The sequence below is a fragment of the Triticum aestivum genome, chromosome 3A (assembly GCF_018294505.1).
Source record: "Triticum aestivum cultivar Chinese Spring chromosome 3A, IWGSC CS RefSeq v2.1, whole genome shotgun sequence".
Classification (NCBI taxonomy): domain Eukaryota; kingdom Viridiplantae; phylum Streptophyta; class Magnoliopsida; order Poales; family Poaceae; genus Triticum; species Triticum aestivum.
Genome location: NC_057800.1, coordinates 107,123,623 through 107,267,801, shown reverse-complemented (window position 1 = coordinate 107,267,801; position 144,179 = coordinate 107,123,623). Strand labels below are relative to the sequence as shown.

At 46.0% G+C, this 144,179-nt stretch overlaps 1 protein-coding gene across 1 annotated transcript; it reads left to right on the top strand.

The window, feature by feature from the left end:
* Positions 1-66,560: 66,560 nt before the first annotated feature.
* LOC123058062 (embryo-specific protein ATS3A) lies at positions 66,561-67,455 on the top strand. The gene has a single exon (XM_044480893.1). It carries the CDS (start codon positions 66,695-66,697, stop codon positions 67,277-67,279), a length of 585 nt encoding a protein of 194 aa, XP_044336828.1. The 5' UTR covers positions 66,561-66,694; the 3' UTR covers positions 67,280-67,455.
* Positions 67,456-144,179: the final 76,724 nt, after the last annotated feature.

Below are 144,179 nucleotides of genomic sequence, written 5' to 3'. Positions count from 1 at the left end.
GAAAAAGCTTGGCAAGGCGGTTTAAAACCAACTGGGCTTAAACACCTCAAAAAACAGAGACAAATATAAATAAAGGATAAGGTTTAATACCAACTCTGAAGTTAACACAGCTAATAAGCACGTGTAAGTAAAAACCATACCTTGTCCTTGGTGATCCTTAGATCGCCGTTTTAAATAACCCGGGTGATGAATTTGAGAATTTCAATATAAAAGTTAAGACTTCTTGAACAGTCAATAATTATCATATCTCAGTAGCTCGTACCTTCGGATCCTTAGACCACCGACCTGGATAACCCGGGCGGCTGTGTTGTCCAATAATTGAGCCGGCGAAGAGAAACAGGCCATCTCATTTGTAATATTGAAACAACAAAAATTCAAAGGCAAGCAACAGATAACAAACATAATTTTAACTTTGTATTTAAAAGATTGGGGGTTTCTGATTCGAATACGATCAGTAAACCGGACCAAAGGGGTTAAGCTATGGTTCGAATACGACCATATAGCCCCCAGTGGCTTTGGCGTTGCGTCGATCAAGAGGGTACCGACAGCTATGTTCTCTTTGGTTCGAATACGACCTATGTTTGAACAGGAAGCCCCCAAATGACCTTGAGATGTTTTTAACGACCCTGATTCGTATACGATCCAAGTCGGCTCAAAAGGGGTTAAGCTATGATTCGAATACGATCAAGAAACCCCCAAGTGAGTTTGGCCTTGAGCTGATCAAAAGGGTTACGACAGCTATGTTCTCTTTGGTTCGAATACGACCTATGTTTGAATAGGAAGCCCCCAAGTGACCTTGATATTTACAGCTAGATTCGAATACGATCATAAGCCGGACTAGAAAAGGTTAAACTTGATTCAAATGTGATCAGCTCCTTAATAGTCATTTATGAAAAAGTAATAAAGATGCATAATCTTTGAAAAGAAAAGAGACCGATGGTATTACTTTATTGCTTATCATCGTATATACAGGATGAACATATGTACAGGATGAGAGCCGATGGCTCAGGTATAGTATAGTCGAAGTTGAGCAATGTTCCATGGCCGGCGGGTCTCCTCTTCCGACTTACGTGAGTCTGCATGCTCTCGAACATCAATGAGGTAGTAAGACCCGTTGTTTAAATTTTTACTGACCACAAAGGGTCCTTCCCAAGGTGGGGATAACTTGTGTGCATCTGAAAGATCTTGGATGAGCTGGAGCACCAATTCACCTTCTTGAAAAGTCCTGGACTTAACCCGGCGGCTGTGATAATGACGCAGGTCCTGTTGATAGATTGCTGACCGTGATGCTGCTAAGTCTCTTTCTTCATCCAATAAGTCAAGCGCATCCTGTCTGGCTTTTTCATTGTTAGCTTCAACATAAGCCGCCGCGCGGGGCGAGTCATGACGGATGTCACTGGGCAATACTGCTTCTGCTCCATAAACCATGAAGAAGGGTGTGTAACCTGTAGACCTGTTGGGTGTAGTAGTGATGCTCGATAACACTGAAGGCAACTCCTCTACCCAACAACCCGGCGTTCGCCATAAAGGAACCATAAGCCGAGGTTTGAGCCCTTTCAGAATTTCCTGATTGGCTCTCTCATCTTGACCATTGGATTGAGGATGAGCTACAGAAGAAACATCAAGTCGGATGTGCTCTCGCTGACAAAACTCTTCCATAGCCCCTTGGGATAGATTGGTGCCATTGTCTGTGATAATACTGTTTGGAAAACCGAAACAGAAGATTATTTTCTTCATGAACTAAACCGCCGTGGCTGCATCACACTTACTCACAGGCTCTGCCTCAACCCATTTAGTGAACTTATCAACAGCCACCAGGAGATGTGTCTTCTTGTCCTTAGACCTTTTGAAAGGTCCCACCATGTCAAGCCCCCAGACTGCAAATGGCCAAGTGATTGGAATCATCCGGAGCTCTTGAGCCGGTACATGCGCTCGCCATGCAAATTTCTGACATCCATCACATCTACTGACCAGATCTTCTGCATCAGCGTGAGCCGTCAACCAGTAAAACCCGTGACAAAACGCCTTGGCCACTAAAGATTTTGACCCGGCGGGATGACCACAATCGCCTTCATGGATCTCACAAAGGATTTCTTGACCTTCTTCGGGAGAAACACACCGTTGAAACGCTCCTGAAACACTGCGATGAAATAACTCTCCATCCGAAATCATCATGGACTTAGACCGCCGGGTTATCTGTCGAGCCAGAGTCTCATCTGCTGGCAATTCTCCCCGGGTCATGTAAGCCAAGAACGGCACCATCCAATCTGGGATGACATGAAGAGCCGCCACCAAATGCGCCTCCGGGTCAGGAACAGCTAAATCTTCTTCTGTGGGCAACTTGACAGAGGGGTTATGCAAAACATCTAAAAAGGTGTTGGGTGGTACTGGCTTACGTTGAGACCCCAGCCGGCTCAAAGCATCAGCTGCTTCGTTCTTTCGACGGTCAATGTGTTCCACCTGATATCCTTTAAAATACCCTGCAACAGCATCGATCTCTCGGTGATAAGCCGCCATGAGAGGGTCTTTGGAATCCCACTTGCCAGACACCTGCTGAGCCACTAAATCTGAATCACCAAGACATCTGACCCGGCTCAAGCTCATCTCCTTTGCCACTCGAAGACCATGGAGAAATGCTTCATACTTTGTTGCGTTGTTAGTGCACGGAAACATCAATCGTAACACATAACAAAATTTATCACCTCGTGGGGAAGTTAAAACAACTCCAGCCCCCAAGCCCTCCAATTTCCTGGACCCATGAAAATGAATAGTCCAATACGTGTTCTCCGGCTTTTCTTCTGGCATCTGCATCTCTGCCAGTCATTGATGAAGTCAACCAGGGCTTGAGACTTAATCGCAGTGCATGGAACATACTTCAACCCATGAGACCCAAGCTCAATTGCCCACTTGGCAACTCGCCCTGTAGCTTCTCTGTTTTGAATAATGTCTCCCAAAGGAGCAGAGCTAACCACAGTGATTGGATGTCCCTGAAAGTAATGCTTAAGCTTCCGGCTTGCCATGAACACCCCATAAACAAGCTTCTGCCAATGTGGATGTCGTTCCTTAGACTCAATTAGCACTTCACTGACATAATAAATCGGCCGCTGAACTAGATGCTCCTTGCCAACCTCCTTGCGCTCTACCACAATAGCCACACTAACGGCCCGTGAGTTGGCAGCTATGTATAACAATAGCGGCTCTTTCTCAATTGGAGCAGCTAGGACCAGCGACTCAGCCAATTGCGCCTTCAGATCCTTAAAAGCGGCGTTCGCAGCATCGCTCCAAACAAACACATATGTTTTCTTCATCAACTGATACAGAGGCATAGCCTTTTCCCCTAACCGGCTTATGAACCGGCTCAAAGAAGCCATAGGACCCGCCAGTCGTTGAACATCATTGATGCAGGCTGGTTTAGCCAGGGATGTAATCGCCTTGATCTTCTCCGGGTTAGCTTCAATACCTCGGTTGGACACCAGAAAACCCAAAAGTTTGCCGGCTGGCACTCCAAAAACACACTTGTCCGGGTTAAGCATCATCTTGTAAACCCGAAGATTATCATCCACATAGGCATGAACATTGCGCCCAATTTGATCATGAAGACAATTCTGCACACACCATTGGTAAGTCGCCTGAGCACTCTTGAGCCCAAAAGGCATAGACACATAGCAGAAAGCCCCAAAAGGAGTTATAAATGCCGTCTTCTCTTGATCCTTGACTGCCATCTTAATCTGATGATACCCGGAGTAAGCATCTAAGAAACTCAACCGTGCGCAACCTGCCATAGCATCAATGATCTGATCAATACGGGGAAGAGCAAAAGGATCAGCCGGACAGGCCTTGTTTAAATCTGTGTAATCCACACACATATGCCAGGTGTCATTCTTTTTGAGCACGAGCACCGGGTTAGCTAACCATTCTGGGTGAAAGACCTCCACAAGGAACCCGGCCGCCAAGAGCCAGGCCACCTCTTCTCCAATGGCCTTGTGCCTTTCTTCATTGAACCGCCGAAGAAACTGTCTGACAGGTTTGAACTTTGGATCAATATTAAGAGTGTGCTCAGCGAGTTCCCTCGGGACACCTGGCATGTCTGAAGGTTTCCATGCAAAGATGTCCCGGTTCTCACGGATGAACTCGATGAGCGCGCTTTCCTATTTCGGATCCAAGTTTGCGCTGATGATGAACTATTTGGATGAATCGCCATGCACAAAGTCAACCATCTTAGTGTCATCGGCTGATGTGAACTTCAACTCTGGCTCGTGCTCTGTGGTTGGTTTCTTTAATGACGTCATGTCCACCGGGTCAACATGATCTTTATAGAATTTCAACTCCTCTGTAGCACAAACAGATTCAGCATACGCAGCATCCCCTTCTTCACATTCCAAGGCTATCTTCCGGCTCCCATGGACTGTAATGGTGCCCCTGTGACCCGGCATCTTGAGCTGCAAATATACGTAACACGGCCGAGCCATGAACTTGGCATAAGCCAGCCGCCCAAACAGAGCATGATATGGGATCTTAATTTTAACCACCTCAAAGGTTAATTTTTCTGCTCTGGAGTCATACTCATCTCCAAAAGCTACTTCCAGCTCGATCTTACCAACTGGATATGCCGACTTACCAGGCACCACACCATGAAAAACAGTGTTGGATTGTTTAAGATTTTTATCCGTCAATCCCATCCGGCGAAACGTCTCATAGTAAAGGATGTTGATGTTGCTGCCTCCATCCATGAGTACCTTTGTAAATTTGTATCCACCAACCTGAGGTGCCACTACTAACGCCAAGTGACCCGGATTATCAACCCGGGGCGGGTGATCCTCTCTACTCCATACAATGGGCTGCTCTGACCAACGTAAGTAACATGGAATTGCCGGCTCAACAGCATTAACGACCCTCTTGTGGAGCTTCTGGTCTCTTTTACATAAACTGGTAGTAAAGACATGATACTGTCTGCTACTCAACTGCTTCGGGTTGCTCTGATAGCCGTATTGCGGCTACTGTTGATTCCCTTAGCCGTGTTGCTGATTATATCCCCCCTGGTGACCAGGATGACCATGAAAACCTCCTCTGCTTGAACTGGCGCCCGGGCCCTGAAAGCTGCCTGAGCCGCCACCCGGACCGTGACCCCCATCAAACGTGTTTGAATTTTTAAATGCCTTCACGATTGTACAATCCTTCCACAAGTGGGTAGCTGGCTTCTCCCTGGTGCCGTGTCTGGGACAAGGTTCATTCAACAGCTGCTCAAGGGTGGGGCCTGACCCGCCCGATCAAGGGGGATGTCTGCCCTTGCACCGCTGATTACCACCATGTGCATTAGTATTAGCAACAAACTCATCAGCCTTACGCTTATTACCTCCTTGATTTGCCGGGTTATGCTGGTGACCCTTGCCATTGCCGTTCTTCTTTCCCTTTGTTGCCTTTTCTTCATCAGACGCCGGGTCTTTAGTGGTATCAGAATCAGCATACTTGACAAGAGCCACCATCAACGTTCCCATGTCATTACAGTCTTGTTTAAGCCACCCCAACTTTTGTTTCAGAGGCTCAAAATGGCAATTCTTCTCCAACATCAAAACTGCTGAGCTGGCGTCCATTTTGTCAGACGAATGTATTATCTCCTTGACCCGGCGCACCCAATGAGTTGTAGATTCTCCATCCTCTTTCTTGCAATTGGTCAGGTCCACAATTGACATTGGCTGTTTACACGTGTCCTTAAAGTTCTGGATGAACTGTGCCTTTAACTCTGCCCATGAGCCGATGGAATTGGGTGGCAATCCTTTCAGCCAGGTCCGAGCCGTTCCATCCAACATCATGGTAAAGTACTTGGCCATTGCAGCATCACTAACTTCCAACAGCTCCATAGCCATCTCATAACTCTCAATCCAAGCCCCTGGCTATAAGTCAGCTGTGTAGTTAGGTACCTTACGAGGTCCCTTGAAATCCTTGGGCAACCATTCGTTGTGTATGGCTGGGACCAGGCAAGGTACACCTCCGGTTCTTGTAACCACTCCTGCCTCAACCGAGGTTGCTAGATAAGCCGGAAAGGTTTGGTGAGCTGTCTGCTCTGCTGCTATCTGAGCCGCCCGCTCCGCCTCTTGACGAATCCTCTCCTGATCCGCCAAGTTAAAGGCTCCAGCTCGCACTGGCTCATGCCTATATGGCCGGTTGTGGCGTTGAGCATTACTCGACATCTCTGCAGACTCCATATGCCTACTGTAACTCGGGCTCTGGCTTGGGCGAGGAGTTGAATGAATCATGTCTCGACTATAGGAGTATGCGTCCTGCTGGGCCAAAGCTGTCTGAAGCAGTTCTCTTACCCTCCGGGTCTCAATTGCTGCTGGCGAGTCGCCTTCCATTGGGAGAGCCACCAAACAAGCCGATGCTGCAATGAGGTTCTCCATGGGGTTGGAGAAGTGACCCAGGGGTGTTGATATATAACGAGGAGCTGTATTCATGCGCGGTGGCTCCATGGTGCGTGACTGAACTGGTGCTCCGGGCGTCTCGACCCGGTTTACCTCCGGCGGGTTGCTCCCTCCAGCTCCGGGTGTATGGAACAGATTCCTCGGATCCAGTGTTAGAGGCATACGCGACTGAGTTTTCTGACGCCTCCTCCTCATGACTTCGTTTGACGCATTAAGACCCACGGAGAGCCGGAAGGTTTCTGCTTGAAGCTGCTGAGCACGAGCATCCAAAGCTGCTCGTTCTGCTGCCATCCGGGTTTCCTCCGCAGCCAAATTTTCCTTAGCCTGCACCATCTCCTCCCACACACGTGCCACTTCCGCGTCATGCTGGGCTTTATCCGCCGGCTCTACCACAGCGGTTAACAGAGTCGTCAGTTTATCCATGAGGTCCATGAGAACCTGAGCCGGGGGGCGCGCGGCGTCTCTTGACCCGGCAGCTGCCGACCCGGTGGCGGCCGCTGTCGCTGCAGTGGAGTTCTGTCTGGGCTGCGTCCCTGCCATGAAGACTTCGGCCCAATTTGGCGACTCAAGGGGGTCCGGAATACTGCTGCCATCGGAACAGCCCCCGAGCATGCCGTCTTGCAGTTGGTACAATGAGTCCGTCTCAGCCGTTGAAGATGCAGTATCAGAGCAGATGGTCGTCTCCCCACCTTCCATCAATCCTTCAGAGTATTCACCGCCATGGATGCAGCCTACGAAGGCATGCTTCACGACAGATTGAACACGGGCGAACCCGGCACGCTGAGCCGTTTCGATGAGGTTGGTGTAGACATCCGGCTCAGGGCCTGACTCGCCGATCCGGCCGATGAAGACGTGGATTCCGCCGAAGGGGACCCGGTACCCATACTCGATTGAGCCGGCCTCGGGGCCCCAGCCTTCGTCGTCGATGTAGATCTTGCCGCGACGACTCTTGGTCATCCGGCCCACAGTGTATCCCTTGAGCCCTTCGAAGTTGCCCTTCAAGAACTCAAATCCACCATGCGCTGGCCCCATGGTGGGCGCCAACTTTCATGGAATTGTCATGGCAGATGTCCTAGAGTAAGGACTTAGTCGTAGGGTCATCGCACTGGGAAGCTTAAAGGGGTTAATCGGGACAAAGGACATGATAGAGTTTTATACTAGTTCGACCCCTCACGATGAAGGTAAAAGCCTATGTCTAGTTGGGTTTGGTATTGCTGGGGTTTTGATCACCAAGAGGCTTAACTCGCCGGCTTGTTATCGACTTGTTGTTTCTTGCCCTAAACCGCCACCGGGTCGTCCCCTTATATACACGGGTTGATGTCTGGTGGCTTATAGAGTCCCGGCCGGCTCATAATCGTTTCTGGCTCGGTGACTTCCTCTACATGCCTTTCTTTACAAGTCTTTCTGTTCCTATAGCGGTTTACAATAACGGGCTTTTAAGCCAGCCCGAGGCCTTTGGGATTTCTACATATACTAATAAACTATCATCTTGACTGTATATTGGGCTTCTTATGTAACCCGCCATTAAGGCTGACCCGGCCCCTCCTGGGCGGGTCTCAGCTGATAATAATATCCCCAACAGAACTCCTTATGTATATCTGGCAGTGTTAACACTGGGGCTGTAGTCAAATGTTTCTTCAACTCCTGGAAACCTGCCTTGCAATCTTCTGTCCATTTAAACTTAGTGCCCTTCTTCAATAGTTCAGTCATTGGCTTCGCAATCTTGGAAAAGTCCTCAATGAATCTCTGGTAGTATCCTGCGACTCCAAGGAAACTGCGGATCTCACAAACTGAAGTGGGTGCCAACCATTCAGTGGCTGACTGAATCTTGCTGGGGTCTACTACTATTCCTTCCCCTGATACAACATGTCCAAGGAATCCTACTTCCTTCAACAAAAATTCGCATTTGCTAAACTTAGCATACAACTGGTGTTCCCTGAGTTTCTCGAGAACTAATCGCAAATGCTCCTTGTGCTCCTTTTCATTCTTCGAGTATACCATAATATCATCAATGAACACCATGACAAACTTGTCCAAATATTCCATGAACACCTTGTTCATCATGCTCATAAATAGGCAGGGGCGTTAGTCAGTCTAAACGACATGACCGTATATTTGTATAATCCATACCGCGTGGTGAACGCTGTCTTTGGTATATCCTTCTCTCAAATCTTCAACTGATGGTATCCCGCTCGCAAATCGATCTTCGAAAACACTTTGGCTCCTTGCAACTGATCAAACACATCATTGATCATCGGCAGTGGGTACTTGTTCTTAATTGTCACCTCATTCAAGGCTCGATAATCAACAACCATCCTTAGGGATTTATCCTTCTTCTCAACCAAAAGCACTGGGGCTCCCCAAGGTGATGCACTTCTTCGAATGTAACGTTTCTCCAATAACTCCTTGATCTGTTTCTTAATTTCCTCCAGATCATTTGCGGGCATCCGATAGGGTCTCTTGGATATTGGCCCTGTACCTGGCAATAGCTCTATAAAAAAACTCAATGTCTCTATCCGGTGGCATGCCTGGTAACTCCTCTGGAAAAACATCCGAGTAATCCTGCACTACAGGCACTTCCTCCTGAACAACTCCCGTGAGGGCGTTCACTTGGTTCCTCCTAGGCACATGCCTAGTTACATACTTAATCCTTTTCCCTCCGGGGTGGTGAGATAGATCGACTTACTAGCACAGTCAATACTTCCTCCATACTTTGACATTCAGTCCATACCTAATATCACATCCAATCCTTGTGACTCCAAGATAATTAGTTCGGACGGAAAAACATGTGTGCCAATGGTTAGGAGTATCTGGTCGCACCATCGGCTAGCCATGTACTCTGCTCCGGGTGAACTCACTAGGAGAGGGGTCCTAAGGTTTTGGGTTGGTAGTTTAAACTTATCCACGAATCCCCTTGATATGTATGAATGTGATGCACCAGTATCCGAAAGAACAAGAGCGGTAAAGGACTTAACCAAAAACTTACCTATTACCGCGTCCGACTGCTCTTCAACCTCCTCCACGTTAACGTGGTTAACTTGTCCTTTGTTGAATGGATTAGGCTTGTTCCCAGAGCTCCCATTTCCGTTTCCATTTCTTCCTTCAGGGTAATCATTGGCATAGTGCCCTGTCTTCCCGCACTTAAAGCAAGTAACTTGACTTAGGTCTCTTTTGGCGGGTGTGGCTGGGTTGGAGCGGTTCTGATTGTTGTTAGCTCCGTTCCCATTTCCATTCTTAGCACCATTGTGATTATGCGATCCTCCTTCAGTGTGGTTGTGACCTCCATGGTTATGAACAAGTCCTCCCAAGTTCGGGCTTAGGCGAGGCTTCTGCTGAGCTCCCGAGTTATACTTCCCTTGTCCGTACTTCCTCTTATGGCTCTCAATCTGCTGCTGCTTCCCTTCAATCATAAGAGACTTATCTACCAACTAGTGGTAGTTGTTGAAGGTTGCTACCATTAACTGCATGCTCATCTCATCATTTAACACTTCCATAAACTTCTCCTGCTTCGTGGCATCTGTGGCCGCATCATCAGGGGCATAGAGAGATAACTTGCTAAACTCATCCATGTACTGAGCCACAGTATGGTTCCCCTGGCGTAAGTTGCGGAACTCCCGCTTCTTCATCTGCATGGCTCCAGTTGAGACATGGGCTGTGCGGAAAGCTTGCTGAAACTGGTCCCAAGTGACATTGGCTACAGGAAAAGTAGACGTGTAATTCTCCCACCATGAGGCTGCTGGTCCATCCAACTAATGTGCGGCAAAATGCACCTTCTCAGCATCTGTGCAACCTGCGGTGGTCAACTCCCTTCCAATACGGCGTAGCCAATCATCAGCAACTATAGGCTCGGTGCTACTGGAAAAGACCGGCGACTGTAACCTTAGAAAACGGGCTAGGTTGTCCACTGGCGGTGGGTTGTTGTTGTTGCCCTAGTTCTGAACTAGCAATTGCATCAATGTATTCTGTTGCTGGATCAACTGAGTGAGCTCCGGTGGGAAAGCAAATCCGGGGTCACGTCTCAGAGGCATTTGATGGGTTTAGATGGAAGATATTAGAATAGAATGAGGTCTAAGGAGAAAGCACTACCCATATGCACATGAGACAAACACAATCATTTCACTCAATCAATCAAGCAAGGGCATACAAGCGGTCTAAAACTATCGCAAAAGTGCTCTACTACTAATTACATGGGGGGTATACTAATGATATATGGTGGTCATCTAGAAATTTTGATCGGTGGAAGACTCCATGATGTCTGCTCCAGCTTCGTCTTCAAAGTCATCACCACTAGGATCAGAATCGGTGTCGTCGATGATGATGTAGTTGTCCGGGCAAGTGGAATCGTCGTCTTCTTCTACTGGTGTGGGGTCTCCCATGAATACTCCGATCTTCTTAACTAGGTCGTCATTCTTCTCCAGTAGTGTCTTGATTTCCTCCTCATATCCATCGCGTTTAAACTTGAGTTCTTCCTCCAGCTCGATGATCCTAGTCTTTGCCTTCTTCAAGTCCATCATGTTCGCGCACATCAGGTTCTCATGACGTCGAATGTGCTGGTTTAACTCATGGATGAAAGCTGCAATGGATCTATCCTTCCTGGTGCTGATTACTTCCCATTGCTCGTCTCGGTGCCCACATATTTGGTAGATAGTGTCCTTGAGTTCCCTGTTGCAGACTTCTCCAATGCGTCCCATGGTAATGTGGGCTGCCATGCTCTTTCCAAAACTCCAGGTTGGTGCGTCGAAGGAAAATTTTATGGGTTTGGAAGTTGGCGAGAACGTCCTTCCTGGAACTTGTACTTGAATCATCCAACGCTCCTCTTCTGGTAGGGTGGCGTTGTACGTCCCGGTGAAGCTTGGTATTCCAATGTTCAAGTACCTAATGACTTCCTTCAAGTGACATCCAAAAGGTGTGTCTTCATCCGGTTGTGCAAACTTGTTCTTCATCTTCGTCATCCTAAAGAGTAGAAAATGGAGAAGAGTCAGAAATGAGTAGAGAAGAGTGACCTATGGTTTATCTTAGTGGTTGTGTCCTACACTCAACGTGTGCTCTGATACCATCTTGTAGCGACCCGACCTCAGATGGTCAAGTCTCTGTGCTTTAGTGTCATCCCTGGACCGGTAATGCTGACACACATAGTACTCGAGGATTTATAGCAGAGTAGCAATCACACACTTATTACATCGAATGTCTCCAAAGAGAACTTATTACAATAATATGGCTTAAGGCCATTTAATGTGATAACAGCGGAAGGCTTGGAAGATAAAGTGAGTCCATCAACTCCAACGGCACAGCTGAGCTACACACAGAAGTTTCTAGCATGAATCATCTCAGTTCCCTTTGAGCCTGGGTGGCGGTCCATAGGAAGATCACACGGGTACCCCGGGGTTTCCAAAAAAAACCCCAGACAACACTGGGTTCCCCAGGTGCCTCAATCCACCCAGATGTTTATTTAAGTTGCCACCTTAAGTTGAACCATTAATTAACAATCTCTCATCTGTCATGGATTTCACTCAAACCCAAACCATGTCTACGAGCATAGCATAGCATAGCATAGTAATATAAGCAACGCGTAGAAGTAACTCCCAAGGGTTTGACAGTAACAGGGCAATAGGTTCTACCTCAATAACTACTTCCCAACCCACAAGTTGATGACATCCTAATCATGCAATGTTTGAGGATTGGAACTAATGCATAAAAACTGGGTATGAAAAGAGTATGATCAATGTGTTACTTGCCTTGCAGATGATCCGCAAATCTTAGAGACTCGTAGTAACACGCTTTGCACTCCGGGTGTTCTATCGCAAACAAACAATAACATACATAAGCAACAAGCAAAGATGCACAAGCAAAACTCAAATAAAAGAGGTTGACCAGAAAGTTCAACTTAAGAACTCCGGTTAGCAAAAATAATCAAATCAAACGGAGCAACGAAACTCAAACAGCGAAAGAAACAAGATCCATTTACTAATCTGGACCTAGGTCAAATTTTACAATAGCAAAAACTTGTGCAAGTTGGTTAAACAGAAAGAGGGTCTCGAGACGAAGATCTAGGCGCTTGAATCGCCTGATTCCGACTAACGAGCGAAAAGATAAACATAAACTAAGATCGGATCAGAAATCGCGATCGAAAATAATCACGGATTAATTCGATATAAAGAAACTGACGAATAGACTAATGAACGAGCGTTCATTAACTGTAACTAACGGGCGAAAACCGTTCGTTAAAACGAACGTACGGACGAATGTCTGCTAAATAGAAGAACTGAGAAAAACTGGCGAACCGATCTAAAAAAATGAACTAGAGTTTCTAAAAAAACCGAACGGTTTTTTTAAAAAAATGGCGGCTCGTGATCCGGCACAGTACCTCCGGCGAGGGGCTGTGGCGACGGTGGTGGTGTGGTGGTGGGGGGCCGGGGTGGCGCGTATATAAAGGAGGGGGTGCGACTTGGGGGAGGGGGCAAGGCGCGGCGGAGGAGTCCGACTCGGACTCTTGTCCGAGTCGGCGACGGCGACTTGGGCCGGCGGCCCGGCTGGGTTCGGCCCAGTCGGTGCGGGGATTTTTTTTAAACAATTTCGCCGACAGAAATAAAATCCTAGAAAATAAAATAAAAATCTAAAAATGCCAAAATGAATTTTCACCGTCTAAATAAAATATTTAGAATGAGATGAACATTTTCCTGGCCCTAAAATGCAATTTTGAAAATGTGCAATTTTTTCTAATGCAATAAAATCCAAATAAACTCAAATAAAATCAAATAAATGATTCTAATATTTTTTCCTCCAATATTTCAATTATTTTGGAGAAGTCATATTATCTCCTCTCTTATATTTTAATGCGAAATATTTTTCGGAGAGAAAAATAATTAAAATCAAAATCCTCGTTTCATTATTTGATAAAAATCAAATATGAAAACCGGGAAATCCCCAACTCTCTCCGAGGGTCCGTGACTTGCTTAGGATTTCAAGGATTGCGGAACGGAAATGCAATAAAATATGATATGCATGGATGACCTATGTATAACATTCCAAATTGAAAATTTGAGATGTTACAAATATGTCTTGTAGATCAAATGGCCCATGCTAATGTTGCCCTCAATGTTGGGGAACGTAGTAATTTCAAAAAAATTCCTACGCACACGCAAGATCATGGTGATGCATAGCAACGAGAGGGGAGAGTGTTGTCTACGTACCCTCATAGACCATAAGCGGAAACGTTATGAGAACACGGTTGATGTAGTTGTACGTCTTCACGATCCGACTGATCCAAGTACTGAACGTATGGCACCTCCGAGTTCAGCACACGTTCAGCTCGGTGATGTCCCACGAACTCCGATCCAGCAGAGCTTCGATGGAGAGTTCCGTCAGCACGACAGCGTGATGACGGTGATGATGATGCTACCGACACAGGGCTTCGCCTAAGCACCGCTACGATATGACCGAGGTGGATTATGGTGGAGGGGGGCACGGCACACGGCTAAAAGATCAACTGACCAACTTGTGTGTCTATGGGGTGCCCCTGGCCACGTATATAAAGGAGGGAGGAGGAGGAGGCCGGCCCTAGAGGGGGTGCGCCAAGTGTGGGGAGTCCTACTAGGACTCCCAAGTCCTAGTAGGATTCCCCTTTTCCTTTCCGAAGTAGGAGAGAAGAAAGAAGGAAAGAGAGAGGGAGTAGGAAAGGGCAAGGGGGGCGCCGCCCCCTTTCCCCTAGTCCAATTCGGACCCATGGGGGGCGCGCACCTCCTTCCTTTTGGCCTGCCTCCTCTATTCCCGTATGACCCAATAAGGCCCAATACTTCTCCTGCCGAATTCCCGTAACTCTCCGGTACTCCGAAAAATACCCGAATCACTCGGAACCTTTCCGATCTTCGAATATAGCCTTCCAATATATCGATGTTTACGTCTCGACCATTTCGAGACTCCTCGTCATGTCCCCGATCTCATCCGGGACTCCGAACAAACTTCAGCCATCAAATCACATAACTCATAATACAAATCGTCACAGAACGTTAGCGTGCGGACCCTATGGGTTCGAGAACTATGTAGACATGACCGAGACTCATCTCCGGTCAATAACCAATAGCGGAACTTGGATGCTCATATTGGTTCCTACATGTTCTATGAAGATCTTTATCGGTCAAACCACATAACAACATACGTTGTTCCCTTTGTCATGGTATGTTACTTGCCTGAGATTCGATCATTGGTATATCAATACCTAGTTCAATCTCGTTACCGGCAAGTCTCTTTACTTGTTCCATAATACATCATCCCACAACTAACTAATTAGTTGCATTGCTTGCAAGGCTTATAGTGATGTGCATTACCGAGAGGGCCCAAAGATACCTCTCCGACAATCGGAGTGACAAATCCTAATCTTGATCTATGCCAACTCAACAAGTACCATTGGAGACACCTGTAGAGCACCTTTAAAATCACCCAGTTACATTGTGACGTTTGGCGGCACACAAAGTGTTCCTCTGGTACTCGGGAGTTGCATAATCTCATAGTAATAGGAACATGTATAAGTCATGAAGAAAGCAATAGCAACAAACTAAACGATTATCATGCTAAGCTAACAGATGGGTCAACTCAATCACATCATTCTCTAATGATGCGATCCCGCTTATCAGATGGCAACTCTTTATCCATGGCTAGGAAACTTAACCATCTTTGATTAACGAGCTAGTCAAGTAGAGGCATACTAGTGACACTCTGTTTGTCTATGTATTCACACATGTACTAAGTCTCCGATTAATACAATTATAGCATGAATAATAAACATTTATCATGATATAAGGAAATATGAATAACCACTTTATTATTGCCTCTAGGGCATATTTTCTTCAGTCTCCCACTTGCACTAGAGTCAATAATCAAGTTCACATCGTCATGTGATTTAACACCAATAGTTCACATCTTTATGTGATTAGTTCACATCTCCATGTGACTAACACCCAAAGGGTTTACTAGATTCAATAATCTAGTTCACATCGCTATGTGATTAACACCCAAAGAGTGGTCATGTTTTGCTTGTGAGAGAAATTTAGTCAACGGGTCTGCCACATTCAGAGCCATATGTATTTTGCAAATTTTCTATGTCTACAATGCTTTGCATGGAGCTACTCCAGCTAATTGCTCCCAATTTCAATATGTATCTAGATCGAGACTTAGAGTCATCCAGATCGGTGTCAAAGCTTGCATCGGCATAACTCTTTATGATGAACTCTTTGTCATTTCCATAACCGAGAAACATTTCCTTATTCCGCTATGGATATTTTTGACCGCTGTCCAGTGATCCACTCCTAGATCACTATTGTACCCTCTTGCCAAACTTATGGCAAGGTACACAATAGGTCTAGTACACAGCATAGCATACTTTATAGAACCTATGACTGAGGCATAGGGAATGACTTTTCATTCTCTTTCTATTTTCTGCTGTGGTCGGGCTTTGAGTCTTTACTCAACTTCACACCTTGCAACACAGGCAAGAACTCCTTCTTTGACTGTTCCATTTTCAACTACTTTAAAATCTTATCAAGGTATGTACTCATTGAAAATATATCAAGCGTCTTGATCTATCTCTATAGATCTTGATGCTCAATATGTAAGTAGCTTCATCGAGGTCTTTCTTTGAAAAACTATTTTCAGACACTCCTTTATGCTTTTTCAGAAAATTCTACATTATTTTTTATCAACAATATGTCATTCACATATACTTATTAGAAATGTTGTAGTGCTCCCACTCACTTTCTTGTAAATACAGGCTTCACCGCAAGTCTGTATAAAACCATATGCTTTGATCACTTTATCAAAGCATATATTCCAACTCCAAGATGCTTGCACGAGTCCATATATGGGTCGCTGGAGCTTGCTCACTTTGTTAGCACCTTTAGGATCGACAAAACCTTCTGGTTGCATCATATACAACTCTTCTTTAAGAAATCCATTAAGGAATGCAGTTTTGACATCCATTAGCCAGATTTCATAAAATGCAGAAACTGCTAACATGATTCGGACAGACTTTTAAGCATCGATACAAGTGAGAAAATCTCATCGTAATAAACACCTTGAACTTGTTGAAAACCTTTTGCGACAATTCGAGCTTTGTAGATAGTAACACTACTATCATCGTTCGTCTTCCTCTTGAAGATCCATTTATTCTCAATGACTCACCGATCATTGGGCAAGTCAACCAAAGTCCATACTTTGTTCTCCTACATGGATCCCATCTCAGATTTCATGGCCTCAAGCCATTTCACGGAATCTGGGCTCATCATCGCTTCCTCATAGTTCGTAGGTTTGTCATGGTCTAGTAACATGACTTCCAGAAAGGATTACCGTACCACTCTGGTGTGGACCATACTCTGGTTGACCTACGAGGTTCGGTAGTAACTTGATCTGAAGTTTCATGATCATCATCATTAGCTTCCTCACTAATTGGCGTAGGAATCACTAGAATTGATTTCTGTGATGAAATACTTTCCCATAAGGGAGGAGGTACAGTTACCTCATCAAGTTCCACTTTCCTCCCACTCACTTCTTTCGAGAGAAACTCCTTCTCTAGAAAGGATCCATTCTTAGCAATGAATGTCTTGCCTTCAGATCTGTGATAGAAGGTGTACCCAACTATCTCCTTTGGGTATCCTATGAAGATACATTTCTCCGATTTGGGTTTGAGCTTATCAGGATGAAACTTTTTCACATAAGCATCGCAACCCCAAACTTTAAGAAATGACAACTTTGGTTTCTTGCCAAACCACAGTTCATATGGTGTCGTCTCAACGGATTTAGATGGTGCCCTATTTAACGTGAAGGCATCTGTCTCTAATGCATAACCCCAAAACAATAGTGGTAAATCGGTAAGAGACATCATAGATTGCACCATATCTAATAAAGTACGGTTATGATGTTCGGACACACCATTACGCTGTGGTGTTCTAGGTGGCGTGAGTTGTGGAACTATTCCGCATTGTTTCAAATGAAGATAAAACTCGTAACTCAAATATTCTCCTCTACGATCAGATTGTAGAAACTTTATTTTCTTGCTACATGATTTTCCACTTCACTCTGAAATTATTTGAACTTTTCAAATGTTTCAGATTTATGTTTCATCAAGAAGATATACCCATATCTTACTCAAATCATCTATGAAGGTCAGAAAATAACGATACCTGTCGCGAGCCTCAACAATCATTGGACTGCATACATCAGTATGTAGTATTTCCAACAAGTCTGTTGCTTGCTCCATTGTTCCAGAGAATGGAGTCTTAGTAATCTTGCCCATGAGGCATGGTTTTCAAGCATCAACTGATTCATAATCAAGTGATTCCAAAAGCCCATCATCATGGATTTTCTTCATGCGCTTTACACAAATATGACCTAAACGGCAGTACGACAAATAAGTTGCACTATCATTATTAACTTTGCATCTTTTGGCTTCAATATTATGAATATGTGTATCACTACGATTGAGATTCAATAAACCATTCACCTTGGGTGTATGACCATTGAAGGTTTTATTCATGTAAACAGAACAACAATTATTCTCTGACTTTAAATGAATAACCATATTGCAATAAACATGATCAAATCATATTCATGCTTAACGCAAACACCAAATAACATTTATTTAGGTTCAACACTAATCCCGAAAGTATATGGAGTGTGCGATGATGATCATATCAATCTTGGAACCACTTCCAACACACATCGTCACTTCACCCTTAACTAGTCTATGTTCATTCTGCAACTCTCGTTTCGAGTTATTAATCTTAGCAACTGAACTAGTATCAAATACTGAGGGGTTGCTATAAAAACTAGTAAAGTACACATCAATAACATGTATATCAAATATACCTTTGTTCGCTTTGCCATCCTTCTTATCCGCCAAATACTTGGGGTAGTTCTGCTTCCAGTGACCAGTCCCTTTGCAGTAGAAGCACTTAGTCTCAAGCTTAGGTCTAGACTTGGGCTTCTTCACTTGAGTAGCAACTTGCTTGCTGTTCTTCTTGAAGTTCCCCTTCTTCCCTTTGCCCTTTTCTTGAAACTAGTGGTCTTGTCAACCATCAACACTTGATGCTTTTCTTGTTTTCTACCTTCGTCGATTTCAGCATCACGAAGAGCTTGGGAATCGTTTCCGTTATCCCTTGCATATTATAATTCATCACTAAGTTCTAGTAACTTGGTGATAGTGACTAGAGAACTTTGTCAATTACTATCTTATCTGGAAGATTAACTCCCACTTGATTCAAGCAATTTCAGTACCCAGACAATCTGAGCACATGCTCACTGGTTGAGCTATTCTCCTCCGTCTTTATAGGCGAAGTACGGTCAGAGGTCTCCTACCTCTCGACACGGGCATGAGTATGAAATACCAATTTCAACTCTTAGAACATCTTATATGCTCCGTGACATTTCAAAACATTTTTGAAGTCCCGGTTCTAATCCGTAAAGCATGGTGCACTAAACAATCAAGTAGTCATCATACCGAGCTTTGCCAAACGTTCATAACGTCTGCATGTGCTCCTGCAATAGGTCTTTCACCTAGAGGTGCATCAAGGACATAATTCTTCTGTGCAGCAATGAGGATAATCCTCAGATCACGGACCTAGTCCACATCATTGGTACTATCATCTTTCAACATAGATTTTCTCTAGGAACATATCAAAAATAAACGGGGAGCTACATCGCGAGCTATTGATCTACAACATAGTTATGCAAATACTATCAGGACTAAGTTCATGATAAATTAAAGTTCAATTAATCATATTACTTAAGAACTCCCACTTAGATAGACATCCCTCTAGTCATCTAAATGATCACGTGATCCAAATCAACTAAACCATGTCCGATCATCACGTGAGATGGAGTAGTTTCAATGGTGAACACCACTATGTTGATCATATCTCTATCAATGTGTCGTCACATGGTCGTCTCACCAACTATTGCTCTTGCAACTATTGCTATTGCATAGCGATAAAGTAAAGAAATTATTTGGCACCTGCATCTTATTCAATAAAGAGACAACCATAAGGCTTATGCCAGTTGCCGATAATTCAACAAAACATGATCATCACATACAACAACTTATATCTCATCATGTCTTGACCATATCACATCACAACAAGCCCTGCAAAAACAAATTAGACGTCCTCTACTTTGTTGTTGCAAGTTTTACGTGGCTGCTACGGGCTGAGCAAGAACCGTTCTTACCTACGCATCAAAAACCACAATGTGGTATAGTGATTGCTTTTTGATCTTCAGAAAGAACCCTGTTCATTGAATCCGATTCAACTAAAGTTGGAGAAACAGACACCCACTAGCCACCTATGTGCGAAGCATGTCGGTAGAACCAGTCTCGCATAAGCGTACGTGTAATGTCGGCCTGAGCCACTTCATCCAACAATACCGCCGAATCAAGAATCAACTAGTGACGGCAAGCAATATGTATATACCCACGCCCAGAACTCCTTTGTGTTCTACTCGTGCATATAACATCTACGCATAAACCTGGTTCGGATGCCACTGTTCGGGAACGTAGTAATTTCATAAAAAATCCTACGCACACGCAAGATCATGGTGATGCATAGCAACGAGATGGGAGAGTGTTTTCGACGTACCCTCATAGACCAAAAGCGGAAGCTTATGAGAATGCGGTTGATGTAGTCGTATGTCTTCATGATCCAACCGATCCAAGTACCGAACGTACTGCACCTCCGAGTTTAGCACACGTTCAGCTCGGTGACGTCCCATGAACTTCGATCCAGTAGAGCTTTGAGGGAGAGTTCCCTCAGCACAACGACGTGATGACGGTGATGATGATGCTACTGACACAGGGCTTCGCCTAAGCACCGCTACGATATGACCGAGGTGGATTATGGTGGAGGGGGGCATGGCACATGGCTAAAAGATCAACTAATCAACTTGTGTGTCTATGGGGTGCCCCATGGGCACGTATATAAAGGACGGAGGAGGAGGAGGCCGGCCCTAGAGGGGGCGCGCCAAGTATGGGGAGTCCTACTAGGACTCCCAAGTTTTAGTAGGATTCCCCTTTTCCTTTCCGAAGTAGGAGAGAAGAAAGAAGGAAAGAGAGAGGGAGTAGGAAAGGGCAAGGGGGGCGCCGACCCCTTTCCCCTAGTCCAATTCGGAACCATGGGCGGGTGGGGGGGGCTCCTTCCCTTTGGCCCGCCTCCTCTATTCCCATAACTCTCCAGTACACCGAAAAATACCTGAATCACTCGGAACGTTTCCGATGTCCGAATATAGCCTTCCAATATATCGATATTTACATCTCGGCCATTTCGAGACTCCTAGTCATGTCCCAGATCTCATCCGGGACTCCGAACAAACTTCGGTCATCAAATCACATAACTCATAATACAAATCGTCACGGAACGTTAAGCGTGCGGACCGTACGGGTTTGAAAACTATGTAGACATGACCAAGACTCATCTCCGATCAATAACCAATAGCGGAACGTGGATGCTCATATTGGTTCCTACATATTCTATGAAGATCTTTATCGGTCAAACCGCATAACAACATACGTTGTTCCCTTTGTCATCGGTATGTTACTTGCCCGAGATTTGATCATCGGCATCTCAATACCTAGTTCAATCTCGGTATCCTGCAACTAACTCATTAGTTGCATTGCTTGCAAGGCTTATAGTGATGTGTATTACCGAGAGGGCCCAGAGATACCTCTCCGACAATCGGAGTGACTAATCCTAATCTTGATCTATGCCAACTCAACAAGTACCATTGGAGACACCTGTAGAGCACCTTTATAATCACCCAGTTATGTTGTGACGTTTGGTAGCACACAAAGTGTTCCTCCGATACTCGGGAGTTGCATAATCTCATAGTCATAGGAACACGTATAAGTCATGAAGAAAGCAATAGCAACAAACTAAACGATCATTGTTCTAAGATAACGGATGGGTCAAGTCAATCACATCATTCTCTAATGATGTGATCCCACTTATTAAATGACAACTCTTTGTCCATGGCTAGGAAACTTAACCATCTTTGATTAACCAGCTAGTCAAGTAGAGACATACTAGTACACTCTGTTTGTCTATGTATTCACACATGTACTAAGTCTCTGGTTAATACAATTCTAGCATGAATAATAAACATTTATCATGATATAAGGAAATATGAATAACCACTTTATTATTGCCTCTAGGGCATATTTCCTTCACTCAACTTCAACGCATTCCTAGAGAAAACCAAGATGAAAGACGATGGTAGCAACTATATTGACTGGGTCCGTAACTTGAGGATCATCCTCATAGCTGCCAAGAAAGCACATGTCCTTGAAGCACCGCTTGGTGACACACCCATTTTCCCAGCAACTCAAGACATTATGAACGCCTAGCAGTCGCGTAGTGATGATTACTCCTTGGTTCAGTGTGGCATACTTTATAGCTTAGAACTGGGGCTCCAAAAGCGTTTTGAGCAGCACAGAGCATATGAGATGTTCCAAGAGCTGAAAATTGTTTTCCAAGCTCATGCCCGGGTCGAGAGATATGAAGTCTCTGACAAGTTCTATAGTTGTAAGATGGAGGAAAACAGTTCTGTTAGCGAGCATATACTCAAAATGTCTGAGTTGCACAAACACTTGTCTCAGCTGGGAGTTAATCTTCCAGATGACTCGGTCATTGACAGGATCCTCCAGTCGCTTCCACCTAGCTACAAGAGCTTTGTGATGAAATACAATATGCAAGGGATGGGGAAGTCCATTCCTGAGTTATATTCAATGCTGAAATCGGCGGATGTGGAAATCAAAAAGGAACATCAAGTGTTGATGGTGAATAAAACTACTAGTTTCAAAAAGGGCAAGGGTAATAAGAACTTCAAGAAGGACGTCAAGGGGGTTGCCGCGCCCGGTAAATCAGTTGCCGGGAAGAAGCCAAAGAACAGACCCAAGCCCGAGACTCAGTGCTTTTATTGTAAGGGAAATAGTCACTGGAAGCGGAACTGCCCCAAGTACTTAGCGGACAAGAAGGCCGGCAACGCCAAAGGTATATGTGATATACATGTTATTGATGTGTACCTTACCAGCGCTCGTAGTAGCTCCTGGGTATTTGATACCGGTGCGGTTGCTCATATTTGTAACTCAAAATAGGAGCTGCAGAATAAGCAGAGACTAGCAAAGGACGAGGTGACGATGCGCGTCGGGAATGGTTCCAAGGTCGATGTGATCACCGTCGGCACGCTGCCTCTACATCTACCTACGGGATTAGTTTTAAACCTTAATAATTGTTATTTAGTACCAGCTTTGAGCATTAACATTGTATCTTGATCTCATTTAATGCGAGATGGCTACTCATTTAAATCCAAGAATAATGGTTGTTCCATTTATATGAGAGATATGTTTTATGGTCATGCCCCGCTGGTCAATGGTTTATTTTTGTTTAATCTCGAGCGTGATGTTACACATATTCATAGTGTGAATGCCAAAAGATGTAAGGTTGACAATGATAGTCCCACATACTTGTGGCACTACTGCCTTGGTCACATTGGTGTCAAACGCATGAAGAAACTCCATGCAGATGGACTTTTCGAGTCTCTTGATTATGAATCATTTGACACGTGCGAACCATGCCTTATGGTCAAAATGACCAAGACTCTATTCTCCGGAACAATGGAGCGAGCAACCAACTTATTGGAAATCATACACACTGATGTGTGTGGTCCAATGAGCGTTGAGGCTCGCGGTGGCTATCGTTATATTCTCAACCTCACTGATGATTTAAGTAGATATGGGTATGTCTACTTAATGAAACACAAGTCTGAGACCTTTGAAAAGTTCAAGGAATTTCAGAGTGAGGTAAAGAATCAACGTGATAGGAAAATAAAGTTCTTATGATCAAATCATGGAGGAGAATACTTGAGTCACCAGTTTGGCATGCACTTAAGGAAATGTGGAATTGTTTCACAACTCACGCCGCCTGGAACACCTCAGTGAAATGGTGTGTCCGAACATCGTAATCGCACTCTATTGGATATGGTGCGATCTATGATGTCTCTTACCGATCTACCGCTATCATTTTGGGGTTATGCTTTAGAGACTGCCACATTCACTTTAAATAGGGCTCCGTGGAAATCCGTTGAGACGACACCGTCTGAATTATGGTTTGGAAAGAAACCTAAGCTGTCCTTTCTGAAAGTTTGGGGATGCGATGCTTATGTCAAGAAACTTCAACCTGAAAAGCTCAAACCCAAGTCGGAAAAATGCGTCTTCATAGGATACCCTAAGGAAACTATCGGGCATACCTTCTACCTCAGATCCGAAGGCAAGATCTTTGTTGCCAAGAATGGATCCTTTCTAGAGAAAGAGTTTCTCTCGAAGAAGTAAGTAGGAGGAAAGTAGAACTTGATGAGGTACTGCCTCTTGAATCAGAAAGTAGCGCAACTCAGGAAGATGTTTATGTGGTTCCTGCACCGACTAGAGAGGAAGTTAATGATGATGATCATGAAACTTCAGATCAAGTTGCTACTGAACTTTGTAGGTCCACGAGGACACGTTCCGCACTAGAGTGGTACGGCAACCCTGTCCTGGAAATCATGTTGTTAGACAATGGTGAACCTTTGAACTATGAAGAAACGATGGCGGGCCCGGATTCCAACAAATGGCTTGAAGCCATGAAATCTGAGATAGGATCTGTTGGGATATTACTACTAAGTATAAACCGGCCATGAGGGGCTGGGTTATGCCCGCAATGAGTTAGTCATGTTTAAAGCCCATGAAGACAAGAAGTGTGGCGCTTTACGGAGGAGATCTAATATGAAGGCCCAGGGCCCAAAGGCGGATTAGGGCCCGTAGACATAAACCACCATATGATATGTAACTTATGTTGTAAGACAAGGAAAGGTAGAAACCGAGCCTGGCACGTCTATGAGCCGGCCTCGGGATTCTGTAAACCACCGGGCGTCAACAGGTGTATATAAAGGGACGACCCGGCGGTGGTTTAGGGACAACAAACAATAACTCGGGAGCCAGGCAAAGCAGATTTGCTCCCTGGTCATCGAAACCCTAGCAATTCCATCACAACTGGTGTAGGCTCTTACCTTCATCTTAAGGGGCCGAACCAGTATAATTCATTGCGTCCCTTGTTCCGCTTTAACCCCTTTAAGTTAACCCGTCGTGATGGCTCCACAACTAAGTCCTCTCACTAGGACATCTGCCGTGACAAAACCACAATAGTTGGCGCCCACCGTAGGGCTATCGCATGATGGTTTCGAGTTCTTGAAGGGCAGCTTCGAAGGACTCAAGGGATACGCTGTGGGCCGGATGACCAAGAGTCGTCGCGGCAAGCTCTACGTCGACGACGCAGGCTGGGGCCCCGAGGCCGGCTCTATTGAGTACGGGTACCAGGCTCCCTTTGGCGGAATACACGTATTCATTGGCAAGATCGGTGAACCGGGCCCTAAGCCAGACATCTGCACCGACATCGTCGAGATGGCTCAACGTGCAAGACCTGCCCGAGTTCAGCCTGCTGTAAAGCGTGCCTTCATGGGAGTCATCCACGGAGTGGAATCTAAGGATAGATAGGTATCTGGTGGCGAAACCGTCGTTTACTCTGATGACGAGTCTTCAACCAGAGAAACCGAGTCGCTGTATCAGCTGCATGATGTCCAGATTGGTGGCGGTTCCGATGGCGACAGTATTCCGGACCTCTCTGATCCGCCGATCCGAGTCGCGATTTTCATGGCTGGTACACAGTCGATGCAACATTCTTCTACCGCAGCGGCAATGATTTCCGATTTAGTAGTTGCAACACCCGCTAGGGCTGGAGGCCCCGCGCCAGCGCTGGTTCAGGTCTTGTCCGATTTATTCGACACTTTGGCAACATTGCTGGCAACTAAGGTTAATCCGGCAGATCAGGATCGGCATAACGCAGAAATTGAAAGGTGAAGGATCAGATAGCTCAAGCTAAGGTCTAGTAGCAGAGAACACTACGAGGGATGCAGAGCGGGCCGAGTTAGAGGCACAGGCCTATCGACTTATGCTAGATCAGAGTGCATCAAATGATGTCATGAGGAGAAGGTACCGGTCTCACCTGCCCCCGGTTTACGAGGGAAGGAATCTCTTTAACATGCCAGGGGCAGGAACCAGCAACCAACCAGTGGTAAACCAGGTGGAGGCACCTGGAACGGGGGCGCTGGTTCAGCCACGCACGATGGATCCGCCTCATCAGAACAATGTCCTGCCACATCACGTCTCAACACCTCCGGGTCATTACTCTAACCCGTTGGATAACATCGTTGCCGCCGCTTCATGATTGGCAGCTCTTCCGATTGAAGGCGAGTCTCCAATATCAGTTGAAACACGACGGGCTAGAGAGCTCCTTCAGACAGCTTTAACCCAACAGCAGGCTTATTCGCATAGTTGTGAGAGGATTCATTCCACCCCCCGCCCAAGTCGGAGCTACATCAGGCATATTGATGAACTGACCGTACCAAGCAGTGCGTAAAACCATAACCTGCTGCGAGGCCATAACCCGGCGGGCGGCGGCGCTAATGCCCAAGATGTGGCAGATCACGTTAGAGCATGTCGAGTTAGCAGCGCAGTACGCGGCCCGTCAGCTTACTCCGGTTCGTCCAACCACTTCGGTGGAACCAGGTGTGGTTTTTAGTTCTTTGGGGGTGTTGTGTCTCACCTCGGCCTTACGTAACGTGCGACTGCCCAAAGATTTCAAGGGTCCTCGTAAGGTTCCCAATTACACAGCCGATTTACCCCCCGAATCATGGATCGAGAGCTATGAGATGGCGATGGAGATGCTGGACGTGGATGATGCAACATGTGCTAAGTACTTCACCATGAAGCTGGAAGGAACAACTCGTACCTGGCTGAAAAGTTTACAGGCTAACTCCGTTGGGTCATGGGCTGAGTTAAAAAGCCGGTTCATCTAGAATTTCAAAGATACATGCAAGCAGCCCATGTCAATTGTGGACTTAGCCGCCTGTGTTCAAGAGGAAGGGGAGTCTACAACCCATTGGGTGAAGTGGGTATCAGCCATTCTGCATTCGTCAGACCGCATCAATGCTGATATGACAGTCTTAACATTGGAAGGCAATTGCCGGTTTATGTCTTTGAAGTTGAAGTTGGGAAGACTCAAGCGTCACTGCAATGACATGGCAACGCTTATGGCAGCTCTGGTTAAGTATGCCGATTAGGATAGTACCAAGGACCCTGAGTCTGATGATGAAAAACCAGGGAAGGGAAAGAAGAATAGCAATACCAAAGGGCAGCAGCATAACCCGGCGGGTCATGGGAACAACGGTAAACGCAAGGTGGATAACGGTTTGGATTTTGTGGCAAACACCAACACGCAAGATATGGTCAGCGCCGTAAGGGTAAACCGCCACCACGGAGTGGAGGATCAGGTTCCAATCTTAAGCGCCTGTTAAACCAGCCTTGCCCAAAGCACGGGTCGTGATAAAGACCGGCTATGCACCTTTGGAAGGATTGCTTTATTATGTGGGAGTTCAAAAATTTGAATCTTCTTCACTACGACCATGGACCGCCCGGCGGTTCAGGAGGTGGTTCTCATGGGCCGGGTTATGGAGGAGGCAGCTCCGATTTAGGATTTCAAGGCAACCAAACCGGACATGGCAATCAAGGCAGTCAGGGCAACCAGGGCGGCTATAATCATCAGGGGAGTCAGCAGCAGCAACAATCGGGTTATCAGAGTAATCCGAAGCAGTTGAATAGTGGGCAGCACCATGTCTTGACCACTAGTTTGTGTAAGCGCGATCAGAAGCTTCATAAAAGGGCAGTAAACTCCGTTGAACTGGCAGTGCCCCGTTATCTGTGCTGGTCTGAACAACCCATTTTGTGGAGTTGAGAGGATCATCCACCTCGGGTTGATAATCTGGGTCACCTGGCATTAGTGGTGGCACCTCAGGTTGGGAGGTACAAGTTCACCAAGGGAAACCTTCTGATATGCCAGGTGTACTGAGGGAACTCGTTGAGCACACTCTTAATATAGATCCTAAGTTTAAACCGGTCAGGCAGTTTCTTCGCCGCTTCAATGAATAAAGACGCAAGGCTATTGGTGAGGAGGTAGCCCGACTTTTGGCAGTAGGGTTTATTGTGGAGGTCTTTCACCCTGAGTGGCTAGCTAATCCGGTGTTGGTACTTAAGAAGAACGACACTTGGCGTATGTGTGTGGACTACACAGATTTAAACAAGGCCTGTCCAGCTGATCCCTTTGCTCTCCCTCGTATTGATCAAATCATTGATGCTACGGCGGGTTGTGACCATTTGTGTTTTCTGGACGCTTATTCTGGTTATCATCAAATCAAAATGGCAGTTAAGGACAAGGAGAAGACAACTTTTATAACTCCCTTTGGAGCCTTCTGCTATGTATCTATGCCTTTTGGGCTCAAGAGTGCCTAGGCGACTTATCGGCATTGTGTATAGAATTGTCTTCATAATCAGATCGGGCGCAATGTTCATGCTTATGTGGATGATATTGTGGTGAAGTCCAGAAAGGAAGAAACATTGATAGATGACTTGAAGGAGACTTTTGATAACCTCCGGGTTTATAAGATGATGCTTAATCCGGCCAAATGTGTCTTTGGTGTACCAGCAGGCAAGTTCTTGGGTTTTCTAGTGTCTAACAGGGGCATTGAAGCTAATCCGGAGAAGATCAAAGCTATTACTTTGCTAGCCAAGCCAAAGTGTGTCAATGATGTTCAACGATTGGCTGGCCGGATTGCAGCCTTAAGCCATTTTATCAGTCGCCTTGGGGAGAAGGCCATCCCTTTGTATCAGATGCTGAAGAAGACGGATGACTTTGTCTGGAGTGATGCTGCCAATGAAGCCTTTGAGAGTTTAAAGCGGCAGCTAGCTGAGCCGCCTATCCTTGCCGCTCCTGTTGATAAAGAACCCTTGTTGTTATATGTGGTTGCTAATGCCCCGGCTGTTAGTGTGGCTATTGTTGTGGAGCGCAAGGAGGCCGGAAAGGAGTATCCGGTTCAAGGCTGGTTTATTATATCAGTGAGGTGCTTATTGAGTCCAAGCAGAGGTACCCACATTGGCAGAAACTGGTGTATGGAGTTTTCTTGGCAAGCCGGAAGCTCAAGCAGTATTTTCAGGGTCATCCTATCACTGTGGTCAGTTCTGCCCCCTTGGGGGCTATCATCCAAAACAGGGAAGCAACTGGCCGAGTTGCCAAATGGGCCATTGCGCTTGGACCTCACGGGTTAAAATATATGCCTCGCACAACAATCAAGTCCGAAGAACTTGTGGATTTCATCAATGACTGGACAGAGTTGCAGGCACCGGAGGAAAAGCCAGATAACACTTATTGGACTATTCTTTTTGATGGGTCCAGACAATTGGAGGGCTCGAGGGTGGACTCATATTAACTTCCCCATGAGGTGATAAGTTTTGTTATGTTCTCTATTTAATGTTCCCTTGCACTAACAATGCAGCTGAATATGAGGCTTTCCTCCATGGTCTTCGAATGGCTAAAGAAATGAATCTAAGCCGGGTTAAGTGCTTTGATGACTCAGACCTGGTGGCTCAGCAATTGTCTGGTACTTGGGATTCCAAGGACCCACTCATGGCAGCATATCGGCGAGAAGTATATATTGTTGCAGGTCATTTCAAGGGTTATCAAGTCGACCATGTGGACCGGTGAAAGAATGAAGCGGCAGACACTTTAAGCCGTATGGGTTCTCAACGTAAATCGGTTCCACCCAATGTCTTTCTGGATGTTTTGCATAACCCGTCGGTCAAGCTACCTACGGAGGAGGATTTGGCTGTTCCTTGAAGGAAATATGCCCTAGAGGCAATAATAAAGTTATTATTTATTTCCTTATATCATGATAAATGTTTATTATTCATGCTAGAATTGTATTAACCGGAAACATAATACATGTGTGAATACATAGACAAAAACAGAGAGTCACTAGTATGCCTCTACTTGACTAGCTCGTTAATCAAAGATGGTTATGTTTCCTGACCATATACATGAGTTGTCATTTGATTAATTGGGTCACATCATTAGGAGAATGATGTGATTGACTTGACCCATTCCGTTAGCTTAGCACTTGATCGTTTAGTTTGTTGCTATTGCTTTCTTCATAACTTATACATGTTCCTGTGACTATGAGATTATGCAACTCCCGTTTACCGGAGGAACACTTTGTGTGCTACCAAACGTCACAACGTAACTGGGTGATTATAAAGGTGCTCTACAGGTGTCTCCGAAGGTACTTGTTGGGTTGGCATATTTCGAGATTAGGATTTGTCACTCCGATTGTCGGAGAGGTATCTCTAGGCCCTCTCGGTAATGCACATCACTCAAGCCTTGCAAGCATTGCAACTAATAAGTTAGTTGCAGGATGATGTATTACAGAACGAGTAAAGAGACTTACCGGTAACGAGATTGAACTAGGTATTGAGATACGGACGATCAAATCTCGGGCAAGTAACATACCGATGACAAAGGGAACAACGTATGTTGTTATGCGGTCTAACCGATAAAGATCTTCGTAGAATATGTAGGAGCCAATATGAGCATCCAGGTTCCGCTATTGGTTATTGACCAGAGACGTGTCTCGGTCATGTCTACATAGTTCTCGAACCCGTAGGGTCCGCACGCTTAAAGTTCGGTGACGATCGTAATTAGGGTTTTTGTGTTTTGATGTACTGAAGGTTGTTTGGAGTCCCGGATGTGATCACGAACATGACGAGGAGTCTCGAAATAGTTGAGACATAAAGATTGATATATTGGAAGCCTATATTTGGATATCGGAAACGTTCCGGGTGAAATCGGGATTTTACCGGAGTACCGGGGGGTTACCGGAACCCCCCCCCGGGGGTTATTGGGCCTACATGGGCCATAAGGGAGAAGAGGAGGGCCGGCCAGGGCAGGCCGCGCACCCCTCCCCCCTAGTCCTAATAGGACAAGGAAGGGGGGCACCCCCCTTTCCTCTTTCTCCCTTCCTCCTTCCTTTTCCAACAAGGCAAGAGGGGGAGTCCTACTCCCGGTTGGAGTAGGACTCCTCCACGCGCACCCATAGGGCCGGCCGCACCTCCCCCTCTCCCTCCTTTATATACTAAGGCAAGGGGCACCCCATGACACACAAGTTGATCCTCGTGATCGTTCCTTAGCCGTGTGCGGTGCCCCCTTCCACCATATTCCACCTCGGTCATATCATAGCGGTGCTTAGGCGAAGCCCTGCGTCGGTAGAACATCATCACCATCATCACGCCGTCGTGCTGATGAAACTCTCCCTCAATGTTTTGCTGGATCGGAACTCGAGGGACGTCACCGAGTTGAACGTGTGCAGAACTCGGAGGTGCCATACGTTCGGTACTTGGATCGGTCGGACCGGGAAGACGCACGACTACTTCCTCTATGTTGTGTCAACACTTCCATTGCCGGTCTACAAGGGTAAGTAGAAAACACTCTCCCCTCTCGTTGCTATGCATCACCATGATCTTGCGTGTGCGTAGGAATTTTTTTGAAATTACTACGTTCCCCAACAGTGGCATCCGAGCCCAGGTTTTATGCGTTGATGTTGTGCACGAGTAGAACACAAGTGAGTTGTGGGCGATATAAGTCATACTGCTTACCAGCATGTCATACTTTGGTTCGGCGGTATTGTTGGATGAAGCGGCCCGGACCGACATTACGCGTACGCTTACGCGAGACTGGTTGTACCGACGTGCTTTGCACATAGGTGGCTGGCGGGTGTCAGTTTCTCCAACTTTAGTTGAACCAAGTGTGGCTACGCCCGGTCCTTTCGAAGGTTAAAACAACACCAACTTGACAAACTAGTTGTGGTTTTGATGCTTAGGTAAGAACGGTTCTTGCTAAGCCCGTAGCAGCCACGTAAAACTTGCAACAACAAAGTAGAGGACGTCTAACTTGTTTTTGTAGGGCATGTTGTGATGTGATATGGTCAATACATGATGCTAAATTTTATTGTATGAGATGATCATGTTTTGTAACCGAGTTATTGGCAACTGGCAGGAGCCATATGGTTGTCGCTTTATTGTATGCAATGCAATTGCGCTGTAATGCTTTACTTTATCACCAAGCGGTAGCGATAGTCATGGAAGCATAAGATTGGCGAGACGACAACGATGGTACGATGGTGATCATGAAGGTGCTTCGGAGATGGAGATCACAAGCACAATATGATGATGGCCATATCATATCACTTATACTGATTGCATGTGATGTTTATCTTTTATGCATCTTATCTTGCTTTGATTGACGGTAGCATTATAAGATGATCCCCCACTAAATTATCAAAGTATAAGTGTTCTCCCCGAGTATGCACTGTTGCGAAAGTTCTTCGTGCTGAGACACCATGTGATAATCGGGTGTGATAGGCTCTATGTTCAAATACAACAGGTGCAAAACAGTTGCACATGCGGAATACTCAGGTTTAACTTGACGAGCCTAGCATATAACAGATATGTCCTCGGAACACGGAGACCGAAAGGTCGAGTGTGAATCATATAGTAGATATGATCAACATATTGATGTTCACCATCGATACTACTCCATCTCACGTGATGATCGGACATGGTTTAGTTGATTTGGATCACGTGATCACTTAGAGGATTAGAGGGATATCTTTCTAAGTGGGAGTTCTTAAGTAATATGATTAATTGAACTTAAATTTATCATGAACTTAGTACCTAATAGTATCTTGCTTGTCTATGTTTGATTGTAGATAGATGGCTCATGCTGTTGTTCCGTTGAATTTTAATGCGTTCCTTGAGAAAGCAAAGTTGAAAGATGATGGTAGCAATTACACGGACTGGGTCCGTAACTTGAGGATTATCCTCATTGCTGCACAGAAGAATTACGTCATGGAAGCACCGCTAAGTGCCAAGCCTGCTGCAGGAGCGACACTAGATGTTATGAACGTCTGGCAGAGCAAAGCTGATGACTACTCGATAGTTCAGTGTGCCATGCTTTACGGCTTAGAACCGGGTCTTCAACGATGTTTTGAACGTCATGGAGCATATGAGATGTTCCAGGAGTTGAAGTTAATATTTCAAGCAAATGCCCGGATTGAGAGATATGAAGTCTCCAACAAGTTCTATAGCTGCAAGATGGAGGAGAATAGTTCTGTCAGTGAACATATACTCAAAATGTCTGGGTATCATAATCACTTGACTAAACTGGGGGTTAATCTTCCTGTTGATAGTGTCATTGACAGAGTTCTTCAATCACTGTCACCAAGCTACAAAAGTTTCATGATGAACTATAATATGCAAGGGATGAATAAAACTATTCCTGAGCTCTTCGCGATGCTAAAAGCCGCGGAGGTAGAAATCAAGAAGGAGCATCAAGTGTTGATGGTCAATAAGACCACCAGTTTCAAGAAAAAGGGCAAAGGGAAGAAGAAAGGGAACTTCAAGAAGAACATCAAACAAGTTGCTGCTCAGGAGAAGAAACCCAAGTCTGGACCTAAGCATGAGACTGAGTGCTTCTACTACAAGCAGACTGGTCACTGGAAGCGGAACTGCCCCAAGTATTTGGTGGATAAGAAGGATGGCAAAGTGAACAAAGATATATGTGATATACATGTTATTGATGTGTACCTTACTAATGCTCGTAGTAGCACCTGGGTATTTGATACTGGTTCTGTTGCTAACATTTGCAACTCGAAACAGGGGCTACGGATTAAGCGAAGATTGGCTAAGGACGAGGTGACGATGCGCGTGGGAAATGGTTCCAAAGTCGATGTGATCGCGGTCGGCATGCTACCTCTACATCTACCTTCGGGATTAGTATTAGACCTAAATAATTGTTATTTGGTGCCAGCGTTGAGCATGAACATTATATCTGGATCTTGTTTGATGCGAGACGGTTATTCATTTAAATCAGAGAATAATGGTTGTTCTATTTATATGAGTAATATCTTTTATGGTCATGCACCCTTGAAGAGTGGTCTATTTTTGATGAATCTCGATAGTAGTGATACACATATTCATAATGTTGAAATCAAAAGATGCAGAGTTGATAATGATAGTGCAACTTATTTGTGGCACTGCCGTTTAGGTCATATCGGTGTAAAGCGCATGAATAAACTCCATACTGATGGACTTTTGGAACTACTTGATTATGAATCACTTGGTACTTGCGAACCGTGCCTCATGGGTAAGATGACTAAAACGCCGTTCTTCGGTACTATGGAGAGAGCAACGGATTTGTTGGAAATCATACATACAGATGTATGTGGTCCAATGAATGTTGAGGCTCATGGCGGATATCGTTATTTTCTCACCTTCACAGATGATTTAAGCAGATATGGGTATATCTACTTAAAAACATAAGTCTGAAACATTTGAAAAGTTCAAAGAATTTCAGAGTGAAGTTGAAAATCATCGTAACGAGAAAATAAAGTTTCTACGATCTGATCGTGCAGGAGAATATTTGAGTTGCGAGTTTGGTCTACATTTGAAACAATGCGGAATAGTTTCGCAACTCATGCCACCCGGAACACCACAGCGTAATGGTGTGTCCGAACGTCATAATCGTACTTTATTAGATATGGTGCGATCTATGATGTCTCTTACTGATTTACTGTTATCATTTTGGGGTTATGCTTTAGAGACGGCTGCATTCACGTTAAATAGGACACCATCGAAATCCGTTGAGACGATGCCTTATGAACTGTGGTTTGGCAAGAAACCAAAGTTGTCATTTCTGACAGTTTGGGGCTGCGATGCTTATGTGAAAAAGCTTCAACCTCATAAGCTCGAACCCAAATCGGAGAAATGTGTCTTCACAGGATACCCAAAGGAGACTGTTGGGTACACCTTCTATCACAGATCCGAAGGCAAAACTTTTGTTGCTAAATTTGGAGTTTTTCTAGAGAAGGAGTTTCTCTCGAAAGAAGTGAGTGGGAGAAAAGTAGAACTTGATGAGGTAACTGTACCTACTCCCTTATTGGAAAGTAGTACATCACAGAAACCGGTTTCTGTGACACCTACACTAATTAGTGATGAAGCTAATGATAATGATCATGAAACTTCAGATCAAGTTACTACCGAACCTCGTAGATCAACCAGAGTAAGATCCGCACCAGAGTGGTACGGTAATCCTGTTCTGGAATTCATGCTACTAGATCATGATGGACCTACGAACTATGAAGAAGCGATGGTGAGCCCAGATTCCGCAAAATGGCTAGAAGCCATGAAATCTGAGATGGGATCCATGTATGAGAACAAAGTGTGGACTTTGGTTGACATTACCGTTGATCGGCAAGCAATTGAGAATAAATGGATCTTCAAGAAGAAGATTGACGCTGACGGTAATGTTACTGTCTACAAAGCTTGACTTGTTGCAAAAAAAATCGACAAGTTCAAGGGATTGACTACGATGAGACCTTCTCACCCATAGCGATGCTTAAGTCTGTCCGAATCATGTTAGCAATTGCCGCATTTTATGATTATGAAATTTGGCAAATGGATGTCAAAACTGCATTCCTGAATGTATTTATGGAAGAAGAGTTGTATATGATGCAACCAGAAGGTTTTGTCGATCCAAAGGGAGCTAACAAAGTGTGCAAGCTCCAGCGATCCATTTATGGACTGGTGCAAGCCTCTCGGAGTTGGAATAAACGCTTTGATAGTGTGATCAAAGCATTTGATTTTGTACAGACTTTTGGAGAAGCCTGCATTTGCAAGAAAGTGAGTGGGAGCTCTGTAGCATTTCTGATATTATATGTGGATGACATATTATTGATTGGAAATGATATAGAATTTCTGGATAGCATAAAGGGATACTTGAATAAGAGTTTTTCAATGAAAGACCTCGGTGAAGCTGCTTACATATTGGGCATTAAGATCTATAGAGATAGATCAAGACGCTTAATTGGACTTTCACAAAGCACATACCTTGACAAGGTTTTGAAGAAGTTCAAAATGGATCAAGCAAAGAAAGGGTTCTTGCCTATGTTACAAGGTGTGAAGTTGAGTAAGACTCAATGTCCGACCACCGCAGAAGATAGAGAGAAAATGAAAGATGTTCCCTATGCTTCAGCCATAGGCTCTATCATGTATGCAATGCTGTGTACCAGACCTGATGTGTGCCTTGCTATAAGTCTAGCAGGGACGTGCCAAAGTAATCCAGGAGTGGATCACTGGACAGCGGTCAAGAACATCCTGAAATACCTGAAAAGACTAAGGATATGTTTCTCGTATATGGAGGTGACAAAGAGCTCATCATAAATGGTTATGTTGATGCAAGCTTTGACACCGATCCGGACGATTCTAAATAGCAAACCGGATACGTGTTTTTACTGAATGGTGGAGCTGTCAGTTGGCGCAGTTCTAAACAAAGCGTCGTGGCGGGATCTACATGTGAAGCGGAGTACATAGCTACTTCAGAAGCAGCAAATGAAGGAGTCTGGATGAAGTAGTTCATATCCGATCTAGGTGTCATACCTAGTGCATCGGGTCCAATGAAAATCTTTTGTGATAATACTGGTGCAATTGCCTTGGCGAAGGAATCCAGATTTCACAAGAGAACCAAACACATCAAGAGACGCTTCAATTCCATTCGGGATTTAGTCCAAGTGGGAGACATAGAAATTTGCAAGATACATACGGGTCTGAATGTTGCAGACCCGCTGACTAAGCCTCTTCCACGAGCAAAGCATGACCAGCACCAAGGCTCCATGGGTGTTAGAATCATTACTGTGTAATCTAGATTATTGACTCTAGTGCAAGTGGGAGACTGAAGGAAATATGCCCTAGAGGCAATAATAAAGTTATTATTTATTTCCTTATATTATGATAAATGTTTATTATTCATGCTAGAATTGTATTAACCGGAAACATAATACATGTGTGAATACATAGACAAAAACAGAGAGTCACTAGTATGCCTCTACTTAACTAGCTCGTTAATCAAAGATGGTTATGTTTCCTGACCATAGACATGAGTTGTCATTTGATTAACGGGATCACATCATTAGGAGAATGATGTGATTGACTTGACCCATTCTGTTAGCTTAGCACTTGATCGTTTAGTTTGTTGCTATTGCTTTCTTCATAACTTATACATGTTCCTATGACTATGAGATTATGCAACTCCCGTTTATCTGAGGAACACTTTGTGTGCTGCCAAACGTCACAACGTAACTGGGTGATTATAAAGGTGCTCTATAGGTGTCTCCGAAGGTACTTGTTGGGTTGGCGTATTTCGAGATTAGGATTTGTCACTCCGATTGTCAGAGAGGTATCTCTGGGCCCTCTCGATAATGCACATCACTCAAGCCTTGCCAGCATTGCAACTAATAAGTTAGTTGCAGGATGATGTATTATGAAACGAGTAAAGAGGCTTACCGGTAACGAGATTGAACTAGGTATTGAGATACCGACGATCGAATCTCGGGCAAGTAACATACCGATGACAAAGGGAACAATGTATGTTGTTATGCGGTTTGACCGATAAAGATCTTCGTAGAATATGTAGGAGCCAATATGAGCATCCAGGTTCCGCTATTGGTTATTGACCGGAGACGTGTCTCGGTCATGTCTACATAGTTCTCGAACCCGTAGGGTCCGCACGCTTAAAGTTCGGTGACGATCGTAATTAGGGTTTTTGTGTTTTGATGTACCGAAGGTTGTTCAGAGTTCCGGATGTGATCACGGACATGACGAGGAGTCTCGAAATGGTTGAGACATAAAGATTGATATATTGGAAGCCTATATTTGGATATCGGAAACGTTCTGGGTGAAATCGGGATTTTACCGGAGTACCGGGGGGTTACCGGAACCCCCCCGGGGGTTATTGGGCCTACATGGGCCATAAGGGAGAAGAGGAGGGCCGGCCAGGGCAGGCCGCGCGCCCCCTCCCCCTAGTCCGAATAGGACAAGGAAGGGGGCGCGGCGCCCCCCTTTCCTCTTTCTCCCTTCCTCCTTCCTTTTCCAACAAGGCAAGAGGGGGGAGTCCTACTCCCGGTTGGAGTAGGACTCCTCCAGGCGCACCCATAGGGTCGGCCGCACCTCCCCCTCTCCCTCCTTTATATACTGAGGCAAGGGGGCACCCCATGAAACTCAAGTTGATCCTCGTGATCGTTCCTTAGCCGTGTGCGGTGCCCCCTTCCACCATATTCCACCTCAGTCATATCGTAGCGGTGCTTAGGCGAAGCCCTGTTTCGGTAGAACATCATCACCGTCATCACGCCGTCATGCTGACGAAACTCTCCCTCAACGTTTTGCTGGATCGGAACTCGAGGGACGTCACCGAGTTGAACGTGTGCAGAACTCGGAGGTGTCGTACGTTCGGTACTTGGATCGGTCGGACCGGGAAGACGCACGACTACTTCCTCTACGTTGTGTCAACACTTCCATTGCCGGTCTTCAAGGGTACGTAGACAACACTCTCCCCTTTCGTTGCTATGCATCACCATGATCTTGCTTGTGCATAGGATTTTTTTGAAATTACTACGTTCCCCAACATTCCTGACCCGGAGGCTCAGTTAGTGGCAGCTCTTCATGTTATCCCGGATTGGATGGTCTCGTATTTGGCGTATATGAACTTGGGCGGGTTACCGGAGGACGAAGCCTTGGCCAGGCAGATAATCTGGCGATCCAAGTCAATGACCATTATCAATAGGGAGTTGCATCATTGCAGTGTAACAGGGGCGTTTCAGCGTTGTGTGTCTCCCCAAGAAGGCTTTGAGATTTTGCGTGAGATCCACGAAGGAGATTGTGGTCACCACGCCGGTTCAAAATCCTTGGTAGCTAAGGCTTTTCGTCATGGCTTCTATTGGTTGACGACTCATGTTGATGATGAGGATTTGGTAAAGAGGTGTGATGGTTGTCAGAAGTTTGCACGCCGCGCTCATGTTTCGGCTCAAGAATTAAGGATGATTCCAATCACTTGGCCGTTTGCAACTTGGGGGCTAGATATGGTTGGGCCCTTTAAGAGGTCCAAGGACAAGAAGACCCACCTTCTGGTGGTGGTTGATAAGTTCACAAAGTGGGTGGAGGCGGAGCCAGTCAGTAAGTGTGATGCAGCTACGACGGTTCAATTTATCAAAAAGGTGATCTTCCGTTTTGGTTTTCCACACAGCATCATAACGGATAATGGTACTAATCTGTCCAAGGGTGCTATGGAAGAATTTTGTCAACATGAGCACATCCGGCTTGACGTGTCATCAGTAGCTCACCCCCAATCTAATGGTCAAGCAGAGAGAGCCAATCAAGAGATTTTAATAGGCATCAAGCCCCGGCTTATGGTTCCTTTAAAGCGGACGCCGGGTTGTTGGGTGGAGGAGTTACCTTCTGTGTTATGGAGCATCAATACCACACCGAACAGATCTACGGGTTACACACATTTCTTCATGGTCTACGGAGCAGAGGCAGTTCTCCCTAGTGGCATCCGTCATGACTCGCCCCGTGTGGTGGCTTATGTGGAAGCTGATAATGAGAAAGCACGTCAGGATTCACTGGACATGTTAGATGAGGAGCGTGATATTGCAGCGTCTCGTTCGATGATTTACCAGCAAGACCTACGTCATTATCACAGCCGCCGGGTTAAAACCAGAACTTTTCAGGAAGGCGATCTGGTGCTCCGGCTCATCCAAGATCAGACTAATATGCACAAGTTGTTCCCACCTTGGGAAGGAACTTTTGTGGTCAGCAAAAATATGCACAACGGATCATCCTACCTTATCGATGTTCGAGAGCACAAAGACTCACGTAAATCGGAGGAGGAGACCCAACGGCCGTGGAATATAGCTCATCTTCGGCCTTACTATACTTGAGCCACAAGCTCTTCTTATGTACATAGTTATGACAATGTATATATTATGATCAATATAATAAATCGGAGCCTCAGCTAAAGCGGGGTCTCTGTTGTTTTTCTTACATCATGTGTGGTTACATGGGGGCTTCTATTTATAAAGCGGAGCTCTGTCTACCCATTGATCCGGCTTATATAGCCATATATACATATAATCACTTGGGGGCTTGGTCGTATTTGAACCATAGCTACACCTCTTGATCGGCATAAGGCCACCAAGGAAATCACTTGGGGGCTTGGTTGTGTTTGAACCATAGATACACCTCTTGATCGGCTTAAAGCCAAAAGGAAATCACGTGGACGCCAAAGAGAGTGTTGCAAAAGCACAACTCAAACATAGGCACCCACTGAGCACAGCTCAAATGTTGCTTGGGGGCTCCTTGCTTCTCAAAGAACAAAGAGTTTGCACCCTTATCAAGCCAGGCTTGGAAGCCAGGTGTATTCACCTAAAAACCAGGGTTATCCTACCTTTTTAAGTAAGCCACTCCGTCCAGGTAATCCCGATATGACCCGCCAAACATTTGACAAGTCAATCTCATAGAGCCTGAACTTGTCAAAGTTAAAACGACGGTTGGTTAATGTGAGGTCCATCTTAAAAGGCTTTGTAAAATGGTTTAACTCAGTGGCCTGGCAGCCCATGAAAAGCCTCACATGTTCTTCTTATGTTTTGATTTGCCAAGTTCTTTCTCCTTTGATGAGGTTTATAATATCTTATGATAAACCGATGTTTAATAACCCGGCTTGGCTTTCAACTATAAGTTGTCAGTACATGATCAGTTATAATCCGGTGTTGATTAACCCGGTTTGCTTTGACTACAAGTCGCCAGTATGATACAAGAATAGTCCGGTGTTTATTATAACCCGGCATGGTTTTATTGTAAGCTAGCAAAGTAAGGATGGGTTATCCGTATTCAAGATTTGGGTTATCACCCTTCCGACAATATTTTGGTAAGCCAACGATGTCATTCAATATCACAGGTATGATATATTTCATATTTGATTATTATTTATAGCTTGGTTATAAACCTGGGCTATATGTTGGGCATTATGACCCGCCTGGCGATAAACCGCCAGGGCACTTTATACTTGTCATATGCAGAAACAGATTCAACAAAGTTACTAAGGATCATAAGCAGACATAATATAAGTTATGGCAGATTAAAGAGTATCAGGCAAAAGTGAATATGCACGATGGCATAGAGACCAAGTGTTTAAACTAGCCTATTACAAGGTGCTTTAATGCCCAAAAGGATAACTATTTTTTCAAGCAACAGACTGCAGTATGCAGAGGGCTACACCGGCCTCCGGATCATGATTCTTTGGGTTGACTTGATGGTTGCGGATCATCCTGTGCCGGTTCACCCTCCTCCTCTCTACCCAGCAGCTGGAAGTCAATGGTTGTCCAGTCGATTCCAGTTAGGCCCTTGAATACAGCTCCGTCTCTTATAAGGGTGGAGGGGTCAACATTAGGGGCATAAGTATGATTATGGATTAGCGAGATAAGATCTTCCACATCATGAGTTGGAGCGGGATGTCGTGTGTTGTCAGTATCATAAACCGGCTGATAATGAGAAAGATCTGTTTCTTCAGCCAATTTGCTCGCTAGAGGGCGCATTTCCTTGGTCAACCTTCGAAGATCATCATTGTTAAATTTTGAACCGTCTTCCTTCAGGCTCGGATAGCCGCTTCCTATATCTGCTGAGTCAAGATCTGGTATCCAAGCTTTAGCCCGGATTAGCGCAGTCAGAGCACCTGACCTTGCAGCAGATCTTTTTAACTCGACCAACCGGGCAGGTAACATTGACAGCTTCTCAAGTGTTTCCTTGATCAAGGTTGGGGGAGGTTTGTTATGATCAGCAGTGCAAATGGCCCGTTGAGCGCCGGAATATAATTGCTCTATCAGAGTATAGACATCCTTCAGCTTCTTTTTCATATCAGAGCCCGGGTGGGTAATGCGAGATCCTACATCATTGCACATATTGATAAACCGGTAGATTATGGGACAAATACATGTTGAAGCTTACCATAAAGGTACTTACCAAACACATCAGTGGTCATGGCATTGATTTGTTGCTTCAAGCCAGTCAACTCTTCTGTTACCGGTTTAAGAGCTGCTTCAGCATCCTCCGCCCGCTTTAGCAGAGTTGCTTTTTCAGCATCCCATGTCGCCCGCTCGCTCTTGAAGCTTTCCTTCATTTGTTCCATGGCGGTTATAGCGCCAGTCAGCTCCTCTTTATCCTTGGAGGTTTTTGCTTGCTGGGACTTAATATTTTCCTGAAGGTCGACGATTTGAGATTCTTTCTAACTAAGATCAGCCTGCAAGCGACATTTTATAAGTCAGTAGTGCATGTTGGAAGTCCCAAGCACATAACAAGTTATACACTTTGCACTTGGGGGCTAATGCATATGGCTTTTCTCAACTGACATTTTAAGTCCCAAGCACATAACAAGTTATACACTTGGCACTTGGAGGCTAATGTATATTTGCTCAAAATAGAATTATAGTTTTTCTTCATCAACCGGTTTGTAGAGATGGTTATCAAGAATTTTGGAAGCTTCATAACAGGAAGGTACCGATTTATCCTAAAGGTATTAACCGATCCCTGGGAGCTACACAAGCAAATTTGTAGGATTCATACTTTAAAAGTCCCGGTTCATCATAAAATGATAAACCGGCCTTTGGGGGCTAGGCGGGCAAAATTGAAATATTATGAAGTCTCGGTTCATGTTGATATCATAAACCGGCCCTTGGGGGCTGCTGGAGTTGATAGTAGAAATGGAACAAGAGAAACAGTTATGAAGAGTTAAATAGTGTTTACCTCATATCGCTCCTTCATCAGGCCTACTAAACCGGCTTCATAGTCACGGCTAGTATATAGGCGGTTCAAGAAGCCGAATTGAATCTCCTGGGCAGTTAGGTGGGCATAGCTGGATAACTCTGCCTTCCACTTGCCTTTATCCATAGCAGCAAATTCTTCCTTGGCACTATGCTTTGATAAAGCTATAGGATTGCCAGGGGTGGTATGGCCAACACCGGTAATCATGATGTCATCTGTGCTATCTTCAGCTGTCTTGGCGGTTTATCAGCCACTTTCGCTGGGCTCGGTGGTTCAGCAGTCTGGCTCATTGGATCTGTTTCCATCGGTTCAACAAAGGTATCATGGTGTTCTGGTGGTGGATCATCATGTATGTCATCAACGTTCGCCTCAAACAGTTCTGGGTTATCTTCAGCCAGGTTATCATCAACCGGGTTATCATCCACTCGTTTATTTAACTTGGTCTTTTTGCTGGGCCTGGCCTTGGCTCTGAAAGGAAAAGATATAAAAGTTAGTATAACACGCAAGTACAAAGCACCAAAATATTAAGTTCAGAGTGTTTACCCAGGAACAGTCTTAAGAGGAGGGAGCTGTGTGGCTGTTGACTCGCCAGATGATGAATGAGGCGTTCCCTGATAATTTGAATCAGATGGATTAAGAGGTTGTTGAAAATAGCCTGCCTTGGGATAAGAAGTATCAGAAGTATGTGACATCTCAGATTGATGTTTCTGAACCGGAGTGTTTGGTAAACCGGCTGAAGTGACCACTTGGCCGCTGTGCCGGGTTGTGCGGCGAGCTTCACGTTGCTGCTTCTTCAAAAGAAAGTTTTGGTCCAAGTGATCTAGGGGGTGAGAAAATCTTACTTTTTGGCTTGCTTGACGGATTTTCTGTGTTGGCAGAGGATCTGAATGGGAGGAAAGAATAATTACCTCTGCGACATCGGCTTGGCTGCCTTCAGCGTCATCCTAATAATAGTCATTGTCAATGAGGTGTATGAAAAGCGAACCAAGAGAGTCAAGTTCTACCTCTGAGTCCGGATTATCCGGGTCATCATCAACATTCGGTTCAGAGGGTTCAGCGCTTTTCTTCTTAGCAGGTTTTTTAGTAACCTTGGTCTTGGGGCGAGGTGTCTTGGCCGGTTTATCCTGTGGCTTCTTCTTCCAGAACGGATCATCGCCCTGTCAAAAATGGACAAAATTTTGAGAGAATATTTAAAAAGGATCAAGCTAAAACAAAAGGTTATATGATTCTTACAACTGGCGGTTTATTCAAAGTGCAGAAAGGACTTAGCCATGTCTTGCTGCAAACAGCCTCCAGTTCATTCAGTATTTTCTTGACAACCTCATTAACTTCAGCCTCTATTAGCTGAATGTTAATATGGCGTTGCGGATCTTTCAAGTCCCCTGTGTACTCACACATTAAACCAGGGCGCCGACTTAAAGGCAGAATGCTCCAGGATATCGAGCAGCGAACAAAGTCAACTCCTGTTAAACCGTTTGCCATAAAGGCTCTGAGCTTTGAGAGTTATGCTGCATAGTTGGATCGTTCCTTTGTAGTCAGCCTCTAAGGAAATGGATGTGTGTTGCTAAGACGGTGAGGACGATAACCCGGCAGAGGATTCTCATCAGTTGGAGACGTATCTCGGCAATAAAACCAAGTCTGATTCCAATCCTTGGGGTGACTATGAAGTTTGACGTGAGGGAAACTAACATCCTTCCTTTTTTGAATAGCCATTCCGCCAAGTTCAGTATTGGGTCCGTCTGTAAATTCTGTACAACAGTTCAAATAGAAGAAATCCCTAAACAGTTCAACTATGGGCTCTTCTTGAAGATAAGCCTCGCAAAATACTTGGACATTGCAAACATTGGAAACCGAGTTTGATCTGATGTCTTGAGGATGGAGTTGGAAGCTAGCAAGCACATCTCGGAATTTTTTTGATCTGGGAGGGCTAAACCCTCGACCCAGGTGGTCAACGACCACGACTACTTCTCCATCCTTGGGCTCAGGAGGATTTTCCGGACTAGGGGCCCTCCAGTGGATGACGTCTTTCTTTGCTAAAACGCCGGTTGCAACACATCCGGTTAGTTGCTCTTCGTAACCCGGGAAGGGACCCAGTTACAAGCATAAAATTGTTTGGCCATTTCAAATGAAAAGCTGGAAAAAGATCAAATGCCGGTTTAGGGTTTATGACAGACAAGCATAAAACAATGCAAGATCAGAAGGAGAAGACAGAGGCTGATGCAGATTGTTAAACCGGAGCCTCACATTGAAGGGGTTACAAAGATAAACAAATCGGCGGTTTAAGAGGGGACTAATGGTACCTGTCGGATTATCATTTTCTACCTGCCGGATTATTATTTCTAAAAAAGTTAAACCGCTTACATTGGTAAGGAAGGTACAGATCTGAAAATGTCGAAGTAAGGGAAAAACAAGTTTCATAGATCGATATGGTAATTTCAGATCTGCAGCGTATCAGTAAATCAAAGTATATTCAGGCTCAAAATACAGGTGTTTAAATAGTTCGTCAGGTCCAGATGGGTTTTTTCTATACGAGGAAGATGTTCTAAGGATGCAAAAAGGAATTATACCTGTGACTGCGTGAGAAGATGTCAGATCTGAGATCGCCATTTTACGCTACTGAGATGAATAGAGAAGAACACCTTTGAGCTTTGATGAACACCGAAACGCTAATGGCGGATCTAGAGCAAGGAAAAGGGAAACTTACTGTTGCTAACGGAACAGTGAAGGTGCGTCGCGTTTCTCTGGTACGTTCAGGTTGATGCAGCGGTCAGAGATGAGGACGAGGGCGGAGCTTGACGACGACGGCTGCGTGTAAGGGTCATGTCGGCACAAGGAAGAAGAAGCGAGGAGGCATGAGGAAAAAAATGAAAAGGACCCCCCGGTCTTATTTATAAGGTGAAGGGATAAGTGACAGGCGCAAAAATCGAGGAGCCCAAAAGTTGGATATGTGACAAAGCTGTCGCCTCGATTGTCGGAGGCTCATTAATGAAGGTGAGATATATCCAATTTTTAATAACAGGTGATGTCATGGTGGTTTATTACGAACTTGGAAGATGACATCATGGCGGTTTACAAGATTTATGCAAAGGTGCTGAAGGAGGAATTTTCTAAGTGTTGAAGATTGACATGAACATGTTCAAATCAATCTGGGGCCTAATGTTGGGGATATTACTACTAAGTATAAACCAACCATGAGGGGCCTGGTTATGCCCGCAATGAGTTAGTCATGTTTAAAGCCCATGAAGACAAGAAGTATGGCGCTTTACGGAGGAGATATAATATGAAGGCCAGGGCCCAAAGGCGGATTAGGGCCCGTAGACATAAACCGCCATATGATATGTAACTTATGTTGTAAGACAAGGAAAGGTAGAAACTGAGCAGGGCATGTCTATGAGCCGGCCTCGAGATTCTGTAAACCACTGGGCATCAACTTGTGTATATAAAGGGATGACCCGGCGACGGTTTAGGGACAACAAACAATAACTCGAGAGCCAGGCAAAGCGGATTCGCTCCCTGGTCATCAAAACCCTAGCAATTCCATCACAACTGGAGTCGGCTCTTACCTTCATCATAAGGGGCCGAACCAGTATAATTCCTTGCGTCCCTTGTTCCGCTTTAACCCCTTTAAGTTAACCCGTCGCGATGGCTTCACGACTAAGTCCTCTCACTAGGACATCTGCCGTGACAAACCCACGATAGGATCCATGTATGAAAACGAAGTATGGACTTTGATAGACTCGCCCGATGATCGGCAAGCCATAGAAAATAAATGGATCTTTAAGAAAAAGACTGACACGGATGGTAATACCATCTATAAGGCTCGGCTTGTCGCTAAGGGTTATCGACAAGTTCAAGGGGTTGACTATGATTAGACCTTCTCACCCGTAGCGAAGCTGAAGTCCGTCTGAATCATGTTAGCAATTGCCGCATTTTATGATTATGAGATATGGCAAATGGATGTCAAAACGGCATTCCTTAATGGTTTCCTTAAGGAAGAATTGTATATGATGCAGCCGGAAGGTTTTGTCAATCCTAAGAATGCTGACAAGGTATGCAAGCTCCAACGCTGAATCTATGGGCTGGTGCAAGCATCTCGGAGTTGGAACATTCGCTTTGATGAGATGATCAAAGCGTTTGGGTTTACGCAGACTTATGGAGAAGCCTGTGTTTATAAGAAAGTGAGTGGGAGCTCTGTAGCATTTCTCATATTATATGTGGATGACATACTATTGATGGGAAATGATATAGAATTTTTGGAAAGCATAAATGCCTACTTGAATAAGTTTTTTTCAATGAAGGACCATGGAGAAGCTGCATACATATTAGGCATCAAGATCTATAGAGATAGATCGAGAAGCCTCATTGGTCTTTCACAAAGCACATACCTTGACAAGATATTGAAGAATTTCAATATGAATCAGTCCAAGAAGGGGTTCTTGCCTGTATTGCAAGGTGTGAAATTGAGCACGGCTCAATGCCCGACCTCGGCAGAAGATAGAGAAAAGATGAGTGTCATCCCCTATGCCTCAGCCATAGGGTCTATTATGTATGCCATGCTGTGTACCAGACCTGATGTGAACCTTGCCGTAAGTTTGGTAGGGAGGTACCAAATTAATCCCGGCATGGAACACTGGACAACGGTCAAGAATATCCTAAAGTACCTGAAAAGGACTAAGGATATGTTTCTCGTTGGAGGTGACGAAGAGCTCGTCGTAAAGGGTTACGTCGATGCTAGCTTCGACATAGATCTGGATGACTCCAAGTCACAAACCGGATACGTGTACATTTTGAATGGTGGGGCAGTCAGCTGGTGCAGTTGCAAGCAAAGTGTCGTGGCGGGATCTACATGTGAAGCGGAGTACATAGCAGCCTCGGGGGCAGCACATGAAGCAGTCTGGATGAAGGAGTTCATCACCGACCTAGGAGTTATTTCCAACGCGTCGGGCCCGATGACTCTCTTCTGTGACAACACTGGAGCTATTGCCCTTGCCAAGGAGCCCATGTTTCAAAAGAAGACCAGGCATATCAAGCGTCGCTTCAACTCCATTCGTGAATATATTCAGGATGGAGACATAGATATTTGTGAAGTGCATACGGATCTGAACGTCGCAGATCCGTTGACTAAACCTCTTCCGCGAGGAAAACATGATCAACACCAGAACTCTATGGGTGTTCGATTCATCACAATGTAACTAGATTATTGACTCTAGTGCAAGTGGGAGACTATTGGAAATATGCCCTAGAGGCAATAATAAAGTGGTTATTATTATATTTCTGTGTTCATGATAATTGTCTGTTGTTCATGCTATAATTGTATTAACCGGAAACCGTAATACATGTGTGAATACATAGATCATAATATGTCCCTAGTAAGCCTCTAGTTGACTAGCTCGTTGATCAATAGATGGTCATGGTTTCCTGACCATGGACATTGAATGTCATTAATAACGGGATCACATCATTAGGAGAATGATGTGATGGACAAGACCCAATCCTAAGCGTAGCACAAGATCGTGTAGTTCGTTTGCTAAAGCTTTTCTAATGTCAAGCATCATTTTCCTTAGACCATGAGATTGTGCAACTCCCGGATACCGTAGGAATACTTTAGGTGTACCAAATGTCACAACATAACTGGGTGGCTATAAAGGTGCAGTACAGGTATCTCCGAAAGTATCTGTTGGGTTGGCACGAATCGAGACTGGGATTTGTCACTCCGTATGACGGAGAGGTATCTCTGGGCCCACTCAGTAATGCATCATCATAACGAGCTCATTGTGACTAAGGAGTTTGCCACGGTGTCGGTGTCAAAACCGGCGGATCTTGGGTAGGGGGTCCCGAACTGTGCGTTTAAGGCGGATGGTAACAGGAGGCAGGGACACGATGTTTTACCCAGGTTCGGGCCTCTTGATGGAGGTAAAACCCTACTTCCTACTTGATTATTCTTGATAATATGAGTAGTACAAGAGTTGATCTACCACGACATCGGAGAGGCTAAACCCTAAAAGCTAGCCTATGGTATGATTGTCTGTTGTCCTACGGACTAAAACCCTCCGGTTTATATAGACATCGGAGGAGGCTAAGGTTACACAAGGTCAGTTACAAAGGAGGAGATATGCATATCCGTATTGCCTAGCTTGCCTTCCACGCCAAGTAGAGTCCCATCCGGACACGGGACGAAGTCTTCAATCTCGTATCTTCATAGTCCAACAGTCCGGCCAAACGATATAGTTCGGCTGTCCGGAGACCCCCTAATCCAGGACTCCCTCAGTAGCCCCTGAACCAGGCTTCAATGATGATGAGTCTGGCACGCAGTGTTGTCTTCGGCATTGCAAGGCGGGTTCCTCCTCCGAATACACCACAGAAGAGTTTGAATACAAGGATAGTGTCCGACCCTGCAAAATAAGTTCCACATACCACCGCAGAGAGAATAATATTTCCACAAATCTAATCTGCTGACACATTTTGGCAGCATGACATCACGCCATGGCCCAGTAATTATTCGAACCGTTTTTCTTTAACCAGCCCCGCACATAACGCGAGGCGGTTTCTTGACACGTCTTGTCAAAGCAGAGATCGTGTTCCCCTTATTACAGGATTCCCATCAATACGGGCGTGGGTAACCCAACCGCGCCACCAATTACGGCGCTTGGGGGATAAGCGAGTTTTACCCGGCTGGTGGGGGCGCATAGTTTCGTCCGCCCTTATAAAGGGATAATGTTTCACCTTTTTCTACCCACGCCTTCTTCCTCCTTGCTCATCGATTCTCGCGCACTCGAGCTCCAACGCCCAAGTCCACATCCTTCTCCTCAACTCTCTCCAAACATGTCCGGAGCGGGAGGCAAGTGGATGGCCTCCTCCGTCACGGAGGGACACATCAAAAATCTACATGGAGCCGGATACTTAGCCGCGGATATCGCGCACCGGCTGCCAGCCGCGGGGCAGGTCGTCCCTACCCCGAACCTCATGAAAGGGTGGTTTTCCTCCCCCACTTCGTCCGCGGACTGGGGTTTCCCCTCCATCCATTCGTCCACGGCCTTATGTTCTATTATGGGCTGGACTTCCATGATCTGGCCCCGAATTCCATCCTCAACATTTCGGCGTTCATCGTCGTGTGCGAGGCTTTCCTCCGCATCCGGCCCCACTTCGGCCTGTGGCTAAAGACCTTCAATATCAAGCCGAAGGTGGTTGGCGGCCAACAAGTGGAATGCGGCGGAGCCATGGTGGGAAAAATGCCCAACGTTATATGGCTCGAGGGCTCCTTCGTGGAGACCATAAAGGGGTGGCAATCGGGGTGGTTCTAAATAACCGAGCCGCGCGACACCAACTGGGTGGCGGCCCCCGAGTTTCGATCCGGAATCCCCATGCGGCTCACTTCCTGGAAGGAGAAGGGCCTGTCCTGGGGCTCATCGGTGGAGCTGGACGGACTCCAGAAGTGTATCCAGAAGATGATAGGCAAGAAACTCAAGCTTGTCAACATAGTCCAGGTCATGCTCTTCCACCGGATCCTCCCGTGTCAACAACGGGCTTTCAACTTATGGGAGTTCGACCTGGCCCAGCACTAGAATCTACATGAGCTCTTCGACACGACACATAAGGATGTCTGGAGGGTGATGTTCAAGGGTGCCGAGGTCCCTCCTTCTCTTACCGAGGACCACGGGCTAAGCGCGAAGCGCCTTGTGAATTCGATAAGTTCTGTACATCTAGTAGGATATTTATTTCCCATAGCTTAACCATGTGCGGGGTCTGAGCTCCCATGCCTTTGATAGGACTGGGTGGAGACATCGGAGCAGATTAACTGTCTGACCCCTCTGCCCGAAGACCCTGCAGACGCTCTCCTGACGGAGATGTGGACTCCGGGTCCTTATGAGGTGCCGGGTAATACCAAGAAGAAGGCCAAGGGAACCCGAAAGAGTTCTCGGTGCCAGGTAGTATCGGACTCATCGTCCGATAACACCGAGACGCACTCCTCCCATGAAAAAAAGGAGAAGGAAGATGAATATTCTCCCCCTCCAACCGGGGGAGACAAGAAAAGGAAGGCCGCCCCAACCGGGGAGGCTGAAGGGTCCAAGAAGGGAAGGACTCTGCTTCCGGACTGCTCCACCACCGCCGCCGACGGCGAAGATGAGTGGCTGCTCAGGGCCAAGCCCCTGGCGAAGTCGTAAGTATTCAGATACCAGAGTAACTCATAACATACCTTTGTCGCACTGCTTCTCTAATGTCAAATATGATTATGCAGTCCGCCCCAAGCCCGTATCGACATATCATCGTCGGACGGTTCCTTGGACTCGTCGGACATGAATAGTGATACACTTCCAACCGCCTCCTCTCCTTGCCCTACGGACAATGCCAAGGTATTGTCTCAAGGGGCACCGAGCCGGGGGGATACAGTCCTGGAGGCGCCTCAAGGCAACCTTCCGGACTCCAGGAGCAAAGGGAGCAAGGCTCCCGGGGGCTCCAAGTTCGGTCCTCAGCCGAACACCGCGCCGGAACCTCCAGTGGTTCCGGACTCGGGCAGGCGGCCCCCTTCCAAAAGGGGCAAGCCATCCGTGCCAATGACCTCTGTCCATCCAGAGGCACTAGACGACCTGCTGGGAGCGCTTCGCGGCGCTTCCATCGACGAAGAGCACGGCACTATTATGAGTGCAGTGATCAAGAAGGTTCAGTCCGCCAAGAGCGGACTAACTGTAGCTTATGCCAGCCTTCTAACAGGCTTTGAGGTAAGTATTTAAAATATAGGAAAATATTACCGCATAGACAGTAGACCCTGATGCTCTGTCTGGTGTTCACAAAGAAAAGCCGAATAGAGGATCAAATAATATCTGCAGGAGTCTAATATAAGTATGTCTGTATGCGTATGCAGGCTTCACTGCTGACCACTGCCGCACTGACTGCGGAGGTCGCTGCACTGAAGCAGGACCTCGAGCGGTCCGAGAAAGAGCTCGGCCTTGCCAAGAGGCAGCTCGAGGAGAACAAAGGTAAGTAATACCTTGTCTATATAAAAAAGAAAATGTGGTTGCTAAATGACAGGATCATCATGAATGTGCGAGGGGCCACGGCTGAAGTGGCGACCCTGAAGCAAGCGTTGTCCGAGGCCGAAAACAAAGCGGCCGAGGAGCGCACCGAGCGGGAAAAACAAGAGGCACGGGTGGGCGATGTGCAGCAAGGGCTCCAGTCTCTCGTGAAGAGGAAGATAGTTGCGGGTAAGGCATTCAATATGCAAACCAAGCATGTGAAAGTAAATTACTTGTTACTTACCTGGGTCCGGAGCTCTCCAGGAGCATTCGCAGGTGCCCCGCAGCATGTTGGATGCCGTGAAGTATTACCAGGCCGAGGAGCGAAGCTCAACGGAGAAGTTGTTCTGGTCTCAGTATACTGGGACCGAACACCCGATTCCTATGAGCGACCAGCTGAAGCAACTGGTCGAGCTGCACAAGGCGGCCGAACAGGCCATGAAGGGCTTTATAGTACGGATGTGGTATGGCGACTCCCTTCCCAACAGCTACTTTGGCCTGGTGAGGCGGCTTGTGGATGCCTGCCCACGGCTAGAAGTCATCAAGCGGTCCGTCTGTATCGAAGGTGCCCGACGGCCGGCTTTTGCCCGTGCAAAGGTGCACTGGGCCAAGATGGACGCCGAGAAGCTGGTGAAGGAGGGGCCGCCGCAGGGCAAGGAGCATCGCCACCCCGAGAAGTATTATGAGGGTGTCCTGAAGGGTGCCCGTCTTGTGGCGGACGAGTGTGCGAAGGATGTAATTTTTGAATGAACTTGCTCGTGTGATCCTGTATTATGAAAACTTGTTCATGTGCGCTATGCAACGCTTGTTTCAATTTAAAATATTACCTTCTGTGCGGCTGTTTATCAAATCTGAGAGATGGCCAGTTGTCGGCTTTTGCCCCCATGCCACGAGTGTTGGGGTGTTCGGGATAAACCTGAGCACTCTTTTTCCCATTGTTGGGTCCTTCGAGGGAGGTGCTCAGCACAACGAACAAGGCAACCGGACTATAATGCTTTATCACTCTCACTTAGCCATAGAAGTCTACAATTTTAAATTTTGGCGAAGGCCCTAGTATTGGGAAGGCCGAATTCGGGGCGCTATACACGCCTTAAGCCGGACAAAGCCGACTCCTCGCTCTAAGCAGCATAAGTCTTTAGGGACTCGAGACCTCTCGAACAGCGGCCAGCTCTCGACTTATCATGACAGTCAGTTTTAGCTTTCTCTACTGAGGTGCTTAGCCTAGATGAACCGGGGCACAATCGTAATAGTTCTCCCAGTGCTACCTTAGCCGATATAGCGGAACGTAAGGTACCAAAACATGGGAGCCGGGCAAACCCAACTATTGACCCAAGACATGATTCGGAGTTGATGCATATAATGCTATAAGTTCGGGGTGCCGCACTGTCGAAAGTGTTCGGACTTCTCACGCCGTATTATGGGGTATGCTTAAGCCCCTGGCGTATTGGCCGTACCAGAGTGTACGGGTGCTGAATGTCATGAATGAACATATATATATATATATATATATATATATATATATAAAGAAGAATAGAGAATGTGATAATAGTCTAGTGCTATGCATTGTTTATTTAATAAGGTGCGTCGAAGCAGAATGATACAAGTAGTGCGATAAGCAAAAAGTTGGACTATTTGACATGTCCCGTCCAAGGGCAAGCTGAGGAATGGTATTTAAAGCAGGTATTTCACTTGTTTTCAAAAGCCACCTGGGAGTTCCGTGGTGCGACGTAGCTTTCTGCCTCCTTGGTTGTTGCATCGTGTGTCCGGCAATCATACTGCCGGACAGGGTTTCCAGAGATTAAAGTCCTGAAAGAGAGAAAAATAACAAAGCGGGAAGCCCCTAGTGCGGTTGAGCCACGTCTTGGGGCGTGCGGTAGTCATGCCCCCCTCCCCCATGTGTCCATGGTATTTTCAATGCATAATTATGTACGCGTGGCACGGATTTCGTCGTTTGGGTAGGACTGGGGTGGGGGCCGCATTGCTATGCGAGCTCGAAACGTGCCAGGCGGTCTTGTTGCCGATTACTCTGGGCGTGCTTGAAGGTGTCCGGGTCTTTAATCGCCAACTGGTGGATTGCCTTAAGAGGCTGCTTTGCGCTTCTGCTGCGAGGGCCACAGTGTGCTCCTCCGTGCGGAGAGAGCGCTCTGTGTTTCCATTGACTGTGATGACCCCCCGAGGTCCTGGCATCTTGAGCTTGAGGCATGCATAATGCAGTACCGCATTGAATCTCGCAAATGCGGTTCGCCCGAGCAGTGCATGATAGCCACTACGGAACGGGACTATATCAAAGATTAACTCCTCGCTTCGGAAGTTATCCGGGGATCCGAAGACCACTTCAAGTGTGACTGAGCCTGTGCAATGGGCCTCTACACCTGGTATGACGCCTTTGAAGGTCGTTTTTGTGGGTTTGGTCCTTGAAGGGTCTATACCCATTTTGCGCACTGTGTCCTGATAAAGCAGGTTCAGGCTATTGCCGCCGTCCATAAGGACTCGAGTGAGGTGAAATCCGTCAATGGTTGGGTCTAGGACCAGTGCGGCGAATCCGCCATGACGGATACTAGTGGGGTGGTCCCTGCGATCGAAGGTGATCGGACAGGAGGACCATGGGTTGAACTTTGGGGCGACTGGCTCCAACGCATATACGTCCCTTAGCGCACGCTTCCACTCCCTCTTGGGGATGTGGGTTGCGTATATCATGTTCACCGTCCGCACTTGTGGGGGGAACCTCTTCTGTCCTATGGTGTTCGGCGGCCGGGGGTCCTCCTCGTCATCTCTATGCAACCCCTTGTATTTGTTTTCGGCATTTAACTTGCCGGCCTGCTTGAACACCCTACAATCCCTGTTGGTGTGGTTGGCTGGCTTGTCGGGGGTGCTGTGTATTTGACACGAGCGATCGAGTATACGGTCCAAACTGGACGGGCTCGGAGTGCTTCTTTTGAATGACTTTTTTCCGCTGACCAGGTTTAGAGCCTATGAATCCGGCATTGACTGTCGTATCCTCGGTATTGTCGTTGTTGATGCGGCGCTTGTGTTTGTTGCGACGTGGCCTGCCATTGCCATCCTTGGTATCCAAAGTACCATGGTTCTTTGATATATTATTGCTGCGACCCAGCCAGCTGTCTTCTCCTGTGCAAAAGCGGGTCATGAGTGTCGTGAGGGCTGCCATAGATTTCGGCTTTTCCTGGCCAAGGTGCCGGGCAAGCCACTCGTCATGGAAGTTGTGCTTAAAAAGCTGCTAGGGCCTCTGCATCCGGACAGTCGACAATTTGATTTTTCTTTGCCAGGAACCGTATCCAGAATTGCCTGGCCGATTCCTCTGGCTGCTGAATTATGTGGCTCAAGTCATCGGCATCTGGTGGTCGCACATAAGTGCCCTAGAAGTTGTCGAGGAATGCGGCTTCCAGATCTTCCCAATAGCCAATGGATTCTGCTGGCAGGCTGTTGAGCCAATGTTGAGCTGGTCCTTTGAGTTTGAGTGGGAGGTATTTGATGGCGTGTAGATCGTCACCGCGGGCCATGTGGATGTGCAGGAGGAAGTCCTCGATCCATACCGCAGGATCTGTTGTGCCGTCGTATGATTCGATATTTATGGTTTTGAAACCCTTTGGGATTTGGTGGTCCATTACTTCGTCTGTGAAGCATAGGGGGTGTGCAGCGCCTCTGTACTGGGCTATATCACGACGCAGCTCAAATGAGTCTTGTCCACTGTGTTTGGCCCGGTCGGATGTATTTTTACTGTATCCGGCATGACAGTTATCGTCTCGCATAGTGGCGCGCCCTCATGATTCGTAGATCGATCTTGCGTGTTTTGCTTTGTCCTCCAATACGTCTCGCAGGTCTGGCGTATTTCCCCATGCCTTGACATTTTTATTTGAGTGGCGTTGGGTTGCGGGCTGAGCTTTTGGCTGAAATGCCTCTCTGTCGCGGCCACGAGGTGGCCAATCAGCCGCGTCATACACTTGGAGATGTATGTTTTGGTGCTTCCTCCTCCAGTCGGGGTAGCAACCTGCGCTTTGGGTAACTCTTGGAGGGGCATTCAAGTTCATATTCCTCAATGTGGTATAGACCCTGGACTGCATCGCTATCTGTCCGATGAGCTCTCAATGTTCATTGCTTTCTATCCGGGGATATTCGATCATCGATAGTGATGCACTTCAGGGTGAGACTTTTCTCCCCGGACAGATCTTTGTATTCGGCGGCTTCGCACTGCGGGCCAACTCGCTTGGCCATCTGAAGCAAATCGAGAGTTACGCCCCTGGCCACCAGGTCAGGTTTGGAAGCTTAAACTACACGGCCGACATCCGCGGAGACTTGATCTTCGACGGATTCGAGCCCCTGCTGAGTGCGCCGCACGGTCATGATGAGCATGATTTAGCTCTACCATCGGACGATATTCAGGAGACCGCACTGGCAACTGCTCCGACCCTCAATTCGGAGCCAATTGCGCCATCCATGGACGGGTGGATAGACCCCGCCATGGAGGCCGCATTCTCAGCGGCGATCGAGCCAACTATCGACCTTACCCTTCACGAGAGCCGTGACGCCAAACTGCCAGATTCTTCCCCGGCCACGGACTCCGAACCGCCTACGCCCGTGCGTATTGAATCCGACTAGGCACCGATCATGGAGTTCACCTCCACGGATATCTTTCAGCACTCGCCCTTCGGCGACATACTGAACTCATTAAGGTCTCTCTCCTTGTCAGGAGAGTTCTGGCCGAACTATGTCCGGCAGGATTGGGATGCGGATGACGAAGAAATTCGCCGCCCACCCACCACCCACTTAGTAGCCACTGTCGACGATTTGACCGACATGCTCGACTTCGACTCCGAAGACATCGATGGTATGGACGACGATGCAGGAGACGAATAGGAACACTGCCCACATGGCACTAGACAGCCACCTCATCATATGATATATACATGGTGGACACACCCAAAGAAGGCAATGGCGACGGGACAGCGGAGGATGACCCCTCCAAGAAGCAACCCAAGCGCCAACGACAGCGGCGCCGCTCTAAGTCTCGCCAAGGAAAAAGCGGTGATACCGGCATAGGAGATAATAGCACTCCGGATAGTGCCGAAGATGACGACAATCCCCTCCAGCAAGATTTAGAGCAGGGGGATGGAGAAGCCAGCCCTCCCGAGAGAGCGGCAGATGGAGAGGCGGAGGATGATAATTACATGCCTCCCTCCAAAGACGAGGCAAGCCTCGACGATGACGAATTTGTCGTGCCTGAGGACCCCGTCGAGCAAGAGCGCTTCAAGCGTCGGCTTATAGCCATGGCAAATAGCCTTAAGAAAAAGCAACAGCAGCTTCAAGTTGATCAAGATTTGCTAGCTGACAGATGGACTGAAGTCCTTGCGGCCGAGTAATATGAACTCGAACTCGCCTCCAAGAGTTACCCAAAGCGCAGGTTGCTACCCCAACTGGAGGACGAAGCATTAAAACCTACATCTCCAGCGTATGACGTGGCTGATCGGCCACCTCGTGGCCACGACAGAGAGGCATTTCAGCCAAAAGCTCAGCCCGCACCCCGACGCCACTCAAATAAAAATGTCAAGGCACGGGGAAACACGCTAGACCTGCGAGACGTATTGGAGGACAAAGCAAAACACGCAAGATCAATCTACGGATCACGAGGGCGCGCCACTACGTGAGACGATAACCGTCATGCTGGATACACTAAAAGTAAATCCGGCCGGGCCAAACACAGCGGCCAAGACTCATTTGAGCTGCGTCGCGACATATCCCAGTACAGAGGCGCCGCACACTCCCTATGCTTCACAGACGAAGTAATGGATCACCAAATCCCAGAGGGTTTCAAACCCGTAAATATCGAATCATACGACGGTACAACAGATCCTGCGGTATAGATCGAGGACTTCCTCCTGCACATCCACATGGCCCGTGGTGACGATCTACACGCCATCAAATACCTCCCACTCAAGCTCAAAGGACCAGCTCGGCATTGGCTCAACAGCCTGCCAGCAGAATCCATTGGCTGTTGGGAAGATCTGGAAGCCGCATTCCTCGACAACTTCCAGGGAACTTATGTGCGACCACCAGATGTCGATGACTTGAGCCACATAATTCAGTAGCCAGAGGAATCGGCCAGGAAATTCTGGACACGGTTCCTGACAAAGAAAAATCAAATCATCAACTATCTGGATGCAGAGGCCCTAGCAGCTTTTAAGCACAACATCCGTGACGAGTGGCTCGCCTGGTGCCTTGGCCAAGAAAAGCCAAAATCTATGGCAGCCCTCACGACACTCATGACCCGCTTTTGCGCGGGAGATGATAGCTGGCTGGCTCGCAGCAATAATATATCAAAGAACCATGGTACTTCAGATACCAAGGATAGCAATGGCAGGTCACGTCGCAACAAATACAAGCGCCGCATCAACAGCGACAATACCGAGGATACGACAGTCAATGCCGGATTCAGAGGCTCTAAATCCGGTCAGCGGAAAAAGCCATTCAAAAGAAGCACTCCGGGCCCGTCCAGTTTGGACCGTATACTCGATCGCTCGTGTCAAATACACAGCACCCCCGACAAGCCAGCCAACCACACCAACAGAGAATGTTGGGTGTTCAAGCAGGCCGACAAGTTAAATGCCGAAAACAAAGATAAGGGGTTACATAGCGATGACGAGGAGGAGCCCTGGCCGCCGAACACCGGAGGACATAAGAGGTTCCCCCCACAAGTGCGGACGGTGAACATGATATACGCAACCCGCATCCCCAAGAGGGAGCGGAAGCGTGCGCTATGGGACGTATATGCGTTGGAGCCAGTCGCCCGAAAGTTCAACCCATGGTCCTCCTGTCCGATCACCTTCAATTGCAGGGACCACCCCACTAGTATTCGTCATGGCGGATTCGCCGCATTGGTCCTAGACCCAATCATCGACGGATTTCACCTCACTCGAGTCCTTATGGATGGCGGCAGCAGCCTGAACGTGCTTTATCAGGACACAGTGCGCAAAGTGGGTATAGACCCCTCAAGGATCAAACCCACAAAAACGACCTTCAAAGGCGTCATACCAGGTGTAGAGGCCCATTGCACAGACTCAGTCACACTTGAAGTGGTCTTCGGATCCCCGGATAACTTCCGAAGCGAGGAGTTAATCTTCGATATAGTCCCGTTCCACAGTGGCTATCACGCACTGCTCGGGCGAACCGCATTTGCGAGATTCAATGTGGTACCGCATTATGCATACCTCAAGCTCAAGATGCTAGGACCTTGTGGGGTCATCACAGTCAATGGAAACACAGAGCGCTCTCTCCGCACTGAGCAGCCCACTGCAGCCCTCGCAGGAGAAGCACAAAGCAGCCTCTTCAGGCAATCCACCAGTTCGGCGATTAAACACCCGGACAACGTCAAGTGCGCCCAAGTAATCTGCAACAAGACCGCCTGGCACGTTCCAAGCTCGCATAGCAATGCGGCCCTCGCCCCAGTCCCAGCCAAACGGCGAAATCCGCACCACGCGTACATAATTACGCATTGAAAATACCATGGGCATAGGTGGGGGGGGGGGGCACGACTACGGCACGCCCCAAAACGAGGCTCAACCGCACTAGGGGCTTCCCGCTTTGTTATTTTTTCTCTCTTTTAGGACTTTACTCTCTGGAAACCCTGTCCGGCAGTATGAATGTCGGACACATGATACAACAACCAAGGAGGCAGAAAGCTACGTCACACCATGGAATTCCCAGGTGGTCTCTGATAACGAGTGAAATACCTGCTTTAAATCCCATTCCTCAGCTTGCCCTTGGAGGGGACATGTCAAATAGTCCTACTTTTTTCTTATCGCACTACTTGTATCATTCTGCTTCGATGCACCTTTTTGAATAAACAATGCATAGCACTAGACTATTACCGCATTCTCTATTCTTTTATATATATATGTTCATTCATGACATTCAGCACCCGTACACTCTGGTACGGCCAATACGCCAGGGGCTTAAGCGTACCCCATAATACGGCGTGAGACGTCCGAACACTTTTGACAGTGGAAACCCCGAACTTATAGCATTATATGCATCAGCTCCGAATCATGTCTTGGGTCAATAGTTGGGTTTGCCCGGCTCCCATGTTTTGGTACCTTACGTTCCGCTATATCGGCTAAGGTAGCACTGGGATAACTACTGCGATTGTGCCCCGGTTCATCTGGGCAAGCACCTCAGTAGAGAAAGCTAAAACTGACTGTCATGATAAGGCGAGAGCTGGTCGCTGTTCGAGAGGTCTCGAGTCCCTAAAGACTTATGCCGCTTAGGGCGAGGAGTCGGCTTTGTCCGGCTTAGGCGTGTATAGCGCCCCGAATTCGGCCTTCCGAATACTAGGGGCTTCGCCAAAATTTAAAATTGTAGACTTCTATGGCTAAGTGAGAGTGATAAAGCATTATAGTCCGATTGCCTTGTTCGTTGCGCTGAGCACCTCCCTCGAAGGACCCAACAATGGGAAAAAGAGTGCTCAGATTTATCCCGAACACCCCAGCACTCGTGGCATGGGGGCAGAAGCCGACGACTGGCCATCTCTCAGATTTGATAAACAGCCGCACAGAAGGTAATATTTTAAATTCAAACAAGCGTTGCATAGCGCACATGAACAAGTTTTCATAATACAGGATCACACGAGCAAGTTCATTCAAAAATTACATCCTTCGCACACTCGTCCGCCACAAGACGGGCACCCTTCAGGACACCCTCATAATACATTTCAGGGTGGCGATGCTCCTTGCCCTGCGGCGGCCCCTCCTTCACCAGCTTCTCGGCGTCCATCTTGGCCCAGTGCACCTTCGCACGGGCAAAAGCCCGGCGTGCACCTTCGATGCAGACGGACCGCTTTATGACTTCCAGCCGTGGGCAGGCATCCACAAGCCGCCTCACCAGGCCGAAGTAGCTGTTGGGAAGGGAGTCGCCAGGCCACATCCGGACTATAAGGCCCCTCATGGCCTGTTCGGCCGCCTTGTGCAGCTCGACCAGTTGCTTCAGCTGGTCGCTCACAGGCATCGGGTGTTCGGTCCCAGTATACTGAGACCAGAACAACTTCTCCGTCGAGCTTCCCTCCTCGGCCTGGTAGTACTTTGCGGCATCCGACACGCTGCGGGGCAAATCTGCGAATGCTCCTGGAGAGCTCCGGACTCGGGTAAGTAACAAGTAATTTACTTTCACATGCTTGCTTTGCATAATGAATGCCTTACCCGCCACTATCTTCCTCATCGCCTCAATTTCCTGGAGGGCCTTTTGGGCTTCAGCCTTGGCATGCTTTGTGCTCTCGAGGGCCGCGGCAAGCTCGGACTCTCGCGTCTTCGAGTCAAGCTCCAAAGTCTCGTGCTTCTTCACGAGAGCCTGGAGCTCTTGCTGCACCTCGCCCACCCGTGCCTCTTGTTTCTCCCGCTCGGTGCGCTCCTTGGCCGCTTTGTTTTCGGCCTCGGACAGCGCTTGCTTCAGGGTCGCCACTTCGGTCGTGGCCCCTGGCACATCCAGGATGATCCTATCATTTTGGAACCACATCTTTTTTTATTTTATATAGACAAGGTATTACTTACCTTTGTTCTCCTCGAGCTGCCTCTTGGCAAGGCCGAGCTCTTTCTCGGACCGCTCGAGGTTCTGCTTCAGTGCGGCGACCTCCGCAGTCAGTGCGGCAGAGGTCAGCAGCGAAGCCTGCATACGCATACATACATACTTATATTAGACTCCTGCAGATATTATTTGATCCTCTATTCGGCTTTTCTTTGTGAGTGCCAAACAGAGCATCAGGGGCTACTGTCTATGCGGTAATATTTTCCTATATTTTAAATACTTACCTCAAAGCCTGTTAGAAGGCTGGCACAGGCTTCAGTCAGTCCGCTCTTGGCGGACTGAACCTTCTTGATCACCGCACTCATAATAGTGCGGTGCTCTTCGTCGATGGAAGCGCCGCGAAGCGCTCCCAGCAGGTTGTCCGGTGCCTCTGGATGGACAGAGGTCACCGGCACGGGCGGCTTGCCCCTCTTGGATGGGGGCCGCCTGCTGGAGTCCGGAACCACTGGAGGTTCCGGCGCGGTGTTCGGCTGAGGGCCGAACTTGGAGCCCTTGGGAGTCTTGCTCCCTTTGCGCCTGGAGTCCGGAAGGTCGCCTTGAGGCGCCTCCAGGACTATCTCCCCCCGGCTCGGTGCCCCTTGAGACAATACCTCGACATTGTCCGTAGGGCGAGGAGAGGAGGCGGTTGGAAGTGACTCACTATTCATATCCGATGAGTCCAAGGAACCGTCCGACGAGGATACGTCGATACGGGCTCGGGGCGGACTGCATGATCATATTCGACGTTAGGAAAAGCAGTGCAATAAAAGTATGCTATGAGTTACTCTGGTATCCGAATACTTACGACTTCGCCAGGGGCTTGGCCCTGAGTAACCACTCGTCTTCGCTGTCGGCGGCGGTGGTGGAACAGTCCGGAAGGAGAGTCCTTCCCTTCTTGGACCCTTCGGCCTCCCCGGTTGGGGCGGCCTTCCTTTTCTTGTCTCCCCCGGCTGGAGGGGGAGAATCTTCATCTTCCTCCTCCTCGTTTTCACGGGAGGAGTGCGTCTCGGAGTTATCGGACGATGAGTCCGATACCACCTGGCGCCGGGAACTCTTTCGGGTTCCCGTGGCCTTCTTCTTGATCTTCTTCTCCGGCACCTCATAAGGAGCCGGAGTCCGCATCTCCGTCAGGAGAGCGTCTGCAGGGTCTTCGGGCAGAGGGGCCGGACAGTCAATCTGCTCCGATGTCTCCACCCAGTCCTGTCAAAGGCATGGGAGCTCAGATCCCGCACATGGTTAAACTATGGAAAATAAATACCCTACGAGATGTACAGAACTTACCGGATTCGCAGGGCGCGTCGCGCTTAGCCCGCGGTCCTCGGTAAGGGGAGGGGGGACCTCGGCGCCCTTGAACAGCACCTTCCAGACGTCCTTATGCGTCGTGTCGAAGAGCTCGCGTAGAGTCTGGTGCTGGGCCGGGTCGAACTCCCATAAGTTGAAAGCCCGTTGTTGACACGGGAGGATCCGGCGGAAGAGCATGACCTGGACTATGTTGACAAGCTTGAGTTTCTTGCCTATCATGTTCCGGATACACTTCTGGAGTCCGTCCAGCTCCACCGATGAGCCCCAGGACAGGCCCTTCTCCTTCCAGGAAGTGAGCCGAGTGGGGATTCCGGATCGAAACTCGGGGGCCGCCACCCAGTTGGTGTCGCGCGGCTCGGTGATGTAGAACCACCCCGATTGCCACCCCTTTATGGTCTCCACGTAGGAGCCCTCGATCCATGTAACGTTGGGCATTTTGCCCACCATGGCTCTGCCGAATTCTGCTTGTTGGCCGCCTACCACCTTCGGTTTGACATTGAAGGTCTTCAGCCACAGGCCGAAGTGGGGCCGGATGCGGAGGAAAGCCTCGCACACGACGATGAACGCCGAGATGTTGAGGATGAAATTCGGGGCCAGATCATGGAAGTCCAGCCCATAATAGAACATAAGGCCGCGGACGAATGGATGGAGGGGAAACCCCAGTCCGCGGACGAAGTGGGTGAGGAAAACCACCCTTTCGTAAGGTTCCGGGGTAGGGACGATCTGCCCCGCGGCTGGCAGCCGGTGCGCGATATCCGCGGCTAAGTATCCGGCCCCGCGCAGCTTTTTGATGTCTCCCTCCGTGACGGAGGAGACCATCCACTTGCCTCCCGCTCCGGACATGTTTGGAGAGGGTTGAGGAGAAGGATGTGGACTTGGGCGCTGGAGCTCGAGTGCGCAAGAATGGATGAGCAAGGAGGAAGAAGGCGTGGGTAGAAAAAGGTGAACCCTTATCCCTTTATAAGGGCGGACGAAACTATGCGCCCCCACCAGCCTGGTAAAACTCGCTTATCCCCCAAGCGCCGTAATTGATGGCGCGGTTGGGTTACCCACGTCCGTATTGATGGGAATCCCGTAATAAGGGGACACGATCTCTGCTTCGACAAGACGTGCCAAGGAAACCGCCTCGCGAAACACGCTGAGGTTGGTTGTGAAAAATGATTCAAATGGTGACCTGGCTGTGGTGTGATGTCACACTGCAGAATGCGTCGGCAGATTAGATTTGTGAAAATATTATTCTCTCTACGGTTGTATGTGGAACTTGTTTTGCAGAGCCGGACACGATCCTCGTGTTCAAAATCTTCTATGAAGTATTCGGAGGAGGAACCCGCCTTGCAATGCCGAAGACAATCTGCGCGCCGGACTCATCGTCATTGAAGCCTGGTTCAGGGGCTACTGAGGGAGTCCTGGATTAGGGGGTATCCGGACAGCCGGATTATATCCTTTGGCCGGACTGTTGGACTATGAAGATACAAGATTGAAGACTTCGCCACGTGTCCAGATGGGACTCTCCTTGGCATGGAAGGCAAGCTTGGCAATACGGATATGTAGATCTCCTTCCTTGTAACCGACTCTGTGTAACCCTAGCCCCCTCCGTGTCTATATAAACCGGAGGGTTTAGTCCGTAGGACCAAGAACAACAATCATACCATAGGCTAGCTTCTAGGGTTTAGCCTCTTCGATCTCGTGGTAGATCAACTCTTGTACTACTCATATTATCAAGAACAATCAAGCAGGACGTAGGGTATTACCTCCATCAAGAGGGCCCGAACCTGGGTAAAACATTGTGTCCCCTGTCTCCTGTTACCATCCGCCTAGACGCACAGTCCGGGACCCCCTACCCGAGATCCGCCGGTTTTGACACCGATAGTTACCGAAGGTTGTTCGGAGTCCCAGATGAGATCCTGGACGTCACAAGGAGTTCCGTAATGGTCCGGAGGTGAAGATTTATATATGGGAAGTCCAGTTTCAGTCGCCGAAATGGTTTCGGGGGTTATCGATATTGTACCGGGACCACCGAAAGGTGTCCGGGGGTCCACCGGGTGGGGCCACCTGCCCTGGTGAGCCTAGTGGGATGAACAAGGGAGGGAACCACCCCCTGGTGGGCTGGTGCGCCCCCCAAGGGGCCCAAGGCACCTAGGATTAGAAACCCTAGGGGTGGGGGCGCCTCCACCTGACTTGGGGGGCAAGTTTCCCCCCCTTGGCCGCCGCCCCTCCCCTGTAGATGGGATCTGGGGGAGCCGGGCCCCTCTCCCCTTCCCCTATAAATAGTGGGGGGTGGGGTGGGAGGGCTGCCACACCCTTCCCCTGGCGCAGCCCTCCCCCTCTCCTACACCTCCTCCTCCTCCACAACGCTTGGCGAAGCCCTGCCGGAGAACCACGAGCTCCATCACCACCACAAAGTCGTGTTGTCGGAGTTCTCCCTCAACTTCTCCTCTCCCCTTGCTGGATCAAGAAGAAGGAGAGGTCCCCGGGCTGTATGTGTGTTGAATGCGGAGGCGCCTTTGTTCGGCGCTTAGATCGGAATCGACCGCGATCTGAATCGCTGCGTTGACGACTCCACCAACCGCGTTCTTGCAACGCTTCCGCTTAGCGATCTTCAAGGGTATGAAGATGCACTCCCTCTCTCTCATTGCTAGAATCTCCTAGATTGATCTTGGTGGCACGTAGGAATTTCTTTAAATTATTGCTACGTTCCCCAACATCGAAATCATGGGTTTGGGCTACACCATCACCCTCATCCTCGAGAATCATATTGTGCAGAATAACACAACATGTCATCAGCTGCTGCAAAGTTTTCGATTCCTACATCATTGCAGCGATTCGCACAATTCCCCAACGAGCTTGAAGCACACCAAATGCCCTCTCCACGTCCTTCCTAGCCACTTCCTGCATTATTGCAAAGTGGATCTGTTTATTGCCACATGACTCAGATATGGTCTTCACAAATGCCGCCCATTGGGGATAGGTACCATCGGCAAGATAGTACCCCATGTTGTAGCCCCAACCGTTGACGGTGTAGTTGTACGGCGGTGATTCCCCATTGCAAAGCCTACTGAACACCGGAGATCGTTGAAGCACATTGATGTCGTTGTGAGAACCGGGTATTCCAAAGAAAGCATGCCAAATCCATAAGTCATGTGATGCCACCGCTTCTAGTATGATGGTAGCCTCTCTGGTGTGACCTTGATACATTCCCCGCAGACCTTTGGGGCAGTTTTTCCATTGCCAATGCATGCAATCAATTGATCCGAGCATTCCTGGAAACCCCCTTGCCTCTCCAATAGCCAACAACTTCTCCGTGTCATGCACATTTGGTTCTATGAGATACTCTGATCCAAACACCTCAACCACGACGCGGGCAAATTTGACAGTAGTCTTGAGGCACGTGCTCTCCCCCATCCTGACCATCTCACCAACGGCGTCTGCAGCAGTACCAAGTGCAAGGATCGTCAGAGCAGCCGTGCACTTCTGCTTGGCCGAGAAAGAGAGTTGGCCGCATCAATCCTTTCTCAGCTTGAAGTAGTCGCCGTGTGCCTCCACTCCCTCCACAATGCGCAAAACAATGGTTTCCGCATGCGAAAATGGCGATGAAACCATGGATCATCCGGAAAAGCAGGTGTGGGAGCAAAGTAGTCATTGTTTAGTAACTTTGCTCCGGACACTCTATCCCGGTTGATCACTCTTCTCCCTTTGATTAAGCCCTTGAAGTTGAGAATATGATCCACTTGCCGGTCCATTTTCTTTTGCATGCTCATGAGCATGATCATGTCCACTTCTTCATCCGAATTCGACGAATCGAAGAACTCATCTTGATTCCTTTGGTCAAGCTCCGATGATCCGTACTCCTCGTCCGACGAAGCATCGGAATCCATCATTTACCTAACAAAATCACCATAATTCCGGTCGGTCAATGTGTCGAACACATCAAGCACAAGGTGAAGCCCGAGAGTTGCCGGACATACCACGATGGCGTCCGGGCCGGCGACAACGTCCCCCGTGGCGAGGACGGGAGCGCTCTTCCGGAGCTGGTGGCGGAGCTGCGAGTCGGACGACGCGGAGGAGAAAGAACAGAGGAGAGAGCAAATGGATCCGGCAGCTCGGGGGGAGGGGGATTTAGTGCAATTTGGGGTGGGGTCGGTTGTCGGATCCGACGTGGCGGGCGCCCGGGCGCCCCCATATCCGCCCCATATTTGGGCTGAATATGAGGGGTGTCGGTCAGCCCGAACGTTTGAGAGGCCTGCTAGGTCAAATAATCATGACCGGACGGCCTGTTCGGACGTTTGAAACGGGTTTAAGAGGTCTAGTTGTAGATGCTCTAATAAGGCGCAGATGAAACAAAAGATGTAGTACTTGTCATGCTCTTATGTGTCAAAATCAATGGAGCGTGGAGACCATGGCACCGGTCCTTTGTAAAGAACACCTATCGTGTGTGTTCAATGAGGACAAGGACGCCAATACTCGTGGAGCACGCTGAGCCAGAATCATGTCCTCCATTTGACACGTGGACCTATCGCATAATCACACGATGCAGCGAATGTACGGCCCCACTGCCGGCCACCTCGTCCTCACCATCTACCAACCCAGCTGGAGCCTGCACTGGCCCCCAGTATTCAATCTCGACAGATCAGATCACACCAGACTCGCAAACCACACACATAAATAATTTCCTTACCGCCACTAGGCAAGCCAGCCACGATCCCTCCAGTCCACTCCAGCCCTCGCCGGTCGCCGCCACGACCGATCCCGCCATGGCGACGGCGCCGCCGCCGCGGCTCCTCCTCCTCGCCCTGCTCTCCTGCCTGAGCCTCGTCTCCGCCGCCCCGTCGCTCCGGCCGCTCCCGCGCGCCGACGACGACGACGGCCTCGCGCGGGCCACCGGCAGCCCCTCGTCGCCTTCGGGGCGAGGCGTGGGCGCGCGGACGTGCTGGTACACGGTGCAGATCAAGACGAGCTGCTCGTCCCCGGCGCGCACGTCGGACGCGATCAGCCTGGCGTTCGGGGACGTGTACCGCGACGAGGTGTACGCGGCGCGGCTGGGCGGCGCCGCCGGCGCGTTCGACCGGTGCGCCACCGACACGTTCAAGATCGGCGGGCCCTGCGGGTACGGCGTCTGCTACCTCTACCTCCGCCGCGCCGGCCGCACCGGGTGGACGCCCGAGTGGGTGAGGGTGTACGAGCCCACCGCCCCCAGCGCGCCCTCCACCTTCCGCTACGGCGACCCGCTCCCCAACAACGTCTGGTACGGCTTCAACCGCTGCCCGCGCCTCGCCTCCTCCACCTCCACCTCGTCGTCGTCTCCTTCCTCTGGCGCTGGTGCTGCGCAGGCGATGTAGCCATGGTCGGAGCAGGTCGTGCGGCTCGTGTATGTATGATGGTTTGTGGATCGAGTACTACATGTGGATTCATTTCTGCTGTGCGTGAGTGATTGCGGCGTGCGCCTGCAATAATCCCGATCGAGATGAAATGCTATATGGTACCACGAATAAAACCTCTCTGTTTTTTGGAATCATCCATTGTACCCCCCGACATTGGCATGCACCTGCGATGTTGCTACCATTCGACTTGTTTCATCGCGTGAACCATCAAAGCATATGCTTCGCATGAATGTCAACGGATCCACGGCGACGGCGTACACGATGCCAATGATCGATCTGGATCCGCTTCCAAGTCAACAGTCTGTTTGGAGAGGGGAAGACATCCTGCGATGCAACAAAAGTCAAATTTACATGTTTCAAGAAAGGAAAAACGATTCTAACCAGCCGACACGCCGAGTCTTCCGCCGGTCGCGCGCGGGTCGTTAGATCTCGTTAGATACATCCCGATCCAAAGAACCTCGTCGCGCCACGCCCCCGCACCACCCACCGTGAAATCACCCCAGGTGCTTCTAGCATGAGTTTTGTTGCAACAACTGTAGAAAGGGTGCGACTTTCATTTCATAATGAGAGAGAGAGAGAGAGAGGAGCGACTAGAGGGTGACGACTTTGGCAACGGCTGGAGATAGGGAACGGCATCCCTGAGGGAGTCCTGGACTGGGGAGAGGGTCCTCGGGGTGACGGCTCATCTCACATCGGCCGGACTGTTGGGCCACATCGTGTCCGGACCAAAGACCTTTGTGCCTTGGTGTGTACCCCAAGTTAAGGTAGAAGATATGAAGTTTCCTTGATGTAACCGATTATCTATAAACCCTAGTATCCCTGGTGTCTATATATACCAGGAGTTTTAGTCCATAGAGGCTAGGAGAACAATCACCATCCTACTAGCTAGGGTTTATGTGATGCTCCGAGTCCGATGCGCCAGGTGTCTTCCAGTTATTCGCTGTTGTTGCCATGTCATTTATTTGTGTGTTGCATTTTGTCATGTCATCATCCGCATTGCATCCGCATGTTTTCAAAACTCACGTCCGTCCCGGTCTCCCCGTTCCTTCTGTTGTTCGTTCTGAGCCCAGACACACTTGCACGCGCCCGCGGCACGTCCGAAATAGTATTTTTATAAGTGGCCGGGAAATGTTCCCGGAATCGGTTGAAAGTTGGCATGCAGTGTTTTTATGTTGTCAGTAGGCAGCCTGCCAAGTTTCACCGCATTCGAAGTTTGTTTGATGCCCCAACAGATAACTATAGCGACAATATAGTTGGTCAAACGTCGGACATTTCCGGTCTCCAGAAATAGTCACAGGACTGCACTCCTTCCCCTCTCATCTCAGCCCAACCCTCTCTACAATACTCATACCCCCCGCGCGCGTCCGAAAGCTTTCCCGGATCCGACCCGCTCAGTCATCACCGATGGGTCCGGATCATCCCCTAACATCTATAAAATATCTTCGTTTTCTTAATTGGACTTCCTAACCTATTTATTCTCGCCCGTCCGATTACGATCGGAGGGACCGAGTAGCCCTAAGCTAACCCTTCCTATATATATAGGTCCAAACCCTAGTCTAGGCAGTCCCATCCATCCAATCCCTTACCCGCCGCCGCCACTCTCTCTCTCTCTCTTGGGATCCTCCTAGATCCCCTCCTCACAAACCCATGCACAGCCAGCCACCTTCCCAGATCCATCAACCATCCACCCATCTGGAGCCGTCAGATCGGCATCCAATGGCTCATGTGCCCCAGTTCGTCTGATCCAACAGCCCCGATCCAGCCTCCCAGCACAGCCATGCTCGAGCGCTCCCGAGGCCGAGCTCCTCCAACCTCACGACCCCGCGGCCCCCGGTGAACCTCGCCGCCGGCAACCACCACCACCAGCCAACAAGATGAGCACCTGCCGCACCCTTCCTCCCCTGCTCCTTTCCCTTCCTTCTTTTCCCTCTCTCTCTTACGCGTTCAAGCTCTCTCTTTGTTCTCTTATTCACAGGGAACCGAGCCTCCATGGCGCCGCCACCTCGTCCCCGTCGTCCTTCATCTCGTCGCCGCCCCGTGCCCATGTCGCCACTGCCGCTGACCTGCTCGCCTCCTCTGCTTCGCCCTTGCGCGAGGAGGATGACCTAGCGCCAAGTTCCTCTTCGACCCCCTCATGCGGACCCCGACGCCACCTCTTTCTGTCGTCGCCGGCAACCAGCAGGTCAGGTCGCCGTGCCCTGCCTCCTCTTCTTCGCGTTCTGCTTCTTCCCGCCGTCTTCTCTCCGTCGTTCTCTCTGTTGTTTTTCTTCAGGTAACAGCAACCTACATGGCCTCGCCTCTTCTTCGAGCAGCGCCATCGCCGGAGTTCCTCGTCGCCGGGACCCCGACCCTCGGACTACCCGAATCCGCCGCGCCCGCTGGTCCCTACCCTTGCATCGTGCCCCTGCTTCCATCTCCGTCGCTGCCGGCTGCATCGAGCAGCAGCAGCGAGCGCGTCGCTCGGCCGTGTGCTGCTCGCGTTAACCATTCCTCGGCCCGGCTCTCTAGATCCGGCCCAAGCTGCTCCCCTCGCCCGGCCTGCCTGCCTTTCCACCGACCTGGGCTTCAGCCCGTGGTGAGCAGCCCAGCCGATCCAGATTTCGGCCCGTGATGTGTTTTTTCGTGGACGAATTTGCTAATTGTCCCGAGACTGCCAGTTTTACAGAAAACCCTTCGCACTGCATGCATTTAATAACTCACAAACCATGCATCATATTAAAATAACTTATATATGTAAAATGCTTAGAATTTGTGTAGATTCATATTATGCAACTTTCATCCATGTTAAAATTGTTAAAAATGTTGTTTGTTTAATTTTGCATAAATGCCATGTTAAAATGGCTTAATTCATAACTAGATAACTGTAACTCGGATTTTAATAAACTTTATATGTAAATGGGGTAGAAAAATGCCTAGTTTAACATGGTGCACTCATCTTGCATGTTTAACAACTCTAAAATATGGTTTAGGGCAGAACAGTACCAACCTTAAGATATGCACATGGGGATTTTCTGGAATTGTTGTTTGTTGTTCCGGCCTCATTTAAACTTGCCTAAATTGATAGTTTTCATATGCTTCACCCCTTGCCATGTTTAATAACATTTAATATTGTTGGGTACATAAACGAGAGAGAACTAAGTAATTTGTAACTCGTTGCATATTGAGCTCCACTTAATTTGTAGTATTGTTTGTCCACTTTGCCATGCCATGTTTCATTAAATCGGACATGCATCATACTTGGTTGTGCATCATGCCATGTTTATGTGATGGTTGTTTACTATGTTGCTTCCTTCTTTCCGGGTTGCTTCTCTCGTTAGCTTCGGTTTCGTACCAAAGTTGTGAGGATTCGTTCGACTATGTCTGTTTGTCTTCTTCATGGACTCGTTCTTCTTCCTTGCGGGATCTCAGGCAAGATGATCATACCCTCGCAATCACTTCTATCTTTGCTTGCTAGTTGTTCGCTCTATCGCTATGTCGCGCTACCTACCACTTGTTATATCATGCCTCTCACATTGCCATGTCAAGCCTCTAACCCAGCTTCCTAGCAAAGCATTATTTGGCTATGTTACCGCTTTGCTCAGCCCCTCTTATAGCGTTGCTAGTTGCAGGTGAAGTTGAAGTTTGTTCCATGTTGAAACATGGATATGTTGGGATATCACAATATCTCTTATTTAATTAATGCATCTATATACTTGGTAAAGGGTGGAAGGCTCTGCCTTATGCCTGGTGTTTTGTTCCACTATTGCCGCCCTATTTTCCGTCATACCGGTGTTATGTTTCTTGATTTTGCGCCCCTAACACGATGAGGGGTATGGGACCCTCTTGACAGTTCGCTTTGAATAAAACTCCTCCAGCAAGGCCCAACCTTGGTTTTACATTTGCCTAACAACCTATTGCTTTTCCCTTGGGAGTCGCGCTCCCGAGGGTCATCTTTATTTTAACCCCCCCCCCCGGGCCAGTGCTTCTCTAAGTGTTGATCCGAAACGGGCAGCCTGCGGGGCCACCTCGGTGAAACTTGAGGGTTGGTTTTACTCGTAGCTTGTCCCATCTGGTCCGCCCTGAGAACGAGATATGTGCAGCTCCTATCGGGATTTGTCGGCATAGTCGGGCGGTCTTGCTGGTTTAGTTTTACCATTGTCGAAATGTCTTGTGCACCGAGTCTGATCGGGTGTCCCGCGATGGAGGATTGTCTTTGCGGATCGTGAGCTTGTGATGGGCTAAGTTGGGACACCCCTGCAGGGTATAAACTTTCGAAAGACGTGCCCACGGTTATGTGGCAGATGGATATTTGTTAATATCCGGTTGTAGAGAACTTGACACTTGACTTAATTAAAATGCATCAACCATGTGTGTAGCCGTGATGGTCTCTTTTCGGCGGAGTCCGGGAAGTGAACACAGTCTTGTGTTATGTATGAATGTAAGTAGTTTCAGGATCACTTCTTGATCACTTCTAGCTTCTTGACCGTTGCGTTGGTTCTCTTCTCGCTCTTATTTGCGTATGTTAGCCACCATACTTGCTTAGTGCTTGCTGCAGCTCCACCTCATTACCTTATCCTACCCATCATCTTAAATAGTCTTGATCTCGCGGGTGTGAGATTGCTGAGTCCTCGTGACTCACGGATACTTCCAAACAATTGCAGGTGCCGATGATGCCAATGCAGGCGATGCAACCGAGCTCAAGTGGGAGCTCGATGAAGATCTTGGTCGTTGTCATCTTTTCCGGTTGATCAGTAGTGGAGCCCAGTTGGGACGATCGGGGATCTAGCATTTGGGGTTGTCTTCTTTTATTTTGGTTCCATAGTCGGACCTTGATTGTACTCTGGATGATGTATGTTTACTTGTTATTTGTGTGAAGTGGCGATTTTAAGCCAACTCTTTATCCCTATCTTATTCAGTACATGGAATTGTGTGAAGATTACCCCTCTTGCGACAAAACCACCATGCGGTTATGCCTCCAAGTCGTGCCTCGACACGTGGGAGATATAGCCGCATCGTGGGCGTTACAGTTTAGTTCCTCTGATCCCGAGGTAGATCAACTCTGTAACTCTCATATACACAAGCAATACAATCAAGTAGGACGTAGGGTATTACCTCCTAGAGAGGGCCCGAACCTGGGTAAATATCATGCTCTGCGTCCCTTATTCCCCATAGATTCAAGATCCACGGTTCGAGACCCCCTAACCGAGATCCGCCAGTTCTGACACCAACATTGATTGTTTCATTGAGAGTTCCGTTGTCGGATCGACGAAAGGATCGATGGCCACCGATGCCAGGGACGTCTCATCCCCTGGCTGGGCTCTTGCGCCCAGTGACGTTAAGACGCATACTAATCCATCCAGTCCCCTTGGCCAGTATCGAAGTTTCACCCTCGGACAGAGAATCAGGTTTGGGAGCCTAGAGTTCACCGCTGATCGTCAAGGAGACCTTACTCTTGCTAAGCCATCATCTCCCCTCTGACCCCGACGCTTTGACTTTGTAGGCGAAGACCGATGATATACGAAATCTGGCCCTAGACCCGGATTCCGCCAATTCGTAGGCCGAACACCGTCTGGACACTGTCTCGAACAAATTCGGACCGGCCTCACTTCGAATCAGCCCAGAATACTCGGGAAGCATGGACCTCGCGGACCTCTCTAAAGGAAATATGCCCTAGAGGCAATAATAAAGTTGTTATTTATATTTCCTTATATCATGATAAATGTTTATTATTCATGCTAGAATTGTATTAACTGAAAACTTAGTACTTGTGTGAATACATAGACAAAATAGAGTGTCCCTAGTATGCCTCTACTTGACTAGCTCGTTAATCAAAGATGGTTAAGTTTCCTGACCATAGACATGTGTTGTCATTTGATGAACGGGATCACATCATTAGAGAATGATGTGATGGACAAGACCCATCCGTTAGCTTAGCATAATGATCGTTAAGTTTTACTGCTATTGCTATCTTCATGACTTATACATATTCCTTTGACTATGAGATTATGCAACTCCCGAATACCGGAGGAACACCTTGTGTGCTATCAAACGTCACAACGTAACTGGGTGATTATAAAGATGCTCTACAGGTGTCTCTGAAGGTGTTTGTTGGGTTGGCATAGATCAAGATTAGGATTAGTCACTCTGAGTATCGGAGAGGTATCTCTGGGCCCTCTCTGTAATGCACATCACTATAAGACTTGCAAGCAATGTGACTAATGAGTTAGTTGCGGGATGATGTGTTACAGAATGAGTAAAGAGACTTGCTGGTAAAGAGATTGAACTAGGTATGAAGATACCGACAATCTAATCTCGGGCAAGTAACATATCGATGACAAAGGGATAACATATGTTCTTATTGCGGTTTGACCGATAAAGATCTTCGTAGAATATGTAGGAACCAATATGGGCATCCAGGTTCTGCTATTGGTTATTGACCGGAGATGTGTCTCGGTCATGTCTACATAGTTCTCGAACCCGTAGGTCTGCACGCTTAATGTTCGATGATGATTTGTATTATGAGTTATGTGTTTTGGTGACTGAAGTTTGTTCGGAGTCCTGGATAAGATCACGGACATGACGAGGAGTCTCAAAATGGTCGAGAGGTAAAGATTCATATATTGGAAGGTTATATACGGACACCGGAATTGTTCCGAAGAGGTTCGGGGATTTTTTGGAGTACCGGGAGGTTACCGGAACCCCCCGGGAAAGTTAATGGGCCTCATGGGCCATAGTGGAGAGGAGGAGGCAGGCCACGGGAGGTGGCCCTCCCAAGCCAATCCGAATTGGACAAGGGGTGGGGGCGCTCCCCCCATTCCTTCTCCCTCTCCACCTCTTTCCCCTTCCCCCCTCTTCGTTGGAAGGAAGGGGGGAGCCGACTAGGACTAGGAGTCCTAGTGGGCCTCCCCCCACTTGGTGCGCCCCCTAGGGCCGGCCGGCCTCCCCTCTCCTCCTTTATATACGGGGGCGGGGGCACCCTAAAGACACATAAATTGTTCTCTTAGCCATGTGCGGTGCCCCCCTCCACAGTTTACTCCTCCGGTCAAAGCATCGTAGTGCTTAGGCGAAGCCCTGCGCGATCACATCACCATCACCATCACCACACCGTCGTGCTGACGGAACTCTCCCTTGACCCTCTGCTGGATCAAGAGTTCGGGGGACGTCATCGAGCTGAACGTGTGCTGAACTCGGAGGTGTCGTACGCTCGGTACTAGATCAGTTGGATAGTGAAGACGTTTAACTACATCAACCGCATTAACCTAATGCTTCCGCTTTCGGTCTACGAGGGTACGTGTACACACTCTCCCCCTCTTGTTGCTATGAATCTCCTATATAGATCTTGCGTGATGATAGGATTTTTTTTGAAATTGCATGCTACGTTCCCCAACACTCATGTCCGCAAACAATCTTTAGATCGGATCCGGGCCATGGGAGTCTCCGACGGTCAATCCTCGGTCTATGACTGGATTGGGCTCAAACCTGGCAACATGGAAATTCACACCCCGCCCATCACGCACTTCGTTGCCACCATTGAAGAATTTGCCGAAGGATCGCTCTCGCCGAAGCTCACAACAAGTTACATCCGGATCAACGATCGGGCTTCAAGCCTCGAAGAAGGTCCAGAGCCAAACTCTGATCTAAAACACGACCCTAAGTCTCTGACGCCACCCGCTGATAGTACGGATGCCGGACCCAACACGTCATGTGCTTCAGGGGTCGCGGATACTACCACCAGAGTTCCGGAGACGCAACTCGGGGCAATACGGAATTTCCTCCCACCCAGCACCCACGTCGCGTACTCCCCAGACAATTTGGGTCCTCCAAACATCTGGGATTTTATGTACGTGAAGCAGCATCCTAGAGAGATGGTCCATCACTATTGGGCTAGATTCCTCTTGGTAAAATAAAAAAAATCACAAGCTATCGTGACCAAGACATAATTGTGGCCTTTCGGTCAAACTGTCGAGACGAAGGGATTTTAAATGCCCTCTCCCATCGACGCGTGCAAAGCCTCACCGAATTACCAGGCCTGGTAAAAAAATATTGCGCCATGGAGAGCACCTGGAAGGAACAACAAATGCGCGTGGAGTCAAACCACGCCGAATAGTAAAGTGCAATCCGGGACAAGCATACATATGCATGACGGTCGCTTGAGGATGAGCTTGCCAAAAAAAGAAACAGATCCCTCACTAGACCCAGATCAGTCCTGGACGAGCTACTGGATAAGCCATGTCCCATACACTCGGCCCTGTTAAACACACAAATCCAACTCACAGGCTTCGAGCTTGTTGGGTGATTAGACAGGTCACCAAGAGCGACGAAGCTATAATCCACCTTTGAACTCCCAGTAGGGGATCAAACCCACCTCCATTCAATGACAATACACTACAAAAAAATACACTTCCGTGATGATATGTATTTGTCACAGTAGGTCACATTTTCTGTCATGCATGTACATTCATGATGATTTTATGACAGAATCAAGATAGTCATACCTGTGCTATCGTAGAAGTGTTCCATGACATTACCAAAATTGTCATCACGAAAGTGTCCACTTCCATGATGAGAAATCGCGCGTCACAGAAGTGCTTTCGTCAAGGGTCACCGACACATGGCATCCACCGTAACGGAACGCTGTTAAGCTATCGGGTCCGGTTTTGGATCCGATAAACCGTTAACAGCCCCGGCCAATGGGGATTTTCCACATGTAAAATCATCATTGGCTGGAGGAAACACGTGTCGGCTCACCGTTGGGACATATGTCATCCACTCATTGGACCCAAGGCGCCTATGATACGTCGACACGTGGCACGACCCAACAGAGGTGCATTCCTGTGAAAAGGCCTACCCATTTGACTTGGTCAAAAGGTGGCGGGCTGACCCACGGAAAGCCTGTTAACAACATGTTCGCATATAGCCCATTTACAACCTACTAACTCACGGCCCGTTACGGCCTACCAGAATTAGGCCCAGTAGCGTCATCTGGGGCGTCCAATATGATTCCAGCCTGTTTTAACTTCCGGCCCATGTATGGCCCATGACGTATTTCGGCCCATGTATGGCCCATGACGTATGAGTCTCTTTGTAACTCTTGGCCCATTAATGGCCCGTGGTGAAACCGGCCCGTAATGAACAGTGTATCGCTTTATACCCATTAGCGGCCCATTATTCCATTGGGTCGTTTCTAGCCCGTGTTACCTTTCGGCCTTCTCCGGGCCCATTTATTCTTGGGCTCATTTCCAGCATTCGGTTACTTACGGCCCATTACTGGCCTTTTCTGCTTGTGGGCCAAATTCAGCCCATGGATACAGTCGGCCCGTTTGTGGCCCGTTAATTTTTTGGGCCATTTTCATAGCATCATCAAATACGGCCTATTAACGGCCCATTATGGTCAGCCCATAAAACGTACGATTTCCACTCTAGCTCGTTTACGGCCCCTTATATGACCCGTACAAGGCCCATAGATGAGACGGCCCGTAGAAGGGCCATGGATCCTACGGGACGTAGAAGGCCCATTGACCCGATGGCCCATAGAAGGCCCATGGATCCGATGGCCCATAGAAGGCCCATGGATCCGACGGCCCATAGAAGGCCCATGGATCCGATAGCCGATAGAAGGCCCATGGATCCGACAGCCCATAGAAGGCCCACGGATCCGACGACCATAGAAGGCCATGGATCGTCCATCCCGTAGATGGCTCATGGATCGTACGGCCTGTGGAGGGCCATGGTCACTACAACTTTTGGGCGAGTTGGCCCCCGTTTGAACGATATAGCATATTCAAAGAATTATCCTACTCTATACTATCACCTCTAAAAACATACACTATACAATAAAGAGACTAAGGCATAGAAACATAGAATAATCCTACACTATACAATAAAGAAATTACAGCCGTTATACCCACTGGCATTATGGTTCGGCACCAGTGATAATAAAGCATACACAAACAACAAATTACATACACTAGGCAAATACATCTCATACATCATGGACCGCATCAACATAACTTACCATTTGAACTATAATCTCTTCAGAAAATAGTATTGGCAAGATTTAGATAGCACAAATTTCAGTCTGCAAAATCTCCAATTCCTTCATTGTTACCTCAGTGTCTTGTTTCATTTTTGACTCCTGCATCTAATACCTGCATGTCCAGACTCAACTTGTTGATTGTACATTGAGAATCATGTACACATTGTCTTGCCACCTCTAGTTGATGCTCGAGAACATCAGCACATTCCAATTCCAATCCATAATCATTCGGTAACAACCCTGCCGCACTGCTCGCAGATCTTTGTGTTGATGTCACTTCATCCTGAAATATAGTTACAACAGTGAAGCGAGGAAGACAGACTATTTTGTACATGGCAAAATAGGACTAACAATAATGCTACACGTCATGAATCATAAGCAGGTGATATTTTAAAAATTATAAAAAGGTAGTCTATGCAGCCTGCATACAGAAATCTCTCTTAGCTCACCAGAGGAGCATGATGTTGGGGCCCAATCCAAAACACAGACATGTTACAAATTTAGACAGCACATTGCGTAGAAGTAAGCAAGCAGTTGGCCATTCTATAGCTCAATTAAAGTCTTAGGGAGCATAATGAACATCAGAGGGTTTCATACAAACATACTACAACAAGCAAAACTATGCAATCATTAGCCTAGTATAAAGTAGATTGTGAGCCTCATGCAATAATAGTTGGTTAATAGACTTCAAAGCTTCAGGCACACTTCGGCAGAGTAATTAAATGGTAAGGCCTTTAATTATGTCAACTAATAGTTATACAAGTACCTAACATCAGGCATCATTCTTTGGGCATCTCATTAACCGAGCACAAATAAAGCAATTGAACAGAGCAATATGCCCGAAACAAACAAGGAATTGAACTGTTGAGTTGGATACAGTGACTTACCTTAACAGGTTGAAGAGGCTTAGCGCAACTCCTACTTCTCTTGCAAGGCTCCTTCCTAACATCTTGTACTTGGAAATACTCAATCTTATCTTCATTGCACCCCCTCTGCAAGGTGACACAAACTAGTTACTCATCTCCTTGGAAGATAAATATGCATACTTTCCAGTCTGTGAACACAAAAGGATGAGACTATAACAAAACAACACCACATAATGAAATATGCCGCATCTCTTGCACTTGCACACAATGAAATGAGCATTTACTATGTCTGCACTATGTAAAAACTAGGCATACCTTCGAACTGGATCTCCAGGCACTCTTGGAGGGCCTACTTTAGTGTACAACCAAACCTTTATGTCACCTATGAGTTAGAAAAGGCCCCACTACATCAGCCCTTAGTGTTTAAATCGTCGACAAGCTCTGTTAGAGTGTTAGGTCAAGAACTTCAAGTAATCAAAGTAAACAGTCCTAGTATGGCTGGCTGATGCAAACAAGCAATTGAACAGATGTGTGAGCAAATCTTACATATCAAGAAAAGAAGGAAAGAAGGTGGCTTAAAGACCATCACTTGACTGACCAGATTTAAGGGGCATTTAAACATCATGTGCAACGTATGAACTAAGATGAACATTGCATATTCCATATTCTACAATGTAATGCACATGTATTAGGTTATGCCCTATATGATGATGCCTAAATGTACACTATAGCAGGCATGAGTGATTCATCATTGCATGCACAATTGAATTGCAGGTTAAGGGCCAGTTCTATTCTACCTTTTCAGAGCTTATTGTCAAAATAAGCCATAAAAGATGTAAAGAAGTCATTTTTGAGTTATGGTCTTGGGCTTAACTAATTTCGCTTTGGAGGGGGGTATTTCGGGTAGAACCTCACAAAAAATTTAAGGGAAGGGGAATAGTGAAATGACTCTGTTGTCTGCCTATATTACACTCAAAATGCAACTGTTGATGCCCGCATCACACCTAACCCTCAAGTAAAAACAAACACACAAGCGTTCATTGCCCTGCCCACTTGTATATCCTCTCCCCTTTCCCTCTACCTTGATCCCCTGCGTAAAACACTAGGGTTCCTCCAGCGAGCCGTCGCCAGTGGTCCCATCTGGCCTGGTCCTCGATGATGCTCTGTCCAGCTAGGCTACATGGCCGGTGGGTAGGGACAAATCTCCCTGGCTGCTCCTCCCTTGGGTGTCGCCTCTCATTCTCATGGTCTCAAGCAGCTGCTCCACTATGGTTCGTCCAACGCACTACTCCGGCAGGCGCTGCACAACTACGGCTGATGCCCCACTGCGGAAGAAGGCACCTTATTCCCCCTGCCCCCTCCCAGGCCATGGCCTTGAGGTGTTGTTGAAGGATGAGCTCATCCAACAAGGTGAGGATCTCCTCTGAATTTTTGCCAAATTTTCATTCTGATCCACTATACGATGAATTTCTATGAGCTGCTCCTGCTGCTGCTATATGATGAATTGCTATGAGCTACTGCTGCTATATGATGAATTGCTATGAGCTGCCGCTGCTACTATATGATGAATTGCTATGAGCTACTGCTGCTATACGATGAGTTGCTATAAGCTGCTCCTGCTGCTGCTGTATGATGAATTGCTATGAGCTGCTCCTGCTGATGCTATACGATGAATTGCTATGAGCTGCTCATGCTGCTGCTATATGATGAATTGCTATGAGCTGCTGCTGTTGCTGCTATATGATGAATTGCTATGAGTTGCTCCTGCTGCTGCTATATGATGAATTGCTATGAGCTACTCCTGCCGCTGCTATATGATGAATTGCTATGAGCTGCTGCTGGTATATGATGAATTGCACACTGCTGCTGCTGCTGTATGATGAGTTGCTATGAGCTGCTGCTGCTATATGTTGCTTTCAGGTGGTGTTGCTATATGATAATAACCAGCCACTTGGACCATCGAATTTCAATAAATAATTGTTCTTCATTTAAATGTGGGTCATGCATTCTTCGTTTAAATTAGGCAATGGGATCTCTATATAAACATTGACCAAAGTAGATTGTGCCAACTAGATGATATCTTTGTATTTGCATTTTGAGCAAATAGTGATGGTCTGTTTTCCTATCATATTAATTACTGCACTGGGTTCAATTTTGTGATGTTTGCAAGTCAAATTAATTTTCATATGGGCATCAAAATGAAAAAAATATAATGCAATCTAGACTTTTCACTGATCATACCAAAGATAAGCTGAAACCGCAATGAAAAGAACTGGTTGGCTTATTACATGGAGCTTATATTCACAGGTGCTTATTTTCTTAGGATAACTCGTAATAACTGTCCCTAAGAAACTTGGCCAATAGAACTGACAAACAAATAACATGTCACGATGATTGCAATGGAGGAGTGACGTACCATAGCACAATGTATAGGCTCACAACTGGCTCTCCTTTTTTTGCGACGTTCCATGAAATTGCCACATACATCTTGTACTTTTTCATTGTGTAACCCTATCTGCAAGTTGACACGGCTAATTTTAGACATCTCTACATGATAATACATTGCATATCCCTTGCGCATATTTAAACCACCAATTAATGATTGTGTGCGTAGCATAAACTAGCCATGACTCTGTGTGCTGGACTAGCAGGCACTCTAAGGGAGCCTAATGTAGTGCACTGTAATTCCTACATGCCACCTACAATTTTGTGTAATGTACTGCCTCTGTTCCTAAATATATTTCTATGTAGAGATTCCAGTATGGACCACATACATATGTATATAGATGCATTTTCGAGTGTAGATTCATTCATTTTGCTCCGTATGTAGCCTATAGTGGAATATCTAGAAAGACTTATATTTAGGAATGAAGGGATTACTGGTCGCACTTACAAAGGGATTACTGGTCGAAAATCCTAGCAAAGCACGCTAGCAGGCACAAAACAATACAAGAGAGAGACGCACTTACAAGATCATAGCAATGCCTCGGTCCAGGATCTTGGTTGGCCAAGCTGTTAAATCTAGAAGAAACATCATCCTTGTAGTTTTTGCCAGCTGCATAACAGGTAACAGCAACCTGTTAGTATATTTGAAGTACATCGGGCAGGTGATGTTGGACGGGTTTAAAGGCAACAAGTACCTAGGCCGTGGCGGGTGCTTGGCATCTTGCTAGATGGTGGGAATCAGGTTTGAAACGTCAAGGGTGATGACCATGTGCTGGCTGTCGGGGTCCGCTAAGGAGATCTTGAACCGTCGAGTAGGGTGTTTGTGGAGCGGCTCCGGTAGGGTGGACTACGGTGTGGGCGAAGCGGATCTGTGGCCGTGGACGAGGGCGTAGGTGAAGTTTCTCCGGTGGTTGGGTTAAGGATGGTGTCAACGATGCGGATCTGCGGCCATGGATGGGGAGTCAGAAGCTGCTCCGGTAGGTTGGATGAGGGTGCGAGGAAGTGAATCTGATGCTGTGGACTTGTGAGTTGGCAAAGCGTCCCCAGTAGGGTTGAGAATGATATAGGCGAAGCTACTACGGTGGGGTTGACGATGGTGTCGGCGAAGCGGCTCCAGTAGGGTTGAGGAAGGTGTCGGCGAAGAGGATCAGAGGCCGTCGACGGGGGCATCGGTGGGGCGGCTCCGGGGGGTGTGGACGAAGCGTCTCCGGTGGGGAGTACGAATGAGCTGCTACATATGCGCTACGGTTGATGAGAGTACCGACGAAGCAGATCTGGCGCCGTGGACAAGGCCGGCACTGAATGGGCTGTGGTACAATGGTGGATGAGCAGTCTACTTGTTTCTAGGGGAGGTGGGAGGGGTAGATGCGGCCGCAGAAGCAGATCCAGTGAGGTGGACACCGCTGGCAGTGAATGGGCTCTGGTACGCCGGTGGATGAGCAGTCTAGGGTATCGAGAGGGGAGGGGTGAAAGGCCGATGAAGTACGGACGACGTGATGTGAGATGCTCTATTGCTGTGGAGTTAGTCGGTTTTGCGGGAGGGGGAGAGGAAATGGGGGTGCCGTGTAGTGGGGGGAACCGGAAGTTACCAAAGCAGCCCCGACCTATTATGTAGATGAGGGCGGTATTGTAACTGTTGGTCCCCGTGAACCAAGGACAAAAGGGGAATTTCGCATGCTAAAGACTAAGGTGGCAGAAATTTTAGAAGGAGGCGGGAGATTTTGCCGCCCGCGGGATCGTTTGTATCCAGTTTCAACTAATTTTGGACCGTGCTAGCGGGAAGGTCATGCGAGACTGTGTACACGGGGCACGCGTCAGCAGTTAATAACCGGTGTGAAGTCCACCCCGGAAAAAAGACAATAACTCGGGATGATGGGCGATAACTTGGACGTTCACACGGGCGCGACCAATCGTGCAGGTGTAGTGGCGCGTTCACAAAAAAGGGATCAAACGCTCAACCTATGTATTTCTCGTGTAAATAGATAATTTAGTGCAATTGGTTATTTACTTTAAACATAATGCATTGACGTGTTAGTGTAGATGTGCACAAAAAGAAATGGATACTGTAGTCCGCTACTTAAAAGTGTTACCTCATATGATTACATAGCCTCCATTTCATAAATTGCGTACCCGTTGAATTCATATATGAATATTACATATATTAAATATTACATATATTACTTCATAATAGAACCTTAAATCATCCAAGACTAATGATTTTGAATGCAAGAGTAACAATGGTGCATGTACATGATAGCTACATTGGTTGTTTGAAGAAACATCACTATAACTTTGGCATGCACAACTGAAAAGGTTTATTTAAATAGAAAAAATGTGATATGTGAGTGTCCAATATTTATACCGTTGAATCAATATTGTACCTTTGGCCACGATACGAAGTAGATATTGATTTATGTTCAAGCGATGCACGTCCACGATCGCTAGATAGTGATACGTGAATGAATTGTGCAATCTCTCTCACACGCATACATATCTCATTTTCCTGTGGGCATCGGAATCACACACGCGCACTTCCTGTATTTCTCTCCCTCCGTCAAGGTTAGAATTCATCTTTCTACCCCATCCTACAAGTCTCTCACACAGAAACACACACGCTCTCTCTGTCGAACACGCCCACCCCTTTAATTCCGCCCACCCACTGCCACTAATGTCTCAAAGTATAATAATGTCTCTCACACATATGCCTAAGGTTAACTCGAATTCCGGAACCATATGAATACATACAATGGGATTCCAGTAGAGCACCTTTTGTTTTGAGATTTCACTCTCTCTCTATCACACACACACACACACACACACACACACGCGCGCGCGCGCGCGCATTCTTTCTTGCTTCATTTTTTCCGACACTTGCATGCACACCGTTTTGTTTATCTTTGTGATGCTTTAAGTATGTGCTACCTCTTGAGCACTTGTGTTGGTTTTCCCTTGAAGAGGAAAGGGTGATGCAGCAAAGTAGCGTAAGTATTTCCCTCAATTTTTGAGAACCAAGGTATCAATCCAGTAGGAGGCCACGCACAAGTCCCTCGCACCTACACAAACAAATAAATCCTCGCAACCAACACGATAAGGGGTTGTCAATCCCTACATGGTCACTTACGAGAGTGAGATCTGATAGATATGATAAGATAATATTTTTGGTATTTTTATGATAAAGAGAAATAAAAGATGCAAGTAAAATAAATGGCAAAGGAAATAACTAAGTATTGGAAGATTAATATGATGGAAGATAGACCCAGGGGCCATAGGTTTCACTAGTGGCTTCTCTCAAGAGCATAAGTATTCACGGTGGGTAAACAAATTACTGTTGAGCAATTGACAGAATTGAGCATAGTTATGAGAATATATAGGTATGATCATGTATATAGGCATCACGTCCGAGACAAGTAGACCGACTCCTGCCTGCATCTACTATTATTACTCCACACATCGACCGCTATCCAGCATGCATCTAGAGTATTAAGTTCATAAGAATAGAGTAACACTTTAAGCAATATTGACATGATGTAGAGGGATAAACTCATGCAATATGAAATAAACCCCATGTTATTATCCTCGATGGCAACAATACAATATGTGCCTTGCTGCCCCTACTGTCACTAGGAAAGGACACCGCAAGATTGAACCCAAAGCTAAGCACTTCTCCCATTGCAAGAAAGATCAATCTAGTAGGCCAAACCAAACTAATAATTCAAAGAGACTTGCAAAGATAACCAATCATACATAAAAGAATCCAGAGAAGATTCAAATATTGTTCATAGATAAACTTGATCATAAACCCACAATTCATCGGTCTCAACAAACACACCGCAAAAGAAGATTACATCGAATAGATCTCCAGAAGAGAGGGGGAGAACTTTGTATTGAGATCCAAAAAGAGAGAAGAAGCCATCTAGCTAATAACTATGGACCAGTAGATCTGAGGTAAACTACTCACACTTCATCGGAAGGGCTATGGTGTTGATGTAGAAGCCCTCTGTGATCGATGTCCCCTCCGGCGGAGCTCCGGAAAAGGCCCCAAGATGGGATCTCGTGGATACAGAAAGTTATGGTAGTGGAATTAGGGTTTTGGCTCCGTATGTGGTAGTTTGGGGGTACGTAGGTATATATAGGAGGAAGGAGTACGTCGGTGGAGTAACAGGGGGCCCACGAGGGTGGAGGGCGTGTCCAGGGGGTAGGCGCGCCCCTACCTCATGGCCTCTTGGTTGATGTCTTGACATAGGGTCCAAGTCCTCTGGATCATGTTCGTTCCGAAAATCACGTTCCCGAAGGTTTAATTCCGTTTGGACTCCGTTTGATATTCTTTTTCTACGAAACCCTAAAATCGGCAAAAAACAACAATTCTGGGCTGGGCCTCCGGTTAATTGGTTAGTCCCAAAAATAATATAAAAGTGTATAATAAAGCCCAATAATGTCCAAAACAGAATATAATATAGCATGGAACAATAAAAAATTATACATACGTTGGAGACGTATCAAGCACCCCCAAGCTTAATTCCTGCTCGTCCTCGAGTAGGTAAATGATAAAAATAGAATTTTTGATGTGGAATGCTACTTGGCATAATTTCAATGTAATTCTTCTTAATTGTGGTATGAATATTCAGATCCGAAAGATTCAAGACAAAAGTTCAATATTGACATAGAAATAATAATACTTTAAGCATACTAACTAAGCAATTATGTCTCTTCAAAATCACATGGCCAAAGAAAGTTATCCCTACAAAATCATATAGTCTGGCTATGCTCTATCTTCACCACACAAAGTATTTAAATCATGCACAACCCCGATGACAAGCCAAGCAATTGTTTCATACTTTTGGTGTTCTCAAACTTTTTCAATCTTCACGCAATACATGAGCGTGAGCCATGGACATAGCACTTTAGGTGGAATGGAATGGTGGTTGTGGAGGAGACAAAAAGGGGGAAGATAGTCTCACATCAACTAGGCGTATCAACGGGCTATGGAAATGCCCATCAATAGATATCAATGTGAGTGAGTAGGGATTGCCATGCAACGGATGCACTAGAGCTATAAGTGTATGAAAGCTCAACAAAAGGAACTAAGTGGGTGTGCATCCAACTCGCTTGCTCACGAAGACCTAGGGTATTTTGAGGAAGCTCATCATTGGAATATACAAGCCAAGTTCTATAATGAAAAATTCCCACTAGTATATGAAAGTGATAACATAGGAGATTCTCTATTATGAAGATCATGGTGCTACTTTGAAGCACAAGTGTGGTAAAAGGATAGTAGCATTGTCCCTTCTCTCTTTTTCTCTCATTTTTTTATTTGGGCCTTTTTATGGCCTCTTTTTTTTGGGCTTCTTTGGCCTCTTTGTTTTTTCGTCCGGAGTCTCATCCCGAATTGTGGGGGAATCATAGTCTCCATCATCCTTTCCTCACTTGGGACAATGCTCTAAAAATGATGATCATCACACTTTTATTTACTTACAACTCAACAATTACAACTCAATACTTAGAACAAAATATGACTCTATGTGAATGCCTCCGGCGGTGTACCGGGATATGCAGTGAATCAAGAGTGACATGTATGAAAGAATTATGAATAGTGGCTTTGCCCCAAATACAATGTCAACTATATGATCATGCAAAGCAATATGACAATGATGGAGCGTGTCATAGTAAACGGATGGTGGAAAGTTGCATGGCAATATATCTCGGAATGCCTATGGAAATGCCATGATAGGTAGGTATGGTGGCTGATTTGAGGAAGGTATATGGTGGGTGTATGATACCGGCGAAAGGTGCGCGGTATTAGAGAGGCTAGCAATGGTGGAAGGAAGAAAAGTGCGTATGATCCATGGACTCAACCTTAGTCATAAAGAACTCATATACTTATTGCAAAAATCTACAAGTTATAAAAGCAAAGTATTACGCGCATGCTCCTAGGGGGATATATTGGTAGGAAAATACCATCGCTCGTCCCCGACCACCACTCATAAGGAAGACAATCAATAAATAAATCATGCTCCGACTTCATCACATAACGGTTCACCATACGTGCATGCTACGAGAATCACAAACTTTAACACAAGTATTTCTTAAATTCACAACTACTCAACTAGCATGACTCTAATATTACCATCTCCATATCTCAAAACAATTATCAAGTATCAAATTTCTCATAGTATTCAACACACTCGTAAGAAAATTTTATTATTAATCTTGAATGCCTAACATAATTAAAGCAAATCACCATGCTGTTTTGTAGGACTCTCAAAATAATCTAAGTGAAGCATGATAGAACAATAGTTTCTATAAAACAAATCCACCGGCGTGCTCTAAAATATATAAGTAAAGCACTAGAGCAAAAAACTATATAACTCAAAAGATATAAGTGAAGCACATAGAGTATTCTAACAATATCCGAATCATGTGTGTCTCTCTAAAAAGGTGTGTACAGCAAGGATTATTGTGGAAAACTAACAAATAAAGACTCAAATAATACAAGACGCTCCAAGCAAAACACATATCATGTGGTAAATAAAAATATAGCTCCAAGTGAAGTTACCGATGGAAGTAGACGAAAGAGGGGATGCCTTCCGAGGCATCCCCAAGCTTTGGATTTTAGGTGTCCTTATATTATCTTGGGGTGCCATGGGAATCCCCAAGCTTAGGCTCTTTCCACTCCTTGTTCCACATTCCATCAAAGCTTTCACCCAAAACTTGAAAACTTCAGAACACAAAACTTAAAGTACAAAATCTCGTGAGCTCTGTTAGCGAAACAAAACAAAACACCACTTCAAGGTACTGTAATGAACTCATTATTTATTTATATTGGTGTTAAACCTACTTTATTACAACTTCTCTATGGTTTATAAACTATTTTACTAGGCATAGATTCATCAAAATAAGCAAACAACACACGAAAAACAGAATCTGTCAAAAACAGAACAGTCTGTAGTAATCTGTAGATAATGCAAGATCTAGAACCCCAAAAATTCTAAAATAAATTGCTGAACGTGAGGAATTTATCTATTAATAATCTGCAAAAATAATTAACTAAATATCACTTTCCAAATAAAAATGGCAGCAGTTCTTGTGAGCGCTAAAGTTTGTGTTTTTTACAGCAAGATTAAAAAGACTTCCCCCAAATCTTCCCAACGGTTCTACTTGGCACAAATACTAATTAAACACAAAAAACACAACCAAAACAGTGGCTAGATAAATTATTTATTACTAAACAGGAGCAAAAAGCAAGGAATAAAAATAAAATTGGGTTGCCTCCCAACAAGCGCTATCGTTTAACGCCCCTAGCTATGCATAAAAGCAAGGATAGATCTAGGTGTCTTTGGTTTTAGGGAAGAAAAGAGCAAACTTGATATCTATGAAATTAATCCTTCTATTTTTATAAATCACAGGGCTATTAATGGTAGAAGAAAGATTAAGTATGTTACAGAAATTTGTATCTAGGTTAGCCTTCATCTCTTTGATTGATTCGTTTTGGTAAGAGAGCAAAAGAGATGTAGATTCAACGTTCTCATTCATGGGGTGCCCAAATATGGTTTTCATCTTTTCATAAGTGTCTAGGGCATCCCCTTAAAGAGAACCTTCTTCAAATATAAAATCTAAGACATGCTTAAAAGAAGAAGGTAGGGCAACATAAAAGCTTTTCAAGTAAATTTCAATTTGGTATTGAGGCACATAGCTAGCCCTAATCCTTAATAGTCTATCCCAAGGATCTTTCAAAGATTCATCAAGTACATAACGAAAAATTCCGGAATCATATTCATCAAAATTATTAAGATTCTCATTGTTAACCCTGGTAGGTCTTTCCATAGCATCTTTATTTATGAGTTTAGCGAGAATAGAAGGATTGTCCAAAGTACTAAAACTCGGGAGAGAACCCCCAACCCTTTTTGATTCCGACATAGCGGAAGAAAGGTGCGCGGAAAAGAGAAGGCGAATAAAATGGCAAGGTGAAGTGGGGGAGAGGAAAATGAGAGGCAAATGGCAAATAATGTAATGCGGGAGATAAGGGTTTGTGATGGGTACTTGATGTGTTGACTTTTGCGTAGACCTCCCCGACAACGGCGCCAGAAATCCTTCTTGCTACCTCTTGAGCACTTGCGTTGGTTTTCCCTTGAAGAGGAAAGGGTGATGCAGCAAAGAAGCATAAGTATTTCCCTCAGTTTTTGAGAACCAAGGTATCAATCCAGTAGGAGGCCACATACGAGTCCCTCGCACCTACACAAACAAAGAAATCCTCGCAACCAACGCGATAAGGGGTTGTCAATCCCTACACGGTCACTTACGAGAGTGAGATCTGATAGATATGATAAGATGATATTTTGGTATTTTTATGATAAAGAGAAATAAAAGATGCAAGTAAAATAAATGGCAAATGAAATAAATAAGTATTGGAAGATTAATATGATGGAAGATAGACCCGAGGGCCATAGGTTTCACTAGTGGCTTCTCTCAAGAGCATAAGTATTCACGGTGGGTAAACAAATTACTTTTGAGCAATTGACAGAATTGAGCATAGTTATGAGAATATCTAGGTATGATCATGTATATAGGCATCACGTCCGAGACAATTAGACCAACTCCTGCCTGCATCTACTACTATTACTCCACACATCGACCACTATCCATCATGCATCTAGAGTATTAAGTTCATAAGAATAGAGTAACACTTTAAGCAAGATGACATGATGTAGAGGGATAAACTCATGCAATATGAAATAAACCCCATCTTGTTATCCTCGATGGTAACAATACAATACGTGCCTTGTTGCCCCTACTGTCACTGGGAAAGGACACCGCAAGATTGAACCCAAAGCTAAGCACTTCTCCCATTGCAAGAAAGATCAATCTAGTAGACCAAACCAAACTGATAATTCGAAGAGACCTGCAAAGATAACCAATCATACATAAAAGAATTCAGAGAAGATTCAAATATTGTTCATAGATAAACTTGATCATAAACCCACAATTCATCGATCTCAACAAGCACACCACAAAAGAAGATTACATCGAATAGATCTCCACAAGAGAGAGGGGGGACTTTGTATTGAGATCCAAAAAGAGAGAAGAAGCCATCTAGCTAATAACTATGGACCCGTTGGTGTGAGGTAAACTACTCACACTTCATCGTAAGGGCTATGGTGTTGATGTAGAAGCCCTCCGTGATCGATGCCCCCTCCGGTGGAGCTCCAGAAAAGGCCCCAAGATGGGATCTCGTGGATACAGAAAGTTAAGGCGGTGGAATTAGGGTTTTGGCTCCATATCTGGTAGTTTGGGGGTATGTAGGTATATATAGGAGGAAGGAGTACGTTGGTGGAGCAACAGGGGGCCCATGAGGGTGGAGGGCGCGCCCAGGGGGGTAGGCGCGCCCCTACCTCGTGGCTTCCTGGTTGATGTCTTGATGTAGGGTCCAAGTCCTCTGGATCATGTTCGTTCCGAAAATCATGTTCCCGAAGGTTTCATTCCGTTTGGACTCCGTTTGATATTCTTTTTCTGCGAAACCCTAAAATAGGCAAAAAACAACAATTCTGGGCTGGGCCTCCGGTTAATAGGTTAGTCGCAAAAATACTATAAAAGTGTATAATAAATCCCAATAATGTCCAAAACAGAATATAATATAGCATGGAACAATAAAAAATTATAGATACGTTGGAGACGTATCAGTATGCCTCGCACAAATGCTATCTACCTATCCCTTAATATAGCTAGATATGTGTCACACAAACTCCTTCTCCCTACTAGCAAGATGCCCATGCATTGCACGGAACATCAAGATGCATTTGCATGAGTAGTTTATCTTGTGGGAGAAAAGGATGAACGAGGGAATGCCTTATTTGCGAATGCGGAGAGGGGTGTGGGTATCTTTTTGCAAAATTACCACAGTTTCCTTCCTATCCGTCGAATATAAATTGGATGGCCTATATTGCAGGATGGCAGGAACACCATCATCACCAACTCTGTTTTTATAAGAGTAGGGATATGTAAGTGTCACTACCCCCCCCCCCCGACAGACACACCCACACCCACACTACCACACATCCCAACACCAAAGGAGTAGGGTAACACCTCGATCTTGATACTAATCTATCGACTGGCTTCTCTCTCAAACACACACACACGCGCACACACACACTACCCGACACCGAAGGGGTAGGGTGGCACCTCGATCTTGATAGTAATCTATCTACTCCTCTTTCAAACACACACACACACACGCTAGTTGTGCCTTTGTGCCTACCACGCACACTCTCGATACGTCTTTCTCTCCCCCCTCCCCCACCCCAACAATGACAGCAGAAGGGTGACAACTCGATCTAATCGTAATATGTCAATTGGTTTCTCTCTCGAACATTGTGTCCCTGTGCCTTGCTCAGTAGGCCCCTCGATATGTAGACTTCTCGCGCGTGCACAGCTGTAGTGACGATGATGCTGAACCCAGTGTGCCTCGTTTTTACCGGCCTCATGTGATAGTTTTCACCCTGTTTTCTATTAATTAACAAGGCAACCTTTTCTTTGTTACTACTAGTGAATCTGAAATCATTCGGGGTAGACATAAAATATATCACTTCAACCTAATTATCGCAGTAACTATTTTAAAAGAAACTAGCTAGATGCCCGTGCGTTGCACGGAACATCAAGATGCATTTGTATGAGTAGTTTATCTTGTGAGAGAAAAGGATGAACGAGGAAAGGCCGTATTTGTGAACATGGAGAGGGGTGTGGGTATATTTTTGCAAAATTGCCACAATTTCCTTCCTATCCGTTAGATATAAATCCGACGGCCTATATTGCAGGATTGCACGCACACCATCATCACCAACTCTGTTTTCTACTCCCTCTGTTCCTAAATATTTGTCTTTTTAGATATTTCAACAAGTGACTACATATGGAGCAAAATGAGTGAATCTACACCCTAAAATATGTCTACATACACATCTGTATGTGGTAGTCCATTTGAAATCCGAAAAAGACAAATATTTAGGAATGGATGGAGTATAAGAGTAGACATGGAGATATATCTCCAGCATGGTCTACAACAAAAATGTGCTGGACTGGTTAGCACCAGATGCTCGCAATGCGATGACATGAGTTCTAATTCTGTCTTTAACTTTAGATTTTTATACTCCCTCTGTCCCAAATTTCTTGTCTTAGATTTGTCTAGATACGAATGTATCTAATACTAAAATGTGACTTGATACATCCATATTTAGACAAATCTAAGACAAAAATTTTGGACGGAGGGAGTATTATATATTACTTATTTAATATATACTTCTTTCGCTACTGTACTGACAGTGGAACCCACAAAGTAATTAGAATACAAGATTAAGGATGGACTTGTTTCTTTTTAACTTTCTGTACGAAGCTGTAGCCACCCTGCAAGTCACGTGTACCCTATACATGCAATTAAATTTTTATAGAGGGACAATCATACACGCAATTAACTCAAATGGATTGGATGTCACTCTATTATTTCCAGCATAAGAGCATCTCCAACGGCAGCCGGCAAATTTCCTCCCGCTTCCTTCCGCGGAGGACGACATCAAACGCCAGCGACATACATTTTCACAACTCTAACCAACCAGATGAAATTCATGCAAACACGGACTGATTTCATATAAGCATGAAGGATTTCATATAAAAAAGCCGGATCTTCATATAAACATGATGGATTTCATTACATTTACATGAACTAAGCAGTGCTAATCCTGCTCTCTTGGTATAATTAATACTCCCTCCGTCCGGAAATACTTGTCCTAGAAATGGATGTATCTAGACTTATTTTAGTTATAGATACATACAATTTTTCCATTCTTAGAACAAATATTTCCCGCCAGCTGGAGAGGGATTACATAATCTAAATGGCCGCCCGCGGATCCCTTTGTCTTCCTCATGTCCAACAGACACTTGCGAGGTCGACGAAGGTCCTCGGAAGAGACGAAGAAGCAAAGAAACCACCTGAATGCGCAGTTGTCGCCTTGGCGGTGGCCTTCATGGGACCCAAGTGGTGGCGGCCTCCCGTGTTCTACTTCTCCTCGATGATGGCGGCAGACACGGAGAAGCTGGCCACCAACTCGTCGCTCTCCACGCGCCTGGCTTCTGTCTCTGCCTGCATGGATCTGCCGTAGGCACGGGAGGCATGCCCACAGACACTGGTGGCGCGGTACGACGCGGCAGCAACGACGCCCGTACTTGTGTGCTCGCCGCCGTGCCGGCGTGGAGCAACTTGCCACTCCTCATCGAGCTGAACTGGAGCGGCGAGTTGCCGGACCACGCGCCTGCTTGAGGCGGCAACTGGCTTGATCAGGCCAAGCGAGGTTGGTGAAGCACCGAGCGGCCTCGCCCGTATCCGGAGGGCTCGCGGGCCACCCAGCCGGGTAATATGCCGGAGAACGGCTCCTCGGAAGCCATCGGAAGAGTGGAGAAAATGGTGGAGGAGGAGATGGGGGAGCGGCGGAGGGGTGCGATTCTTTCCCGCTGTCTGTCTGGCCTCATGTAAATAGAGGGCAGACGGTAGGAGCTTGGCCAGCGTCTGGCCTCATTTAAACTGAGGGCGGGCGGGAGGAGCTCGGCCGGTGTTGCGTTTAATTCTGGCCCGCTCAAGAACGGACGTGTGGCCGGAGTAGGTTTCTCGGTTTGCATGCGGGTTTAACCGAGGGGTTTGATGGAGGCGAGGAGGCGTGTTCAGCCGGGCGTGTAGTGGACGGCGCAGTACTATTCGATTTGACAGCGAGCGGCGCAATTCCTGATACGGCTTTAATGCAGACGAGGGAGGGAGTAGCGGTTTCCGAAATGTTGAACGACCAATGCATCCTCCTTCAATTAATGCATGAGGGAAGTAATGGGAGGAGGACCGGGAAAAGAGGCTGCACGATGTGAATGCAACGCAGTTTGCCCTCATATAAAGGTGCCCCTCCATTCCAATGCATCTACCACATCGTACGCACCTAAGAATTTGCCTAAGCACCTACACTAAGCGCAAGAGAGCTCACTCCAGACCCATGGCGGCGATGCGCGCGAGTGGCCAGCGGCTGTGCCAGATAGTCCACGACGTCGGCCTGCGGTATGGCGCCGAGGATCGTCTCCATACGGTGTTGGAGACCGGCTGGTGGATGGCCGCTGTCGACGCCAACTACAACTCTCAGTTGGACCAGATGATCATTGCCACCACCAACAAGTTCACCGTGCTCAAGAAGCTCGCAGACAACATCGTCGTACTCCTCCAGCCCGCGCGCCCGGGCTCCTCATTGCCTGCCACCCTAATCGGCCTCCATGGCCGGAACCTCTCTCAAGCACTGGTGGCCCTGCGAATGCCCGCCGATGCCATGAAGAATGTCCACCTAGAGGTCGCACTCGCCGCGAGGCGCCTCACCCTGCAAGAATTCGTCGACCTACACATCCACGTGTATGAGCAAATCGTGTACATAGGTATCTACAAGGCCAATGAGGACGCTACGACATTGGCCTTGCTCAACTGGCTGGAAGCCTTGGATGCCTTCGCTGAGAAGCACCTCGACCTCGCCACAAAATTCGCCGCTCATTAGCCGCCGGTCGGTGGCCCGACGCACTAAGTTGAGGAGGAGGAGGTCGTATGTTGATGGATGCATCTTTCTTCTTGCCTTTTGTAACCACCACTGCGATTGCATCATCATCGTGGCCTTAATTCTAATTGTGTTGTTGCATTCTTGTTCCAGTCAATACCGACATGTGCGATCCCTTTGCTTAATTATATGCATCACTGTAACTAGTACTCCATCCGTCAATTTATAAGTTGTGCTTACCTTTTTCGTCAACTTCGTGCAACGCGCGTGCATCTTGCTAGAAACACTAGAACATGTCGGACCACGTGTGACCAAACCGATGATGCGCCAACCTAGCTACTACGTACCCTGCTTATCTGGCAGAAATAGCCCTGCCCTAGCGTTTCCAATCGTTATTTTCTATCTATCGATCATGCCAAGGAGCAGAACCAAAATGTTACAATTTGTACATGTTTCTCTACTCCTACTCCTATAAAAGACTCAGTTGGTGATGGTGGTGTGTCTGGCATCCGTCATTTGTGACTATTAGATCTGCATCTAACGGCTGTGAGGTAAGTTGTGGAATTTTTGCAACAATAGCCCACTTCTCTACTCCAATTTGCAGAAAACCCCTTATTATCTTGAAAGCAACCACATCCCTCCCTCACCTCATCAAAATAGCCTGAGAAATATATTTTGAGTGAAAAGTACTCCCTCCATTCCTAAATATTTGTCTTTCTAGAGATTTCAATAAGTGACTACATACGGAGCAAAATGAGTGAATCTACACTTCAAAATATGTCTATATAATCTGTATGTGATAGTCCATTTGAAATCTCTAAAAAGACAAATATTTAGGAATAGAGGGAGTAATATATTAGGAGTATATCAAAACAAGAGTGATTTCTTTCAAGTTTGTGAACAAGTACTACTATTCTACTACTTTGGACCCGTCGCAATGCACGGGCACATTGCTAGTAAAAGGAAAAGGCCCGCCGCGTTCGCGTCGCACCCCCCCCCCCACACATGCTCAGGAATCGGGAGTACTCCACGTCCCATCCGACACAACACATAGCTTAGGGAAGGCGTGTTGCCTAGCATTTTCACTTTCATGTGGGACCGCCGTTGAGCAAATCGACTATTGGCAAACCGCACCCCGCCCGCCGCCGGGTTGGAAAACAAAAACGAGAGGAAGATCTAGCTATAGCACAGAAGCCAAGAAATTTGGTGTCAGATGGGGCTCGTTGATAGAGTAGGAGCATTCCGTACTACTCTACTCCTACTAGTACCAAGTTTGTATTATACAACTAGTACTACCACTATACAACTAGTAGGTACGTGCACAACACATCATCGTAGGAACAAAAAACGGGAAGATCTTGTTTTGGGTGATTTACCTTTTTTTCAGTCAACGTAGTATGAATAATATGATGTGGGGAGCACCCATGAAGCCTATGTGGCTTGGTTGCATGGCTACGAAAGGTTAGAGAAAAATAAATAGATAATGTGTTTAGAGTGCACTCCACTAAATAGATATACTTTGGATCCATTGCAACGGGCCGGCACATCTATATCTATACCCCCTATATAGTGTGTGAATAACTTTGAAAGTTGGTCGTTGGATGGAGCCAATCCGACGGTACAAAGATGGCAAATTCGAGCACTACTGGCCGTTGGATATCATCTACATTCCACCGGATTCTGCCACATGTAGAATCTAGAAGACTCCATGGTTGAATTTCATTCATGACTAACTTTGCCACAACTAAGCTTAGGCAAAGTGTGTCTGCCACAAAAAATGTGGCTAACAAAATGGCCACCACAAGTGTGGCAAGATTTGGCAAGAAGTTGAGTCTATGACATGTGGACCATGTAGCTAGAAAAGTGTGGCAAGCCACAAGTGTAGCAATGAACCAAACACATGCCTGGTGTGTTTGGTAGGGTGTATGAAGGGTGCATGATCCCAAGAGTTCCCTTCTTGACCCACTTTTGGGTGTTTGGTAGAGTGTATGGAGGGTGCATGAGTCCACACTAGCTTAGCACAAATACACTAGAAGCATGCATGAAGAGAGCATACATGAAGAGGGGTGTTGAGTTGAGCATGCATGAAGAGGGAACAACTATGCTAAGACGAGAACGCAACCAAACACACTTGTGGCACGCCTAAGCTTAGGCGTGGAAACCTTAGGATGCAAACCAAACATCTATACCCCAATATAGTGTGTGAATAACTTTGAAAGTTGGCCGTTGGATGAAGCCAATCCAACGGTACAAAGATGGAAAATCCGAGCACTACTGGCCCTTGGATATCATCTACATTCCACCAGATTTTGCCACATGTAGAATTTAGAAGACTCCACATGTAGAAGCATAATGCACAAACCACCAGAATCTCATGCGTGCAACGCACGTGTACCTTACTAGTAGTTGGTAGTAGTAAGAAACAAATTCCGGGTTTGGCACGAGCTCATACTACGGGAGCACCACAAGGCCTACCGCAGGAGTTACATTTCCCTCTCAGGGCCCACGGGACCGAACTTCAGTGGCTTAGTGCCCGGCCTATGAGTCAATGACATGCGAACCTTAAATGCGGCTGGCCCACATGTCATTCTCATGGTGGTGGTGTGGTTCGCGACTCACTCGTTCGAGATGAACCGGCCGATGGTGGCGTGGCCGTGGCGAGGGTGCCACAGCTAGGCGTCAGGGCGTTACGAGGCATAGATGGCCACACCGGCGGGAACTACTTGTAGTACAAAAGTACTCCAGCTGAGGATTGATGCCCGGGACGAAATGTGTCACAACCGCTGGATGAAATTTCGATGGTTGGGGAGTACAGATCGGAGAACAGCAGCGGAGCAGGCAAACCGCGTCCAATCGGGTTGCTATGGTAGAAAGTTGATGGTCGCCGCAGTTCAGCTAGCCCGCATGTCATGCACACAAAGGCAGAGGAGCGGTGGGGCCGAGAGGGATGAGGTGCACGTCGGGGGGATGAGGATCCCTACCTAACGTGAACAATCCTACCATTCTGTCACTGACATGTGGGACCCCCAAGTGTGGGTCCCACCTGTAATGTCTGCTACACAACCTTGTTCTTGTAGACGTTGTTGGGCCTCCAAGTGCAGAGGTTTGTAGGACAGTAGCAAATTTCCCTCAAGTGGATGACCTAAGGTTTATCAATCTGTGGGAGGCGTAGGATGAAGATGGTCTCTCTCAAACAACCCTGCAACCAAATAACAAAGAGTCTCTTGTGTCCCCAACACACCCAATACAATGGTAAATTGTATAGGTGCACTAGTTCGGCGAAGAGATGGTGATACAAGTGCAATATGGATAGTAGATAATGGTTTTTGTAATCTGAAAATATAAAAACAGCAAGGTAGCAAGTGGTAAAAGTGAGCATAAACGGTATTGCAATGCTAGGAAACAAGGCCTAGGCTTCATACTTTCACTAGTGCAAGTCCTCTCAACAATAATAACATAATTAGATCATATAACTATCCCTCAACATGCAACAAAGAGTCACTCCAAAGTCACTAATAGCGGAGAACAAACGAAGAGATTATGGTAGGGTACGAAACCACCTCAAAGTTATTCTTTCTGATCGATCTATTCAAGAGTCCGTAGTAAAATAACACGAAGTTATTCTTTCCGTTCAATCTATCATAGAGTTCGTACTAGAATAACACCTTAAGACACAAATCAAGCAAAAGCCTAATGTCACCTAGATACTCCAATGTCACCTCAAGTATCCGTGGGTATGATTATACGATATGCATCACACAATCTCAGATTCATCTATTCAACGAACACAAAGAACTTCAAAGAGTGCCCCAAAGTTTCTACCAGAGAGTCAAGACGAAAACGTGTGCCAACCCCCATGCATAAGTTCACGAGGTCACAGAACTCGCAAGTTGATCACCAAAACACACATCAAGTGGATCACGTGATATCCCATTGTCACCACAGATAAGCACATGCAAGACATACATCAAGTGTTATCAAATCCTTAAAGACTCAATTCGATAAGATAACTTCAAAGGGAAAACTCAATCCATCACAAGAGAGTAGAGGGGGAGAAACATCATAAGATCCAACTATAATAGCAAAGCTCGCGATACATCAAGATCGTACCACCTCAAGAACACGAGAGAGAGAGAGAGAGAGAGAGAGAGAGAGATTAAACACATAGCTACTGGTACATACCCTCGGCCCCGAGGGAGAACTACTCCCTCCTCGTGATGGAGAGCACCGGGATGATGAAGATGGCCACCGGAGAGGGATTGCCCCCTCCGGCAGGGTGCCAGAATGGGTCTAGATTGGTTTTCAGTGGCTACGGAGGCTTCTGGCGGCGGAACTCCCGATATATTCCATTCCCCGATATTTTTAGGGTATATTGATATATATATAGGCGAAAGAAGTCAGTCAGGGGAGCCACGAGGGGCCCACGAGGGTGGGGGCGCGCCCAGGGGGCAGGCGCGTCTCCCTGCCTCGTGGCCACCTCGAAGCTTCCCTGACGTCTACTCCAAGTCTCCTGGATTGCTTCCGTTCAAAAAATAACTCCCCCGAAGGTTTCATTCCATTTGGACTCTGTTTGATATTCCTTTTCTTTGAAACACTGAAATAGGCAAGAAAACAACAATTTGGGCTGGGCCTTCGGTTAATAGGTTAGTCCCAAAAATAATATACAAGTTTTTAGTAAAGCCCATAAACATCCAAAATAGATAATATAATAGCATGAACCAATCAAAAATTATAGATACGTTGGAGACGTATCAAGCACCCCCAAGCTTAATTCCTGCTCGTCCTTGAGTAGGTAAATGATAAAAACAGAATTTTTGATGTGGAATGCTACCTAACATATTTATCAATATAATCTTCTCTATTATGGCAAGAATATTCAAATCCATAAGATTCAAGACAAAAGTTTAATATTGACATAATAATAATAATATTTCAAGCATACTAACAAAGTAATCATGTCTTCTCAAAATAACATGGCCAAAGAAAGCTATCCCTACAAAATCATATAGTTTGGCTATGCTCTATCTTCATCACACAAAATATTTAAATCATGCACAACCCCGATGACAAGCCAAGCAATTGTTTCATACTTTTGATGTTCTCAAACTTTTTCAATCTTCACGCAATACATGAGCGTGAGGCATGGATATAGCAATATAGGTGGAATAGAATGGTGGTTGTGGAGAAGACAAAAAGGAGGAAGATAGTCTCACATCAACTAGGCATATCAATGGGCTATGGAGATGCCCATCAATAGATATCAATGTGAGTGAGTAGGGATTGCCATGCAATGGATGCACTAGAGCTATAAGTGTATGAAAGCTCAAAAAGAAACTAAGTGGGTGTGCATCCAACTCGCTTGCTCATGAAGACCTGTGGCATTTTGAGGAAGCCCATCATTGGAATATACAAGCCAAGTTCTATAATGAAAGATTCCCACTAGTATATGAAAGTGACAACATAGGAGACTCTCTATCATGAAGATCATGGTGCTACTTTGAAGCACAAGTGTGGAAAAAGGATATTAACATTGTCCCTTCTCTCTTTTTCTCTCATTTCATTTTTTTCATTTTTATTTGTGCCTTCTTCTTTTTTTGGCCTCTTTTTTTCTTTTTTTTTCGTCTGGAGTATTATCCCGACTTGTGGAGGAATCATAGTCTCCATCATCCTTTCCTCACTGGTACAATGCTCTAATAATGATGATCACCACACTTCTTTTTCACTTACAACTCAAGAATTACAACTCAATACTTAGAACAAAATATGACTATATGTGAATGCCTCCGGTGGTGTACCGGGATATGCAATGAATCAAGAGTGACATGTATGAAAGAATTATGAACGGTGGCTTTGCCACAAATACGATGTCAACTACATGATCATGCAAAACAATATTACAATGATGAAGCGTGTCATAATAGATGGAACGGTGGAAAGTTGCATGGCAATATATCTCGGAATGGCTATGGAAATGCCATATAGGTAGGTATGGTGGTTGTTTTAAGGAAGGTATATGGTGGGTTTATGGTACCGACGAAAGTTGCTCGGTACTAGAGAGGCTAACATGTGGAAGGGTGAGGGTGCGTAATCCATGGACTCAACATTAGTCATAAAGAACTCACATACTTATTGCAAAAATCTATTAGTTATCGAAACAAAGTACTACGCGCATGCTCCTAGGGGGATATATTGGTAGGAAAAGACCATCGCTCGTCCCCGACCACCACTCATAAGGAAGGCAATCAATAAATAAATCATGCTCCGACTTCATCACATAACGGTTCACCATACGTGCATGCTACGGGAATCACAAACTTCAACACAAGTATTTCTCAAATTCACAACTACTCAACTAGCTTGACTCTAATATCACCATCTCCATATCTCAAAACAATTATCAAGTATCAAACTTCTCTTAGTATTCAATGCACTTATATGAATGTTTTTATAATGCCATGTTGTTCTAAAGGACTCTCAAAATAATTTAAGTGAAGCATGGGAGATCAATTATTTCTATAAAATAAAACCACCGCCGTGCTCTAAAAAGATATAAGTGAAGCACTAGAGCAAATGACAAACTACTCCAAAAGATATAAGTGAAGATCAATGAGTAGCCGAATAATTATGCAACTATGTGAAGACTCTCTAACATTTAATAATTTGAGACCTTGGTATATTATTCAAACAGAAAGCAAAACAAAATAAAATGACTCTCCAAGCAAAACACATATCTTGTGGTGAATAAAAATATAGCTCCAAGTAAAGTTACCGATGAACGAAGTCGAAAGAGGGGATGCCTTCCCGAGCATCCCCAAGCTTAGGCTCTTGGTTGTCCTTGAATATTACCTTGGGGTGCCTTGGGAATCCCCAAGCTTAGGCTCTTGCCACTCCTTATTCCATAGTCCATCGAATCTTTACCCAAAACTTGAAAACGTCACAACACAAAACTTAACAGAAAACTCGTAAGCTCCATTAGTATAAGAAAATAAATCACCACTTTTGGTACTGTTGTGAACTAATTTCAAATTCATATTGGTGTAATATCTACTGTATTCCAACTCATCTATGGTTCATACCCTCCGATACTACTCATAGATTCATCAAAATAAGCAAACAACACATAGAAAACAGAATCTGTCAAAAACAGAACAGTCTGTAGTAATCTGGCTCAAACGTATACTTCTGGAACCCCAAAAATTCTAAAATAAATTTATGGAATCTATTAATCATCTGAAAAAATAATTAACTAAATAGCACTCTCCAATAAGAAATGGCAGCAAATCTCGTGAGCGCTAAAGTTTCTGTTTTTTACAGCATGATCGCAAAGACTTTCCCCAAGTCTTCCCAAAGGTTCTACTTGGCACAAACACTAATTAAAACATAAAAAACACAATCATAAAATAGGTTAGATTATTTATTTATTACTAAGAAGGAACAAAAAGAAAGGAACAAAAATAAAATTGGGTTGCCTCCCAATCAAGCGCTATCGTTTAACGCCCCTAGCTAGGCATGATGATTTCAATGATGCTCACGTAAAAGATAAGAATTGAAACATAAAGTGAGCATCATGAATAATATTACTAGCACATTTAAGTCTAACCTACTTCCTATGCATAGGGATTTTGTGAGCAAACAACTTGTGGGAACAAGAATCAACTTGCATAGGAAGGTAAAACAAGGATAACTTTAAAACTTTAAGCGAGAGGAAACTTGATATTATTGCAATTCCTATAAGCATATATTCCTCCCTCATAATAAATTTCAGTAGCATCATGAATGAATTCAACAATATAACCATCACATAAAGCATTCTTTTCATGATCTACAAGCATAGAAATTTTATTACTCTCCACACAAGCACAATTCTTCTCATTCGGAATAGTGGGAGTATCATAAGAGACTCGAATACTATAAATTGTTTCCACATTAAAAGGGTAATGTTCAGAAAAAGAGTAATCATAATCATGACAAGTTTTAATATAATCATCACTACTTTTTATAGCATACGTATCATCACAATAGTTATCATAAGTAGCAACTTTGTTCTCATCATAATCAATTGAAACCTCTTCCAAGATAGTGGAATCATTACTAAATAAAGTCATGACCTCTCCAAATCCACTTTCATAATTATCACAATAAGATTCAAAATCCTCAAAAATAGTGGGATCATTACTCCCTAAATTTGACACTCTTCCAAACCCACTTTCATCAATATAATCATCATAAGTAGGAGGCATGCTATCATCATAATAATTTTGCATATCAAAACTTGGGAGACTACAAATATCATCTTCATTAAACATAGCATCCCCAAGCTTGGGACAAACATTAATTTCAGCAAATATATTTTCAAACTTGTCATTCTCATCAAACATAGCATCCCCAAGCTTGGGCCTTTTCATATCATAAGCATAATCATTCTCATCATTAATAGTATGGATAGCACCAATAGTATAACAATTATCATCATCACAATGAGTAGTAGGAGCAAAATCATTTGGGAGGGATACATTTTTACCTTTACTTCTCCATCTTTTATTTTTCTTCTTCACATCATGTGTGGGTTTAATCCTCTTTTTGGAGCTCCTTATTGATGAGATTGGTTGAATAGAAGGCTCCTCCTCGTTACCTGATACATCATAAGAAATAACGGGGGGATATTGGGAAGCCTCTTCCCTTTCATTAGTATTCTCGTCATCCTCTATTTGTTTCATTTTCTTTATCTAATTTGCAATATAAGGATTTTCAATGCAATTCACCGCACAATACATAAAAATTTCTTCTAGATCAATATCGAGGAATTTCTCAAGGTTATATTCTAGAATATGCTTAGTTATACATTTCATTTATTCATAACCCAAAAGCAAACTAAGTTCATTATGATGTGCAAGGGAAATCAAATCATCACAATTTTTGGACACGATACGATCATGGAACAATTTGCATTTGAGATTTAAATGACTATGTTCATTGCAAAGTTCACAAGTATGGTGAAGAAATTTTAAATTTTCAGCACAAACATTTAGCCTCTCTTGCAACCATTTAGTTTCCAAATACTTATGCCTCTTGCAAAATCTATTTTCCCTAATTGGTGTGTACTTGCAGGCTCTATATATTCCACAAAAGTTGACATGCTTATAAGAGACATTTTCATCATGACTAGTGCAATCATCATTAGTACTATGGATATTCAAGGAGTTCATACTAACAACATTGCAATGATGCTCATCATTTAAAGATTTAGTGCCAAACATTTTATAGACTTCTTCTTCTAGCACTTAAGCACAATTTTCCTTTCCATCATTCTCACGAAAAATATTAAAAAGATGAAGTGTATGAGGCAAACTCAATTCCATATTTTTTGTAGTTTTCTTTTATAAACTAAACTAGTGCTAAAACAAGAAACAAAAAGATTCAATTGCAAGATCTAAAGATATACCTTCAAGCGCTAACCTCCCCGGCAATGGCGCCAGAAAAGAGCTTGGTGTCTACTACACAACCTTCTTCTTGTAGACGTTGTTGGGCCTCCAAGTGCAGAGGTTTGTAGGACAGTAGCAAATTTCCCTCAAGTGGATGACCTAAGGTTTATCAATCCGTGGGAGGCGTAGGATGAAGATGGTCTCTCTCAAACAACCCTACAACCAAATAACAAAGAGTCTCTTGTGTCCCCAACACACCCAATACAATGGTAAATTGTATAGGTGCACTAGTTCGGCGAAGAAATGGTGATACAAGTGCAATATGGATAGTAGATAATGGTTTTTGTAATCTGAAAATATAAAAACAGCAAGGTAGCAAGTGGTAAAAGTGAGCATAAACGGTATTGCAATGCTGGGAAACAAGGCCTACGGTTCATAATTTCACTAGTGCAAGTCCTCTCAACAATAATAACATAATTAGATCATATAACTATCCCTCAACATGCAACAAAGAGTAACTCCAAAGTCACTAATAGCGGAGAACAAACGAAGAGATTATGGTAGGGTACGAAACCACCTCAAAGTTATTCTTTCTGAACGATCTATTCAAGAGTCCTTAGTAAAATAACACGAAGCTATTCTTTCCGTTCAATCTATCATAGAGTTCGTACTAGAATAACACCTTAAGACACAAATCAAGCAAAAACCTAATGTCACCTAGATACTCCAATGTCACCTCAAGTATCCGTGGGTATGATTATACGATATGCATCACACAATCCCAGATTCATCTATTCAACGAACACAAAGAACTTCAAAGAGTGCCCCAAAGTTTCTACCAGAGAGTCAAGACGAAAACGTGTGCCAACCCGTATGCATAAGTTCACGAGGTCACATATCTCGCAAGTTGATCACCAAAACATACATCAAGTGGATCACGTGATATCCCATTGTCACCACAGATAAGCACATGCAAGACATACATCAAGTGTTCTCAAATCCTTAAAGACTCAATCCGATAAGATAACTTCAAAGGGAAAACTCAATCCATCACAAGAGAGTAGAGGGGGAGAAACATCATAAGATCCAACTATAATAGCAAAGCTCACGATACATCAAGATCGTACCACCTCAAGAACATGAGAGAGAGAGAGATTAAACACATAGCTACTGGTACATACCCTCGGCCCCGAGGGAGAACTACTCCCTCCTCATCATGGAGAGCACCGAGATGATGAAGATGGCCACCGGAGAGGGATTCCCCCCCTCCGGCAGGGAGCCGGAATGGGTCTAGATTGGTTTCGGTGCCTACGGGGGCTTCTAGCGACGGAACTCCCGATCTATTCTGTTCCCTGATGTTTTTAGGGAGCCGGAAAGAAGTTGGTCAGGCGAGCCACGAGGGGCCCATGATGGTGGGGGCGCGCCCAGGGGGCAGGCGCGCCTCCCTGCCTTGTGACCACCTCGAAGCTTCCCTGACGTCTACTCCAAGTCTACTGGATTGCTTCCATTCCAAAAATAACTCTCCCGAAGGTTTCATTCCGTTTGGACTCCGTTTGATATTCCTTTTCTTCGAAACACTGAAATAGGCAATAAAACAACAATTTGGGTTGGGCCTCCGGTTAATAAGTTACTCCCAAAAATAATATAAAAGTGTTTAGTAAAGCCCATAAACATCCAAAATAGATAATATAATAGCATGAAACAATCAAAAATTATAGATACATTGGAGACGTATCAACCTGTCAGTGAAGGAAAGGCTGGGTAAGGCAGTGATAGCCACGTCAGAGGATCCATGTCCATGTCGGGGGACGTCGTGCTTATAGGTAGGGTTGGAGCGGCATCGTGGGAATCACGTGTGGGTGTGGCAGTGGTAGAAACAAGGAACATGATGGTCGCCGTGGTTCAACTTCCATGGACAAGTTGTCATGTCTGCTGACACATGTATATCAAAACTAGAGTGTTTTATAATTCAAGCACGGGAACAAGTATTATTCTACTACTTTGGATCCATTGCAAAGCACGGGCCAGCACATTGGTAGTAGTAGTGTCTATCTCTATCTCTAGAGGGTGGGGGGCACGCCCCCTACCTCGTGGGCCCCCTGGTGGCCCTCCGGTGACCATCTTCTGCTATATGGACTCTTTTGATGGGAAAAAAATCATAAGCCATCTTCTCGAACGAAACTCCGCCGCCACGAGGCGGAACCTTGGCGGAGCCAATCTAGGGTTCTGGCGGGGCTGTTCTGCCGTGGAAACTTCCCTCCCGGAGGGGGAAATCATCGCCATCGTCATCACCAACGCTCCTCTCATCGGGAGAGGTCAATCTCCATCAACATCTTCATCAGCACCATCTCATCTCAAAACCCTAGTTTATCTCTTGTATCCAATTCTTGTCTCCAAGTCCGGGATTGGTGCTAGTAGGTTGCTATTAGTGTTAATTACTCCTTGTAGTTGATGCTAGTCGGTTTAATTGGTGGAAGATCATATGTTCAGATCCTATATGCACATTAATACCCCTCTGATTATGAACATGTTTATGCTTTGTGAGTAGTTACTTTTGTTCCTGAGGACATGGGAGAAGTCTTGCTATTAGTAGTCATGTGAATTTGGTATTTGTTCGATATTTTGATGAGATGTATGTTGTCTCTCCTCTAGTGGTGTTATGTGAACGTCGACTACATGACACTTCACCATTATTTGGGCCTAGAGGAAGGCATTGGGAAGTAATAAGTAGATGATGGGTTGCTAGAGTGGCAGAAGCTTAAACCCTAGTTTATGCGTTGCTTCATAAGGGGCTGATTTGGATCCCTATGTTTCATGCTATGGTTAGGTTTACCTTAATACTTTTGTTGTATTTGCGGATTCTTGCAATAGAGGTTAATCATAAGTGGGATGCTTGTCCAAGTAAGGGAAGCACCCAAGCACCGGTCCACCCACATACCAAATTATCAAAGTACCGAACGCGAATCATATGAGTGTGATGAAAACTAGCTTGACGATATTCCCATGTGTCCTTAGGAGCGCTTTACATCATATAAGAGTTTGTCCAGGCTTGTACTTTGCTACAAAAGGATTGGGCCACTTTGCTGCACTTTATTTACTTTTGTTACTTGTTGCTCGTTACAAATTATCTTATCACAAAACTATCTGTTACCACTTATTTCAGTACTTGCAGAAAATACCTTGCTGGAAACCGCTTATCATTTCCTTCTGCTCCTCGTTGGGTTCGACACTCTTACTTATCTAAAGGACTATGATAGATCCCCTATACTTGTGGGTCATCAAGAGTCTTTGTTGGCGCCGTTGCCAGGGAGTGAATCTCCTTTGGTAGGTGGAATTTGGTAAGGAAAAATTTATATAGTGTGTTGAAATTCATTGTCACTTATTACTATGGAAAGTAATCCTCTGAGGGGCTTGTTCGGGGTATCTTCACCCCGACCAGTAGAGCAAAGAGTTGCTCCTCAACCTACTGAATCTACTGAAAATGAAAATGCTTGCTTTGAAATTCCTTTGGGTATGGTAGAAAAACTGCTAGCTAATCCTTTTTTGGGAGATGGAACAAAACATCCTGATGAGCATCTAATATATGTGGATGAAGTTTGTGGATTATTTAAGCTTGCAGGTGTACCCGGAGATGCTGTTAAGAAGAAGGTCTTCCCCTTATCTTTGAGGGGAGATGCATCTACATGGTACAGGCTATGTGATGATATGGAGTCTTGGAATTACAAACGATTGAAATTGGAATTTCATCAGAAGTTTTATCCTATGCATCTTGTTCATCATGATCGCAATTATATATATAATTTTTGGCCTCGCGAAGGAGAAAGAATAGCTCAAGCTTGGGGGAGGCTTAAATCAATGTTATATTCATGCCCCAATCATGAGCTCTCAAGAGAAATGATTATTCAAAATTTTTATACTCGGCTTTCTGATAACAATCACACCATGCTTGATACTTCTTGTGCTGGCTCTTTTATGATGAAGACTATTGAATTCAAATGGGATTTATTGGAAAGAATTAAACGCAATTCCAAAGATTGGGACCTCGACAATGGTAAGGAGTCAGGTATGGCACCTAGTTTTGATTGTGTTAAATCTTTTATGGATACCGATATGTTCCGTAAATTTAGCACTAAATATGGACTTGACTCTGAGATAGTAGCTTCTTTCTGTGAATCTTTTGCTGCTTATGTTGATCTCCCCAAGGAGAAGTGGTTTAAATATCATCCTCCCATAGAAGTAAAAGTAGCTGCACCTATTAAAGTTGAAGAAAAGACTATTACTTATAATGATCCTATTGTTCCTACTTCTTATGTTGAGAAACCGCCTTTCCCTGTTAGGATCAAGGATCATGCTAAAACTTCAACTATGGTTCATACAAGCAATATTAAAACATATACACCTCCTGAGCAAGTTAAAGTTGAATCTAATATTGCTATTGTCAAAGATGTCTTGTCAGATAATATAGATCGGCATGTTATTTATTTTTGTAATGAAACTGCTAGAATTGCTAAACCCCGTGATACAGATAAACCTAGACCTGTGGTAGGCATGCCTGTTTTTTCTGTTAAAATAGGAGATCATTGTTATCATGGCTTGTGTGATATGGGTGCTAGTGCTAGTGCAATACCTATTGACTTATACAAAGAAATTATGCATGACATTGCACCTGTTGAGTTAGAAGATATTGATGTCACAATTAAACTTGCTAATAGAGATACTATTTCACCAATGGGAATTGTTATATATGTTGAAGTCTTGTGCGGGAAAACTAAATCTGATTTTCTTGTTCTTGGTTTCCCACAAGATAGCTTCTGTCCCATTATATTTGGTAGATCCTTCTTAAATACTGTTAATGCTACCATAGATTGCATGTGATGCCCGGATAGTTACGCTACAGTAATTCCCTGCTAATGATGCCACGTCACCACAATACTGTTAATTAAACCCGCGTTGATTCAAACAGAATTCAAATTCAAATTTAAACTAAAGCCAAACACCGAAAGTTCTCAATCATTAAAACTAAAATGTTCTAAGTGTGAAAATAAATGCAAAGGCTTATTGGCAAAGGAATCAACTTATTATAAAATATTTAAATGCCCCTACTTAAATAAAACTACAGCTTAGAGAACTAAATAAATGCCTTTTTCAATTAATAAAATATTAACTAAGTTATTTAATTTCCCAAAACTATTGTGGCAGTGGCATGTTTATTAAAATTAAATTAGGTACAACTAAGGTATTTTACAAAACTATAATAAAATAAAAGAAACTACAAATAAAAACAGAAAAGAAAATATAAAAGAGAACACCCCCTCGTTGGGCCACGGCCCAGATGGCCTCGGGGCCAATCGGGCCGGCCCAGGTGCACCTCTCCTGGCCTATATGGCCCCTCCCTCGTGACCTAACCCCCCACGACCGCACCCACCACCCACTCCCCCCCCACTCTCTCTCTCGTTTCCCTCCCCCTCTCTTGCTAGATTGGGGAGGGCCCGATCTGGCCCCCGAGCAGTTGCTCCCCCAAAGATCGCCGCCGGCGCCGAGCTTCGCCGCCCCCGGCCTCCTCCTCGCGGCTCCCTTCCTCCTGCGCCTCCCTCGTCAGCTCCCCCTGCGACTCCTCTTCCTCCGCACGAAGGCCTCCCGCAACCCGCGCCTCGGCATCGCCCTCGCGCCTGCCGGCCCGTCTGGCTAGCCGACGCCTCGCCGTCCCAGCGGCATTCGCCGCTCCTCCCCTGTGTCGCCATCGATCCACCCCATCATCGTCGTCGCCTCCCCGACTCCTCCTCGACCCCGCTGCCATTGACCCTACCCCCCGTGGTGAGGCCCCGGCAGCTCCTCCTCCTCCTCCCCTGCTGGCAACGGCACCCCGCGCTCGACGCCGCCTCTGTCAGCGTGCTCGCCGCGCCCTCTCACGTCCGCCCGCTCCTCCACGCGCCCGGGGCGCGCCTTGCAACCGCCGCCTGCACGTCCCGCGGCCCCTGCTCGCTGCTGTGCGCCCCTCCCCCCGCCTGCGCTGCTGCCGCCGTTCGCCAGCCGCGCATAGTGCATGGCCTCGCTCCTCGGTCCCTGCAGCCACACGCGCCGCTGCCTCCTCCCTTGGCTGCCGGCGAACTACCGTGCCGGCCGCTTCCGCCGCTACCTCCCATGGCCCCTGCCCAGCGCACCTCGCCGCAGCCCCCGGCGCCCCAGCGCCTCCTTTGGCTCGGGTAGGCACCCAAACGGGCTGACGCCCGCAGCGCCCCTGCGCCCGAATCGCCTAGCGCCCATTTGGCCCTATGGGCCACTGACTAGGGGGTCCCACCCCCCAAAACGTTTTTAAGAAAATAATATATATATATATAAATATTATTTAATCAATTAATTAACTAAATGATTAACTTAATTAAATCTATTTAAATTAACTAATTAAGGTTAATTAACCTAACTAACTATTGTTAATTAACTAAACAGTCCCTGACAGGTGGGACCCACCTGTCAGGTTGACCAGGTCAACGGTCAACGTTGACTGCTGACGTCATGCTGACGTCAGCAAGCACTATTCTGGATAATGTTAATTTAATTAATAATTAATAAATTAGAAAATGATTTAAAACTTTAAAAATTAATATAAATTAAACCGTAGCTCAGATGAAAATACTTTCTACATGAAAGTTGCTCAGAACGACGAGACGAATCCGGATACGCAGCCCGTTCATCCGCCACGCATCCCTAGCATAGCAAACACACAACTTTCCCCCTCCGGCTCCTCTGCCTGAAAACACGAAACACCAGGGATACTTCCCGGATGTTTCTCCCCTTCACCGGTACCACCTCGTACCGCGTTAGGGCACACCTAGCATCACGCTTTGTCATGTCATGCATCGTCATGCATTTGTTTGCATTATATTTATTGTTTCCTCCCCCTCTTCTCTCGCTAGACACCGAGACCGACACCGCTGCTACCCAGTACGACTACGGTGTTGACGACCCCTCTCTCTTGCCAGAGCAACCAGGTAAGCCCCCCCTTGATCACCAGATATCGCCTACTATCCTCTATACTGCTTGCATTAGAGTAGTGTAGCATGTTACTGCTTTGCGTTAATCCTATTCTGATGCATAGCCTGTCATTGTTGCTCCAGCTGTTGATACCTTACCTGCAATCCTAAATGCTTAGTATAGGATGCTAGTTTACCATCAGTGGCCCTACATTCTTGTCTATCTGCCATGCTATACTATCGGGCCATGATCACTTGGGAGGTGGTCACGGGTATATACTTATACATAATATATGATACTTGTGGTGATTAAAGTCGGGTCGGCTCGTAGGAGTACCCGCGAGTGATTCTGATGTTGGGGGCTGAAGGGCAGGTGGCTCCATCCCGGTAGAGGTGGGCCTGAGTTCTCGAAGGCCCCCGACGGTTACTTTATGGCGGAGCGACAGGGCAGGTTGAGACCACCTAGGAGAGAGGTGGGCCTGGCCCTGGTCGGTGTCCGTGGTTATTTCAGAATAACACGCTTAACGAGATCTTGGTATTTGATCTGAGTCTAGCTACTGGCCTATATGCACTAACCATCTACGCGGGGACAGTTATGGGCACTCGACGTTGTGGTATCAGCCGAAGCCTTCGTGACGTCAGCGACTGAGCGGCGCACGCCGGGTTGGACCACATAACGCAACTTCCTTTGTAATGGACGTTGTGGTATCAGCCGAAGCCTTCGTGACGTCAGCGACTGAGCGGCGCACGCCGGGTTGGACCACATAACGCAACTTCCTTTGTAATGGAGGTTGCTAGGTCTGCTCACCGGCCGCGTACGCAACATGCAGGTGTGCAATGGGCGATGGGCCCAGACCCCTGCGCCATAGGATTTAGACCGACGTGCTAACCTCTCTGTTGTGCCTAGGTAGGGCTGCGACATGTTGATCTTCCGAGGCGGGGCATGACCCAGGAAAGTGTGTCCGGCCAAATGGGATCGAGCGTGTTGGGTTATGTGGTGCACCCCTGCAGGGAAGTTAATCTATCCGAATAGCTATGTCCCTCGGTAAAAGGATGACCCGGAGTTGTACCTTGACCTTATGACAACTAGAACCGGATACTTAATAAAACACACTCTTCCAAGTGCCAAATACAACCGGTGATCGCTCTCTCACAAGGCGACGAGGGGAGGATCATCGGTTAGGATTATGCTACACAATGCTACTTGGTGAACTTACCATCTACTCTCTTCTACTGCTGCAAGATGGAGGTTACCAGAAGCGTAGTCTTCGATAGGACTATCTATCCCCCTCTTATTCCGACTTTCTACAATTCAGTCCACATATGATAGCCTTATTCCATTTGATACCAATGCATACATATGTAGTGTAGCTCCTTGCTTGCGAGTACTTTGGATGGTTGCTTGCTCCCCCTTTTTCCGCTTTGCTATACTCGATTGCTGCGACCAGACGTTGGAGCCCAGGAGCCAGACGCCACCGTCGACGACTACTACTACTACTCGGGAGGTGCCTACTACTATGTGCAGCCCGCTGACGATGACCAGGAGTGGTTTAGAAGGATCCCAGGTAGGAGGCCTGCGCCTCTTTCGATCTGTATCCCAGTTTGTGCTAGCCATCTTATGGCAACTTGTTTAACTTATGTCTATACTCAGATTTTGTTGCTTCCGCTGACTCGTCTATGATCGAGCTCTTGTATTCGAGCCCTCGAGGCCCCTGGCTTGTAATATGATGCTTGTATGACTTATTTTATTTGTAGAGTTGTGTTGTGATATCTTCCCGTGAGTCCCTGATCTTGATCATACATGTTTGCGTGTATGATTAGTGTATGGTCAAATCGGGGGCGTCACAAGTTGGTATCAAAGCCGACTGCATGTAGGAATCCCCCTTCCACACTCCTTGGTCGAAGTCGAGTCTAGACATTGCAAAACTTTTACTAACATGGATGTGTGTGTTACGGGCACACGTCGCCATTGGGTGATATTAGGATCTTTTACTTCTTGTCTATACTCTGGGACTCTGATCTCTCTTCTATTCGGGTTAAATGATTTTGCTAAAATCTAACTTTAGGTTCTCGAAAATACTTCCTCCCGGAGAGCCTTTCAGGCCAGATGATCGCCTGCTGCACTAGAAGATTCGAAAGACACTCTCTGATGCTTTCCCGAGACCCTTGTGCCCATCGCCGTTGCGACCCTACCAACGATAAATCTTTATGGATGACTATATACTTTTGTCGTTCATACCTTCCTCCCCAGTTGCCCTTGTTATTACAAGGTGCCCTCAAATACTCTCCGATGTTCCAAGCATCCTTTATGCTTACTACCCTGCAGTTCCTTGCCGCATGAATATCCCTACGAACAATTCTTCACCCTTATCGAGGAACTGTTCATTACTAGTTGATCATATGATCCACAAGGTACATTGATATACTATCCGGTCTTTCGGTAATTCTCTGCTAGCTGTTCATGTGCAAATACTTGTCTGCTTGCATTATGGTTGCGTTCCATATGTCTAGCAATATTCATTAGTATCCCTTGTCACTATCATTCTTGAGTCCATTGATTCAATAAGTTGTGAATGTACACAATCATCAGTCGAATCCTAGGATTATCCTTTCGGCTCATACGTCATTTGGATAGGAGCTGGTTCTCGACCAATCAATGCCTTGATCGGTTGTGCTTTTAAGTTTATTGAACTTATTCATTTTTTATCAGAACGATTGCTTCTGATCCCTTGATTTGGAAATCAAAAAAATCTGTGCATTAAGTTTTGAATTAGTCAGTTGTTTCTATAATCTGATGCCTTGGCATTCCTTCTTCCTCTGATTGAGTTCTGATACTCACGTCAGCCCCGTTGTGGACCGCCATACCCATTTCCGGGTTATTATCCAACAGTGTCCTTGACGACCTAAATTCTTGTGATTCTTTACCTGATACATAATGTCTTTGGTAAATTGTATCCTCTATTTTTGACAACCATGCTCTACTTTTGAGTTGGTGTTATTTACTCCTGAAGTTCATGGTATATGTTCTAAGAAGCCCCAATGGGTTGAACCTATGCCTTCCTTAATATGTGTGAACTCGAAAGTTTTCATGAGTCATACTCTTTTGGTATTTTGCCAGATAAAATTTCAACACTACTACTTCATCGGACGCGAGAAGTGAATGAAAGGTTATGCATTGGAGAAGTGGGAGTCGACCTTGAACTTTGTGTTCATGCCCACGGACACAATGTAGATCCTATCATGGTAGCTTCTTGTAATAATAACTAATTCCTTGATATAATATCCTTTGGTATCGGTGAAATCCCTTGCAATCGTGGTTCCGACCATATGTTCTTCTTGGATCCCATTTCTTGGACAAGTTGAAGTACTTGTCTTCTACAAAGCAATACCCCAGTCCAACCTCTACTTTGATCTGTCTTCGAGTATTACCCCATGGTATCTCGAGATTATCTTGGAACTGCATAACTTCCTATGAGTTCTTCATCAAGTACTACATTCTCACCGATTACAATTTTTCATGGGCTCTGAGTTATTAAACACTCAGGGACACCGATAACTGAACCGAGTCCACACTCCGATTCAATAACTCTAAGTAATTTTCGTTGCTTACGAGTTTAATAATCCTTCAAGTCATTCCTAGCCTGACCGGCTATATCATTATTGTGCTAAAAATTTAACTGTGCTACCTGGTCCTTTTTCCCGGAGCACAAATTTCGACGGTGAGCTAATCTTACGTTGGTCTTCCTCGTCATATCATTTCTCCCTGAACAGAAAACTTGATTTTGAGTTTGTGTCATACCCATGGTTCCAATAACCTTTCGCTTCATCATTCCTTTGACTTGATGTCATCGCCGATCGATTACATCTTCGTGGAGCCTCTCGACAAAATTTGTCGTGGTCGTCAAACAACATTTTGATTCCTTCCAGAATATAAACCAAATGGATGATGACAAGTAACCATCCTTGTCCCTCGATGATTTGTGTTATCACCGACAACATTATAGCTTTCCCTCCAACACAAACTTGTTTGTGTTTGGTGTTATACCTGGAGACCCGTGCTATCCAGCAATTATTCTTTGATACCTTGGAGTATTACCATCTTTTATGTCAAGAATGTCGTGAGAATTTCACCACCTCCTAAGAATTCTTGATACATGTAATACTTATCACCATCACCTTTCTTTCTTGGTCCCCGTGTTGGATCTAACTAGGATACCAACAGGTGAACGGTGCTGATTGGATTCTGCCCTTCTAGCAACCCTATTACTTTGAAGTTAATGGTCGAACGTTCATTCTTAGACTATTGATCACTGAATCATCATTCTAACATTTGATCATGCTACCTAAGGCCCTACTTTGGGCACCCTTTTCCACTAATGTTTAATTGTGTATGTTTTTCCTTGAGCATACATCATTATATCATTTGATCCGACAAATCTTATCTCCTTGTTCACATAACTATGGAAATCCATCTTTTTGGATACTCGTTGTATTATCGTGGAGTCCATCAGCCACCTCCTCATCCTCTCCTTGGCTTAATGATGAATCCCTTCGTGTATCCAGAGTCTGACCTTGCCTGAAGACCATGTCAATGCTATCTCGAAGCATATATATGTTACTCCAATTTTCAACAAGAACATTTAAAGCCTAATGTTAAATGTTTCCTGCTCAATGATCCAAACGTTGCTGTATGGGGAATGTCCTGAAATGTCTCTCCCCTTACCTAAAGAGTTTTCTACATTATATCCTGTCATGGACATCATGCTCTGCTTGTCCTTGGGAAGGATATACCCTTGAAATATGTGTTTAAACACATTTTCCTTTCCATTGTTCTGTTTAATCGGATAATCATATTTTTCTCTCCATTGTTTGTTTTAACCTTTCTTGTGATCTATATGATCTAAGCAGTAATATTCTCCTGCTTATGTAAACACCTCGTTGTACAATTATGTCAGCAAGACCCTGTTACTATTGTTGATGACATTTCGGTTGCCACCGATGGACGAGAACTTTGCCTATAGGTCCGCCTCGTTCAACAAGCAGGAAAATGGTTCTCTTCGTCCCTCGCCCTTGGTACTGATGTTGTTGCTGACATAAGATAGGCTATCCTCTGACATACCTTGCTTACAAGATTGTGCAAGACATCATCGCTCTTCCTACTTTTAACCCACATGGTGGGCCCATAACCCATAGGTCCCAGGATCGAAACTTGACCCTCCTGTACACCCTGTTGTCGAGGTTATTCCTTGAGCCTGGCTACGTATGTAATTGACGGGTCACCATTCTAGTGATTTAATCTGGTAGCAGACGCAATACTTATTCTCGTGCCTTGAAACCCTTTCACCTTCTAATTGGGCATTGAACGATTGCCTATCCGCTTGGTACTTCTTACTATACCTTCTTGGTTGGCTCTCGATGTGTTTCATTTGACCAACTCGAGAGATACCCTTGTGTTCATTCATGAGATAACCCCCGATGGTTAACCCTTATAGCATTCTATCATTGTCAAGCTGCCCCTTACCTATTCGTAAGTACAAATAAAAATAGAAAATAAAATATAAAAGAGAACACCCCCTCGTTGGGCCACGGCCCAGATGGCCTCGGGGCCAATCGGGCCGGCCTAGGCGCACCTCTCCTGGCCTATATGGCCCCTCCCTCGTGACCTAACCCCCCACGACCGCACCCACCACCCACTCCCCCCCCACTCTCTCTCTCGTTTCCCTCCCCCTCTCTTGCTAGATTGGGGAGGGCCCGATCTCGCCCCGAGCAGTTGCTCCCCCAAAGATCGCCGCCGGCGCCGAGCTTCGCCGCCCCCGGCCTCCTCCTCGCCGCTCCCTTCCTCCTGCGCCTCCCTCGTCAGCTCCCCCTGCGACTCCTCTTCCTTCGCACGAAGGCCTCCCGGAACCCGCGCCTCGGCATCGCCCTCGCGCCTGCCGGCCCATCCGGCTAGCCGACGCCTTGCCGTCCCAGCGACGTTCGCCGCTCCCCCCCCCCCCCCGCGTCGCCATCGATCCACCCCACCGTCGTCGTCGCCTCCCGGACTCCTCCTCGACCCCGCTGCCATTGACCCTACCCCCCGTGGTGAGGCCCCGGCAGCTCCTCCTCCTCCTCCCCTGCTGGCAACGGCACCCCGCACCCGATGCCGCCTCTGTCGGCGTGCTCGCCGCGCCCTCTCACGCCCGCCCGCTCCTCGACGCGCCCGGGGCACGCCCCACAACCGCCGCCCGCATGTCCCGCGGCCCCTGCTCGGTGCTGTGCGCCCCTCCTCCCGCCTGCGCTGCTGCCGCCGTTCGCCGGCCGCGCCCAGTGCATGGCCTCTCTCCCCGGTCCCTGCAACCACACGCGCCGCTGCCTCCTCCCCTGGCTACCGGCGAACCACCGTGCCGGCCGCTTCCGCCGCTACTCCCGCGACCCCAGCCGAGCGCACCTCGCCGCAGCCCCCGGCGCCCCAGCGCCTCCTTTGGCTCGGGCAGGCGCCCAAACGGGCTGACGCCCGCAGCGCCCTTGCGCCCGAATCGCCCAGCGCCCATTTGGCCCTATGGGCCTCTGACTAGGGGGTCCCACCCCCCCAAAACGTTTTTTTTTAAATATATAAAAAAATTAAAAAATTAAAAAATTATTTAATCAATTAATTAACTAAATAATTAACTTAATTAAATCTATTTAAATTAACTAATTAAGGTTAATTAACCTAATAACTAATTAACCTAACTAACTATTGTTAATTAACTAAACAGTCCCTGACAGGTGGGACCCACCTGTCAGGTTGACCAGGTCAACGGTCAACGTTGACTGCTGACGTCATGCTGACGTCAGCAAGCACTATTCTGGATAATATTAATTTAATTAATAATTAATAAATTAGAAAATGATTTAAAACTTTACAAATTAATATAAATTAAACCGTAGCTCAGATGAAAATACTTTCTACATGAAAGTTGCTCAGAACGACGAGACGAATCCGGATACGCAGCCCGTTCGTCCGCCACGCATCCCTAGCATAGCAAACACACAACTTTCCCCCTCCGGCTCCTCTGCTTGAAAACGCGAAACACCGGGGATACTTCCCGGATGTTTCTCCCCTTCACCGGTACCACCTCGTACTGCGTTAGGGCACACCTTGCATTACGCTTTGTCATGTCATGCATCGTCATGCATTTGTTTGCATTATATTTATTGTTTCCTCCTCCTCTTCTCTCGCTAGACACCGAGACCGACGCCGCTGCTACCCACTACGACTACGGTCTTGACGACCCCTCTCTCTTGCCAGAGCAACCAGGCAAGCCCCCCCCCTTGATCACCAGATATCACCTACTATCCTCTATACTGCTTGCATTAGAGTAGTGTAGCATGTTACTGCTTTTCGTTAATCCTATTCTGATGCATAGCCTGTCATTGTTGCTCCATCTGTTGATACCTTACCTGCAATCCTAAATGCTTAGTATAGGATGCTAGTTTACCATCAGTGGCCCTACATTCTTGTCTGTCTGCCATGCTATACTATCGGGCCGTGATCACTTGGGAGGTGATCACGGGTATATACTTATACATAATATATGATACTTGTGGTGATTAAAGTCGGGTCGGCTCGTAGGAGTACCCGCGAGTGATTCCGATGTTGGGGGCTGAAGGGGCAGGTGGCTCCATCCCGGTAGAGGTGGGCCTGAGTTCCCGAAGGACCACGACGGTTACTTTGTGGCGGAGCGACAGGGCAGGTTGAGACCACCTAGGAGAGAGGTGGGCCTGGCCCTGGTCGGCGTCCGTGGTTATTTCACAATAACATGCTTAACGAGATCTTGGTATTTGATCTGAGTCGGGCTACTGGCCTATACGCACTAACCATCTACGCGGGGACAGTTATGGGCACTCGACGTCGTGGTATCAGCCAAAGCCTTCGTGACGTCAGCGACTGAGCGGCGCCCGCCGGGTTGGACCGCGTAACGCAACTTCCTTTGTAATGGAGGTTGCTAGGTCTGCTCACCGGCCGCATACGCAACGTGCAGGTGTGCAATGGGCGATGGGCCCAGACCCCTGCGCCATAGGATTTAGACCGGCGTGCTGACCTCTCTGTTGTGCCTAGGTAGGGCTGTGACGTGTTGATCTTCCGAGGCCGGGCATGACCCAGGAAAGTGTGTCCGGCCAAATGGGATCGAGCGTGTTGGGTTATGTGGTGCACCCCTGCAGGGAAGTTAATCTATTCGAATAGCCGTGTCCCTCGGTAAAAGGATGACCCGGAGTTGTACCTTGACCTTATGACAACTAGAACCGGATACTTAATAAAACACACTTCCAAGTGCCAGATACAACCGGTGATCGCTCTCTCACAGGGCGACGAGGGGAGGATCATCGGTTAGGATTATGCTACACGATGCTACTTGGTGAACTTACCATCTACTCTCTTCTACTGCTGCGACCAGACGTTGGAGCCCAGGAGCCAGACGCCTCCATCGACGACGACTACTACTACTCGGGAGGTGCCTACTACTACGTGCAGCCCGCTGACGACGACTAGGAGTGGTTTAGGAGGATTCCAGGCAAGAGGCCTGCGCCTCTTTTGATATGTATCCCAGTTTGTGCTAGCCATCTTATGGCAACTTGTTTAACTTATGTCTGTACTCAGATTTTGTTGCTTCCACTGACTCGTCTATGATCGAGCTCTTGTATTCGAGTCCTCGAGGACCCTGGCTTGTAATATGATGCTTGTATGACTTATTTTATTTATAGAGTTGTGTTGTGATATCTTCCCGTGAGTCCTTGATCTTGATCGTACACGTTTGCCTGTATGATTAGTGTACGGTCAAATCAGGGGCGTCACATTGCAAAAGAGATGTTGTTACTATCAGTTGAGATGATTTGACTCATGGATTTAATTTTTCTAAATTTAGTAGACAACACCGTGAATAAGAATTACCTAGTAAAGATGAAATTATTGGTCTTGCTTCTATTGTCGTACGTCCTAGTGATCCTTTAGAACAATATTTGCTAGACCATGAAAATGATATGTTTATGAATGAAAGAAGGGAATTAGATGAAGTATTCTTCAAATAGGAACCTATTCTAAAACACAATTTACCGGTTGAAATCCTAGGAGATCCTCCTCCACCCAAGGGTGATCCTGTGTTTGAGCTTAAACCGTTACCGGATACTCTTAAATATGCTTATTTTGATGAGAAAAAGATATATCCTATTATTATTAGTGCTAACCTTTCAGAACATGAAGAAGAGAGATTATTGAAAATTCTGAAGAAGCATCGTGCTGCTATTGGGTATACTCTTGATGATCTTAAGGGCATTAGTCCCACTCTATGCCAACATAGAATTAATTTGGAAGAAGATGCTAAACCAGTTCGTGATCATCAACGCCGTCTGATTCCTAAAATGAAAGAGGTGATAAGAAAGGAGATACTAAACCTCCTTGAGGCAGGTATAATTTACTCCGTTGCTGATAGTCAGTGGGTATGTCCTGTCCATTGTGTCCCTCAGAAGGGAGGTATTACTATTGTTCCTAATGATAAAGATGAATTGATTCCTCAAAGAATTATTACTGGCTATAGGATGGTAATTGATTTCTGCAAATTAAATAAGGCTACTAAAAAAGATCATTACCCCTTACCTTTTATCGATCAAATGCTAGAAAGATTATCCAAACATACACATTTTTGCTTTCTAGATGGTTATTCTTGTTTCTCTCAAATACCTGTGTCAGCCAAAGATCAATCAAAGACTACTTTTACATGCCCTTTTGGTACTTTTGCTTATAGACGTATGTCTTTTGGTTTATGTAATGCACCTGCTACCTTTCAAAGATGCGTGATGGCTATATTCTCTGACTTCTGTGAAAAGATTTGTGAGGTTTTCATGGACGACTTTTCTGTCTATGGATCTTCTTTTGATGATTGCTTGAGCAACCTTGATCGAGTTTTGCAGAGATGTGAAGAAACTAATCTTGTCTTGAATTGGGAAAAGTGCCACTTTATGGTTAATGAAGGTATTGTCTTGGGGCATAAAGTTTCTGAAAGAGGTATTGAAGTTGATAAAGCCAAGGTTGATTCTATTGAAAAGATGCCATGTCCCAAGGACATCAAAGGTATAAGAAGTTTCCTTGGTCATGCCGGTTTTTATAGGAGGTTCATCAAGGACTTCTCAAAAATCTCTCGGCCTCTGAATAATTTATTACAAAAAGATATACCATTTGTCTTTGATGATGATTGTGTAGAAGCATTTGAAATACTTAAGAAAGCATTGATCTCTGCACCTATTGTTCAGCCACCTGATTGGAATTTACCCTTTGAAATTATGTGTGATGCTAGTGATTATGCTGTAGGTGTTGTTCTAGGACAAAGGGTTGATAAGAAACTAAATGTTATTCAATATGCTAGTAAAACTCTAGACAATGCTCAAAGAAATTATGCTACTACTGAAAAAGAATTCTTAGCAGTTGTATTTGCTTGTGATAAGTTTAGACCTTATATTGTTGATTCTAAAGTAACTATTCACACTGATCATGCTACTATTAAATATATTATGGAAAAGAAAGATGCTAAACCTAGACTTATTAGATGGGTTCTCTTGCTACAAGAATTTGATTTTCATATTGTTGATAGAAAAGGAGCTGAGAACCCTGTTGCAGACAACTTGTCTAGGTTAGAAAATGTGCTTGATGACCCACTACCTATTGATGATAGCTTCCCTGATGAGCAATTAAATGTCATAAATACTTCTCATACTGCTCCATGGTATGCTGATTATGCTAATTACATTGTTGCTAAGTTTATACCACCTAGTTTCACATACCAGCAAAAGAAAAAGTTCTTTTATGATTTGAGGCATTACTTTTGGGACGACCCACATCTTTATAAAGAAGGAGTAGATGGTGTTATTAGACGTTGTGTACCTGAGCATGAACAAGAACAGATCCTACGCAAGTGTCACTCTGAAGCTTATGGAGGAAACCATGCTGGACATAGAACTGCACATAAGGTACTGCAATCTGGTTTTTATTGGCCTACTCTCTTCAAGGATGCCCGTAAGTTTGTCTTATCTTGTGATGAATGTCAAAGAGTTGGTAATATTAGTAGACGTCAAGAAATGCCTATGAATTATTCACATGTTATTGAACCATTTGATGTTTGGGGCTTTGACTATATGAGACCTTTTCCTTCCTCTAATGGTTATACACATATTTTAGTTGCTGTTGATTACATTACTAAGTGGGTAGAAGCTATTCCAACTAGTAGTGCTGATCATAACACTTCTATTAAAATGCTGCAAGAAGTTATTTTTCCAAGATTTGGAGTCCCTAGATATTTAATGACTGATGGTGGTTCACATTTTATTCATGGTGCTTTCCATAAAATGCTTGCTAAATATGATGTTAATCATAGAATTGCATCTCCTTATCACCCTCAGTCTAGTGGTCAAGTAGAATTGAGTAATAGAGAACTCAAATTAATTTTGCAAATGACTGTTAATAGGTCCAGAAAGAATTGGTCCAAGAAACTTGATGATGCATTATGGGCCTATAGAACTGCATATAAAAATCCTATGGGTATGTCTCTGTATAAAATGGTATATGGAAAAGCATGTCACTTACCTCTCGAACTAGAACACAAGGCTTATTGGGCTATTAAATAACTTAATTATGATTTTAAATTTGCTAGTGAGAAGAGGTTATTTGATATTAGCTCACTTGATGAATGGAGAACTCAAGCCTATGAAAATGCCAAGTTGTTTAAAGAAAAAGTTAAAAGGTGACATGATAAAAGAATACAAAAGCGTGAGTTTAACGTAGGTGATTATGTATTGCTATACAACTCTCGTTTAAGATTTTTTGCAGGAAAACTTCTCTCTAAATTGGAAGGACCTTACGTTATCGAGGAGGTCTATCGTTCCGGTGCCATAAAAATCAACAACTTCGAAGGCACAAATCCGAAGGTGGTGAATGGTCAAAGAATCAAACACTATATCTCAGGTAATACCATAAATGTTGAAACCAATGTTATTGAAACCGTAACCCCGGAGGAGTACATAAAGGACACTTTCCGGAACATTTCAGACTCCAAAAAGGAATAGGTATGTGGTACGGTAAATAACGACTCCAAAACAGTTTTAAGGCAATATTTCTCTGTTTTGGAATATTTAGAAAAATAGAAAAATAAGAAGCAGTCCGGAAAGGACACGAGGGCCCCATGAGGGTGGAGGGCGCGCCCTACCCCCTGGGCACGCCCCTACCTCGCGGGCACCTTGTGTGCTCTCCGGACTCCGTTTTCTTATAGGACACCTATTTTGGTCGGTAAAAATTCATTATATAACCTCCCGGGGGTTTTGACTCCCGTATCATGCAAAAATATCTCTCGTCTTTGTTTTGAGCTATCCTGCTGCAGACAGAGCAACATGTCGTCCCAGGATTTGGAAGGAGAAACCCATGTGGCTGATTACCTCGCAGATCCTAAGGTCTATGGGGATGTGGAGCACTGTGGTTGGACTACGGAAGAAGAAGAGGACTATAAACCCAAGGGAAAGGAGGAGACGAGTTCAGATGAAGATGAAGTCCCACTACCTCAACCTGGGGACATGCATGTGGAGTTCAAAAAGTCAAGCCTCCCGGATAGAGTAAAGAAACCTAAGATCGAGTTTATCCCTTTTCGCCTCTTGCAGGAAAACAAGTAGGAACTATGCAAAAAGATACTGAGCCTGGAACAGGAGATCGAGGACCCGAGGGACCAAAATTTTGTCCTCAAATGCAAATTAAGGAAGAAGCCTACGCCATCAACAAAATCACCACTGTCTCCTCCAACAAAGAAGAATTGAGTATCTGGTATGGGCACTCCACTTGGCAACTGCCAAGCTTGGGGGAGTGCCCCGGTATCGTATCGCCCTCACTTTTGTCTTTACGGTTTTTCTTAGTTTGATCCTTTTGGTAATATCTTGATCTAGTAGAATAAAAGTTCTTAGTATGATCTAGTTGTGAGTTTTGCTTTATTACCCCTCTATGTAATCGAGTCCGTGAGCTATATAATAGAGATTAGTGTTGAGTCAAGGGCTTGATTATTTTGCCATGATCCTAAGTGAATAAAGGAAAAGAGAAAGAAATAAAAAGAAACAGAAAGATCATGTGACTCTTACGGAGAGTAATGAGCTCACATAGAAAGAGTATGATGAATAAAAGTTATTGAAGGTTGACAAACATAGTTTTGGTCATCGTTGCAATTAATAGGAAGTAATAAAGAAAGAGAGTCTTCACATACAAATATACTATCTTGGACATCTTTTATGATTGTGAGCACTCATTAAAATATGACATGCTAAAGAGTTGACATTGGACAAGGAAGACAACGTAATGGGTTATGCTTTCTTACATCTGAGATAAATTATATTGTCTTGGATCCTCCAACATGTTGAGCTTGCCTTTCTCCCTCATGCTAGCCAAATTCATTGCACCAAGTAGAAATACTACTTGTGCTTCCAAATACCCTTAAACCAGTTTTGCCATGAGAGTCCACCATACCTGACTATGGGTTGAGTAAGATCCATCAAGTAAGTTGTCATCGGTGCAAGCAACAAAAATTGCTCTCTAAATATGTATGATTGATTGGTGTGATAGAAATAAGCTTTATACAATCGTGTGATATGGAAGTAATAAAAGCGACAGACTGAATAATAAAGGTCCATATCAGAAGTGGCAATATAAAGTGACGTTCTTTCGCATTAGGATTTTGTGCATCCAACCATAAAAGCGCATGACAACCTCTGTTTCCCTCTGCGAAGGGCCTATCTTTTACTTTTATCTCCTATACTGCAAAAGAGTCAAGATGATCTTCACCCTTCCTTTTTACATTTTATCCTTTGGCAAGCACAATATGTTGGAAAGATCCTGGTATATATGGCTAATTGGATGTGGGTTTTCATGAACTATTACTGTTGACATTACCCTTGAGGTAAAACGTTGGGAGGCAAAACTATAAGCCCCTATCTTTCTCTGTGTCTGATTAAAACTCCATACCCATAAGTATTGCGTGAGTGTCAGCAATTGTGAAAGATTATATGATAGTTGAGTATGTGGACTTGCTGAAAAGCTCTTATACATTGACTCTTTCCTATGTTATGATAAATTGTAATTGCCTCAATGACTGAGATTATAGTTTGTTAGTTTTCAATGAAGTTTACGATTCATACTTGATATTGTGATTGAATTATTACTCTAGCATAAGATATCATATGACAATAATTATATAAGTTGCTGCTCTAAGAATGATCATGATGCCCTCATGTCTGTCTTTTATTTTTATCGACACCTTCATCTCTAAACATGTGGGCATATTTTTCAATTTCGGCTTTTCGCTTGAGGACAAGCGAGGTCTAAGCTTGGGGGAGTTGATACGTCCATTATGCATCATGCTTTTATATCAATATTTATTGTATTATGGGCTGTTATTACACATTATGTCACAATACTTATGCCTATTCTCTCTTATTTTACAAGGTTTACATAAAGAGGGAGAATGCCGGCAGCTGGGATTATGGCTGGAAAAGGAGAAAATATTAGAGACCTATTCTGCACAACTCCAAAAGTACTGAAACTTCATGGATGATGTTTTCCAAATATATAAAAAAACATTGAGCGCAAGAACTTCACCAGGGGGCCACACCCTGCCCAAGAGGGTGGGGCGCGCGCCCCCTACCTCGTGGGCCCCCTGGTGGCCCTCCGGTGACCATCTTCTGCTATATGGACTCTTTCGATGGGAAAAAATCATAAGCCATCTTCTCGAACGAAACTCCGCCGCCACGAGGCGGAACCTTGGCGAAGCCAATCTAGGGTTCTGGCGGGGTTGTTCTGCCGTGGAAACTTCCCTCCTGGAGGGGGAAATCATCGCCATCGTCATCACCAATGCTCCTCTCATCGAGAGAGGGCAATCTCCATCAACATCTTCATCAGCACCATCTCATCTCAAAACCCTAGTTTATCTCTTGTATCCAATTATTGTCTCCAAGTCCGGGATTGGTGCTAGTAGTGTTAATTACTCCTTGTAGTTGATGGTAGTTGGTTTAATTGGTGGAAGATCATATGTTCAGATCCTATATGCACATTAATACCCCTCTGATTATAAACATGTTTATGCTTTGTGAGTAGTTACTTTTGTTCCTGAGGACATGGGAGAATTCTTGCTATCAGTAGTCATGTGAATTTGGTATTCGTTCGATATTTTGATGAGATGTATGTTGTGTCTCCTCTAGTGGTGTTATGTGAACGTCGACTACATGACACTTCACCATTATTTGGGCCTAGAGGAAGGCATTGGGAAGTAATAAGTAGATGATGGGTTGCTAGAGTGACATAAGCTTAAACCCTAGTTTATGCATTGCTTCGTAAGGGGCTGATTTGGATCCATATGTTTCATGCTATGGTCAGATTTACCTTAATACTTTTGTTGTATTTGCGGATGCTTGCAATAGAGGTTAATCATAAGTGGGGTGCTTGTCCAAGTAAGGGCAGCACCCAAGCACCGGTCCACCCACATACCAAATTATCAAAGTACCAAACGCGAATCATATGAGCGTGATGAAAACTAGCTTGACGATATTCCCATGTGTCCTCGGGAGCGCTTTACATCATATAAGAGTTTGTCCAGGCTTGTCCTTTGCTACAAAAGGATTGGGCCACTTTGCTGCACTTTATTTACTTTTGTTACTTGTTGCTCGTTACAAATTATCTTATCACAAAACTATCTGTTACCACTTATTTTAGTACTTGCAGAAAATACCTTGCTGGAAACCGCTTATCATTTCCTTCTGCTCCTCGTTGGGTTCGACACTCTTACTTATCAAAAGGACTACGATAGATCCCCTATACTTGTGGGTCATCAGCCTTCGATGAGGACATGTTGGACGCTAAAAACCTGCATCTCGATCTCTTTCGCCATTTGGAAGCGCTGGAACGGAGGGCTATGGTTTGGAGAATTAGGATTAGATGGCTAGTCTAACTAAAGTAGTAGATGAGTATTTAAAGAGGTTAAAAAATGTGAACGCAGCGGGGTTTGGATGCAAATGAAGACGAAGGGGAGGTGAGAAGCCGAGGAAAATCGGTTCCCGATGGAGAATTAAATGGGAGAAGTGGCGTGTAGGCAGTTGATTAGACGACTAGGTAGACTAAATGAAAAGGCTATGTGGGTAGACTGAGGAGTCGTACCTGCTCGTGTACATGCCCATCCTTCCTGAGAGGTGGGGCCTATGCAAATAGAGAAAAAATGTGTCATAGCTGGTTCAAATGGATATTGGCGCGTGCGTGGGAGACACAACATTCTATGGTTAAGGAATACACGGTTATCCTCATCAAAAAAGCCCATCTTCGCGCTTCCGCATGCACGAGAATTTGGTTCTGCTCGCAATATGGATGATACCTGGAGGATGAAGTGAACATGCATGCTAGCACGGGAGACCTATTTCCGCTATACAGTACTGGAGTACCCATGTTCCTACTACTACCACTAGTAGTAGTAGTACAACTGCGGTACACTTGATGGTCAAAATACTATTCATCCGGTCCTCACAATGAAGTGACAACACCCTGCGCCTGGCACTAGTCCAGGCGGCGTGTTTGGGTTACCAAAGTCAGCCTCACCCTGTGCACTGTGCAGTCTGTCACCGCCGCTGTACAGCACATTAGCATGCCTCGCCTCGTCTCCCTCTCCCCTCACATAGCACCACTCCATCTCCATCTCTGTCTCCATCTCATCGTGCCCCCGTGTACCGTCGCCTCGCTCGCCTTCCCCAGTACCACTATTCCCTCGCTAGCCGCTCCAGCACCTACAGCCTTCTCCCCCGTAAATCAAGCCCCCCAAACCCCCCACCTTCCAAACTCCACCATGGCCGAACGCGAACCGCGCAGCATCCATATGAGCCACGATTGGAGCAATCTCCCCAGTGACATCCTCGAGCTCTATTGTTCGTGTATGGATATGTTGAGCGCCCTGCGGCTGGTTGCATGCCTGAGGGACATGCACACGGCCATCGTCTAAGCGAGGCCTAAGCTTTTCAAGACACCCTGCTTGCTGCTATCTGGTCTTGCGAGATTGGCTCACCATGATACGGAGGCGTACATGATGCCCCTCGACTTCAATCCGATCTCCATTAGCCGAAACTTCTTTGCAAGTATGTAGTGGGTCACCGTACATCATTTCCCTCAACTTCGAACCAATCACCATCGGCCGAAACTTCTTGGCAGGTATGTACTGGGTAGGCATGAACTCCCACTGGATGGCTGCCTTCAGAGAAGACGGTAAAAAGTTGGTGCTCGTGAACTTCCAGACCTCCCATGAGATTATCCTTCCTCCGTTGGATTATATAGAGTTTTACCATCATCGTCCAAGTCATCTAGATTACCACGTTAGTTGGACGGACCTTGTTTTGCAGAAGATTGTAATCTGCCAAGTGCCCACACGACATGCGAATTACGCAGACTTCAAGCTAATTGCCTTGTTCGACCGTGGACTCGCCTATCTTTACGCCGGTGCCTTCTTTAGCTGGAGACAACTCAGCTCGTAGTGGATCATCGTCAAAGCTGATACACACTTCTGTGATGCTATTAAACACAATGGCATCATCTACGCGATTGACAAAGCAGATGGCACCACGTATTGTTGGCACGGCGCGTGTAAGTTGTTTCCGTCTCATGTTAATGATGACGCCATGACACTATTTGAACTTTTTATGATGATTGGAATATCCTTGTTTGAGCAGAATTTGAGTAGAACTATGGCAATGTATTTTTAGGCGCCGTAAATCAGCTATATTTGGAATGAGTTAATTCATGCGATTGTGACCATGTCATTACAGCCAATTTGTACCCCTGAATAGTCAAACAGTTAGGAATATATGGATATTCTCCTTATTTTATAGTAATCTATATACTATACTAAATATGAGTGTGTATCAATGGCCATGTTAGTTTCCTCATTTTCATGATGTAGAAACATGCACCACATTGTTGGTTTCATCTAACCATACATTAGGGAAGTAAATGTGCATATGGAGAACTCTATATTTGGAAGTAGTGAAATCCTGTAATGCTTACCATGTGTGCATACCTATATTCACCCTTCAGCAATCAATGGCTAGAATAATATCCTCAAAAAAATTTGCCCACGGAACACGAGTATATAACAATGCATGGTATGTTAGTTACCTTGAATAATTTGTTTGTGAGGACAGAACATGATTACGTAACATGCATGACATGGTAGTTTCCCGTGAAGACTCGATTGTGAGATAACATGAGTATAACCATGCATGGCACTTCTATATTTTCGAACCCAGTATACATTTCCCTGTATTTTCCTCCCAGTTCCAACAAGGACATATCAATGTTGTTTCTTGCATTATCCTACTCATACTCTGAACAATGCTGATCTTACATTAACAATGCCTGTCCTTTTTGATATGATGAAGTGTCCCTACAGTTACTGCTCTTTGTAATCACACTACCTTTGCCAAAAACAGGGAAGCACAACTAGTTCCTCGCTCGATCAGATGATGGTAAAAGACTGATGATCATTCGGACACATGATCCAGAAAAGTTATATTGCAAAAACCCCATTGTATACAAGCACCATGAAATACGTGAGTATCCGGACAGTGGCTGTTACATCTATGAGCAGGATACCAGCTTGTTGGGGCCTTCGGGATTTTTTAGTTGGAGGAGGTAAACAGCCTTGGTTCACACTCTTTGTTTCTCAGACTCAATTATCCGATTAACTAGGAGATCACCGTTGGCAAGGACCTTGATGGCAGAGAGGCTCTGTTTTCTATGGAAAGCTGTGTCTACACGGCGAGCCCTAGGAGTTCGGGAGCAAACTCCCCTGATTGTCAACGATACAGCCTGCAGCCAAACGAAGGTGAGAATGACAAAGGCATCCGGATTAACTTTGATCCTTGGATGTCTCAATTACGACAAGCAGTGATGTGGTTCAAGCCTTCAGGTTGATAGGTAATTGGGCTGTTGCGTCGAAAGGGTGGAGTATTGGTGTCTCCGGATCATTGGTCGCTGAAGTGGGGCTGCAAATTATGATGGTGTTGGATCATCTCTTCGAATGACTTTGTTGTCTTTGCTGCTTGTTCTGGATGGGTAGTTCTTTCTTTTGTTATGCACATTCCTTGTCATTTGGCCATCCTCGTCTATGTCACTCTTACTATGTAATAGTTCCCTCTGTTTAGAATGTCATTCCCGTCTGGATCACGAAAGTCTGAGCGCTGCATATGGGTGCATTTTGGTGGTGTAGCAAGACATCTTATGAACTATCATGTCTTGTTGTTTATGTCAGTAGTAGTCACTAGTCAGTGTTTGAATGTTGTATATATCGCTGTTTCAAACTGTTTATTTTCTCAAACTATTGGTGGGCTAAATGAGGGGATCACCATTCTCTAGTGTTCAGAGTGTATCTCCTTTTTTCAAATTATATAATTTGAGCTCAGTGTCTTTTCGATGATGTACACTTCTTTGGGCCAGTGAGGTGTCGTTGAATATGGGCCGAGTAGTAACGCAATGCCAAACAGGTTAATTATGACTCTCAGGCCGAGCTCTCAAGAGATCCTCAACAAAAAGGCCGGGCTCTCTAAAAAAGAAAGAATAAGGACTCTTAGGCCGACATGTGGGCGCCACTGGTGTTTTCGTGCACTTGCGTGCCGAGAGCATATTGGCGCGTGTTCGAAATTCATGCTACCTTTTCATCCCCAATCTCCCGCCCCTCCCCCGCCTCTGGAATCTCGATTCCTACTCCATTTCCCCCCAAATCCCCCTCCTATACTCCCTGTACTCAAGCACACTATCATGTCGCCGATCAACGCGGATCTTCGAGCCGGAGATCCTGAGGTCCGTCCTGCCTTCGGTCGCTACGTGCTATCGCTCAACAGTGGCATGGCGGCGCTTGACGACCAGTTTGCCAGCAAAGTGCTAATGGTAACCATCAACGGCGACCGGACTCCTTTCTTGCCGGACCACCTTGTCAAAGCTCTTGGCATTGTGCACGGCATCCAAATAAGTAACTTGCTCGTCGAAGTCTGTCCGCCACCGGCTGATTTCTTCTCAGGTTCCGGACAACTTTCGACTACAGTCGTGTGTTCGAATCTTTCCGGTGTTTGTTCTATGATGGCGCGCTGGTGATCTTTGATCGGTGGCACCCAGGATGGGGCTCTGTGACCTCTAAGCTTGAGTTTTTAACAAAGCTTACCTTCCACGGCATGCCTCGACATGCTTGGAACGAGTCCATGAATGAGCTTATCAATGACCTTGGAGGTGAGCTCGTAAGTATGTTTGTTCCTCCAGACAGCTGGGCTCTGACGGTTATGGCATGTATGAAGAAGCCGTCCACCATACCGAAGGTTATTGGTGTTGAGATACCGGTGCAGGAACCGGGGTTGTACTATTCATCGCCACCAAGGCCGCCACGGACCCGTTAGGGATGTACCTGTATCGAGTGTTCTTGCATGTCGAAGAAGTGGCCAATCCATCAATCGAAGTCCTGCCACCACCGCTGGTGCCAGGGTTCATCGACGACGTCTATTACAGGAGTCAATCTCAGACTTTCCCCGTGTTGCTCGGAATGATGGATGGCACAGGGCCTACTCCATCGCGCGGCGGAGGCCACTGCTTCTTTGGGAGAAGAGGCATGGTTGGCTGCCTGGATGTGCTCTAATTTGAGGTACCAACCGAATCTTGTCAGATACTAGTTAAATCCGAGCTATGGGTGTGAAGCACTGATGTGCCAGTACATTTGATTGTGACCTATTCTAATTTATTTGTACCTAAACTTTTTTTAGAAAGGGTTGTACGTCAACTTAATGTGCTAGCAGAACTTATTGTGTTGTCTGTCTGTTTTCTTTGCACATGATTCAATATATTTCCCCATCATTGATAAAGACGATGAACCGTTATGTACGAGTTCATTGGTTTCAACATAGCCCTACCCGTAGCGATCCACTGCTTCCATTCTGATTGTGCCGCCTGCGTGAAATTTTTGTATGCAAGTTCAGTGTGCTATGATGTTCTATATGATTGTGTCAACTATATAAGTTTTACTGAGCATCAACAATGCATATGGCTGAAAGATGTATTTACGAGCATCGACCAATGGGTCTCTCTTTCTCTCTCTCTCTCACACACACATGCGCACACACACGCACAAGTGGGACCCGTTGAATTATTTCTTTGCTCGTGACATCTTTTAATTAGGTTCCACTGTAATCTAACTTTTTTCTTAAGTTATTAATTGAGCTCAGTGACTTCAAAAAGTTGTACAGAAGCCTTGTTTGGGCCTTTCCTGCGTTGTTGTATGTGGGCTGAGTAGCCATGTTAGGTTGTACTGTACTACACAGGCCTTTTTTCAACATCAGCAATGCAACTGGGCTGACAGTTGTACACAATATCCGGGTCAACTTGTTATTCTCCACCCCGCTCGGCTGCAAACTTTCCTAGGAGGTATACATTAGGCTTAACAAGAAAATGGACTTTAAGAAATAATAAATGGGATGTAATTATAATAACTGGGCAGTAACTATAAAAAATGCACCAAACGCGTAATTAGTTTAAAAAATATATTATTTTTGGAATTTGAAAATTTTAATTTCAATACTTGTTGCGCATGCAATATTTCGTTGGATTTTAACGTAATACAACTTTATTTTGAAATTATATTTAATCTGACTAGAAATTTCGGATAAAAATATTTCGGATCCCATAAAAATGTGGGAATTTTTTTTTGAATTCTGTTTTGAGCGGTTGGTTGAAATTATTAATCGTTGTCCTAGATAGAAAATGGGTTGTACTTTTAACAAACTGTAAATGGGCTGCAGTAAATTCCATTAGAATTAAAAAATGGGTTGTACATTCTTAAAAATCGCAAATGGGCTATATGTTCTCTGCCACACACTTGTGGGCCTTCTAAGTTGACGCGTACCCTAAAAAAACTAAGTTGACGTGTATGCAAGGCTTTGTCAACAACACACGGTTCTGGCAGCTGTGGCCGTTGGATGTCCATCCAACGGATGTCGTGCTTCTTCTTCAATCTCGGATATTCTTCCTTCAGCCTCCCAAAAAATGATTCCTCCCCCTGACATCTGGGGCGCACCATTTCAGAGGCTGACCTGTGGGCCAACTAAGTTGACGCGTACCAAGGGCTTTGTCAACTTAGTCAATATAAACAATTCTAGCAGCAGTGACCGTACGATGTCCATCCAACGGTCGTAGTGCTTCTTCAACCTCTAGTCTTCTTGCTCCAGCCGCCCAAAGCAGCGCTGGTCGTGCCGCGTGCTCCTGCCTCCCGTGGCCGGCAGTGATGCCGCGGAGGCCTCACCGCCCCCTACTACTCCCACCGCTGGCCAGTCCATACCTCTACTCACCCACACCCCCTGTTATTCTGTGGCAACGACAGCCTCACACCGCAGCCGAACCAGTGGATCCTCGTACTCCTATCCGCGTGGGCTTCCACTGCCGCGTCTTCCCCGGCTCTGCGTTGTCCCCTTCCTAGGCCTCGCCGTCTTCCACCGCCCTGGTGCTCTCGACGCGGCCTGGTCAACGTGGTCAATGACCGACATGCATCTGAAGTGGACTGTAGGTGGAGAGGTTGACAGCTGGGTCCATGGCCGCACGCAAGGAAACACCTCCTTATTATGCGCAAAACAATGATTCCTCCACCTGACATCTGGGACCCACCGAAAGGGCCTCTGTATTTCGTGAAAAAAACGTTACCACCGCTGACAGCTCGGACCCACCAGCTATATCTTCGCACGCAAGGAAGTGCCTCCTTATTACGCACAAAAAATAAATACTCCCCCTGCTAGCTGGGACCCAGTATAGTGGGAGGCTGACTTGTGGGTCTACTAAGTTGACGGGGACGGGGGGCTTTGTCAACTTAGTCAATATGCACGATTCTAGCTCCAGTGACCGTACGATGTCCATCCAACGGCCATAGTGCTTCTTCAACCTCTGGTCTTCTTGCTCCAGCCGCCCAAACTAGCGTCGATCGTGCCTCGTGCTCCTGCCTCCCGTGGCCGGCTGCGATGCCGCGGGGTGCTCACCGCCCCCTACTACTCCCATCGTTGGTCAGGCCATCCCTCTACTCACCCACACCCCCTGTTATTCTGCGACGACGGAAGCCTCACACCGCAGTGAACCAGTGAACCCTCATACTCCTCTACGTGTGGGCATCCACTGTCGCGTCTTCCCCGGCTCCACGTCGTCCCCTTCCTAGGCCTCGCCGTCGTCCACCGCCTTGGTGCTCTCGGCGCGGCGTGGTCAACGTGGTTAAGGAACGACTTCCATCGGACGTGGACTGTACATGGAGAGGCTGACAGTTGGGTCCATGGTCACAGCAAGGAAGTGCCTCCTTATTATGCGGAAAATAATGATTCCTCCAGCTGACAGCAGGGACCCACCGGACGGGCAACCGTATTTCGCGAAAAAAACATTTCCCCCTGACTGCTGGGACCTACCAGCTACATCTTCGCACGCAAGGAAGTGCGTCCGGGCTAAAAAAATGATTCGCCCCCTGACTGCTAGGACCCACCAGCCACATCTTCGCACGCAAGTGCCTGACAGTCGGGACCCACCTGGTTGGAGCGTACGTAGCGTTGTCATTCTGGTCACGAACGTGTACATACATACTGGTCGATGTAGAGGCGCACATGTGTCATAGTAGAGGCGCGCACGTAGCATGTACACGTACGTACAACGGTCAGGGTGCAAGAAAGTAAATACGGACACGTATGTACATATAGGCGGGGTCTCGAACGCCTACTCGCGCGTACGTACGGCCAGGGCTCGTGTACATGGCTGGGTCGGAACGGAGAAACTGTGTCATCCTCGTGTTCATGGGGAGGCAACGGAATCATCATGTTCATCGGGAGGCAACGGAACGCGTGGGAGCCAACCGGCTTGGACGGAACAGCCGATGGAAACAAGGCCTGGCGTATCGCAGAACGGAGGAAACGGCCTTGTGTTTGACCAGCGACATTCGAAACGAGATCCTGTTCATTGGGAGGGGTCTGGCGTACCACAAAATGGAGGAAACGGACCACCTACGGTCGAAACAGGGTCCTATTGATCGGGAGGGGTGTGGCGTACCGCAAAACGGAGGAAACGGACTTGTGTTGGAGCTCTACGGTCGAAACGGGGGTCCTGTTCATCAGGAGGGGTGTGGCGTACCGCAAAACGGGACTCCACGGGATACTGTTCATCTCCACCGTCGACCCCTCTAGCCTCCACGGGCTACTGTTCATCCACCGTCGACCTCCTCCAGCCTCCACCTGCGACTGTTCATCCATGGGCTCCTGTTCATCCAGCCTCCACCGTGCGCTACTCCATCGGCTACTGTTCAACCAGCCCTCTCCACGGGCTCCTGTTCAACCACCCCTCCACGAGCTACTATTCATCCAGCCCTCCACTGTCTACTGTTCATCCAGCCCTCCATGGGGTGGTCCTGTTCATCCAGCCCTCCACGGGGTCCTGTTCATCCAGCCCCAACCGGCTCGATCGATCGGGGTCCTGTTCATCCAGAGGCAACACCACGGGGTCCTGTTCATCCACCCCCACCGGGAACTGTTCATCCAAACCCCCCAGCAACGCTCACTATTCATCTAGAGGCAGCATCGATCGGCTTCAGGTAGCAGCAGTAGCGAAGGAATCGCTCGATCGGGTTCAGTTAACAGCCATCGATTGATCGCTCGGGTTCAGTAATGCGTAGCCTGCAGTGCAATCGCTCGGGTTCAGTAGGCGAACGCCTCGCTCGGGTTCAGTTAGAGCCCAACGCCTCGCACCCACGCGTGTGCATGTACGAGAGAAACACGCAAACCTCCGTGCATCGCTCGGCCCCGACAACCCACCGTAACTAGGAACACCCAGATATTTTCCTTGCCCTTGCTTCTACCATGGTTTTTCCGTCATGGACGACCCAAAGAATGTCATGGAGCTGCGTCTCCGACCCGCCTAGGAAGAAAAGCCCATTTTCTGTCATGATTTTTTGTCATAGAAGTAGGGGCCCACCACATCTATGATGATACCGGGTTTTGTCACAATTATCATCATAGAAGTGTCATAAGTATGACAGAATTTTTTTGTTTGGCCCAAAATGTCACGGATGTGTCTTTTTTTGTAGTGATATCGTCCTAACCATCTACAAAACTTTCTGCTCTAATAATCAAAGGAAAAGATCCCTTCGAGAGCTCCGTCAAGTCCACAAGGTCACAACATCAAGCTCCTAGACGGACACTCCTATCACCTTCAACGCAGAGGATGAACCAAGGACTCGATCCATCAGAGCACATGCCGCATTAGTCCTCGACCCCATCGTGGATGGATTCAGATTAACCAAGGCGCTTATGGACGGTGGCAGTGGCCTAAACCTCATTTACAAGGACACCCTCGATAAAATGCAGTTCGATAGATCTCGAGTCACACACAACTACACTACCTTTCAAGGAATCATCCCCGACAAAGAAGCGCGCTGCACCGGACGAGTCACTCTGGACGTAGTGTTCATCACTCCGACGAACTACAGGACTGAAGAACTATTGGGAACACAGTATTTTAAATTTTTTACCTACGATCACGCAAGATCTATCTAGGAGATGCATAGCAACAAGTGGGGAGAGTGTGTCCGTACCCTCATAGACCGAAAGCGGAAGCGTTTAGTAACGCGGTTGATGTAGTTGAACGTCTTCGCGATCCAACCGATCCAAGCACCGAACGTACGGCACCTTTGTGTTCAGCACACATTCAGCTCGATGATGTCCCTCAATCTCTTGATCCATTTGATGACATGGGAGAGTTCCATCAACACGACGGCGTGGCGACGGTGATGATGAAGTTACCGGCGCAGAGTTCGTCTAAGCACTACGACGATATGACCGAGATGTGGAACTGTGGAGGGGGCACCGCACACAGCTAAGAGAAGACTTCGTATGCCTTTGGGGTGCCCCCTCCCATGTACATAAAGGGGGAAGGAGAGGAGGCCGGCCCTAGAGGGGTGCGCCAAGAGGGGAGTCCTACTTGGACTCCCGGTCCAAGTAGGATTCACCCCCCCTTTCCTTTTCGAAGAAGGGGAAAGGGGGGAAAGACGGAGGAGAAGAAGGAAAGGGGGGCCATCCCCCAACCCTAGTCCAATTCAGATTGGGCTTGGGGGGTGCGTGCCTCCACCTAGCCACCGCCTCCTCTCTTCCACTAGGGCCCATGAAGGCCGATTAACCCCTGGGAGGTTCCGGTAACCCCTCGGTACTCCGAAAAATGTTCGAACCTTTCCGAAACCATTCCGGTGTCCAAACACAACCTTCCAATATATCAATCTTTATGTCTCGACCATTTCGAGACTCCTCGCCATGTCTGTGATCTCATCCGGGACTCCAAACAAACTTCGGATCATCAAAAAACATAACTCATAATACAAATCGTCATCGAACGTTAAGTGTGCGGACCCTATGGGTTCGAGAACTATGTAGACATGACCAAGACACATCTCCAGTCAATAACCAATAGCGGAACCTTAATGCTCATATTGGCTCCTACATATTCTATGAAGATCTTTATCGGTCAAACCGCATAACAACATATGTTGTTCCCTTTGTCATCGGTATGTTACTTGCCCGAGATTCGATCGTCGGTATCATCATACCTAGTTCAATCTCGTTACCGGCAAATCTCTTTACTCGTTCCGTAATGCATCATCCCGTGGCTAACTCATTAGACACATTGCTTGCAAAGCTCATAGTGATGTGCATTACCGAGAGGGCCCAGAGATACCTCTTCGATACACGGAGTGACCAATCCTAATATCGATCTATGCCAACTCAACAAACACCATCGGAGACACCTATAGAGCATCTTGATAATCACCCAGTTATGTTGTGACGTTTGATAGCACACAAGGTGTTCCTCCGGTATTCGGGGGTTGCATAATCTCGTAGTTAGAGGAACATGTATAAGTCATGAAGAAAGCAATAGCAGTAAAACTAAATGATCATTATGCTAAGCTAACGGATGGGTCTTTTCCATCACATCATTCTCTAATGATGTGATCCTATTCATCAAATGACAACATATGTCTATGGTCAGGAAACTTACACTAGTAGAAAAACGACTTTTAGTACCAGTTCGTAAGGACCTTTAGTACCGGTTCTGGAACCGGCACTAAAGAGTGGGGACTAAAGGTCCCCCTTTAGTCCCGGTTCAACACAAACTGGTACCAAAGGCCCACCACGTGGCATGAGGCGCGCCGTGATTTGGGGGACCTTTAGTCCCGGTTGGTAAGGATTTTTTATTTTTATTTTTGAAATAAAGCAAAAACAGCCCGCCTACTGGGCCGACACGGCCCGCATATGACTAGAAACCCAATCTCTAGTTGGGCCAGGATGCAGGCCCGTACGGCCCAGTAGGCCCCATAGGGCAGAAGACTTGAATAGGCCCGCAAAGGCCTGCTTAGAGAGGAGCTCGACATAGTAGCCGCGGCGGGGCTTATAAACCGTTGCGAGCTCCTCTCAACTAGCGAGGTGGGACTAAACATTGTGCACTGCGGGTGGCAGCACACCACCTTTAGTACTGGTTGGTGGCTCCAACCGGTATTTAGTACCGGTTGGAGCCACCAACCCGTACTAAAGGCCACCACCTTTAGTACCGGTTGGTGGCTCTAACTGGTACAAAAGACCCCCTCTTTAGTACCGGTTGAAGCCACCAACCCGTACTAAAGGCCACCACCTCTTTAATACTGGTTCGTGGCATGAACCGGTACTAAAGGTTCGCCACGAACCGGTACTAATGAGCGCCGCCCACCTAGCCGTTGGAACCAGTACTAATGGTCACATTAGTGCCGGTTCAATTACAAACCGGGACTAATGAGTTTCACATTAGACCCTTTTTCTACTAGTGTTAACCATCTTTAATTAACGAGCTAGCCTAGTAGAGGCATACTAGGGACACTCTATTTTGTCTATGTATTCACACAAGTACTAAGTTTCCGGTTAATACAATTCTAGCATGAATAATAAACATTTATCATGATATAAGGAAATATAAATAACAACTTTATTATTGCCTCTAGGGCATATGTCCTTCAGTCTCCCACTTGCACTAGAGTCAATAATCTAGATTACATAGTAATGATTCTAACACCCATGGAGTCCTGGTGTTGATCATGTTTTGCTTGTGAGAGAGGCTTAGTCAACGGGTCTGCAACATTCAGATCTGTATGTATCTTGCAAATCTCTATGTCTCCCTCCTTGACTTGATCATGGATGGAATTGAAGCGTCTCTGGATGTGTTTGGTTCTCTTGTGAAATCTGGATTCCTTTGCCAAGGCAATTGCTCCAGTATTGTCACAAAAGATTTTCATTGGACCCGATGCACTAGGCATGACACCTAGATCGGATATGAACTCCTTCATCCAGACTCCTTCATTTGCTGCTTTTGAAGCAGCTATGTACTATACTTCACACGTAGATCCCGCCACGACGCATTGCTTAGAACTGCACCAACTGATAGCTCCACCATTCAATATAAATACGTATCTGGTTTGTGACTTAGAGTCATCCGGATCAGTGTCAAAGCATGCATCGACGTAACCATTTGTGACGAGCTCTTTGTCACCTCCATAAATGAGAAACATATCCTTAGTCCTTTTCAGGTATTTTAGGATGTTCTTGACCGTTGTCCAGTGAACCACTCCTGGATTAATTTGGTACCTCCCTGCTAAACTAATAGCAAGGCACAAATCAGGTCTGGTACACAGCATTGCATACATGATAGAACCTATGGCTGAGGCATAGGGAATGACTTTCATTTTCTCTCTATCTTCTGCAGTGGTCGGACATTGAGTCTGACTCGACTTCACACCTTGTAACACAGGCAAGGACCATTTCTTTGACTGGTCCATTTTGAACTTCTTCAAAACTTTATCAAGGTATGTGCTTTGTGAAACTCCAATTAAGCGTCTTGATCTATTTCTATAGATCTTGATGCCCAATATATAAGCAGCTTCACTAAGGTCTTTCATTGAAAAATTCTTATTCAAGTATCCTTTTATGCTATTCAGAAATTCAGTATCATTTCCAATCAACAATATGTCATCCACATATAATATATGAAATGCTACAGGGCTCCCACTCACTTTCTTGTAAATACATGCTTCTCCAAAAGTCTGTATAAAACCATATGCTTTGATCACACTATCAAAGATTATATTCCAACTCCGAGAGGCTTGCACCAGTCCATAAATGGATCGCTGGAGCTTGCACACTTTGTTAGCACCATTTGGATCGACAAAACCATCTGGTTGCATCATATACAACTCTTCTTTAAGATATCCATTAAGGAATGTAGTTTTGACATCCATTTGCCAAATTTCATAATCATAAAATGCGGCAATTGCTAACATGATTCGGATAGACTTAAGCATCGCTATGGGTGAGAAGGTCTCATCGTAGTCAACTCCTTGAACTTGTCGAAAACCTTTCGCAACAAGTCGAGCTTTGTAGACAGTAATATTACCGTTAGCGTTAGTCTTCTTCTTGAAGATCCATTTATTTTCTATTGCTTGCCGATCATCGGGCAAGTCAACCAAAGTCCGCACTTTGTTCTCATACATGGATCCCATCTCAGATTTCATGCCCTCAAGCCATTTCATGGAATCTGGGCTCATCATCGCTTCCTCATAGTTCGTAGGTTCATCATGGTCAAGTAACATGACCTCCAGAACAGGATTACAGTACCACTCTGGTGCGGATCTTACTCTGGTTGACCTATGAGGTTCGGTAGTAACTTGATCAGAAGTTTCAAGATCATCATCATTAGCTTCCTCACTAATTGGTGTAAGAATCACTAGAACTGATTTCTGTGATGAACTACTTTCCAATTCGGGAGAAGGTACAATTACCTCATCAAGTTCTACTTTCCTCCCACTCACTTCTTTTGAGAGAAACTCCTTCTCTAGAAATGATCCAATCTTAGCAACGAATATTTTGGCTTCGGATCTGTGATAGAAGGTGTACCCAATAGTATCCTTTGGGTATCCTATGATGACACATTTGTCGGATTTTGTTTCGAGCTTATCAGGTTGAAGTTTTTTCACATAAGCATCGCAGCCCCAAACTTTAAGAAACGACAACTTGGGTTTCTTGCCAAACCATAGTTCATAAGGTGTCATCTCAATGGATTTAGATGGCGCCCTATTTAAATTGAATGCAGCCGTCTCTAAAGCATAACCCCAAAACGATAGCGGTAAATTAGTAAGAGACATCATAGATGGCACCATATCTAATAAAGTACGATTACGATGTTCCGACACACCATTACGCCGTGGTGTTCCAGGTGGCGTGAGTTGTGAAACTATTCCACATTGCTTCAAATGAAGACCAAACTCATAACTCAAATATCCACCTCCACGATCAGATCGTAGAAACTTTATTTTCTTGTTACGATGATTTTCTACTTCACTCTGAAATTCTTTGAACTTCTCAAATGTTTGAGACTTATGTTTCATCAAGTAGATATACCCATATCTACTCAAATCATCTATGAAGTTTAGAAAATAACGATACCCGCCGCGAGCCTCAACACTCATCGGACCGCATATTTCAGTATGTATTATTTCCAACAAGTCTGTTGCTTGCTCCATTGTTCCGGAGAACGGAGTCTTAGTCATCTTGCCCATGTGGCCTGGTTCACAAGCATCAAGTGATTCATAATCAAGTGATTCCAAAAGTCCATCAGCATGGAGTTTCTTCATGCGCTTTACACCAATATGACCTAAACGGTAGTGCCACAAATAAATTGCACTATCATTATTAAACTTGTATCTTTTGGCTTCAATACTATGAATATGTGTATTACTACTATTGAGATTCAACAAAAATAGACCACTCATCAAGGGTTCATGACCATAAAAGATATTACTCATATAAATAGAACAACCATTATTCTCTGATTTAAATGAATAACCGTCTCGCATCAAACAAGATCCAGATATAATGTTCATGCTTAACGCTGGCACCAAATAACAATTATTCAGGTCTAAAACTAATCCCAAAGGTAGATGTAGAGGTAGCGTGACGACAGCGATCACATCGACTTTGGAACCATTTCCCACGCGCATCGTCACCTCGTCCTTAGCCAATCTTCATTTAATCAGTAGCCCCTGTTTTGAGTTGCAAATATGAGCAACAGATCCAGTATCAAATACCTAGGCACTACTATGAGCATTAGTAAGGTACACATCAATAACATGAATATCAAATATACCTTTCACTTTGCCATCCTTCTTATCCGCCAAATACTTGGGGCAGTTCTGCTTCCAGTGACCAGTCCCTTTGCAGTAGAAGCACTCAGTCTTAGGCTTAGGTCCAAACTTGGGCTTCTTCACTTGAGCAGCAACTTGTTTGCCATTTTTATTGAAGTTCCCCTTCTTCCCTTTGCCCTTTTTCTAGAAGCTAGTGGTTTTGTTAACCATCAACACTTGATGCTCCTTCTTGACTTCTACCTCTGCAGCCTTTAGCATTGCAAAGAGCTCGGAAATTTTCTTATCCATCCCTTGCATATTATAGTTCATCACGAAGCTTTTGTAGCTTGGTTGCAGTGATTAAAGGACTCTGTCAATGACACTATCATCAGGAAGATTAACTCCTAGTTGAGTAAAGTGGTTGTGGTACCCAGCCATTCTGAGTATATGTTCACTGACAGAACTATTCTCCTCCATCTTCCAGCTGTAGAACTTATTGGAGACTTCATATCTGTCAATCCGGGCATTTGCTTGAAATATTAACTTCAACTCATGTAACATCTCATATGCTCCATGACGTTCAAAACGTCGTTGAAGTCCCGGTTCTAAGCCGTAAAGCATGGCACTGAACTATCGAGTAGTCATCAGCTTTGCTCTGCCAGACGTTCATAACATCCGGAGTTGCTCCTGCAGCGGGTTTTGCACCTAGCGGTGCTTCTAGGACATAATTCTTCTGTGCAACAATGAGGATAATCCTCATGTTACGGACCCAGTCCGTGTAGTTGCTACCATTATCTTTCAACTTAGCTTTCTCTAGGAACGCAATAAAATTCAAAGGAACGGTAGCACGGGCCATTAATCTACAACAACATAGACATGCAAAATACTATCAGGTACTAACTTCATGATAAATTAAAGTTCAATTAATCATATTACTTAAGAACTCCCACTTAGATAGACATCTCTCTAGTCATCTAAATGATCATGTGATCCATATCAACTAAACCATGCCCGATCATCACGTGAGATGGAGTAGTTTTCAATGGTGAACATCACTATGTTGATCATATCTACTATATGATTCACGTTCGACCTTTCGGTCTCAGTGTTACGAGGCCATATCTGCAAATGCTAGGCTCGTCAAGTTTAACCTGAGTATTTTTCTTGTGCAAAACTGGCTTGCACCCGTTGTATGTGAACGTAGAGCTTATCACACCCGATCATCACGTGGTGTCTCGGGACGGCTAACTGTAGCAACGGTGCATACTCAGGGAGAACACTTATACCTTGAAATTTAGTGAGAGATCATCTTATAATGCTACCACCATACTAAGCAAAATAAGATGCATAAAAGATAAACATCACATGCAATCAAAATAAGTGATATGATATGGCCATCATCATCTTGTGCCTTTGATCTCCATCTCCAAAGCACCGTCATGATCACCATCATCACCGGCTTGACACCTTGATCTTCATCGTAGCATCGTTGTCGTCTCGCCAACTATTGCTTCTACGAGTATTGTTATCGCTTAAGATAAAGTAAAGCAATTCTATGGCGATTGCATTTCATACAATAAAGCGACAATCATATGGCTCCTGCCAGTTGCCGATGACTGTTACAAAACATGATCATCTCATACAACAATTTATATCTCATCACGTCTCGACCATATCACATTACAGCATGCCCTACAAAAACAAGTTAGACGTCCTCTACTTTGTTGTTGCAAGTTTTACGTGGCTGCTACGGGCCTCTAGCAAGAACCATTCTTACCTACGCATCAAAACCACAATAATTTTTCGTCAATTGTGCTATTTTAACCTTCAACAAGGACCGGGCGTAGTCAAACTCGATTCAACTAAAGTTGGAGAAACAGACACTCGGTAGCCACCTGTGTGCGAAGCACGTTGGTAGAACCAGTCTCATGAATGCGGTCATGTAATGTCGGTCTGGGCCGCTTTATCCAACAATACCGCCGAATCAAAGTCAGACGTTGCTGGTAAGCAGTATGACTATTATCGCCCACAACTCTTTGTGTTCTACTCGTGCATATAACATCTACGCATAGACCTGACTCGGATGGCACTGTTGGGGAACACGGTATTTCAAAAAAATTACCTACGACCATGCAAGATCTATCTAGGAGATGCATAGCAATGAGCGGGGAGAGTGTGTCTACGTACCCTCGTAGACTGAAAGTGGAAGTGTTAGTAACGCGGTTGATGTAGTCGAATGTCTTTGCGATCCAACCGATCCAAGCACCAAACGTACGGCACCTCCGCGTTCAGCACACGTTCAGCTCGATGACGTCCCTCGATCTCTTGATCCAGTTGAG

Coding starts and splice junctions, on each gene's coding strand:
- LOC123058062 (XM_044480893.1), top strand. CDS start 66,695: ATGGCGACGGCGCCGCCGCCGCGGCTCCTCCTCCTCGCCCTGCTCTCC.